Raw genomic sequence first — 128,796 nt, forward strand, 5'->3', positions numbered from 1 at the left:
CTGACTCAAAATAAACTACAGTGTGTGTGTGTTCATGGTAATGAAGGAACATGTCACCCAGTGTGGCTCATTGATATGTTTTAATAGTTTTTGGACAATAATGGAGCTCTATGGCACAAAGGAAGAAGATATATCAGTAATAATACAAATATCATCAGATGTATCCTTATCGTTTTGCATTCACATCAGGCTCAGGTTGCAGTCTGCTGACATGGACAGTGGGCTGAGACTGATATGAGATTACAAGTCAGTGGTGAATAATCTAAACTATTTACTATTCACTCGAAGCAGGACTCGTGCCTCTATTAATCTTCAATTACAATGCTGAGAGGATGGCAGATAAAAAGAAGAGCAGGAAACAGAAAGGAACATGCTGTGCAGCTACTGGATAAGAGACACAGCTGGGGAAATCACCTGGGAACATCGACACGACACTGCCTTCTGATTTCTTCCGATGTAACGCTCCAGATTCAAAGGCTGTGCGATGTGTGCTCTCTGATCGCAGCACTGAGATCAAAAAGGAGCCAAAATCTACACCTCGGATATTTGTTCACATTTGATCCAACTTTACCTATAGATTTCTGCTTGTGTATTTTCTAGGTTTGCCTCTAAAATGAACAGATTAGATTATTAGGTGAGGTTATTAACACCTGTGAAAATAAACACTGACAAATCTCCATTCATCAAAAGAGAGAGAAAATGCACTCCCTGCTCACACACCCGCACCAGCCTCTCTTCACTGACTTCAGTCTATTCCCATCTGGCATGAGGTGTTTGGAAAACAAACAGGAACAAGGAATATTTTACCCTCAGTGCCACTTATCTTTAAAACTGAAAATCTTAAACTTGATGCAGTTTATTTAACATGCATTTTAAATATTTAATACATTTGTATACTGGCTCTACAGGGATCCTCAGGATGTGCGATATCACGTTTCCATGTTTGTCGATATGTTGTCATTGTTAGGAATATGTCTTTCTTTTTGTGGCTTTTTATGTTCTGCAGAAAAAAAACGAATGTTCCTCAAGGGGTAAGTAAAGTTTTCTACTAAGGCAAAAAGTACATTGATAGAACCGTGACAACTCCAAGAGGTGAAATGAAAAAGTAGCTCATAAGTTTTTACACATAATGTAGCATCAGTGCCAAAACACATTTGTTTGGACTGATAAAAATGTATAACAATGTTTCCAACAGAAAACTAGACTAGTTCGTACTATAGTATAATCTCATATTAGGTGACCCTACACACCATCCACCCCTTAATGCTGTCTGTCTGTGCGGTTGGTTCAAATGGAGTTAGTGCATCCAGGTCGGCGTCCAGCAGGATGAGGTCACAGCCCCGACACTCAGCACTCACGTACACACCCCATGACCTCTGAACCCTGTGGCCTCTCACCCCAGAGCCCAAGCCTTCAACAGTCATCAGATTATTGATCAAGCACGTGCCGAAAAGACAGATTAACAGGAAGAGAATAGAATAGAACAGAATAAACCTTAGAAAGAATTGCATTTGTTGTTGCTGTGTTTAATTATAATCCTGTTTTATTCCCCTTGACAGCAAATCTCTGTGGGATGAAAACACAAAGTGACAGTTGGGTTAAAAAGGAAATCAACAAATCAACCAAGAACAAAAGAGAAGAGAATGAGGAAAAGAACTGAAAAGAGAAGAAACAAGAGCAGAACAGAGGCAGGAAATTGGAACAGAAGAGTCAGTTAAATATGTATCTGAATGTGTGCACATCTGCACTCACAGAGAGGGAGAAAAGTGGCACAACGTATTCACATACATGAAATCACAATGCAAATCCTCCTCAGCAACACAACAATTTACCGTCCCCCTCGCCCCTCCTGTTCACTTTAGTTTCCAGCATGCAAAGTATTCTGACCGCCTCTCAATCTTCACACCACTCCGACTGGCTCTCATTGATTTCCATGGTGTTAGATGGAGTGGCAGGGGCTGTGCGGGCCAATGAAAAGAAGGTGCACATGTGAAAGACTCGTTACGGCAAAGATTATCTCCCCGTGACGCTCGCACAGGCCGTCCAACCCAGCTGAGGAGAAGCCTCGGCAATAGCGGCACCTGAACCCAAATGTAGAAACAAATGCATTAAGACACAAATGTACACCTGTGTGTCTCTCCCTATGTAATAATCCCAGTTCCCACAAGCTCCACCTATCACACACACAAGTATGCAATCAGAGAAATGCAAATCTAATAGTGTGAACGCTAACAGCTATACGCAGGTGCGCAAATACCATCATATACTTGACAAACAGTGACACACACACGCACATGCACACACACATACTCCAGCACACATTTACAACACACACACACAGCTACTGAACTAACAGGTTATAGCGCACCCTGTGCATTTCAGTAAGTGTGTTATTTTATCGCCTCTTTCCATCCTCTCCCCTCCCATTCTGCTCGGTGACAGGGGGGATATGTGCACCCTACTTTGTTGCCATGGATACCACAAACACCCCACATAGAAAATTCTACACAGAATAATAAGTGGCCAATTGCGTCTGTTTGCTCTCCAACAAACCTCAGGATTAGAGGCATTTTCTTGTCAGAGGCATAAACTATTTTTATGTTTGCAGGGAAAGAGGAGGAGGGGGATGGGGTGGTGGTGGGGGTAGAGAGAGGAAAAAGAGGAAGGGGGAAAAAAAGAGGCAAAGAGGCACAGATATGAAAAGAGCATACTAATGCTGTGTGGTGACAGGTTTCTCTCTGCTCGGTGAGATGAGAGAGCTTGAGAACAGAGGAGGGAGAAAAAAGGAGGGGAAAAGAGATGCTCTTAAAAAGAAACTCAGGTGCTCAGGGCACCCTTACCAAATGAAGGAGAACATGACAGAGAGAGAAAGAGAAAGAGAAAGTGGGGGGGGGGCAGATCATTTCAAGTCCAGTTAACTGGGAGCGCTGACATTTGTAACAGCCGAGGTGAAAAGCAGGGTGGCGTTTAGTAGGGCAAACTGGAGCTAAATGTTTTGAAAAGCTCTCTGGGTTTTTATTTTTTTTTAGTGTGTGTGTCTCTTTTAGATTAATTGACAAACACTCATCTGATGCCTCCTCCTAATTTCTTCCTCCTGCTCCGAGCCTTGGAGAACATAACCCCAGTGTGCAATGATGTCATTATGATACCATCTGTTTGCTGCAATGGCAGACGCAACGTACACACACACACACACACACGCACAAAGATAGCCGTGGATCAGATAACACGTAGAGGGAGAGAACCTATGACATTTGCACAGCGCACTGTATGTCAGCCATGCACACGTCAGATTCCTACTGCATGTTTAATGCAGGCTTATTGTAAACAGTAAAGGTGACTGTTGACACACTACAGGCAGCTTTGTGTCTCAGATCCAAGTGGAGAATCAGTCCAGACTCCCGCTGTCTCTGCCTGTGCAGTCGGAGGACAGAACAGTTTCCTTTGCTGTCCAAAGACGACATGCTGTAACTACCATACTATAACACCACGCCTGTCAAGGTCATGAGGGGAGATGCTTGATGCGGATGTCTGTCAAACCCATCCCCCATCTAGACAAGGACACTGCCGCCCCCCCCCCCCCCCCCCTTCAGTTTTTACACCTTTATCATTTACTGTTGAGGTCTGCTTGGGCAATATATGACAGAGGAGAATCAAAGCTACAACCAGTCAGCTAAGATTAGTTGACTCGGCCTGTACTCAGATTATAATACAGTTTCACACAAGGCCGTAGGTTTAGTTTAAACACTGGTAGTGACGTTTGTGTGTGTGTGTGTGTGTGTGTGTGTGTGTGTGCTCGTATGTCACATGCACACATACGCATACACATACAGTACATACACACAAAGAGCGGTTGCTTTATGCAGTAGGTATTTGTTTTCATACAGCAACTTGCCCAAAAGATTTTAAAGTGATATTTCATATTCTATTTTGTTAATGTAATACTTTAATTAATATTCACACTTTATGCTACGCTGTTTTGACCAATTGTCCACTCTTCTTAAAAAAAAGATTTCCTCTATCTTTCTTGAAGAAAAAGTTTGCCAATTTGGGAGATATGTTTTATTCTCTTTCTCGCCAAGAGTTAGATAAGGAGATTGACACCACTGTCACATCTGTATGCTAAAAATGAACCTACCACCAGCAGCCCGCTAACTTAACAGAAATACTAGAAACAGGTGGAAAAGGTAACCAAATCCACCTACCAACACCTGTGAAGGTCACTGATTAACATGTTATATCTTGTTTTTTTAATCCATACAGAAACAAAGGGTAAAAACAACAATTTGCCGTTTTATGGGGGTTATGTACCGGACTATTTCTATTTCAGACCAACTAACTTCCTGGAGTCTCCATTGGTTGCCTAGCAACTGGTAAAGACCAAGAAATAGTCTGGTACGTAACATGAGTCTGAGCCCACTTTTTACTGGAAACTCTGCATTAACCCTATGTCATGGGTCAGTTCACTAGGGCCTTGACGTTCGTATAATCCTACCATCTACACCCAAAGCTACGCCTTTGGTATCACAAAACAAATAAATAATCTATGCATGAGTGAAATACATGACCAGTACAGCTCATGAAAAAGTAATCTTGTTTCTGAATTAAATATCGCTCAACGGTATAACATCCAAGTTTGATTTAACATGTGTGTTTCTGTTCCTTCCCGTGTCCGACTAACTGCTTTGGTGTATGCATTAGATGTAGACTAACAGCAGGTACAAGTAAAGCCACACGGGCAGGGTGGCGTGCGGCGCATGCATGAGCAGGCAGAACCGACGTAGCAAATGAATTTGGAGGGGCGTAATGAGAGACGGCGCTGGGCTCCGGCCCGATTTCACAGCCACATCATTAGGGTGAGGCGGCCCCGGCCCTTGAATGAACACACACACACACACCGCTCAGCACAGCGGCCCTAGGAAAGACGAACAAGGTCAGTCGCCATGCCGCAGTCTAATGAGAGGTGACAGGTGAGAAGAGACGCTCCAGACTTTACCCATTAAACTTACATTTTTAGGCAGTGTTGGTGTGTTTCTGTGTGTGCGCACACATGTGTTTCTGAATCATAACCAAATCCGTACATCAGATAGAGACACTGTACGCGCGCACACACACACACACACACACACACAATACCCTCCCTGTGACCTTCATGTACTTCCTGGCAGGCAGGTGTTAAGGCTGTGGGGGCTGAGTTGAGTGGCCAACAGGAGATGGTCCTGTGTTATTTATCAGCATGTCCGGGCGTCATAAATGACTCTGTTCACTGCAGGTAACTCAGCATATACACACACACACACACACACACACACACTGTTGCAGCTTTGGCTGTGTTTCTAGTACAGATAGTGGTAGTATGTGCCATGTATTTTGTTCAGTCATTCACTGAAGCCCAACTTAAGGTCAAAAACTGTGTCAGAGTAGTCTTTAAATGTATTAATAGTCTTTTATTATGAAATGGAAGAAACAATGGTCTTTGGGGAAGACGTGTGTTCATGTTTGTAAGTTAGATAAGGAGACTTTAGCAGGAAAGCTAATGTGGGTTGTTGTTCAAAGTCAGTGTGGCTGTCTGATCTGCCTGTGGTAGAACGCAGACGTTACTGATTTATGCAAATATGGTTTAAAGTGAACTGATCTGATTGGCGGTACAAGTTCTCCTGCCACATAGACAGAGAACAAACTGCATCCTGACTAGTTAATGCAAAGATAGAGGGCGCTATCTTAAACCAAAGAAATATAAAATCCAATGTTTTCTCTTTTGGTTTCAGATTACACAAAAGATGTTTATTATTTACAGAGCATATATACATATATATATATATATATATATATATATATATATATATATATATACACTACAGCAATTTCATTTCAGTTGGATTTAACTGTTTTTATAGACTCACAAGTTAGTTAGTTAGTTCATTAATCACTTTAAGGGCTTGTGCCCCAAAAGATTTTAGAAAAATAGCTATTAAACAATGAAGAAAAAGCGTCACAAACTCTCAGGGCGCCTTCTACTGTCTACGCCTTGGTCCCCAGTTCTCTGATGCATCCGTGGTTTGAAGGGACAATGTCCACTCCTCAACAGAAAAAAAAATGTTGTGTTAAAATGTTAAAAGGCATCCTAAAAAATCGAATACATTTCAAAATTCTTGGACCCAAAATGAGACACGGTGCGTGTCTGGTGGGCTAAGACAAGGCAGGAGTACTCAGATTCTTTAATGAGCCCAGGGTGAAAGCCAAGAGAGGATTTCGTTTTGGCTTCCCAGCAGAAAACGTTTAAGAATCTCTGGTGTAAATGAACAGGACTGACATAAAGTAAAGTTACATTTTACGATGCTTTTGGAAGTTTAGGTAATGTTGCTGATATATGAATGATGCTCGTCTGTCAGTTGATCTCACCTGACTATGATGGTAAGTTAATTCACACGTTAGTGCATGAGTGACTTGGTCTGTGTCCAGATGGCTAACCTTAAAGACAGCACTCCACAGCTGTCCTCTCTGCCGTAACTCTCTTGACGACTAGTAACACGGGACGCATCTGACATTTCTGGTGACAGCCTCGAGCTTGACGAAGACGCGGGGACGCTTGATAATCGCCGCGGTGACACCATTAAGGCGACGTTTAGGGACCTCCCTCAGACATATATCTGAAGATGAAAGAGATGAGTGAATACCCACATCATCGTTTCATCTCTGCAGCTAACTGTCACCGTAAAGCTGCCTCCATCATGGTCACTTACAGTGTGCTGGTTACAGTAGCATCACTGTCTTCCCAAACAAGACACTGACTAACACTTGTGATTGTCACTGCGCTATCTCTTTCTCGGCAGAACATTCTTGAGTGACTTCATCCTCTCTTTTACTCATATCTTACTCATTTCAGATGTTTCGCTTCACCCACAAAGCACCATCCCCGAATAGACTTATTGTGGCTACATGCTTCATAGGTCTCTAAAGGCCTTTTGTTATATGACATTATCACTTTCAACTCTCTGAAAAAAAGAATAGTGTCCTAGAATAATACAATATGTGATGTCCTTGAGGCTCAGTAGACTATATGAGCTGAAATCCTGCGCAAAGATCGCTTTTTTCTTTCATCATTCCTACCTTTTATAAGCAGTCTAGTAAAGCAGAAATGCCATAAAAATAATCTTTAAAAAAAATAATGAGAAATCCTATGAAGGCTTTTAAAAGGGAAGAGCGAGGCAATAATATAACTCGTTTTTGTTTTTTTTACCAGAGGTGCCCCTGAGTGACTTTCTTATCCTGTTAGTCACCGTTGTAACATCATGTTCCCTTACTAAATGAAATTAAATCAATCACAACATGATCATCAGTTGCCTTAGTGTTTTCAACCGTCCACTTTTCTATTTCCAACTGAGCACCAAACTATATTAATAACTTATTAAATCGGATTATTACATTAGGGGCATGCGTGCATTTATATATGTGAGCACATCATCTTCTCTCCGATGGATTTGCCCTGCAAATCAAGTTAATCACAGCATTGAAAGCAATAATGAGTGTGGCATGCTACTCAACAAACTAACAAACCCATTAGCTAGTCTGCCTGTCTCCAAATCCAAAAACCTTACATTCATTAGACAGTAATTCAGAGCAGAAAATGAGATTGAGATTCTTGATGCCACTGAAAAACACGTCCCCACCCCAAAAAACCCCCCCACAACACTGCGATGGCCGAGACAAGATCGAAAAACAAATTTCTAATTTTGTCCATGAAGTGAAATAGGAGTTGATAATTAGTCTGGGATAAGAGGGACGATGTTACAGACACACACAGCAGAATCAGTTTTCAATCCATTCCTCTAGTCGTCCAATTTAACGCAGCTGCAGGAGCCTATAGTGCTGTGCAGTACTGTATGTGCTTATGTAACTGCAGGAAGCATGGGTGTGAAAAATGGTGTCATGAATCCATTTTGCAGGTTTCTACACTTTGCTTTGGGGATTTAGGGCACTCCTCCTGTGTAGTACATCATCATACCGCTTCCTCCAGGTACGTGTGACAAAGGAGGCCATCTCAAAGCCGCGACGGTGTCAAGTGTCTCCATAAATCTGACTTTCTATAAATGTTGTGTGTGTTTGGACGGACGCCTATATTGGCCACATGATGTGTGGTCCAATAGCTCTTCTCACAAATATGGCCAACCAGCGGCACTCCAGACGTCCGCAGAAATCAACAGCAGCCATCTCATCTCACCCCTCTATCACTGACTCCACAGCCAACCTCCACCCCCCACCAATATCTCCTCCATCTCCCACTCGGTCATTTTAACTGTCAATCCTTCTCTCCATCAACCCAGTTCTCTTTATCTCCATCAGTCTGTATCTCCACTGGTAAACCTTTCAAGCCATCTTGTCATCTAGCGGTTCATGTCGACATCTTCCTGCCCCGTCTCTGTTTGCTACACCTCTGCTCTGCTTCACAGGCCAACCTGGGCAGTGATGGAGGCTGGGGGAGGAGGTGGAGGAGGTTGAGAGTGGGGGTTACGAGAGGCTTCAATCCCCAAACCTCTCTGAGGGCCATTTCACCAAACTGTAATAACTGTAATGGCCGCGGGTTATGGTAATTTTTCAATTAATCCAAATGAAATGTGGGTAATGCTGTAGGAGCTGTGTAGGCCTGTACGGGAAGGAGCTCACTGGACTTAAAGGGGATTGAATCAAAGAAATAAATAACAGTAATGGTAATAATCATCAGCATTAATGTCAGCGTAATGATGATCCTCATCACCATCAAATTACCTCTAGTTATAAGGTATTTTGATGGAAAGCTGGAATGTAATTTGAACACATTTAACCACTATCCCTGCTGCACACGTTTGAATGCTTGAACGTTTTTGTCTTTTTAGTGTGTATGCATCTAAACAGAGCAGCAGCACCTGCAGTTCTCAATGCCTTTAATTTTATGGAAGCCAAGAAATGTTATAATAATTTGCATTTCATAAGCAGCTGAATACTTAATTTTGAAATTGAAATACTACTGAATTCATAACAGTGAAATACACTCAGTGGCCACTTTATTAGGTGCACCTTTACAATCCACTGTATGAATGCAATTCAATACAAAAGCTCTGTCATAAATTTTACCTTAAGATATTTATAATGTTCAGTTTTCTGTGACGTTGTCATAAATGTGTAAATCTAATTACATGTTTAAGGTAGTGTTGTACTATTATGTTCAAAGGTGTTTCTATTTTTTTGTCCTTCCAATTTACATACATGAGGGGGACAGAATATATGTGAATTAACACTTCTTTGACAAAAAAAACCAAAACCTGAACATTTTAGGCATCATTAAAGTAAACCTTATGGCACAACTGTTTGTATTGGATTGGTACCTAATAAAGTGGACAGTGGGTGTATTTTCCTTCCATCTGCCTGACTTTATGCAGTTTGAATGCTTTTGTTACATTCAGACACCAAATTTCATAATGAAAAAATCAAAATTGAACATTGGGGCTACCAAGGATAATAAACCAATCGTCTCTCCCACTAGGTTACATCCTGTTAGTCACATGATCCAAAACAAATGGTCAGATGAGTGAATGGAAACCTCAGATACTGGAATTTTCTGAATGTGTTTTGGGGATTTTTTTTTTTTGCACCACTTGAAAAAACCTTGAAAAAAATATTTAACTAGCTGGTTAGATGGTTTTCTAAGTAAACTATTTTAATGCTGTAAATTCAGTGGTATTTTATTTTTGAAATGAGTTATTCGGTGGTGGCTAGATTTAAAATTAGGTATGCAGTTGCTTCTAATTATTGTGGCCTTTCTTTGCTTCCATACACTCTTTTCTTCATCTGACAGGCTCTCCGGTCAGAAGAAGCTCCATCTTTATTGTACATCCACACTCAGCCATAACTCTGACATTCTGCTTGACATTCAGGTAGCATAGCAACATGACAACATGCCCCTACAGCCTGGTGTGAGAATATAGATGCTGTTTGAAAAGGTTGACAAGAGAGAAGAGATGGAGAAGGAGAAGAAGGAGGGGGAGGAGGAGGAGGGGTGGAGAGTGGAGTGAAGCCCTCCACAGATTTGCTTCTTCTCCTTTTCAACCCCACTCTAGAATCCCATTTGAAATTTAAAACACCTTTTTTTGTGTCTGAAAATACCTTTACACGCACTGCCATAAATACTGCCCAAAGGGGGCTTCAGTTCCCCCTGCCTACTTGCATGATTCAACAGGGATGAGCAACTATAATGGAGGACACACATGTGCATACACACTGTGTATATAACAACATACATAAATTACACGTACATATATGTATAAATGTATATATCACTCAGACAAGTACTAGTTTTTGTATTTACTGTAATGCATAAATAAATAAGCATATGTTTATACGCAAACTCAGTGTCCACTCTTGTATGCATTGTATTGATTCTGTAAGAATAAGGAGAGAAATGTATAGTAAATGAATGCTTGAAAAATTATTTCTGTTGTAAAATGTGGTGAAGAGAAAGAGAGAGAGAGAAGAGCACACATAAAACATGTAACACTGGTCAGAGGGGTTATGTAAATGCATTTTTTTTCCACCACAGAATTCAATTCATAATTCATAAAGATTAAGATGAATTTCATATGAGACTGTGCCCCGTTCGATTGGCCCTTCTCCCCATTAGAAATGCTATATAGCCCAAAGAGCTTCTCCTTTCTCAATGATTAGAGGGAGACCAGATCCTGTCCCTCCTGACCAAATCAATACATCTCCTGATTTGATCCTGCCTGTTAGCCTCCATTTGCTGGAAGGAAAATCAGCCCTGGGTGGAATATCATTGTCTCCGACGACACTCAACTTCACTATTCACTTGAAAGGGTCGGCGAGAAGCTCTTCTCCCCTCCACGTCACAACAACTCTATTATCACTATTTCATTTTTCAGTAGGTAGAAGGTATTTTACATAAAGTATTCACGACCATTTCTGTAATGTTTGTTACTGTTGCCATGTGACAATCCTGCACCTCTAAGACAAAACACGAGCTCAAGCTAAACACAGAGTTGTTGTTATTGGTGTCAGAGAAGTGGACATTTTGGAGATACAGTGTGTTCCCAAACTACATTTATATGTTGAAGAGTTATCTACTAAAATATATATTCTGTAGAAAAAAAATCTAATTAATGAATTCCCCCATGTTCTCTTTTAAGTCAGAAACCCAGCTGCCCTAAGCTGCGTTGACTTGCATGTAGCTTTACATTTTATTCCACTACATTTATCTGACACTTACTTTGAAAATGAAATGTATGTAAAGATTTTAACACTCACAAGGGGCCATTTTCTGCATAATCAGTACTTTACATTTGATACTTTTACATTACATTTTGCTAATGTTACCTACGTACTTTTACTTAAAGGGGAACCCCAACAATGTTACACATCAAAGTGTGTACACTGTGAATCTGGATACTTCCCCCGTCACTGACTTTTCATTTGATGACTGTGGCACAGTCATCAAATGAAAGACACTATATGTATTTCTTGTTGCTTTCACACAGAATTTAAATGTTTAAGTACAAATATCTTTAGGTAACGCAGCGATGCAGTCTAGTCTTAGTGATAAACATAGATTTACATTTAGAACCTCCACAGGTTTCATGATTGATGATGACGGCATTCTGGAAATGTGAATCTTAGGTAAAATTCAATCAGTGAAAATTATTACATGTTTGTCAACTTAAGTTCACAAGTGCAACTCAGCTCATCATATTTACACAACAGGGGTTACGCTGACTTTTACATAAATACCAGTCTACTGAATTTGGTGGTTTGTTTAGCTGAAAGAAAGGAGAACACAGAGGGAAGACAGGGAAAACATCACATGTAGTAAAAAAAAAAAATATGATATGAAAAATGATGTGGCCACATTTCTACAACAGTCCCTAACTGGCGTGAATTTGTTGAATGGAGACATTTGTCTTCACTGTACAATATGATGACAGCTATCTGTATTTTACTCTGTCTGAGGAGCTTGATTAGACAGTGAATGTGGACTTTTTGTGGTGTTGTTTGGTTTTGTTGAAGGAGTTTTGACAAATACAATTCAGTTGGTTGTAGAGGATATTGACTTTACTAGTGGGTGGAATACAGAAACACAATTTCAGTCTCTTCGGTCATACTGACACTTTTCTTTAGACATTTGACTGTCTCAACTCAAGCAATGATAAATTGACGTGTCATTTTTGTGGCAGTGATGGTTTACTCATTGACATATTAGTTAAATGTTCTGACTGACTGACATACTTTTCACTGAACTGTGTTAGTGTTTCAGAAAATATGCTCAAGCAAACTGTAAGCCAGTGGTTCCCAACCTAGGAGTCAGGACCCCCCCCCCAATGGGTCTCATCTGAGGGGATGACAGAAGGTATAAGACAGAAAAATAGATATTGTTTTGTTGGATCAGTGTTTTCTGATCCAACACTTCTTTCAACAGGAAGACATCACAGTTTCTGTTGGCTGAGGTTTGGTTAGGTTTAAGGAAACATTGTGGTTTGGGTTGAAATTACTACTTCCTTAAGGTTAGGGAACCTTCATGTTTGTCATAACAACCACTTGGTTAGGGGTCAGTAAACAATTATGGCCGTGGTTAAAAGAAACCCACTTTGACTGTCAGGAAACAAGAAGTGAACATATTCATTTTGTCTGACTTTTCTTTAATTTTTGCTTCTTTCTTACTGTATATTTTCAAAAAAACGAATCAATCTGAGAAGGAAAAAAGACTCTTTGGTCACCCTACTCACAGCTCATTTCCACATAAAGGCCATAACCTTTGATTTATTTAAAGCCAAAAAGATTGGGAATCACTGGCTTAAACTAATAATCTAATTGTTAACAGATCATTTGACAATCTATGTTGCATCATTTCCTCTTTACAAACCCAACTCTGCCCTATATGTTGACTGTAAACCCATTAATGGCTTTCCCATCAAACTTTAAGATGAAAAAAAAAAGAAAAAAGCTAAAAGGCCACAAAAAGTGCCTCATCTTCCCAGAAAGGAACAGCAGGCCACTCCAGACTTTATCACTGACTCCATGATGCAATTAGCCATCACGGTGGTGCAGCTGTGGTTCTGCTGATTGTATTAGAGAATCAGTGATGTCTTTCTGGACAAAACCCCAGAGATTGAGAGAGGGACACTCACACAGCCCTAAAAACACAATAAAGACAAGTGGCAAAACCCACAACTCTCTGTGGGTCTGCTCTTGTTAGGGCCGGCCCTGAAAAATGAGAAGCAAAGTTTTTTTGTTGCTGTGGGTAGCTTTTTTTTCTTGCTGTGGTTTTATGGCCCAGGGGTCGTTATCTCTCAGACACAGGGAGAAACCAAGAGTCGACTTCAAACAATGCACATATGCACGCACCGCCGCACTCACAAAACTTCCAGAAGGACGCAGGGGATTGCCATGAGGAAGCCCCCAGGGGGTTGGAGTGACTTTTGACATGGACAGCAACATATCATACCCCTGAACACACACACACACACACACACACACACACACACACAGATCAAGCGTCACAATCACCATCCTCACCCACCCCTGGGGGACAGAGAAAGAGGGGCAGGCAGGGGAGATAAGCGCTGACACCCCTGCCTTTAAGCCCCCCAACCACCATCTTTCTCCTCTTCATTCAACTCTCAACCCACCCACCCCTCTACTTCCCCTTGTTCCCTGTACGCCTGTCCTGTGTAGAGAGCCTCTGCCAAGTAGAGTGTGTGTGTGTGTGTGTGTGTGTGTGTGTGTGCTATCTGATCAATCTGTGCCAGTGACACACACACACACACACACACAGAGGTAAAAAGCCATTTTGGCCCCTGAAAGCCACTCCATCCAGGGACAACAGACCCCCCTCAGAGAGGCCACGGCTGAAGTTTACAACAATAGGGTTAGAGTAATTAGAAAGGCACTTCCCTTCTGGAAGAAATACTGGAGAGGAAGGGAGGGGGGTGAGCAGAGAGCACAAGACGGGGGGGGGGGGGGTGGGGGGGGACAAAGAGAGTGGCAGCAGAGTTGAGCTGTAGATAAACAGATAGAAAGAATCTGAACCAGAGGAAGAGAAAAAGAAAGAGAGAGAGAGAGAAGAGCCCCCCAGAGTACAGCTATAACCCTATCTATTCACTGCAGAGGTTGTAAAGATGGAGGAACAATCAAGGTGGAGATACAATGAAAAGATGGCTGGAGGGCAGGGAGAGATCACTCCGCGGTCATGACATGTGAGAGAAAAGGTTTACTGCTGTGGAGCGGTAAGGCATTAGAATATTAGATCTGAGTGAGAGCTGATGAGGCTCAACAATGGGCCTCATCCATCAATATCCCCTGACAGCGGAAGCCTTAAGAGATGCTACTGAGAAAAAAAGAAAGATCTAATTTGACAGTGTCTTCAAATTTCACTTGAACTTGCACGTGCTAAATTGAAAACATGTTGGGGGTTTTTTTGGGACGCACTGGCTTTTTCTTTGCCAATTATCCCAAAGTGAAAGTAAAATGTGTTTCAAATCTACCTCCAGCCCAATTAGTTTCCTCTCAATGTGACCAGTAGCCCAAGATCAGATCTAATTACAGAAGTCAATCTCAGCGCTATCAGCAGGATGAGGCTCAGATTAAGGCCGGACCATATGGCTTGTTGGGGCAACTGTGGCTTATACATAGCACTGTGGGGTGAAGTTAAATGCACACACACACACACACACACACTTACAGGAACTTTGGCTTACTCATACCACATGAGGAGAGCTGAATTAACCCATGCCGTCAGTCCAATATGTCCATGCGATGATGCCATCAGGAGGCATTTTAAATTGACATAATTTTTAAATTAGAGTTTATGTTCACATAAAGAGGTCAAAGATGAGTCGCTTTAATGGGTTAAATATGAATAATCCTAAAAACTTCATTTGGCATTTGACAAAGATCTTCCTCCATTAGGTACGGAGGAGGAAGTCACTTTCAGAAATGCGTGACGGACGTTCAACATGTTTGTCTCATGTATGAATAAGCACCTGAATCGCTTCTATGTAAAAGTTACAGAGACAATCTTAATAGGTCAAACCTCCACATCATGTCCACACAAGTCTGGATTGAATGCCGTCAGATTAACGTAAAAACTGCAGCAGCACAAGGTTTAATACAGAGGGAGAGATTAAATACACCTTATAAAAGCTGCTATAATCAGATTTTTTTATATCAACAATTACAATATATTTACACGTGTCTGCTCAACTTGTAAATACGCTACAGTTTGCTAGCGCATTCGCCATAACAACTTTGTAAGGGGATAATAATATTTCAATGTTGTTTACAGCTTGTTGCGCTTATTTTTAAGTGGTTAAAAATAATTTATCCTTTGTTCAAAGAAAATACAATCACGTCAATAAAGAACAAAGAAATGTGAATGAATCATTCAAAGTTGTTGAAGAGATTCTTCTCATGTCAGAGCAAACAAAAAAAACAGACCAGCTGTCACCCTCCTTATACATGTATTTTCAGTTTTAAGGAATTAAAAGAGAATCCCAACTTAAAGGTGCTCTGTGGAAATTTCTTGTAAACAAAGTTTCTGTTTACAATCCACGTCTCTCACCAAAACATGGAAAAATGCATTTCCTCCTTCATAAAACACTTGCGAAGCTAATTTTTTAAATAAATTGAATTTTATCCTGCCTTGTTTACATCTGTTTGCTTACTAGCAGTCATCTTCTTCACTGCCTTTGTTGGCGCATTGCTAGGCTTCTTTGTGTGTTACCACCACCAACTGCTGATCGGCGGGATAGTGTGAATTCAACATTAGTGATGCGTATCGCGTCGCCTGCATGCGTGCTCTTGTGCATGAGTAAAACTTTGCCCTGTAGCACTACTAGTGGATAAAACCTTCTACCTTTAACCTCTTGTATCATTAACGTCTTGTCATTCTGTGCTTGTGCACTGTCGGGCATCATAAAATAGGCGGCAGTCTAAAAAATGATGAAATTAATGAGAAAATGTGTTAGTGGATTCACTTTGAGGAGAGGAGTAAGCGTCCCTTCCCTCACAATGGTAATTAATTAAGGCTTCAACCGCAAAATACATTTTAAAATCCATCACTGATGCAGTCTGTGAACTGAAAGCATTCTTCTTCCTTTATATCATTACTTACAAATGTCACGCAAGCATTTTGTCTCCTTCCATAGATGTCATGTTTGAATAAAGCCAAAACAAACACCTCTGCAGCCAGATAGATGAAGCCAGTAATGTTTCGTATTCCATTTCTAAGCACTCTGTCAGCATCTACCTGTGTGTGTGGAAAATTGACAATGAGCTACTACATCAGGATTTCGTTCTACAAGTCGCTAAGGCCTTTAATGTAAGTCTAGACAGCCTTGAAAATGTCTTGCCGGATGTTTTCCTCCCTGCAGGTTCAAGTTGCTGTTGATTGTGTTTACACCTGCACTAGTACAGAACAAGAGTTTACTCATTTGAAACCACGGTCCAACTGATAAATCATCTCCTTTGGCAAAAAGATATGACAAGGTAGAAACATTGTTTAGCAGGAAAAGTTAGTGGCATGAATAATGAGTAAACCCTGGCCATGTCTGTTTGGCCCTGCAGTTACAACGAGGCTAATTAGTCCTTAAGGGAGAAAATCACATTTTGAGAAGAAAATGAATAATCCTGCACCAATACAATGCAGTGATAACAGAGGAGGGAAAACCTGGAGTGAAATGATCAAAACAACAAAAGACTGATGCAACAGTAGCTAATGCACTCCAGAGAGAAAAAAACAAAAGAATCCGGTTATTTACAGTAAACGGCAAAGTCCTCTTCATCTGCTAGATGTATGTTATTGACGGGCAGCGTTCACGTCAAAGAGAAAACAGATGCAAAGAGAAACAGATGCAGAGAGACAAGATAGGGAATCCAGATCAATAATGGGAGAGGGGTCACTGACTCCAACACACACACATACACACACACACACACACACAGAGTCCATTAATAATGTCTTTAAGGCCAAGAAGAGAAAAACTAAATCATGCTGTGGACTACTGGTGACAGCAAGACTCTTCAAACACAAGCCGGTACATTAGTGAAAACTGTCAAGCAAACTTATGCAAACAGATTTAGATTAGAGGTGTAAAATCACTTTGCTGATTCAAATTGCTTTGTTCAGTTCAGTTCAAAGATTCATTGTCACTGCCTTTCACTTTTTCCTAAGCTATGCAATCGCTTCATCGTTCAAATGTATTTCTGTATGTATTACAGTAACCGCGTGTCTACACAAGAGCCCTTTCAGGCACACTTTTCGCCGTCTGTCATCCATCTTGCACATGTCTGACGGGACAGACTTCTATTTTAATCTATCTAGCTGTCTACTCGCATTTCACTCCATACACTCGCAAACGCAGCCCAAAGCTTATTTCTACATTTCAAGTCTATTTTCTTCCGTTTTCCCGTAACTACACTGATTGTGTGTTGGGCTTTGAGCGCTGCCAAAATGCTGGTGACCTACAGCTCAATACTGTGCCTGAACGCATCCTGCATAGACACAGACAGAGGAGTGAAGCTGCTGCTCTGCTAACATGCGGCTCACACTACGCCTCCTGTATAGACACAGTGTAACTTCAAATGCAGTTCACTACGTTACAACAGTAAGTGGACGCATCACCGTTCATACCGCTGCGCCATTCAGCATTGATTCTGACTGCTGGTTCAAGGATTTTACGTTCAGCTTAGTACAAAAAGCCTATGCAAGCACTGTCTATAGCAACATAATTATTGCATCCTAACACTGTTTCTGTGGCTTTTGCAATCTGTTAATAAGCTTTTAACAAAGAAGCAACGTACGGTGTATCATGGCCGAGCTGACAACAGCACTCTCAGTAGATGAAAGCTACTGATTCTGCCAGTGACGACGGTGATTCAGTGTAGTCAGTTCAGTTGGGAGATTCAGCATTAAAGATTTGCTCACACATGTACTGATCACCTCAACTTCACATGAGTGTGTGGATGTGTTGAGACAGGCGATCAGTTTGGAGAGGAAGCCAAGGTAACGCATCACTGTCACGTTGAGAGCCTCAGGTCTGGATGCACAGACTCACACACACAAACACACACATTTAAATGGATAAACACAGTGTGACAGATCTTGCATCACAAACGAACACAAAAGAATGAACAAACAGAAACTTTTTACAACCAAATAAGACCCCCAAAATGTCAACATGATCCAAGTTGGTTTGTTTGGCTTATTGAGGCCTCTATGCATAAAGCCTGTGCTCTGAGCCTTTTCGATATATGTGATAATAAGATTCATTGCTTCCCCTCCCCTTTCCCCTCTTTTCTCCTATCCCTCCGCCTGTCCTGCACGCCATCCATTTGAAAAGGAAGGCACCGCATTTAAATTACGCAGGCAGTTTACTGTAAGAGTCCACCAGGGAAATTGAAGAAGAGACAGAGAGAGAAAGGGGGAGGAGTGGGGGGGGGGGTTAAACAGAGTTATGGGAAATAGCATAGGATGGAAGGCAAAGTACGCAGAAAGATGGGGAAGATAGAGACGTGGATGGTGGGAAGACATGGAGTGGGCAAGTGAGGGAGAGAGGGGGAGTGGTGAATGAGAGTGGATGTGAGGGAAGGAGGGGGGCGGTAGAGTGAGTGAGTGAGTGAGTGAGTGAGTGAGTGAATGAGTAGTCGTGTTTCCTCTCAAGTGAATTTTAAGAAAACTTTGGCAGAAATGCAAAATTTGGCGCCTTTCCATCAACTGGTTTGGCGCAAATAAACTAGAAGTTGGTATAGGCTGCGCTTTACACATGGCTGTAATCGAACCCATCTACGGGAGAAACATGGAGAGAAATGTCTTTCTATTGGGCAAGTTTTAATTGTTCTTTTCATGTCAGCTAGTCGGCCATGAAACAGCTGATCAGTCATGTGAGTTACGTTAGTTAGCGTTCCATACGTCAGAATTTATTAGGCAAAGGCGTTTCCAAATCCCATTTAGCTCATCAACTCTTTTTCCACAAAGGCAAAAACCACCTCAAGCAAGAGTAAAAACTTTTTGGGCGCAATTGAGGAGGTTTTATCAAATTTTGCTGTTTCCATACAGATTTTCTAATGCGATACTTCAAAATGCACAGAAAAATATGGAAACTAGTGAGTGAGTGATGGACCTAGAGTAATAATAGAGGGAGTCAAGAAGAAAAATTACATGAGGGAAAGAAGAGCAAAGGGTCAAGGAAAGAATTAAAATTTGAATTAAGAGGTGAGAGAGAGAGAGAGAGAGAGAGGTGCCAACACACACTTTCTCTCTCTCTTTCTTCTTCTATCTGTCTATTTTCTCTCTCTTGTTGTTTCTGTCGACCACGCTGACCACTCTCCTCCTCTCCTCCTCTCCACTGATGGATGACAAACAAGCCCAGGCAATCCCAGAATGCTCTTTGTCATCCCCGCAGCGGAGAACTACTGCGTTTGGCTATTTACATGCAAATAGAGGCTCACCCCCCTCCATCCCACACACCCCCCCCCCCCCCCCCCTACTCATTCATTTTGTCCTGCATTGTGTTCACTTTATTTCCGAGGTGTACTTACTGGAGTGTGTGTGTGTGTGTGTGTGTATGTGTGTGTGTATGTGTGTGTGTTTGTGTGTGTGTGTGTGTGTGTGTGTGTGTTGGGGGGAGAGCGACTGCAGCAACACATTATACTGCACTGAATCACTACATTGTAACACAGGCAGCCGAGGTCAAAAAGAGCAGCGATATCATATCAAAAGCACATTGTCTATATTGTTTGAAGAAATAATTCATATTAAGTCCTGCACCAACAATAAAACATTCTGTAGCCAACTGGACTAAAGATAGACTAAAATATTTTCTCCCGCAGTGATTATGACCTGATCAGAGCTTGGATTTGGATCCACTCAGGTGTCAGACATGTTGACAGACAGACCTGGGGCAGTAAAATGGGACCCTACCCATCCAAAGCCACTCCAGCATTGGCTGTATGTCTCAGGTTGTTGTTGTGCTAAAAGATGAACCTTCACCCCAGTCTGCTCCAGAGTGCACACGTTTTCTTCGGGGACCTCTCTGGTCTTTTTTTTTTACTCTGTCTTTGAGCTGTTCGGACTCGGACTTGTCTCTGACTAGACTTAAGTGGTATTTGCTAAATTATACCCTCAAACCATCAGTATGTTGACACGTCATTATGAGGCTGTACTTAGGCACCGCTGTGTTTAAGTACAGCCTCACAAAGCCGCCAGCATGGCTGTACACTCTTTCCTTGTCCATACAGCTAAAAATATTACATGCACGTCATATCTACCTGTCAAAACATAAAGAAACAGTGGATCACGGCTGTCGTATCCACACTGTCACACTGGATTGGTATCAGCGCTGATCCAGATTCAATTCTTACTCTTAGTCACCAATGTTACAAAATCCTAACAAGATTTTGGTACACTTTATGTTAACTCCCCTATTCAGCATTCATAAGCAGCATATAAACACTTAATAAAAGGGTTTATAACTCACTAGAATGTCGTTGTAAGAAGACATAAAGACATTTTTAATCGTCGTAAATGGTGTTAATGAATGATCGACACTATTGCGACACTATTACAGTTGTAACCAGATCAAATTTCTTTGAGGAGGTTTTATCAAATTTTGCCGTTTTCATACAGATTTTCTAATGCGATACTTCAAAATGCGCAGAAAAATATGGAAACTAGTGAGTGAGTGATGGACCTAGAGTAATAATAGAGGGAGTCAAGAAGAAAAATTACGTGAGGGAAAGAAGAGCAAAGGGTCAAGGAAAGAATTTAAATTTGAATTAAGAGGTGAGAGAGAGACAGAGAGAGAGAGAGAGAGAGAGAGACAGAGAGAGAGAGAGACAGAGAGAGAGAGAGACAGAGAGAGAGACAGAGAGAGAGAGAGACAGAGAGAGAGAGAGACAGAGAGAGAGACAGAGAGAGAGAGAGAGAGAGAGAGAGACAGAGAGAGAGAGAGAGAGAGAGAGGTGCCAACACACACTTTCTCTCTCTCTTTCTTCTTCTATCTGTCCATTTTCTCTCTCGTGTTGTTTCTGTCGACCACGCTGATTTCTTTGTTATTTATATGAATATGAAATATTAAGTATTTATGTATTTATAAATGCTTCTTCTTCACTCTCCATGACAACGGAGCAAACTCCATCTGCTGATGAAGGCCATGTGATGTGGCTGAAATCTTTTGTCATTTACTATTATTTCTGAGGTCAAGAGTGAACCTTCAAGCTCAACACGTCTTAATGAGTTTTGAACTTAACAGTTTAAACAGTTTTAACAGTTAATGCATGTTTTTTAACACTGAGGATTTGTTCATGTGTCAATTCATATATATCCCTAAATATGTTACAGTCATTAACTGTTAACACACCAGTTATGGATGTTTCATATCTTCTTATATTTTCTTACAACTACATTATAGTATGTTATAAACCATTTATTAAGTGGAAAAAGTGGAATTGGCGCATCCCAACACTTGTTGATATTTAAGTGCAAGCAAGCCAGAGGGAGGAGGAAGGTAGAAAGCTGCATTTGTGGGAATCATAAAAGACTCACACACACACACACACACACACACACACACACACACACACACACACACACACACAGGTGTTCATTTCTCCTTCAAAAGGCCAGCCTTGGGCTCATAAAAGATCCACTCTCAGCAAGGAGCAGCAGCAGTTAAGTGAGTGAGCGGGTGTACAGTAAGTGTCTGTACCCTTTCTTCGCCATCTTTCCCTTAACATCCACTGTGCTGAAATTACTTCTGTCAACTTGTGTACAGTGACAATGATGGACAGTTTAACTTGTAATGGTACTGTGGCATAAAGAGGGTGTCTATTTCTTGCCAGGCCTCCATAATTGCAGCAGATATATGGTTGCTATGGAAAAGCTTATTGCATCCATTTAGATCATCAGACAGATGATCAGTGTTCTCACCAACATAGCTCACACAGTAGTTAGTGTTCTGCTGGCTCACCACAGGGTTATGTCCTTTCTCCGTTATGTTTTATCTAGCACACAGATGAGTGTTGTAGTAAAAATAAAAAGTACTATGTTGTAAGATTGGCTGATGATGGACTGGTCTGTGAAGATTGTTATTAAACTGAAATGTATCGAAAACTTAAGAAAAGTCATTCATGGCTCAAGTGTCCATCCAGTGAAATCATCCACAACTAATAATATTATACATAAAAACAGATTCAATGAAAAAAAAAAGATGTCATTTAAAAAAAGCCTCAGCAGCGACTTTACTTTCTACATAAAATAAAACTCCGAAACTCAATTATCAATGTTGTTGTGGATTCATTTTCTGTTGACTGACAACACTTATTTGCTTTCTTGCCGAGAGTTAGCTGAGAAGATTGATACTACGCTCATAACTGTATGAAGCTATGGCCAGCAGCCAGTTAGCTTAGCTTAGCATAAAGACTGGAAACAGGTGGGGAACAGCTAGCCTGGCTCTGCCAGCGTAGTCTTTCACATAACCCAATGAATTTGTCGCTTTCACACTTTTTTTTTGTACGGATTGAACAAATGAGATATAACGTGTTAATTAGTGAGCTTTAGAGGTGCTGGTAGGTGGATTTAGTTACCTTTGGACATAGCCAGGTAAGCTGTTTCCACATGATTCCAGGCTTTGTGCTAAGCTAAGCTAAGCTGCTGCTGACTGTAGCTTCATATTTACTGTACAGACATGAGAGAGGTATCAATCAAAGTGCATTTTCCAAAATGTCAAACTATTCCTTTAAAACTGCTGAAAAATTGAACACATGCAGATGCAAAAACAAGTAGGCAAAAGGGTTTCTCTTCACTTAGGACCTCTGTTGCTTCTTCCTTGCCTGTATCTCCTCCTTCTCCTCCTTCCTTCAAACCATTACTGAGGCACAAACAGGCCATTATGCCAGACAGGCAGACATGATTCCTCTCTATTTCTCTCCCTCTCCCTCTCTCTCAAACACACACAGCACACAGCCCCGCTGCTTCCTCTCCCTGTGAATGAAAGAGGAAGTGCAGAGGAGACTGAAGAGTAAAGAGTCCTCTGTCTGCTCCGTCTCTCTCAGACAGGAGTGACACCACAGCCGACAACAACAACAACAACAACGACAGTGACAAGCGGTGCTGCCGAATTATTCATGAGGGCTGAAGAACGCAACCGCAAAGGAGCTCAGTGTCTACAAAACTCACTCACTCAGCAGCCTGTGTGTTTTCAAAGCCGTCCCGTTCATGAGTTACAACCCCAAACTTACACCCTCCAAGAAGAGATTTCCCTCTCAATGGCGCCCACCTGGTCTAAGAAAGGAAGGCGCCAAACTAAAGATTCAACTATCAAAGTGCCTATTCTCCAACTTGGTTGAAAAGTTTGCAGTTCGTCACAAGTGGCGCTCTGTTGCAAAACAAGACAACTTTGTGTGACACCTGAGCTCATACAAAGCGGCAGTTAAAGCACGATGTGCTGGTGGGAGACACGCTCCACATCCATAATGAGGAGATAAACAAACTTTGTCTCAAGTCACTTTTGACTTTGGGAAAGTTCGGAAACAATACTTTTCACCAGAAACAGCATTTCATAAAGAGAAGACTCTGCTCCCACGAAAACACCTATTATCTCTCATCTTTGGAAGACAACAGAGAATCCCACTGAGAATATTGTAAAACTGCATTTAAATGACTTGCTCACATTATGCTTTAGTGGTTTGTTTGTTGAAGAAAGGCTTCTGTGTTTTGCTGACTGGGCCTTCAAAAGCTACAGGCCTCTGTGCTCTTTGTTGCTGGCAGGTTCGGAAAATAAGTTTGTTTTGTTCTTTTTATCTCTAGGAATCACAAACACCCTTCCTTGAAGGTAAAAAACGATCACAAAATAATCTTAAATTATAATCCTATATCATTTCAATGCAAAACTAATGACATTCCCATCATCCTCAGCTGCACTTTGTTTTTAGTACTAATTAGCAAATATTAGATGCAGTAGCTAAAGTAAGATGAAGAACGTGGTACATATTGTACATACCTGCTAAACATCAGCATGTCAGCACATGTTAGTCATTGTGAGAATGTTAGCATGCTGACATTAGCATTAAGCTATGCCCAAGTACAGCCTTGCAGAGCCGCTAGCACGGCGGTGGATTCTTTGTCTCGTTATACATCGAGTTGCCTTAACTGTTACTGAGTTTCATCAGCTCAGCACACACAGTGTGATGACCTCGTTAAGATAAACTAAAGATAAACCAGCACCTTGCATGATATTTCATGAGGGAATTGTGTACTAAAAAGACAGTTACTCTAGAGGATATCGGCTTGATTTGTGTAACTCAGACTGCTGGAGCCTCATATTAACTTTGGCTGAACTTGGTGGATTTTGTACCCCATCTCTTACATTGGACATGGGCAAGAGGAACAATTACAATGACAAAAGAACATGTACATTTGGGTATGTGAGTGTTGTATTGCGATGTCAGTTCAGAGCTCAAACTGAGCATGTTCCTCTGAATGGAAGCACCAGAGTTCAGGGGCTGCATATCTCAGAGTCAACGCCCTGCCGCGGTGCACCCTGCTGGGGCCACGACTCCCCTGAAGCTCCCTGGAGGCCCCACAGGGTTGGATCTGATGAATGTGGGTCACAGGGAGCTCCCTCTGTGTGTGTGTGTGTGTGTGTTTTGAGACAGTCCACACTCAGACAGCCTTTGGGGTAATAATGAGGAATGGACCTATTTCTCAAAGCAGGCAGTGGAGCGAAAAGAGGACACGTACAAACACATGAAACATGAACACCCGACCACACATGAAACAGGCAGTCACACAAGCACACACACACACACTAGCACATGTGTAATAGTGTATAAATACGCATTCATACCAAAAAGAGAGAAAACAGAATCTGAATCCTCAAATAGCAAAATGACACTTTGGGAAAGGAAGCCGTTCCACTTCACAGATCACGCAGCAAACACAAAAACACACAGAGCGGATCGTCGGTGCATATTGTGCAACACTAACAGTGCCCTGCTGAGCTGCTTGCAGCGCACTTCCACCGTGTTTGCTGTTACTACCATCCTGCCTCGCGGATCCCCGTGACTGAGCCATGAATACTGCATGGCTTTCCTGAAAGCACAGGGCCCTGTGGAACTAGCAGGCAAAGTGTGCGGGTTCCTCTGCAGGTCACTGTGCCACAGTGTCTCCGCTCTATATTTATTCTACATGAACCTGACTGAGAGTGTGTACAGTGTGTGTGTGTGTGTGTGTGTGTGTGTGTGTGTGTGTGTGGGTGGGTGGATGGGTGGGCTGGGATGAGAGAGAGGTGAAAGAGTGTTTGTTTGTATGCAGGAAGGTGATGTTTGTGTGTATGAGCGTGTGTATGCGCATATTTATGTGTTCACGTGAGAATCTGGGCGTGTGGCTGTGTATTTATGTGTGTATGACGGGTGGAGGCGCACATGCATAGGGAGTGTTTGTATGCACATGAAGGTGAACGTGTATCTATGCATGCATGCACTTATAGATGTGTTTATTGTGTGTTTTATGAACCTGGGGATTCAAGTGTGTGTGTGAGTCTGTGTGTGAGGTGAAATAATACTCTTTTCCTGGTAATGTCACATGTTTGCCTGCATGGACCAATGCTCAGACTGCATAGAGAATGTATTCAGTGTACCAGAAGAATCATGATGTCTCACACTGGGCAGGGGTGGGGGAAGGGTGTGTGTGTGTGTGTGTGTGTGTGTACATGTGAGTGAGACAAAGATGACCAAACACTCGCTACAGACAATATGTGCGCCACATTTCCCATTTCCACGTTGTTAAGGGGGGGCTGCAGCTCTTTCAGTGATAATAGCAGGGAATGCAGACAATGGCGAAGGTGATTCAATAAACAACCCAGATGCTTCATTCTGAAACAGAAAGCACACACACACATATACATGTACACACACACACAATATAGGTGCACAATGAAAACCTCCTTTGCAGAACTTGACATATGGCGCACACAATTTCCCTCTCAATTTCAGATCCAACTCCTACAGACGTCCCCACACGCCGGCAAATTGCCACACCCCCCTCCCCCCCCTCCTCCTCCTCCTCCTCATGCTCCTCTTTCCCCATCTCTTCATCCCTCCCTCCCAATTCACTCCTCTTTCTGAAAGTCATCTGCTCGCTAAGCAGTAAGCAACATCGCGGGCCGCTTGCAGAAATGAGAGTATACAAATGATTTGTGGCACAGGCGTCCCACTGGCGCCAGCCTAGATGGCTATGAGGAGGAGGAGGGGGGGGGGGTCCGGGGTGGGGGGATAATGTCACTTTCACCTTGTGTTTCTCTAGCAGGCCCATGATGATCATTTTTCCCCATTTTCATCGCAAATTTGTTTCGGGCAAGGGCTAGCGAGAGAGCAAGAGAGCATGAGGGAGAGATGGAGGGTGAGTGCGAGTCCCCTATGCTTTGCTGAGTGGAAGCAGAGAGAGAGAGAGAGAGAGAGAGAGAGGGAAAGAGGGGGCAAACAAGAGAGAAAGAGGAGGAGGGTCTTTATAAGGGGAGATGGAGCAAAGAGGAGAGAGGTGGGGGGCGCATCTGCACAGTGACCTTTTTCTGATCCAATCTCACTGATGAATCCTAATGAAGGATTTAATAAAATCACAGTTTACAATCTGTCTCTGCATCAAAGCGTGCAATCCAATTCAAAACACAGGCCCATCTACATTTCCAATATTGTTGCAAACCCATCAACCCCACCAAGCCCTTCCCTGAGAAAAATAAGTGAGCACATGTTTATGTGTGTGTGTGTGTGAAAGAGAGAGAGAAATAGAGAGCGAGAGAGAGAAATTGGCCAAGCTGGAGAGTGAGCGGCTGGCACATTTGTTCCAGCTGTAGCCTAATGTCACAACTCGTCATATTCATTTGGCCTTCTAATGAGGCTAAAGTCAACAAGATGCAGCATACATGAGAGGAATAGCTCACCTCTAAATGAACAGAGAGAAGTAGATGAGAGAGTGAAAGACACAAAGGACATGATACTGAGAGAGAGCATAATATAGGAAATCATTTCAGACTTGAAAATGTACAGGTCTGCCATGAGTTCACACACACATACACACACACTCTTCATACACATTGTCATATGACTGCACTGACATTTCTCGGAAATCAAAAGGGCACACATGTTACACCGTCAATAAGCTCTGAGTCTGCAAAGTAAACAAGACAGATGGGTAGATCAATGCAGCCGTTTGAGTGTCTGTAAGTTGATGCAGAGGAGTGAAGAGGTGAGGGCCGTCTGCTGTAAAGCCAAACACTGAAAGAACTGTGGACTCCAAACCTGTACGACTCAGTAAATACTTTGCAACAGTGACATCTGCTGGTGAGAAGCTATAATAACAATACTCCATCACAGCCTTTAAGCACTGGAGAGCCAAACTAACAAGTCTATCGAACATGTGAAAAAAAAAAAAAAAAAATCACAATTTAGCTGATGTAAAATGGGTTTAAAAATTTCACTATAAAACATAGTCATAAAGTTCTCAGCTAAAACATTATTTAAAGGGGCACTTCAGCGATTTTACACAGTTTAATTTTCTTGTCAAAAGGAGTATCATGCTGTCTGTGAAAACAGTTGTTCAATGTCTTTTGTGGTTCTGCAGGAGCTTTCTAAAGTCTGAAAAAATAGCCCTGATGATGCTCTCTAGGTTATCTCAGTTTGGGCTCGACACTTTAACAGTATCATTTTCAACAGAAGGCCTGTGTTTGGTGTGAGGTTTGACAGAAGTGGGTATTTTGTGGCAGAGGGGATATAATAAAAGATGCTACTGAGTTGCATCGTGGGAAATGTAGGATTCTTCATTAACAGCTGCAAACTAGAGACTAAAAGTTAGGATATCATGGCATCTGCTGCATCACTTTTGCCCATCCTTTTTTTTTTTAAAGAGTAACTTTTCCAGTCTAATAACCTGGCTTTCCCTGCAAACTAGTGGTGACAACATGCTTTTTTTCTACACCCTGTGCAGCAGTGGTGTATCACACTACATCACAGCTGGGTGTACAGAACAGAAAGTAAGTCAAGTAAGCTAACACAATAATAAGTAAAGGTAAAATTGCCGGGTCTAGAACAATGCAAATACAAATTGGAAAGCTAGCACAGTTCAATAGTGTATTTAAAAATATTCAAAGCCAACACAATTTTGTCTAGCTCAATCTTGTCAGAGAGATTAAAAAGGTCCAGCACCAAAGACAAAGTACCCATGCATAAGGATCCTTGGCAGTCCACTTAGAAGAAGAATGTAGCTTGAAATTCCCCATGTTATCATACACATCACTACTGTTAGCTCTAATTTACTTTTCAGCTAAGTTAAGAAATATTCTTTTTTTAAGTTCATAGCCAAGCAGGCCTTGTTACACGGAGATGAGGTGAGATGAGATTACCAAGATTACAATTCTTCACTGTTGTGATATGTTATTGATCCCTATAGTCAGATTGTTTTTCCGTTGAAGGCTCAGCTAGAGTAAGGACCCTTTGGAGGATGTCTCAGCAGAGTGGATGCTAGGAGCTCACAACAGCATCCTGCTGCACCAACCAGAGCCTCCCTGCCACATCTGCACAGGGTGTTAATGAATATCATAACTCCATCTGCACTGTATCCACAGAAATGGGATCAAAGCCACACTGCCAATGGCACATTATAGATCAGTGGTATCTCTGAGGAATAGGTGCATTGATTGGATATGAGATCTAATGTCTGGCTGATGCCTGTATCTGAACAGCTGTAATTTCTCTCTGATTAGACTTCAGATTGCAATTACTTTCTGTATCGACAACACGTGTTAATGAGACTGTTTGTGCCAGAATCCCAATCTACATGAACTGCACTGTGAGCATGTATGGTTTAATACGGATGTTTAGGTGTCGAGTATGTGCTGAATATTTGCTAATTCTGTGTGTGTGTGTGTGTGTGTTGTGTGTGTCTCCAGAAGGCCCGAGTTGATCAGACTGTGGAGCGACAGCTGTGCTACAAATCAGAGCCCATTTACTGGTGACAGAGTCATTAAAGCCTGCTCATCTCATAAAACACAATGCACATGGTCAAATACCATTCACTCCATTCACGCTCATAACTCAGTCTACTGGGCACACACACACACACACACACACACAGTCACACACGCTAACACACACAGAGGCACGTGCACACACACACACTCACAGATGCACATACAAACACACAATCTCTCGCAAAGCTAAACCGAGTGTGTCAACTGGAATGACTACGGGGGGGGGGGTGGTTTCCTATGTGTGTGTGTGTGTGTGTGTGTGTGTGTTGTTTGTGAATCCATAATAAGCAGGGTGATAACGACACAGAGGTAAAGATGGATATTTGCTAAAAGCACAGCAGCAGTAAACACTGTCACACTTTGTCTAAGAGTTGTTTTACGATAAGTGCACACCACAAAACACATACTATATCCTCTCTTCTTCTTCTTCTTCTCTCTCAGTACAGCACAAATACACAAAATATTCAAAGTACATGTAGATTCATGCAAATATACTGCATGGGAAAAAATATACATAAACTCTTGTTTTTCTTCTTATCATACACACCCCTCTGCTACTTTTTTTCACAGCCATGCTATGATTCCTCTCTCCTCTATTTAATGGTCTTGCACAAACTTCCTCTATGAAAACATCACAGTAATATAATGTATAATACTTTCTACAAAGAACCGCCTTAAAGACAAAGCCCAAAATAATGTTTTCTCTTGTTTTTTCATCACTACCACTGAGGACCGAGTAGCACCTGGTGTTGAAGGAGAGCGAGGGTCAGCCTTCCCCTTCACAGATTTATACACCGCATTAGAAGGTGCTATCTGAGGATTAATGTGCCATAGGCAGGCACTGGGGTGTAAAATGCCGCTAACCTCAATCTGATCTGGGGTCAGCTGCTAAGACACCCAGAAGGTCATCAGCCACGTGTGCAACACCTGGGCTGAGTCAGTGCAGCAGCATGGTTTATGGGGAAATGTGTGTCAATAGTGACAAATGATCCACAAATAAAAACAACATTTAAAAATGTGTATACTATTTGGGAATACATTTTAGTTTTCAACGCAACTTAAATAAATGTCAGTATTCCACATACATATTCCCAACTTCAGGTTCATTAATCTCATAATATTTGCTTATGAAATGCTTCCTGAGGACACATGTGGACAGGGTTACATTTCTGTGTGTGGAGTTTTGAGACTCTTTTTACGTCCTCCTATCCACAAATGCATGTTGCATTTAGGAACAGCATCTATCACACATAGAACACTGACATTTATTCAACTTTGGCTGTATTTGTTTGTGGATAGGAAAATGCATTTATGAACACTATCATTTATTTCAAGATTTCGAGATTTCAATGGAATTGCCACAATTATTAGATTCACTCACGGGATAAGGTAAGTCCATACACATTTTCGACATCAAACTTCTTCTTGACATTTCTGACTTTTAGGAGAACAGAAAGCTGGTGAGCTCAAATGGAGGGAGCTATTGTATCTTATTAGCTGCACCATCCACTTTTATTTAACCCTCCTCTGTCGGAGAATAAACTGCTCCACAGCATAGTTTGAAGACAGTTATGATGGTTGATGGTATACGTCAAATAAACCATTAGCAATAGCAAGATTTTTCCCCCTCCAGTAACTCTTTAGTGAATGAAATGAGTACACACCCCAGCTACAGCAGTTCACCAACTAGCCCTGTGAGGAGTCACCATGTCAGCAAGCTTCTACGACCAAATATTTCAAGTGCAGATGAACTTTCACTGTGCCGCCTTGGAACATGGAATACGTATTTAGCACAACGATTGACTCTAATTTCTCTCCATAGCCTACCGCTTCACTGGATGACCCTGAACCACCATGCATATATTGAGACTGCAGTATGTGAGCTCATATACATACAGACGCAGCCTTCATTGAAGTAGAAAACAATGAATTACTGCTGCACTCTGAAAATTGTTCTTTTTCTGGTAAATAAGTAGATTTACACGCAGTTTTCTGTAAACACAAAGCTCATTTATGTCAAATGATGCACGTAGGAATCATTTATGCAGACTAGTAATACAGCATTGTATAAAGGTCAAAAGGAAAGAGGAAGGAAGAGTAAACTTTGTATGATCACATGTAATTCACATTTGGAAAGAGCACAAACACATTCAGACTTCTTTAAAGTAAGGCTTACCTTTCTCAGAGAATTCACAATCCTTCATGGCCTGGTCACAGTCAGAGTGTGTGAGCACAGCTATTGTTGACCCGTTGACCTTGAGATGAAGAATATACATCACCATGTGCCTGAAGAGGAAACTCAAAAAAATCAGGGTTTCTTTTATTGTCCGCCACGATGTAGCCATTGTTTTCTTGACAAATTAAAATACATTTCACTGTTAGTTGTGTCATTATACACATAAGTCCCCAGGGTGGTAAAAAAAAAAAAAGTTTTATTTTCAATGTTCCCATAAGACTAATTAAGATGAACAAGGTTTTAATGCAAAAAGTGTACAATGTACATGACTTACAAGTACTTATCAGCAACACAAGCATATAAACATTGAATAAATGGGTTTTAACACACTGTAATGTAGTTGCAAGTAGATATAAGTGTTTATCAATGCATTTGTCAACAACTAGAACTCCTCCTGTGGACACCCATAAGTCCATAAGTGGAGGCTGCTGTATGGACAGACAATGAATGATGACATAGTAAAACACAGTTGTAATAATGTAAAATATGTCTTCATAGGAGACGTTATAATTGTTGACAAATAGTGTACATATATTGTTGTCCTTATATCTGCTTACAGCTATATTACAGTGTGTTATAAACAATTTATTAAATATTTATATAGCGCTTATAAATCGTAAAGTAGGGGGACTTAAAGTAAAGTGTTACCAAATTATTAAAGTTTAGTGACATGAAGAAAAAAAAACTTACCTCTTCTGACAAAAGCTTTGAATAAACTCCCACTTAAAAGTTAGAATCTGACAAAAAGTTCTGTGCAACTTTTCTCCGAACACTTTTAGCCGTAATTTCCCAAAGGTTTTCTAAACTTTGAAAATAGTTGTTAGAGCTGAACACCCGCCACGATGACAGGACAACAAAGAAAAATGTTCCTCTTTTTAAAAGAATGCTGTCGGGGTGGTTTTGTTGCCACTTAAGCATTCAGGAAGAGGAAAAGTCACAATGCTATCCTTTCAGAGTTGAGAGGGCGAGCAAAACAAGGGGGTCACACAAACCAAAATATAGCTGGGGGCTTAAACTCCACTGAGCATGTGCCATGAAAAAGCAGTTATCTTCAGTGTACTCTGCATGAACATTCATAGAGTTAAAAAGATCTGTTTAGGGTTTAAAGTTAAAAAATTACATGTGCATTTATAGCAGAGACTTGAAGAAGAAATGTGTCCCATCTAGAAGAAATTAAATAAGTAGCCATGGTGGTGTGGCAGGAAAAAGTTCAAAGTAAATGTAGAGTGTCGTTTAGCAAACTGTTGTGCCCCAGGCAACTCCAGCAGTCCCACATACAGTTGTCCTGCCTTGTGACTCTATTAGTGTATCTCCTCTCAGCCTACTCCTTTCACACCACTGTGTTCCTCAGTGAGCTGGCCACACCAAAAGCAACGCAGTGGCAAAAAGTCACAAGACCAGCTTGAGGCAAAGCTCAAAAAATCTCTCAAATCAGAGTCGTTACAAGTGGATAATCCCAGAAAATGTGTGAATGGAGCTATTATCCGCTCACAGTGACACAAGATCCACAACACACATTCATTCCCAGCCTGAAAAAAGACACTAGAGTAGTACAGCAAGCGACCCAAATATATACTCTCACCTGGATTTTGTCAGTTGAAGTTCGTTGGATGCTGGAGGAGGTGAAGCCAGGTGGGGCACTGCAGTGATTTCCCTAAACAAACAGACACAGGACAGCACCTGCAATTCAAATACAGGTCGGCATGTAAAATGAAACTCAGTCATGTCTCCAAAAACCTCCATTTACCTGCATTTGAATAGGTACTAAATGCTCAGTGAAAGTCACTGGGGTCACTGAATCAAATCAACAATGATGAAAATAATAGGACTTAATTTGTCAACGAATGTTGAGACAGTTGATTTAATTTCACTGACAGCGCATTATTTGGGCAAAACATGGCCTCTTGTGCTGTCAGCAATCTGTTGTTGATATGTAATAAGCAGCATAAATAGAGAACTCACTTTTCAAACATTTACAGTAAATAGAAGGTGGTTCAGCTGGTTTCATTTTGACCCAGGCTCTCTCATTGTAGCAGAAAAAGCCTGCCCTCATGTGGACAGAGGACCTTGATGCAGCATCTGGTGGGAAAAGAGAAGCATTACCTAGCATCAAATAAGACGCAAGGGTCAAAATGCAGAGGAAGTATTTTGATATGTGTGCTGGTTTGTTGTTTGTATAGCATGTAATAGTTATAGAACAGCTACTGAAGAGCTTAAAGAACATGGTCAGGCAGTACTGCACTGGGTTAGTATTTCAGACTCCTTCATTTCCCTCTTTTTCTCCAGTTAATTACCACATTACATGGTTGTGATTTTTTTTGCACCCTCCTGTAAGGTCAGAGCTCAGCTAGACAAGAGCACAGGTTAGGTGTTACAACGACATCTATGACCTGTCAAATTCTATCATCTTTATAAAAAAGATAAAGACAAGACAAATATTGAATATGATATACAAGTGACCTACTGTTTACACAACAGTTCTGCAATCACAGCTGTCAAAAGGTATGACCCTCTCTGTATCTATCTAATGTTTTTCTTTACAGCTATTTTCCTAACAGCTGACAGCTCTGTGGTCATGGACTGAGAGTTTTTATCTTTTATGTGTGTGTGTATATGTATATGCTTTTATGTATATATGTATGTATGTGTATGCATATGTTCCATTATTTACCTCTTGCAACTGTCCCTATGTTTTGAATTTCCTCACCTTGGAAAGCACTAAAAAGTGCTATATAAATAAAATTACTATTAATATTATTATTATCAAAATGTGTGACCCTATATGAATACTATGGATACCATAACATTGCAATCAAAATACAGTAAGGCTGCAGTTCATTTTCTTGATTCTTGCGTATAAAATGTTAGAAAAGAGAAACCTCTCACAGCACGAGCTGAAACCTTCTAATTTTGTATGTTAGTATTCATACAAGACAAAATCCCCACAAAGAAACATCACTCAAACGAATTTCCTGTTGATCGACTAATTAGTCGACTAGTTTAGCTCTGAAATGTAGTGATAACGAATGATAAACACGTTTGCAGTGACACTAATACACTTGTCTCCTGTCTCCATGTCCTCCTGCTGTCTCCAACAATGACAAACTTTCACCAGCCAGCATGAAGTTTCAAACGTACCCCTCATGTCTTTGTATGTGTTTATCAGCGAGCATCCCTGACCGTCACTCCACCTTCTCCTGCCATTGGCCACTTACACTGCACCTGTTCTACCCACCCGCCAATCACACGCTTCGGTCGGTGTGCGCCAAGATGGCGGCTTCCAGTGCTCCGTATCATAGACATCATCGCGTTTGAAAGCTAAATATCACCGTCTCCCGACCGTTTAAACTGATGAGGAGGCCGAGCAGAGGAAGCCGAGTGGGGCTGAGTGGTCGCCAGTGAAACGCGGAAACAGTTTCCCCATGGTTTGTCCGTGAGAGGAGCCGGTGTCGGTGTGACGGGGGTTGTGTTATCCGAGTATGGCCACCGAGAACAGGATCAATTTTTGGAGGAGAAACGCAAAGGTTCCCGGAAGGTGGGTTTTTGTTACTGTCTCTTTTTAAACGAAGCCGGGCTACATTATTTTAATCAGTTTCACGAGGATATTGTTAAATATTGTTGAAAATGTCATCAACAGAAACATATTAGTAATAGCCTATTGTAGCTTCAACTCACAATGAAGTGTAGGAATACTAGCTTAAAACTTAGCTCTTTAGCTCACTTTAACGTATGCATTGTCACTGTAAGTACCTCAAGAGTTGTCATTAGTTGACCATATTGTAGTCGTGGGTTTTAATTCATTCACTTTACGACTTTCCAGCCCTTTCCACCGTCTTGTTTGAGTGTGTGTCTCCATATTAGCCTCCAGCTGGGAGTGACAGACCTCCACCTCTTTCTTCTCTGCGGTCTCTAACGCTCAGGGCGGAGGTGTCAGCTGTCACAGTCCGTGCATCGCCCGCCATATGCTTCGTCTCTGCTGAGAGATGGTGACACTCATCATATAGGCTTGCCATTGAGAGAGAGGCCAGTGAAGAAGACAGATGAGGATCACTGCTGTGACCATAGATCTCTCAGTGGGTTTTGTTAGATGAGTCATAATGATAGTAGAATTTAAAGGAAATACATCCTCTTCTTGTGGCAGTTGATGACCAACAACACACACATAGTTTGTCTTTGGTTTACAAGGGGAACGCAAGTAGAGACTATGGAAATAATACAGTGTTGGTAAGCATTCGTTTCTCTGATAAATGAACACATGGCCAATTACAAGATTTACCGCTTTTCTGAAGGTACCAGTATTTCTAAAATCCTCCAAGACTCTCCAAAACATCAGGATGACAAAAATACTTCAGCCTTTGAAACTTGATTTCCTAACCCAGGTAGCCAGAATTGACATATGTCAACACACAAGAAAAATGTAAGTGCGTGATTTTGTATGAAAATCTAAAATAATACAAGATAATATCAATACAGGCAAATATAATATTATAATACATTTTTTGGGGGGGTTCACGTTGCATGAATTATAATGTCAATATGTCTAATTTCTGCCTGACATCTTTTTTTGGATTAGGCCACAGAGTCACAACTTTGTAAACGGGTTGGAAGTGCCTGTTGTTGTACAGGAAACAGAATATTTCTTTCATCGAGATGTTTAGAAGAGTCTTTGAAGATTACGCAAGTGTTGTTTTTATGTTTCAGAGAAACGGATGCTTACCACTGTGACTTGAATGTAATGGTAATATATGAGAGGCATAAACTGGGCTAGTCCCAGCATGTAGAGCTTGCTCAATAAGCATCATGGTAATAGCTTATAATGGGCACCTGAAGACCTGCAGGTATTCTCATACTCTCTTTTCTTTATGACTGTGGAGACTCTGAGTCGGTGCCCTGCCCTGGCTCCACTGCCTGGCAGAGAGGGGGGGTCCAGTGTGTTCGGGAAATCTGAGAAGAGAGGATCTCTAAGGAGAGGGCGTTGCTGTCTTTGTCACGCACACTGATCTTTCTCAAACTGTGGTGGGTGGAGGGCTGCAAACCCAAACACAAACATATGTTTGAACAGGAAAGTGAGCAGCTAGTCTCACTGCCCGTCCTTGAGCCGCTCCTGATAAAACAAGTCTGAGGCTGGTAAACAAGAGACTGCGGCACTGCCAGATAATCAGCAGGCCCAGTTCTCAGCCACCAGGCTTACTGTCAGTTTATTCATGCAAATGACATGAAGTAGGCTGATGTCTTTTAGCCTCAGGCGTGAGAAGCAGTTTGACAAAATCCACATACTGGTTGTGATATTTGTTTCTTTGTGATATTCACACAAAAGCCTTTCAGCTATTTTGAATAGCTTAGTGAAACTGACCGACAACATTTTGGACAAACAGTGATATTAGACCACCACTGTGGTGAAAAAAAAACCTAATAATTATCCGAAAATTCCTTTGTTACCAATCTGTAAACTGAATCCTTATCAAAGAGAGCACTCTTCAACCAAAGACCTCAGGCAACATTCAGGCACCCAGTAACTTTGACCAAATGCTTCCCGCTAGTGACAAACAGTCTGGAAAAGTAAATTTATGGTTTATAGGCAAATTATTTGTTTACAAGACTGTAACTAATATCTGATTTGTGCTGTTAACACAGACACAGATATGCATACTCGCCACAATTCGCACGCCGTCTGACCACAATTATGACTGACATTTGACTGCTGAGCATTCATGACTTAAGCCAGTAAATTGTTTTTTAGAAAAGCCTAAGAGTTTGAATGGGGTGGAGGAGGCGGCTGCACTTGGCTTTCTATGTAGGAAATGCGTGTTGTTGGCATTGGTGGGTCTGGCCCAGATCCCTTCGACTCTTGACTGTGTCTGCTTTGGGTCGCGGGAGAGTTGGAAAGAAGCTCCGCATTAAGAGTCGCACATCCGCTGAACATAATGCCGACCACAGGGTGGCAAAGAACACGGGGGCTGTGCAAGCTGTCTCCTAGTTCTGTTCAATACACACTAAAAACAGCACAATCTGAAAAAGACAGGGTTAGGGGTTGTTTAAAAGAAGGGAGGAACTGAGCCATCATCTGTCACAGGGAGGCAGAATGTGAAGCTGTATTTGCTGGCTCTGTGCTTCACAAAATACTGCCCACTGGGTTCCTAGAAACTACAGATGTGGTAGCTGCACCCAGCGTGCCTTCGCCCCTAGGTGAAAGTCTTTTAGCCATCCTCACACAGGATGGCTAAAAGACTAATTTTAGAAATGAAAAATGTGTATTACATACAGTATTTTCGGGGGGGTTTTTCTTTGTCAATATACGTTTTTTCGTGGGGAGTTTGTTTGTTTGTGTGCTGTTTTTGTCGTGCACCTGTACCCAGCTGGGGTTGGATGTGCACACTAGCCACGTTCTTTACTTGTAACAATACTGGGCACAGTGTGTATGGCGGCCATACATTCAACCCAGTGCAAGGGCCAAAGTGTCATTTCCAGCTATGGTGCCTTCGCTTCTGTGATCCCTCATTGTTCGTTGTGTAGTGAGTGAACTGATTTGAAAGGAATTGAGCATTTTTCTGCAGCAATGGAAAATATGTATAGAAAGAGAAACTCATGCAAGGACAGGACGTGTGTCTGCTGGCTATTAGCACGAGCCAGGTCAAAGACTGGGAAGTCGCATGTGTTTTTCTGCACAGAGGTGACAGCATTTCACATGTCATCTTCTACAGTGTACAGCCAGTTTATGGAGCACAGCATCCACCTCTCGACCCACGATTGCGACGCACGTAAGTGCTAAACCCAACTGGACTGCATGGTGTCATGTTACCTATATGGATGCATTTTATTTGCGTCACTCCCATCTTGTTTTGCAACACAGTGTTTCATGCTTCAAGTACTTGAACGTGTGGATTGCATGCACCAGTACTGTACCAGAGTGACCCAATGTTGACATTTACATTGTTCAACCTACTGGAGAGACTTAAAGTGTTTTATAGCCCCTTTGTTGTTGGACTTTTTTTTTTGTTCCTTTCGGCGATATCATCTCTTAAAGTTCAGTGTATATTAACTACCTGTGCTGCCATGAGTGAGAGCATTAAATTCTTTACTTTTCTGTCTGTTTGATCTCTCAATCTGTCCCTCTGCAGGTATCCCAAAGACACAAAGCCCAAGTTCAACAATCTCAAGTCTAAAAAGGCGTCTAGCTTCCATGAGTTTGCCCGGAGCACCAATGATGCTTGGGACATCGATGATGAGGAGGACGAGGATTTCCTCGCGACCTCCTCCCCAACTTCATCCCTGCCTTCAAGCGTGCACTCTGCATCCACACAGAACCAGGTAGCTACAAGACATCATTTTTTATCACAGAGCAATTATGGGCATTGAGTTATGTCTGAAATCAAAGGAGATATTCTCATGTGTTTACACTCAGCAGCAGCAGAATCAGGCCGGTGACACAGAAACTGGGGTGTCACACAGACTGGCACCTCCCAGGACAGAAGCTCAAAACCTCCAGGATGTGCAGGAGGAGGACGCAGAGTGCGAGCGTGTCAACGGCAAGGTTGTCAAGTCTAGTAGTGACGCCCACCTCAACGCGTCCTCAGGTACGTGGGTAATATGCTGCAGCTGTTAATTTGGCATTGAGAACGACTGAGCAGCTTATCAGGTGATTCATTGTGAAGCTAATTACAGACTTTGTCGGGGGAGGGGGGGGGGGGCTAACACTGCAGTTAAGGCTAGTGGGATTATATCAGGCGTTTAGCATGTGCCTGGCAGGACATTTAGCAGCCCTGAAAATGTCTCTTAATGCTCTTGTCTCCATACGCACTCATGGACCAGAGTCTGTTTTCGGTGAAACAGACTCTGGTCAAACTATCAGTGAGTTTATTAGCATGAGCACAGTAGTAATTTCTCATCACCATCAAGGTCTTTAAGTTGTCTTTGTGAAAAAAGAGTAATTACAGCTTACCCTCTCACATGAATCATAAATGAATAATACTGTATACCCTGAGCCCCCAGCATCTTTAGACTGTGTTTGTACTGCGCAATTCCCATCTGCAACTGTAAAACATATTAGTGTACTGGTGCATGAGCTGCAAGCATGCAACAGATAATTGGAAGAATGTTTGAATATGTTTTATAATGCCACAATATAAATGTAAACAGGTTTCAGTAGTCTTCGATTACGTTGGCCTCAAACTCCTATGAGTCAGTGTGTTGCCTCAGATCCTTAGGCAGGCTGTGTGGCTGTGCATCAGTCCAGCTGACTTGCTGTGAATAGTCAGGGTATTCACTGGTCACCTGGACCTCTTGGAAGCCACCTGGCTTCTGAATATTCAGGCTGTTCACAAGTCACCCACTGATCATGTGCCATCAAAGCCCCCGAGGCTACTGGCAAACTACCCTGAGGGACTCATGAACACTAATATCTTTTAAATTACTAAAAATATATAGTTACCATTTCATGTTCTCTTCTATTGTTTTGTGGGTTTTTTGTTTGTTTGGGTAACAAGCATTAACCATAGAAGTAAAGGTGGCAACAAAAAGGGAAATTAAAAGTAGATTGAGGGACTGAATGAAACACATCGTACAGTATTTATTTATTTATTTAAAAGGATCCCCATTAGCTGATGCCAATAGCACCAGCTAGTCTTCCTGCGACAAATTAGTCTCAGAATTAGTCTCAGTGTAGTCTCATGAATTAGTGTCAGGGGCCATCACCAGAGAACAAGACATTATACACAGTACACAGACACACGATACACAACCTTTTGGCTTAACTTTGTAAGAAGGGGTGTTGGATGTTTTATTGTTAGTGTTTTGAAGGTTTCACTATTGTTTTAATATCATGGTTCTTTCTTGTTTTCAGAAAACCCTTTGTAAAATCACCACAAAGTTTTTATGGCTATGTTATTTTCTTGTGTGGCCCTCAGTTCGCTCCACACTGCAGAAGCAGCAGTCTCTCCCAGTTCGTCCCATCATCCCACTAGTGGCTCGCATCTCAGACCAGAACGCGTCAGGGGCACCACCCATGACGGTGCGGGAGAAGAGCCGGCTGGACAAATTCAAGCAGCTGCTGGCTAGTCCCAACACTGACCTAGGTAGGAGAGCAACACAGCCACACACTTTCAGAGTGTAGATGTGGAGGAGTTATTGCTTCCTTTTTGTTTTCCATAGAGTGTTGATAATGTGTGTTTATATGTTGCTCTGTCCTGTTACAGAGGAACTCCGGAAGCACAGTTGGTCGGGTATGCCAAGAGAAGTCCGGCCAATCACATGGAGACTTCTCTCTGTAAGTCTCATGACCTTCAGTTTTGCAATATCACATGTTCTGCTCTGTATCTTGTTGCACAGACTGTTACAGAGTACAAGTTTTTAGTTTCTCTGTAGCCAGTTGCATTCCTTTTTCAGAAAACGCTCACACAACATCAAAAGCCTTATCCTTACAGGCAACCTTATCTCCTCTCTCTTGTCTCTTATCTCAAACAGCTGGTCTGTTCTGTTCCTCTGAAACTGTCAAAGTGCCAGTGAGGCTTCTCCTCACTGGCACTTTGTCCTCTGTATTTTCTCTCCTCGCTCTCTGACAGGGCTACCTGCCGGCCAACAAGGAGCGTAGGGAGCTGGTGCTAAAAAGGAAGCGAGAAGAATACTTTGGCTTCATAGAGCAGTATTACCACTCCAGAACAGACGAGCACTATAAAGACACGTACAGACAGGTGATACTACAGTTCAAGTTAACACATGGAGATAAGCCTTTAGACTGCTACGAGTAAAAAAAAAAAAAAAAAAAAAAGGTAAACACCACGTTATGATATTAAAGGAACTGCTTTGAGTAACATCTCAATAATCTGTCTTCCTGTTAGATCCACATCGACATTCCCAGGACCAACCCTCTGATTCCCTTGTTCCAGCAGCCCGTAGTACAAGAGGTAAGCTCTGAACTTCTGTTTTTTGTGTACTTCATAATCCTATATGGGTCCCTTGTCATTTGTGACTTTATCACTGAAGAGGCATTTGCTCAGGGTGTCATCTTTAACCGAAGGTGGGACCCTTAACTTTGCTCAACCCGTTGAGCAGTTTTTTGGGTTGAGTTTGTTTTGGTTCATCTGTCTAATTAAAAGTGAAAAAGTATCATGAAGCAAGATGGTGGGTTATCTACCTTAGATAACTCTGTGGCTGATATTGTGTTGTAACTGTAGCAGACTATTTGCAGCCATTGAGGAAGAGCCTGCATCAGATTACTACACTACGGAGGAACTCTGCTGTAAAAAGGAACTTCACAGAGTGTGGCTTGTTCCTCAAATGTGGTGATTTTACATGTGTTTTCAAAACACCAAAGCTTTGTGTCCAGATTTACCAAACCAGCGATCGAGTTTAATCAATCAGAGCAGGGCAACAATTCTTTACTAATATTCAGCATTACCAACTGAATCAGTGAATTAAGCCAGCAGAACAGAGGTTCTTGCATTGAATATCAGTTTTGTTTATTTGCATATACAATAAATATTAATATTAATGACAATACATTGATTTCCACCATATTGCCCACTATTAACAGCCCTAAGCTTAAACCACGTGTTATTACACTCCAGCTAATACACGAAGCCCAAGTTATTACAGTATTTTACAGTTTCTTAGGCTCAAATTTCACAGTTCAGTTTCAGTATGCAGAACTCTTAACACAGTATGCTGTACTCGACTCTTTTAATTATTGTTCCATTTTAAAATAAAATGGTCATCAAATATAATGCTGTCAAACAGCAACTAAACAGCAACCATTCTCTAAGTCTTTTCCACAAGAATACACAAGTAGTAATGAGAAAGCAAATGTTCAATTGATTGAACAGTCAGTATTTGAAATGATGAAGTGTAAGCATGACTTTTGAAAACTTTCATCTTATTTATTAAGTATATGTTCTACTACAGTAAATATAGATAACGTAGTCTAGAGTCTGACTTTTCACTAGAGTAAATCCGTAAACATTGAAATTTATAATCTAATATGAGGTGTCTGTATTCTGAGGACTGAGCATGTGATTTAGTGTTTAGCACTTTAAAGCAAGAATTTATTAAGTCAGTTTGTATCAAGTGTTTTCCTCAAAGTAACATACTGTGAGCCTAAAATACTAGAACTGAAAGTTAAGAATCTTAATGAGAATGATCCCAGTGGTGTTTGCCTTGTAATAATGTCATAATAAATCTGCTAAACGCAATAATCAAGGGTTTTGTTGTTGCCTTTCTTTCCTCAGGTGTTTGAGCGTATTCTCTTTATCTGGGCCATCCGTCACCCAGCCAGCGGTTACGTCCAGGGAATCAATGATCTGGTCACTCCCTTCTTTGTCGTCTTCCTGTCTGAGTTTGTCAGTAAGTTGCTGGTGGGAAAATGAGTTATATTCACACTGGGCGTAAATGACTCATGTCAGCCTTTGTTTCTGGTGATGGCTCGGTTTATGTACCTGTATTTTACAATGTTGTTACTAGGGCTGTCCCCGAATCAGGATTTTCAAGTCAACTCAAAGTCGGCCCTTCTCCTAAACTCCTATGTCAACCTACATTAGTTCACCTGTAAGATTAATGTTTAATGCCTTTGTTATCATCTGTGATGTGATGTTTTCACATCACATTTCCACACAGTCAGAGAATAGACAGTAAAAGTGTGCATCCTGGTCATAGTTCCAGTTATCAAATACTATTGCACCACTGAGCATCACACTGAACGGCAGTAGACGAGGTTGTACCAGCCTCTGGTTCAAAAGTAGTTCAGCAGACTTCACTGACAGTCAGCACCGGAGCTGAGAGTGTTGGAGCAGCCAACAGACACGAGTCGTGCTGCCCACCATTTCCATTACCCTTCTCTGTTTCCACCACGGTTAGTTTTGTGGTTAGGTCATTTTGAGACTCAGTTTGTAAAGTGTGCAGCCTGCCCTGCTGTGGCTCCTGCATGGCTCTGTGTACAATGACTCAGCAAAGTGCAGTGATTTGACTGAGAAAATTTAAGTTGACTCTGGGGCGTCTCGACTCATCCCCTTTTAGGGGGCAGCCATTGTTCTTACCACATCCAAGGTCATAAACATTTCTTCAACCAACCTCAGTAGAGAGTTCAGAAATTAAACTGTTTGAGTCAGGCCATTTCTGTTTCATTCAGTGTTATTTGTTGTTCCAGCGGAGGATGTGGAGAACTTCGAGGTGGCAACGCTGCCTCTGGACACCCAGAGAAACATCGAAGCTGACAGCTTCTGGTGCATGAGCAAGCTGCTGGATGGAATACAGGTCAGGTGTCACACATACATTCCAATAAACACTTATTTAAAACTGTAAGTGTACCACTTTACTGAAAATGGTATCCTTCCAGGACAACTACACCTTCGCTCAGCCTGGAATCCAGAACAAAGTGAAAGCTTTAGAGGAGCTGGTCAGCAGGATAGACGGTAAGTGGACTCAGTCAGTCGTCATCCACAAGGAGTTTCATGTGTCACATTAGGTTTTAGGTTGCCCACTCATTCCTCTTACAGGCGATACAGGCGAATAACAGGAAACCCCCAATTTTAGCATCTGTGTGTGTGTGTGTGTGTGTCTTTTCCAGAGGACATTCACAATCATTTCAAGAAGTATGAGGTAGAGTACCTGCAGTTTGCTTTCCGGTGGATGAACAATCTGCTGATGAGGGAGCTGCCGCTGCGTTGCACGATCCGTCTCTGGGACACCTACCAGGTAGAGCAGAGTGTACACCATCATCAAACCTTCACAATAGTAGAAAGTAATCCAGTATGACAGCAGCACAAACTGCAGCCTGAAGATCTACTAGAGAATTCACACTGCTGCAAATATGCTTCATTATACAGTTTGTAATGTTGACTGGGTTCAAGAGGCTGTCTTCTCCCTGTTAATTGTCCTGTATAAAACAGCAAAAGCTGTGTTGTAATTGGCTGCAATATTGTTCCATATTCACACAGGCTGAAGCAGAGGGTTTCTCCCACTTCCACCTGTACGTCTGTGCTGCTTTCCTCATTGAGTGGCGCAGAGAAATCCTCTCCATGGTTGACTTTCAGGTATTAATGTCTTCGTAGTCATCCACACTTACCTGAGAAAGTATCTACTGAATATTGATGGCAGTACCAACCGATGGCCTCAAGACTGCTAAGATGGTGAACATGGTAAACATACCTGCTAAATATCAGCATGTTAGCATGCTGCAGTTAGCATTTGGACAGTTGGTTGAACAAAACAAAAAGATTTGAAGATCTCCCCTTCGATTTTTGGAAATTGTGATGGCCATTTTCACTATTTTATAGACTATATGATTAATCAATTAATTGAGACAATAATCATCTGATTAACTGATAATTAAAATGATCATTACTTGCAACCCTAAATGCAGATATATGGTTATCAAAGTATAATATTTAAGTGGTATAAATGTTATGGTATTTAAATTTCAACATTAAGTATTCAGTAGTGATTCCAGCTTTTCTTTGCTTCTATGCAGGTTCTAGTATAAACGTTTTACTACACAAATATGCGTATGTCTGATTCCACTGTCTCAGACATAGGTTGTACATACTAACCCACATACTGAATATATTTGTGAAATGCTAAACGTATTCTATTATCAACCTCTGCCTTACAAGACAGTGTCAGTGTCTCCAAGTAAATTTCTGTTGCTCCTCAGGGCCTTCTTATGCTACTGCAGAACCTTCCTACAATCCATTGGGGTAACGAGGAGGTGGGTCTCCTCCTGGCTGAAGCTTATAGACTGAAGTACATGTTCGCAGACGCACCCAGCCACTACAAGAGATAGGCCCGACACTGGATCACAGCAAACACAGTACTTTTCCTTTTAAGATTAAACTCGACTGTGACTGGATGGACCCACTGTATCTCACATACTTTAGACATCAAGTGTTGTCTTTGAGGTAACCTGGAAGAGACTGACGCATTCAAGTGCAGCTCCAGGAGACGTGTTATCTCCGAGCCACAAAACTTTCTGTGAAAATTAAGTCCAGTGAATGTCACATTGGATTTGGGTTTATGGTGCAGCTCAGTGAATATGAGACTACTTGCGGTCAATGTACTGCACTGTATCAATGGACTGTTACAGTATAAATAATCATAGCTATGTCTTCTTGGTTTACTTATACTGTTTTTGGTCATGCCACATTGATTGTCTCTCAAGTGAAATGTACACTCCGAAGAACACACTGTAATATAAGGGGATGATGAATGTTTGTGAGATCATCCTTTTAGTCAAAGGTATCTACAGATTATATTTTTTTTGCAGATTTGTTTTAGTAGTTGTTTTACAAGGGAAACAATATTAGGTGTAAACCAGGCAACTACTTTGTCGTTTAAAACTTTTATTTAATTTAGTCAGACACTGTCAAGCTGTTACAAATACGATGGACCCCCACTCCCTCCCTTTTTATCAGATAAGAGATCTAATCAAATCTGCACCGTACAATCAATTTATAAAAGTCCTTAGTTTGGACTTCAATCAGTCAGTTTAATTGGTTGCCAGTACTGATATGTTGGGTTGTATTTAGGTATAAGACCTAAGAGTAGCAAAGAGTAGGTACTGTGTTTCATTTTAGATTGTGTTTTGGAGGTAGTGATTTGGTATCAGTTTACCTTCCTGGTCATCATGAATCAGCTGATTAAGAGGGATTTTTGAATCACTATGAGGCTCTTTGGGTATAGCTTGTATGTAGACCAATAGACCTGGAAAGATGGAGACCCTCTGGTTAATGTAGCTTTGAAATTCCCTGTTCATGCGTCAGCTGAAATGGATCTATTTTAATGTTGGAACTGATGAAGATTAATCTACTTTAATTATATTTTAGACAGTTGAAATATGATTTTAGTTAGAGATTGTGGCACATATCAATACTCTTACAGCTGGCACAGAATGAGATCAGTAACTACTGGTGTGTTTTGGCCTGAGTGTTGTCTTTACCAAACTAATTTCTTTATGCATAACAATGAGAGTAGTAGTCTTATAAATAATATGATGAAAATCTATGTATCTAATTAGATACCTGTGGTCACTGTAAAAACTGCATATGCATAACAAGTAGTTAAATGTTCAATTTGCTCAGTTTAGAATAATTTTAATAATTGTTCATGGGGTTGAAGATATTTTTTTATGCCTCTGTCAATGCTTGTCGGTACTGAGGGACATTTAGTCACACCATCCTACTTGAGACAGTCCTGTGGACACAGTGCAGCTCAAAATATATGACGATGCCTTTGTTATGAGCATTTGTAATGTACTCCTGTCTTTTAAAGTGCAACGTGATAAGAGAAATTCTGATTGTTTTTATTGTTTATAGGTAACTGTATTTTTTTGTGAGAGGGGGGTGAATATGTATGTTACTACTCATCTACCTTCATTACCAGTGATAATTATAACACAATGGACGTTTGAAAGATATGACAATCATTAGCCTTTGGTACTTTGATTTCCCTACCATTAGATGTGCTTTTAAGGGTTTTGCTTTGGTCATTTGCTTCTCATGTGAAAACCTAACCATTCTGAAGTAATGCTTTGTTAGGCTGTAGTAAAAATATACTACAGCACATTTAATGGAGAAACATCTTTCATGGTGAGAGTGAATCTTGGTTCATATTCAGGAATTATTCAGTCCTCCCGAAATGTGGCAGTTCAACCATAGTCTGAAGTTTAAATTACGTTATGGCATTATATTAAGTGAAGTGCTTCTGAAGATACTCTGGTACTTAATTGAGTCCGTGAAATAGATCTTTTTTGTCTTGGGAACAATCAAACACTGTGTCGTATACCTATTTATGGTTCATTCATTGTCAGTTAAGCCACTTTTTGTTTTACCCATCTGAAACATTTTGAATGTTTTTGTGAGTATTACAGTATACCTTTAGCCTTAAAGTAGGTTTTCTTCATTCAGGTGCGTCAACTGATTGTGTCACTACCACAATGGTATTGTTCACTCCATGCTGTTTTTATCTAAAGGTCATTATGTCCTCAAAATATGATGTTGATAACTAAAGGCTGACAAAATGAAAACTTGTTGATTTATTTCAGACGTGTTTATGCTGTTTCAACGATAATATGCCAAATCTTTATTGGGCCAACATAATCTGTTTTAGAGTGCTTCTGTAGTCATTGCTGGCTTCAGCCTAAAATGAAGAATTATTAAATTATTACAGTACCAGCTGTATATTAACTTTTGGTTTATATTAAACGGTTGTTATTCTTCATTTTGGTATTTGTTTGTGTGCGTGTTAATCTGATATTATCACTGCTTCTCATATATTAAAGGTGTTTTTAAGCCTGCCCAAACATATAACTATTATTTTGATAATAAGTCAATATTAAGTGTCGGGGCTGAAGACACGTGACGTGCCGGAAGTGAAGCACAGCGCTCAGAAGTAACGTTAACCCCCACAAACTTCGGTTTCACTTCTGCAGCCATGCCAGTGTGGTTTGTGTCAACGAAAACAAATGTTAACGGGACACACCGTCTGAATTTAACCAGTTGGCGATACCACTGTCGCACCGCGTCTGTCCGAGTGTCGAGGTAAGCTGTTTTGGTGAACTGAAAACGGTGCATTTACAACATGTTAGCGCAGCATGTAACGAGCTAACGTTAGCAAACACGAAGCTATCCCGTGTTCGCGCAGGAACGTTAACGTTAGCTACCTGCCGTGGTAGCGTTGACTTACACTAAATTGACCTCTTGCCGTTCACTAATTATTTAACAGAGTTTGTGTGTTGCTGTAAAATGAAATCTAGCTACCAAATATCGATTATGTTAGCAAGAAAGAGGAACAAGCTAACAAGAATGCACACTTCCCCTTTCAAAACATGACCAGCTGTTAACCGCATTTCACTTTTAGCAGCTTGATTCCCTTCAGCTTATTTAACAAACTACTGCTTTTATGTTGGCTCATGCAATTGTTGCAAGTGTTATTTCCAAGCTAATGACTCAAACTGTACTGTCTCCATTAAAGCAGGAGAGAGGCTTGGTGAAAGAGGATGGATGGAGTCAGCTGGAGCACCACAAGGGCCCAGGAGTCGTTCAGCCGCTCCCAGACGGCAGCAGACACTCTGTCCAGGCTTGCCAGCTTCATTGCACGCACTGACACAAAACAGCACACAAGAAACCAGAGGCAGCAACAGTCCCACATGCCCACATATGTTTGTCAAGAATGTGGTAAGGGCTTCCCTTATGCGACAGATCTGTTGCACCACCAGGAACTAAAACACGCATTACCCAAACCTCACCAGTGTCCCTCCTGTGGGCAGGAGTTCTCCCTGAGGTCCTCCTTACAGCTACATAAGTGCGATCATGATTCTTCCCCGTGTGAGCTTTGTCATGGAGAGTCACGGCTTGGTTCTCCGTGCCCTGTGTGTGCGACTTGCATCTCAGATCCTGGTAGACCGCAGGACAAGTCACCTCACCGTCAGCCTCACCTCCCGGACAGTAGCCCTTACGCATGTGCCCCGTGTGGGAGAGGCTTCAGCCAGAAGCAGGCTCTGCTGCACCATCAGCAGGCTGGTTGTACTGAACCACTGTCCCCAACAGATACAGTTGATGCCAGTAGCCTTCCAGATGATTCTCCGCCAGTTTCTGAGGGAGACTCGACCCGCTCTGATTCTTCAGACACTCCAGGGCCCAGCAGCAGAGCTGTCAATGTGTGCCAATTCTGTTCAAAACCCTTCCGCACAGAGGCTGGACTTCAGCGCCATGAACAGACCAACCATGCAGATGAGCGGGTGATGGCTCCACAGGGACAGAAGACCAAAGGAGAAGGTACTAGTGGAGAAATGAGGAAAGGAGGGAATACCAAGGTGAATGGAGATCCAATTAAAAGGACAAAATCCCAAAATAAGCTTCTGAGCTGTCGCTCTTGCGACATGGTTTTCAAGAGCACCTCTAAGCTGTACCTGCACAGAAAAGAGAAGCACAGCAGAGAGAAAAATATTGGGAGAGAACCAAGGCCAGTCATCAGCAAGCGCAGGAGAGGAGGCACGTATCCATGTCAGGTCTGCGGAAAAGTCTTCCTCCATCATTTGTCACTTAGGGCACATTACAGACAGCACACAGCCTCAAGCTTTACCACAATCAAAAACAAAAGCCTGTCTGTAGGATGTACCACCAAAGACTCCAACTTATCAGAACATAGACCAAATGAAGTTAAGACCAGCCTAGGAGATAACAAGACTGTTAAGGCTGGTCGAGGGAGGCCCAGGAAAGTGGCCAGATTAGATAACAAGGTTACTGATCCAGGGAGATGCAGAGAAGTGCCTGTGGTGGTGGAGGAGGAGGAGGAAGAGGAAGAGGAAGAGGTGCAGAGAGAGTTCCCATGCCCTTCCTGTGCAGAGGTTTTCTCCCTGCAGTCGCAGCTAAGGAAGCACGTGGAGCTCCACCAGTCCTCCGTGAAGAGGAGACAGTGCAGTGTGTGCACAAACGAGATGGACACCTGTAAATGGCCGGGCTCAAAGAGGCAGAGGCTGTACCACTGTGTGCCCTGCCAGCAGGGTTTCTCAGCACTGGACTCCTTCCTAGAACACTGTCAGGAGCACCTGCGAGTCAGGGTGGAGGAGGACAGCATCACAGAGGGCTACACACATCAGGCCAGCAAAACCTGAGATTCAGTTTGAATGTCATCAGCGATTTGCCTTTTTGCCTTGAAGGGTTAGAGAGCGTAGAGTAATGAAATCTCTGCGAAATTTTTGTTGATTAACCAGTTCATTGATTGAGCATTCAGAACATCTTGTTTTTCTACCTACCCTTGGTTTAATGTTCTCCATATCAACATATCAAGGGTTAAAGAGAATGGCTAGTTATAGGACCATACTGGAGTTTTTGCATGTTCTGTTTAGCCCTTTTACTATAAATCACATATACTTTACTGCCAACCATTTTCCATACTGTTTTTTTTTTCAGTTTTTCAAATGTTTTCTACGTTTTAGGCAGCCTCTTGTTTCTTTTGCAGTATAGTATGTAAAACGATTTGTGAGAGATCCACAGCGACCGTTTAGTTGGTTAACCTTTAACATTATCACTGCATTGCAAAAAGGATCACAGTATCCCATAAGCACTTGTGTGCACAAAGCAATAATGAACACTTTTCAAATTGATAATCAATTTAAACTTAATTACAACCTAAAGAAAATGCAACTTTGAATAAACATAAGTCGGTTGATTTTCATGCTTAAATGAGATATATTGAAACTTGTGGCAGCCGGAAAAGCTGCTGGAGGAAAAAAACCTGCAAAAACACCAGTACGCTTCCTTAATAGAGTTATATCCACACTATTTTACTGTCACTGACACGCCACTTTTTTGTACAGATCAGGACCTCGTTTCCCAAAAACATCTTCAAGCTAAGATAATCTTAGACTACAGACTTACAATAAGACCAAGATCATTTTAGCCTTAAGGTGCTTTTTGGGAATCGAGGCCATCTGCACAACCATGGTACATTCTAGCCAAACGCTGCCAGAGATATCGTGTTTGCTAGAGTCTATTTCTACACCAGACATCTGGAGTGCTTTAGCGAAGTAAGGTCAGACATGTCTTCTACTGCATTTTTGTTATATTTCTTACAATTTGGGCAGTAATTTGTCAGATTGGTGGGAACCCTGGTGTGTCACTTGCTGGTGTTTGCGTTGAACTTAAAACAGCAGATGGAAATGTAGTGCTTTGGTCAAGACCGCGAAAGTCCCACGGTGTGAAAGAAATCTCACAGTGTGAAATGTTAACATGTTTTGAGCATATTTATGTGCTGTTTCGAGGAGGTAGTTGTTATTGCCTCAATCCATGAAATGAACAAACTTATAATTGCTGTTGTGGATAGTTATACCCAATACGATGCCTGTCTTTTTAGCTGGCGTGTACTCGGGTGATATTACATAGCTATGCAAACAGATAGACTGATGGCAGCCCTTCAGTATGTCTGTGATGCTTGATAAGTGCGCTTTGGTGAATGAACTAGGATCAACATGAGTTCTTTTTTTTTTTTTTTTCTCTAAAGGATTTTCAGCTACTGTTTTCAAAGTGCAACTGTGAAAATGTAGAAAAATTATTTAATAGGTTTTGAAGCTTCCACTTTTTTGAGGTCTTTTGTAAATTACTTTATGGCTCTTTATAGATAACATAATAAAAACTTAACAATTCTCATGAAATGTTTTGTCTGTGTTTTTTTTATACTGATTTTGTAAGTTGATACTTGTAAGCATTATAAATTTAATTTGCTTTCTCTGCAATCACCTGCACAGTTTACTGAACAGTTCACATTTGTTTGCTTGCTACATTTGCTAACATGTTTAAAACTCCACATACTCTAGCAGCAGATGTATACAGCAGAATGGGACCATTAGTGGTAATACAACATTAAACCTTTTAGAAAAGATATTTCCCTCCATATTTAGTAACATTTAAAAATGTTAAGATGTAAAATATAATGAAGCATAAAATTTAACAACACTATGTTGCAAAAATGTTCATTTTCTCACCAACAACAAAGTCAAAGGTTTGTGTCAAGCTGTTTTCAAATTCAAATTGTTAAAATGTAATTTGTTTTGTGTTAAAGTATTCCTGCCTGAATAGAAAATCAAGTCAAATGTCCCCAATTTTCTAGAGGACTGCTCAGTTAATTATGGAAATTAGCTATGATGATGATACTGTAATTTGTTATTTTATCCAAATACATCTTGTATATATACTTGTATATAGTATGCTTTAGTTCTCCTTGTTTTTATATGTAGAAAATACTTGAAACATGTCAATTGAAAGTTATATTTTTGTACACAATGAAAAGATCTAACCGGCTGTGGCTCCTGGCCTGATGGCGGCGCTGTGCGGACTGAGTAGCAAAGAGTCCATGAAGGAAGTTTACCGGTGAACTTCCGGTTCCAAGGCGCACGCTTTCCTTCCGCGGTTTTGTGAAACGAAAATCATACGACCAACTTTGTCGGTGTGTAGACACTAAAGACAACATGAGCAAAGCACATCCACCCGAGTTGAAGAAGTAAGTTGTTGAGTTTGTTTAAATAAACCTGTACTCTGTAATTTGAACTAAATGTAAATGAATGAAATCGTACCCGCACAGCAAGCCTTCGAAGCTACATTGTTTGCAACGGAAACAAGCTAACATTAGCTAGCATGACTGACTGGGTTATGTATCATCTGTGAGCCTCTGTAACGTAAGCTAATGTTGTTTTTCTTTCTTCAGGTTCATGGACAAGAAGCTTTCATGTGAGTATGCCAAACCCGCTCGGAGTAAAACACACGAACCTGTTGTTTCAGAGGTGTCAGTATCTGGAAACGCTAGCTAACAAACATCTCATTAGAATGTTCTGAAGCAACATTAAACAATAGGCACAATTTGTTTAATCAGTATGGCTGTTTAATGCCTCCTGTTATATACAGAGACAACGATGGTAGAAACCAGACAGATAATTTACTGGTTGTATGATACCAATCTATATGTACGTTCAAGATACCAAAGTGAAACAAATGAACAGTGAATTCACTGGGTTATGTGCTGCATGCTGTCTATTGTTTACTGGTTCCCAGTCCTGAGAGTAAATTGCATTTACACTGAATATTAACACACTGTACTGTATATAATGTCTGTCTGGTGGCATGTGATGAAGGAAACATGAAGCTACCAAAAGTGCTCTCTCCAATGTAAAGATGGAATCAGAGATGAGCGTTTGCGATTTATAGAAAACGAATGCAGTTATTTACTGATAGGAAACAGTCAAACTATAATTGATGCAGCCAGGATGTCAAGCAATCACAGTTACCTCATACTAACATAACACAAAACGGCACAAGAGTAATTCCTATGAAAGCAAGGTTGGCCTTTGAACTGAAAAGGAACCGTGAATAAACCTAGCCTGTAGGATTCATCAGAGATTTCTTTTGTCCTTTAGTGAAATTGAATGGAGGCAGACACGTGCAGGGCATCCTGCGAGGGTTTGACCCCTTTATGAACCTGGTGGTGGATGATTCTCTGGAGATGGGCCCAGGAGGACAACAGAACAACATCGGCATGGTGGTCAGTATCTTGGCAGGCCCGGCATTACTCTGTTTTTGTCTTATTGTCCGCATATTCCATGAAAAGAACAGAGCTGTGTCTATTTATTCTTTAGTTTGAGAATGATGCTCTATGTTGTACCAGTAAAAATTCCCTCAATGCAAAATAGTAGCGACCATGGCATGTACAAACATTTTGTAGATGTGAAAATCAAAGTCGGATGACACTACACCGGTCAGTGGTTACCTAAAACGATGATTGATAAGTGTCAAAAATCTCGTAAAAAAAAAAAAAGTTTGATGCTCACTATAGAGTAAACTATTTACTCTCTGTCTGGGTATGTTTTACAAGTTTGAGAGTGTTTCATATGCCGGCTATGTACACCAGGTATATTTGGGGATAATACACTATTCAGGTTTTTAAATAATGATGCAATTGGAGAGCTCTATTCAGACCATTTTGAAATTAAACTCAATTTGACACTGAAGCATTTTAGGAAGTCTGATTTAAATGAAGCGTGTTAACTCTATGTGGTCTCATTTCTCACAGGTCATCAGGGGAAACAGCATCATCATGTTGGAGGCCTTAGAGAGAGTATGAGAGTAGAGGAGGCGAAGAGGATGATCCACACCCTTTTTTACATTCGGTTGTCCCTTTTAGTTACTTCTTTGTTTGAAAGAGGCGAAATAATTGTGTGTCTTTTGAATTGTAACATGTCTTCATCTGATTTCCATTGACAGATGTTTTGTTTGGACATGTTTTGAATGCGTAATCTTGTGAATAAATCTGTTTTTCTTTGTATTTCATGTTTGTGCATTCACTTTACGATGTACTGTCCATTACCAACATACCACAGGTTATTGCCTGAAGTCACTGACAAATGTTAGGCAGGCCTGTAGCGGTTGAATTTTATTACAGAAGTGCATAAACTTAAAATGAATAGTTTTTTATGTCGAAGATGATTTGAAGGGACAGCCACAATGTAACTTAAATCTGTTGCCCTTTAGAAAGGAAATAACTTAATAATTTAGTCCAGCTGTTTTTAACAAAACATTGGAGTGGGTGAAATCGTGCTGAATATTTTAGGTAGGTTCATACGTATCTTCAGCAGAATCAGAGGGAGGGTTATTGATATGGATGTTATTAAGGTGAAGGGGAGCACGCTGCTTTATATTTCAGTCAGTAGTGGTGGACTTTTGTAAGACTGAAGTGCTGAAGCAGGAACAGTAGAGGGCGCTATCTGAAGGACTGGCTCTCCAGGTGGACTTTTATTTTGAAAGCCGATTGTCGTCATCGCGGACACGTTTCTTTACGTTGAGTGTCGTCGCCGTTTGACGGTATGTGGAAAGTAGCAATGTCGGAGGAGGTTCGGAAGGCGCTACAGTCGGTAGTGGAGCGGGTGAACCAGGCGGCGGCACGGCGGCCCAAGGTAACTGCAGCCCGGGAGGCTCCGCTCAGCAGCACCGCTGTTGTCGCTCCACTCTCGGGGTCCGAAAAAGTCGTGCTGCGGCAGCACGACTCGTTATGTAAGGCTGCCAAACACCTCAACCTTTGGATGGGAGACAGTCGGGCTTGTTGCAGCACTTTCATAACACCGTGCATGGTCTATCAGTGGCAGCATAATATGCGTGGGAGCAGGATGCTTATGCTTACATACGGTATCTGCATGCACGCTGCCGCGTAGAAATAATGCCTGTAATCATGGTTTTATGATTGGCATGTTTGTAAGCTATTCATATACACGACCACGCTTTTGAGCAGCTTGTCCTCACATCACAGCTCTGTGAAAGATCTCCACTAGTGAAGATTTTCTTGAAGTGCTAACGGCATCAAGGTTGATATCTAGGTCAAAGCGTGTAGAAATGCACAGCATCTTTCCAGTATCATCCAGATGTCTCCAATTGGCTTGTTACTAATCATCTAAATCATTAGTAGCGCTTCCTGCATGATGTGTAACAGCATCTGAACATACAGCAGCAGCCAGGAAACAATCAGTTCCATCATTGTTTTTCAGGATCCTGACAGGGCTGAGTCACTGTTCTGCCAGAGCCAGAAGACCTCAGCTAACATGCTGCATCACACACTGAGCTCCTCCACTGATACATTCACTGATATGGATGAAAAATGAGCCTGTTTTGTCCCTCCTCAGACACTGCCAGCTGTGCCGCCCCGCCTCGTAGCTGTCAGCAAAACAAAACCCCCAGACATGGTTGTGGAGGCCTACAGGCAAGGGCAGCGTAACTTTGGAGAAAATTATGTGAGTATAGAGCGCTGCTGCTGGTTTGCATCACTCCAAATTTTCCAAGTGTCACTGTGTCCACATAAAACTGAGAGGCATAAAGGTAGGAAATAACGTAGACATTGACCTCGTCCTTTATCTCCACACCAGGTCAACGAACTTGTGGACAAAGCTTCAGATCCTCTGGTAGGTTTACATATTTTACAAGGTAGAATTCATTATATTCCCCACCCCAGACTGTGATAAAAGTGCCTCTTTTTCCCTCATCCAGATTTTAGACTCATGTCCAGAAATCAAGTGGCATTTTATCGGCCATCTACAAAAGAACAATGTCAACAAACTCTTGGGTGAGTGATTGTCAACTCTCCTGCTCGAGCTGCGTGTTAAAAAGCCTTGCACTGAGTCTTGTCTTTCTGTTCCCAGGCGTGCCAAACCTGTTCCTTGTGGAGACAGTGGACTCGGCCAAACTGGCTGACAAGGTCAACAGCTCATGGCAGCGTATCAGAGGAGCCAGCACACAGAGGTTAAAGGTCATGGTGCAGATTAACACCAGCGGAGAACAGAGTTAGTCTTACTTTTTTTTTCTGCTCTGGTGCGGTTGTGGTGTTGTGTGTGTGATCACAAACAAAAAGTCAGGTGTTCACCAACAGTATGTCAATATATATAATATGTTTGTTGCAGGTAAACATGGCCTGCCACCAGAGGAGACAGTGACCACAGTGAAACACATTGTGTCCCAGTGCACCGCCCTGCACTTCTTAGGACTCATGACCATCGGGCGCTACGGCTATGACCTCACTCTGGGCCCCAACCCGGACTTTCAGGTACAGAACACTCTTATGAAAACCATGTGGTTTTGAGAGGAATCTTGTGTTTGAGATGTGTTGCATTTATCTGTGAAGTTTATTTTTGTGTGAACCAATAAGATTGTGGTAAACTATGCATTCAATCATTATAGTGAACTAAAACAACAAAATCTCAGCATATGAAAGGTCTCATATTGTAGAAAGTGAGATTTCCATGTCTTATTTGATTGTAAAGCAGGTCTAGGTGCTGTATAGATACTGTGAAAGTATCAAAGCGCTCAGTCCACGGAGAAATGCACACAGCCCGTATTCAGAAACGGTGCCTTTAAATGAGCCGTCAGGACGTCCGTAAGGTTGTGATGTCACAACTATACAGTCACCGCACTCGGCCACGCCCACCAGCAGGTCATCTGCTCCAGGCACAGCTCGCCAACCAAGTACAGGGACGCTCATCCTCCCACTCAGTCTGTCTGAGTTATTGGAGCGCTCTGCTCAGGACGACTCTTCAAGTGTTTGGAGGTCGTTCAGTTTGTCTAAAATGGATTGTGTCAGACAGAAGGTGAACTGAGAGGCTGCATAAAGGACCAGTATAAGATAACGAGGAACTTTTTTGAACTGTGAATCATGCAAAGCTACTCTAGTGGAATCCCAGAATAAAATATAGAGCTGAAATGAGCATCATGTGGGACCTTTTAAAAAAACTGGGGGGGGGGGGGGGGGGGGTTGTCTTTATGCCTCCAAAACCTGAATATTCCCAGTTTGAACCTGCTAAATTAAGACTGGTGTAAAGAAGATATCTCCTGTATATCCCACATATACTAACCCTGCACTAATACAAACGTGTTCTTTCAGAACTCGTGGCAGATTGTTCTTCTACATGACAGTCAAAACACTGCAGCTAAAACTAAACTAAATGATAAATGCACATTTCTGAAATGTCAAACTAATCCAACCCCATAAATTCAATTTGAAAATTGAAACTAAACAGAAATTGATCTCCAGCAAGAAAAAACATCATTATAAAAATATCTCAACTAGAGGTAGAGGCCGTTATTAGCTTATTGCAGATATATCTGTATCGGTGTGCATGATGGCTGATAAGAAACAAGAGACATCAGTACAGAAATGCCAAACTAGGTTTGAGGTCAATTAGTTTGTCCACCAGAGAGCACTGACAACTGGATCTTTACACTGTAAAATGTCCTGCTTAGTTTGTACCCTGGTCACACTTTAAAAAACCAAATCTGAGGGGGTTCGTATCAAGGTGTTTGTTTATGTATCGGCCTCAAAAATCCAATATTGGTCGGGCTATAATCTCAACAATGTGACCCTCTTGTAGATGCTGCTGAGCCGGAGGCAGGAGGTGTGTGACAGTCTGAAGCTGCCTCTGGAGGAGGTGGAACTCAGCATGGGTATGTCCACAGATTTTGAACATGCGGTGAGTATCAATTTCCCTCTTTGAAATTTCTCTTGGGCAATTTCAAAAACTTGATTTTAAGCTTTTGATTTGTTTGTTTTTTAGGTTTCTCAAATTGAAAGTAAAGTGTAAATTCAGTGGTATTTCAAAGTAAAGGTTTTTTTTTTTAGATTATATTCAACTTTAGTTGAGTACTGAGACAACAAAATGCAGTTTAGCATCTCACCAGAAGTGCAGAGTAATGCACAGATGTATAGAGGTAATATATAAATAACAGGGGTAGATATGAATACACTAAGATATATACAGTGTGAGCACATGCAGCAGTTACAGTAGACAGTGCAGGTTTAAGTATAAAGTCATGCTAATAGTAGACATTATATACAGAATAAACAGCTGGAGGTATTATATGAATACAGTGTATATGCAGTAGTGGTTATATATCAGTGTGGTTAATGCATGAGTCAGCGTATCGTGCTCATTAAGACTCCTGCTGTCCAACATGTTCACTGAAGTTTTTTTTTTTTCTGTGCTCCCATGTGTTGAAGATCGAGGTGGGCTCCACCAATGTGCGAGTGGGCAGTATTATATTCGGCAACAGGGAGTATCCCAACAGCGCGGCCAACACTCCAAATCCCAGTCCAGGTCCTAGTCCAGCTCCCAGCCCGGAGAAATCCTCCAAGATGGTGTCAGAGGAGGCTGCCAAGAAGATGCAGCACCTCACCGTGTCTGGACACTAAGAAGAGCTTCTCCTCCTCAGAAATACCTTTAAGAATTAAAAAAAACAAAAAAAAAACAACACTCTTCACGTTCAAGCTGAACAGAGCAGTGAAGCCATGTGGAGCTAGGATTGCAAGATTCTTGCATAATTTTAAAGTGTATTTGCCTAATCCTCTTCACTTTTTTGTGTGCCCTTCTTGCTCTTTTAAGCATTAAAAAGTGGCATTCAGTACAGACCTAGTTCTACCTTTTTTAAAAGTAGTGTGTTACTAACCTATAGTGCTCTGACTTCCTTCTCATGGAAATCTCTCCTACAAGATTACTGGATACGCGACAAAACTACTGAAAACATGGCGACATATGGAAAATGATTTCACATGAGTTACGAGCTGGTGAGGATTTGTTGTGCTGATGTGATATTTTCTACCTTTCCGATCCTACATGTGACAGTGCTGAAATGTGCTTGAGTGTGTACAGTGTCCCAGAGATCAGGAAGTCCACACAGTACAGTGTACCGTTTTTGTTGTACAGATGAAGCAAAGAGTTGATTTAATAAATCATTTATCCCTTTATAATGACACATAGTATTGTGCGTTTGATATTGTTTCGTATGGTGTGCCAAATGTGTCAAAACTCTATTCTTGATATTAATATATCCAAGAGTAAACCTGAAGGAAGTGTTTTGTTTCTGTGTGACAGTCTTGTGTCTGTGCTAATGTGTAGGTTGGAGAAGAAAGGGAGTGAATCTATGCAAAGTGGTGATATTTGTTTTCCAGTAGATTTTTACACTGCAGCCGTCATGGTGTCGCAGGGGTTTCTTCAAAGATGTCACAAGGTCAGTGTGTTTTTCTGTCTCCATGAAAAGTGCTTTCATTGTCATTGATAAAAGCTTGTGGTTAGACGTGTGGTTGCTGTCTTTAACGAGACGTTTCAGCATTGTTTGGTTTGGAATCTGGTTCTGAGGGAAGCCAAAGCCAAGCAATAAATTTTATTGTTGAAAATGTCTGCCATTTGCTGTGTATTTCTTCTAATTAGGGCAAAGTGGCACAAATAACATCAGAGACAGACAGTAGTTTGGCCAATGTTTCTTTATTAAGCACATGGAGGTGACATCTGGACCACAGTAACTGGTTTTAGAGTGATAATTTAACAAATTGAAAAAGAATGTAACAGCTAAATATATTGCATCTCAATAATTGGACTCAAATCTACACTGAATGTAAAAAGTGGCAACCTTGTTAAAATATGAACCCACTGATTCACTATATTCCCATTTAATGATGAGTTCTTCCTCATTATGAATCTAAATTAACAGAATTTGCAAATGGATTGAAATGCTGTCCGGCATTGATAAATGGAACCCAAAATTCCTTATGATAATTACAGTAAATCTGGCTTCAACTCAGCAATAAAACTCAGGCTACGATTGCTCAATAAATAGGTTCTATGACACTGGTGCAACAAAAAAAAAAACCTGGTGACACTATGAAAGACTTGTACATCATTCAGTCAGTGTAAAAGGCATTAGAAAATGAGCAGGACAGTCAATAAGCTATACCTGTTATTTACAACATACAGTAGAATCCTGTTATTAATAGACGAGTATCACAAACTATCTACAGACCTAGCTCTGGTAAAATGTACAAGAAACTGGACTCTAGGTAGAAACTGTACAGTCAGCAGAAGGATGGGTGGTAACACTTCATGTTGACCTTCACTTTCACATTTACAAGCAATATATAAACACTTACAATGTGGTTGTAAGCAGACACTTTTAAGGGTTTATTAATGTATTTATCAACAATTCAACGTCTAACAGGTGTATGAACAGATAATGAATGGTAATATCTGAAATATGAGGTTTGTATAATTAGATGCATTTATTATATTGATGTGTTGTGTTTATTTATACAAATATATCTTCTTCGCCCTCCATCACAACTGAGCCTCCTCCATTAGCTGAAGAAGGCAACAAGATGAGGCTGAAAGCTCAGGAAGAAAACTAGTAAAAATCTTTTGTCAAATCTTTAACCTTCAAGTAATGATGGTTCACAAATGTACTAGTAAACACTTTAAAATGTTCTCAATGCTGCTTACAACTAAATTTTAGTAGGTTATAAACCATTTATTAAGTCTTTATACACTAAAGAGTTAAAGTGAAGCATTATCAAATGGACACGTAAAGAATCAAGGCCAGTTTGATATTTGCATAAGTGTGACCACTCGAACACAGCTGAAAGTCCACAGTTGGGAGTTACAACACCTGGAAATAAAACTGCAACACTAACAATGACAAAAAAAATGGCCTACATAAAATCATGTATCAATAAACTACTCGGTTATTTCTTGTAACAGCTTAAAAATTCTCATTCTTACAAATCTATTGTAGCGGTCATTCACTCCTGCATGACCATGAAAAAACACTAATATTGTCTCTGCTGTAGAAACATGCCGTGTCCAGTGTTGCCAGGAAAACACAACAAAAAAAGCAAGTGTGCTACTGTGTTGTTGCTAACGGAAAAATAACGAAAACATTGACAAGGAAAAACACATTGCCCAAGATCGACAACTGCCTCTGTGAATTTGCTCGTACCATTTATGGCTGATATTAAGACCACGTGTCTCCCCCTGTGGGTGGCCGTCTCTCCAATTCAGTCAAGTCCGTTTACTCATGTTTATGTTGTTTCCCAATGCTGCCTTTGCTCAGACAGACATTACACCAGTTTCTTGGCCTCAAAGAAGCTTTTGAGGTGCTTCATCTGCCAAATGCCGGTGACGATGAGGATGAGTGTCTGAGCGATGGACCACCAGAGGACGCGCTGGTTGGTGCTCTCGCTCGTCATGCGAAACCGCTCCTCGCGATACTGTAGAAGACACGACACACAATGAAGTCACCAGAGCAGGCTAATGGCATAGACAGCAACTGCACATGACAAACTTGGGAGTAAACCTGTCGTCTCAGACATGACTTGGTGCACATTGCTTACTGACCCTCTGGTAGTTTTGCTCCTTCTGGATCTGTTCGACTTGGTCCAGTAGCTGTCGGACTCGCAGCTGCAGCTCAGTGAGTTTGTCTTTAGCTGCAATTTCAGGGTAGTTGTTGGTATGTTCTCCGACCTGAATATCCAGATGAACTCTCTGCAACATTTGGAAACAAGACAGTTTGAAATCTACATGTTTGTTTTCTGATAGGGACGTGATTAATTCAAATCTGATTTCAGTTATTTTGAGTCTTCAGTGCAGCTCGTGTCAAAATGTGTTAAAATTGACATGTAATACAAATCACAGCAGTAGAGAGAAAACTTTAGGAAGAAACTTTGCAGAGCACTCTTGTTTCATTCTGCCATATTGATCGTTACACTGCTTAAGCCTGAGGTGAAACTACGGCTTAGTCTGGAGGGTTAAATTTCCGCGGTAACTGCAGATCTAATCCTCCTGGTTTAACAAGAAGCCCTGCTTTTTGAAACATCCCTCAGTTTAAACAAAACCATGCAGGACTTATTCGTCAAGGTCCCAGTGTGGATACATTGGACATGAAAGTAATGTTGTGAGTAATTAACATTTGTGTGAAACATTTTGGAGGAAAATAACTGTTCATACCAGTTTTCCTCCTGCAAACAGAGCCATCTTGGTGGAGTTCGAGTGCAAACAGATCTGATGTTCTCCAGGAGTGTGGGAGGTGAAGGTGAACCGTCCGTCTGACCCATATTGACGAGAAAGAATAATCTGGGAGAAAGAACAATCTTTAGATTCTATTCATATGTATGTTGGTATGTTTTTTAACACCACCTCCTCACCTTTGTATCTGGATCCTTGATCTCGACGTGCATCCCAAGGCCAGGGGTGGCTGGGTGGAAAGAACTGGTCTGTTTGTCCCACAGCTGAGTCCTGTACTTTCCTGTCAGACAGGCGAAGAGACATAGACGCATGCCGTCACGTCATCCAGTCATCACTCAAAGGCTTTTCTTTTGCTCTCTCGGTTTGTTCTCTTGTATCCTAACATTAGCCTTGCTTTTTAACTACCTCGCCTGCTTTGGCGCATAAAATCCGACATTATAATTGTACATTCTTTTATGGCGCTGTAATGTTGTTGTTGAAAGAAAAATGGAAAAGGTAAGTTTGCTTCTATGTAGCAATGTGGTCTGTATCCAACATTATCCTGCAATAAAAATATTCTTTAAAAAAAAAAAGAGAGTAACTTTGCGAGACTGTTGCACCAGTAACATTGCAATGGAATTAAAATAATAATGTCACCTCCAGTGCCAGAAATACAAAAATCTAAAAACACGTAAAATGTATGAAAAGCAAAACAAATGCAACTCATCACATCTTGCAATGTGTGCTACCTCAAATTCATGTAATGTTTAGATAAATTGCAGGTTTGAGTCTACTCTTCTGACATTCATTGACATATTCTGACTTTATAAACTTGATATTGAGAACTTTGTAGCAAACAGTTGATTATTTTCACATCCATCAGACACAGAGTAACATTAGCATTCATTTGGAGTCATGTTTCTGGCCACCTGATGAATGTAAGTGTGATATTCACTCTCCTTTTAGCTCTGTTTTGGTCTCCACCAACTCGTAAGAAAAATGCAGAAATGCATATGAGTGATGATAATTGTAAGCTTTCAATTAAAATGTGTTACCTATCACAATATTTTTGTCATAAATACGATGTACAAATATCACCTGTGGTTTCAGGTAGACAATACTGATTATGTACTACTACGAATCTCTTAGGGAAGGACAGTTAGCAATAAAACGAATATCTTTCATTGCATTTTTGACCACTATCGCTTAAATACATCATGTGATAAGTCAACTACTTAAATTAGTGCCTTGTGACATATATTATTATTCGGAATGAATGACATAACTCAGGTGTAATGCTATCGCTCACTAAGAGAACCAATGCAAATGTAAAGGAGCTAACGAGCAGCTACAAAAGGCTACAGAAAACTTCCATGTTTGCTATTTTAAGGCGTATCACCACTCTTTTAACGATGAACTAGACATTTCTTCAAAATGCCGAGTGTTTTTGTCGTTACCACTGTCATATTCAATGCAGCATCTTTGCTGGAGCCAGCTGTTCACGAGCATTGCTAGTTAGTTAGCTACATCAAGCTAACGACCCCACAGCAGCTTACCAATAACCATGGTCTCGTCTGGGATTTCTTCAATGAAGCATTTTTTCTCCGTCTCTCCTATGTGGAAATAGAGTGCGTAACTTGGATAAATCCAAGCTAATATTAGAAGGACTCCAGCAGCAGGGGTAGTAGAGAGCATCATGTAGCTTCTTTCACTTAGCGCACATCAGCAGAAGACGCTCTGATGCAGCCAGCTGACGTCATCTCCCACTGCGGAAGAAGGAAGGGGATTTCCCGAGGGACTGAACCGTTGCATCCTGAGCGTAGCCTCTCAGGCAGCGCTCACTTTCACGCCTGACAACCTTCACACCAACCCAGGAGACAAGTAAATAATTTTTTTTTACTGCACAGATAATTTGAATAAACAAGGGAGGGGCAATGCATGACAACATTCATAGTTTTAACACAAATTTAGGCTACTATTAGAAAACGTCTATGACTATATATAAATATGAGGCGCAGAGAGCCAATAAAACATAAGCAGCAGAGAAGAGTCTTGTGTCAACTGCACTGTTTTATATAAATGTTTTGTCTCAGGGAGGTTTAGTAGCGACTCATGTTAATTCATTACTATAAAGAATTGAGAATTGAGTTTGCTCAGGGTTTCCTTATTTGAGTAATACATTTGAAAAATCATCAAAATCATCATGAACGTTGTGAAATGTATCTGTAAGGCCTCGAAAAGGATATTGAGGGGACCTTAAGTTAACATTATTTTGTTGAATTAAGATAGTGTGAAATAATCCTTAAAAAAAACACGTTGTTCAGCCTTGCAAAGGCAAAATAATTTAAGATTTTTTTGCCAATAATTGACAGCCTTATAAGCAACATACAGCAGACAATATGTTTAATTTTCAGTGTTTACAGCAGACTTGGATTGAGGTTTAACCAAGGAGATTGTATTTGAGCCTGAGAGGAAGTGTTGCCTTAGATGCTGAACCCAGGGCAAAGAATTTCGCCGCATTTCCTGAGCTAACAACACTCGCCTCGGCTTTGACAGATAACCTCAACTCACCTTAAATACGCACAGTGTTTTAGGATAACGTCACAAAATTAGGCAAAATGCCATTCGGAAGATTTACAGTCCGTTGATGTAGGTCGTTGATTATGTCAGTCAACAAGTAGTCCCAGATTACCCAGCTACTGGTTTGCTAATTTATCCTAGCTAGCTCACAAGCTAAATCGCTAGCTATCTAGCATTAGCCAGCTTTCTAACGTTGGCTAAATAGCTACGCGTACTAACAGGTTGGATGTGAGTGACAGCGTGGCTGCTTGTTATTCCGGACAACAAAGCTGAAAAAGAAGAAAGGGTAAGTGGAGTTTCGGACCTGTAATGTAACGTTATTTACATTAGCTGTGTGCTATACGTTACTGTACGTAGTGCTGGGGAGAAAACAACTTCGCTGTAACGTTAGCTGTGATAAATATGGCTTGATTATGTGCTTCTGATCTTATCGGCAGTTGAAATTGATGACTGGTGGTTGTATCTGTGGTGATGCTGTAAACAAAGATAAGCTGTGTGTGTTAGTCGAGCTCTTTGCCTCATGGCACTGGGGATGACGTAATGTTTTCCTCCTGTCCACCGTCACCTGGATGGAGGTTATACGGCACAAAGAAGAGTATTGGCACTTCACGAGTGAGTCACTGAGCAAAAGCTTATCAGCAGGCCAGATGGCCGCCTCGGACATAAACTGGGCCAGGATTTTGACGAGGATTTAAATTGAAAGTGAAAGTTGCTACCTCAGGCCGCCTGAAGAGAAGAGGCGTGGTATGCCATGTGTCGGTATGTGATGAGGAATGCGGGTCTCGTGTCGAAGGTTTAGGCTGGGTTGTGGTCAGCCGTGGCAGAGATAACTGGTTGGGGCTAGGAATAAGGTTGGGTTCAAGGGAAACGCATATCGAATGGAAATCAGGCTTCAACATAACATGTGCATTGTTATTTGTGCAGTGATGTTTTGCATTAATAACCGTTTAATGAGATGTGTATGTACTCCCTTTTTTATTCCTGTAGGGATGGTGCAGCCCCAACCTGATGGCCCAATGCAGTGGGACATGTCAGGAGAGGAGAGTGGAGGGGCCCTCAGGGTCCCACCAGACCTGGCTGCCAATGAAGTGGTGACCAGGTTGCTGGGAGACAACCAGCAGCTGAGAGGTAGGATGTATTCCCATCATTTAAAGAAATACGTACTCCACTCAAAGTATGGTATATCTCTGCACTTGATGCTACAGCTGGGCATTATTGATAGAAGCAAATGGCACTTTTTTTTAACAGAGAGCTGGTGCAGAATGTGATAGAACTGTTGGAACAATAATTTGTGATTTCAAATGAACAAATTAACACAACCAAGCAAATACTACCGGCTGTAAAACACCTGAGTATATTAAACTGAGAAATGTGTTTGGCTGCTAATGAACTTCAACTTTTAATTTGGCAACATTGGTACATAATTAACGCTGCTAAAACATAGTGTAACAGTAGCACAAGTAAAGAAGTGTCATAAAGTCAGCAAACTGACACAGTATAATCAGTTACACAGCAATGTCTATATAAAGTTTGCTAACATTAGCCACCATAAGCTACTGGTTTCAACATTTTATCTGTAAGAGGAACAATGTGTTATTTAATCTTTCAAACGAATAACCTTCTACATCTACATTTGCTCCCAGTAGATCGCACACGCCAGAATGGACAATCCACATATTTCTGAATGTATAACAAATGGTGCAATACCCACACCTCTCTATGTGCCATCCAGTATAATCCCTTTACCTTTACAGTCTTTATTGTTTTTATTTATTATATCTTGATTTTCAACTTATGTCTCTATTGCACTATCCTGTATGCTGCTGGAACAATGCAAATTTCCCCTCTGAGGGATTAATAAAGGATTGTCTTATCTTATCTAGTTTCTTATCACAATATTAGTTTGATCTCTGGCCCCCATTTCTTTAATTCCACCTGCTGTTGAAATTGTTTCTCTCTGTCACTCTGCATGACGTATCAATCTCCTCCCTGTCCTTTCACCTTCATCCTTCTGTACTCCAGAGGCCTTGCGGCGGAGCAACCTAGCCTTGCGTCAGCGCTGTGAGGAGATGGAGGGATGGCAGCGGAGGACAAGAGAGGAACGTGAATTTCTCAGCTGTCGCTTCCAGGAGGCCAGGGCCCTGGTGGAGAGACTGGCTCAAGAGAACCACTCCTTACAGGGCTTGGTGGGACCAGCCTCCTCCTCTTCTAATCACTGCTGCAGCTCCAGCCAGACAGAAGATCAGCAGGGGCGCCCAGCGAGGAACGGGCCGCTGGACGGACCACAGGTTAGCTAGTTAGATTCACACATCTGCTGCCTCATATTCACACATTGTCAGGTGTTTTTTAACATATTACTTCCACCATTACACCACTTCCACTGTTGTATATCGTAATCCTGTGTTGGTGTATGTAGAGATTATATATTATTTCACTGGTTAGTATTCCTATTGCTACTGTAATAGTTACTGTAATTTCACCATATTTGGAAGCACACATGTAGTGGTGATGTGCAAATGTAGCTCACAAGCCAGTAATATTTTAAAAATTACTGATGAAACACTTGTGGATGCGTGTAATTGAATATATTTATTGGCATTTGACTTAAAATTGATATGGAATGATACATTTCATGTGTTACTGGCTTTGTCTTCACACACACACAGCAAAACAATTTTGTTTGTTTGGAATTAATCAGATTGTTATTAATGCAATTAGAGAGAGAGAGAGAGAGAATGTAGGGGAAAGAGAAGGAAAAAAGCAAGAGAGTCTCAGCAGAATAATCTGGTAGAACAGATGTTACTCTGAGTCTGAGTCTGAGCCCATTAAATGTTTGTTCTGTCCCCTCCTGCTCTCTGTGATTCAGCCAAACTCACAATCTTGTTTTTCTCGTTGACAAATTTCTTCAGGTATAAAATAATGATTTGCCCACGGGCTCATAAATGCTGCGTGTTACACTGCAGTCATTCCCGCGCTGCTGATCAAGTCATTATTTTGTGATAACATTAATGACAGCAGAGGAGCAGTGGCAGTGTGGGAAAACAACTACATTCGAATTGCGCTGCTGCTTCTAAAAAGTTTCCCGTGGACATTAAAACCACTTATTTCTGTTGTGTCTTTCAGACTCTAGATCAGCGGGAGAGGAAGAGAGTTGAGGAGACGGATCAACACACACAGACCATGCCACCTCGCAGCCTGGTAAGATGGGCGATGCTGTTGATGCGGGGTGTTTTTCTTTACTTCAATTTTGATACATTTGTTTATTCATCTAATTTGTATGTCCGTGTGTCTAGGGCGATGCAAGTGTGCATAGCTCCTTGGGTAGCACCCTCCCCTCTCCCCCCACCTCACTTTCAGAGGTATGGGGGGAGATAATGGGCAGGGAAAACGGCCAGGTGAGCAGGCTCACTCCATCCCACTTTCAGATCCCTGACACCTACCTTGTGGCCGTCCCACCTCTAGTTTCATGCTTCACCCCCACCTTACCTTTCATTGCATTCAGGCTGAGGTTGGAAATCCCGACTTTCTACTCGGATAAAGTAATATGGGCTGAATTCTAAATACAAAACCTGGCACTAATCACCATGCAGCGTTTAAAAAATATTACACTTGGCACCAGCTATATAACGAGAAACTCTGTTTTACATCAGGCAAAATAAATCTAGAGGTCGTCCATGTTTTTTCCTTTTACTTCCGAGCAGGAACACTGGATTGAACTGTAGTTGGACACCAGAAATGTCTCTGCATCTTACTTTGAGTGGAGCACAGCATTAACTCACAGCTCTAATCCACCAATTTATCCCTTTTTAAAATCCCCCTCTCTCTCCCTTTGTAAACCTCAGCTTGTGTTCCCTCACATCTCGGTGTATTTCTACTTTTTGCTTGGTGCCGGTCCTCCAGCCCCGGGTGTGAACGTGGTCTGTCTCTGTTCCCTTCCCTCCTGTCATCACTTTTCCCTGCGTCCACTCATCCCTGGGTTCTTTCACTTTCGTGTCTTTTCTCCGCAGCCTGTGGAAGGTGCGAACGAGTTCCTCCAGTTGCTGAAGAGCCACAAAGAGAAACTGGAGGAAGGGATGAGGGAGCTGAGGAGAAAAAACGAAGAGCTAGAGAAGGAAAGGGAGGAGGGCGACAAAGAGAGAGAGCGAATGCGCCGCTGCATTGACCAGCTACGGACCAAACTGGCCCAGGCACAGGTAACACCGCGACCTGAACACATACAAACTAACACGAACCAGCGCAGTAATGTAGTACTACAGATGAGCAGGAGAGACATACACTATATTGCCAAAAGTATTCACTCACCCATCCAAATAATTGAAATCAGGTGTTCCAATCACTTCCATGGCCACAGGTGTATAAAATCATGCACCAAGGCATGCAGACTGTTTCTACAAACATTTGTGAAAGAATGGGTCGCTCTCAGGAGCTCAGTGAATTCCAGCGTGGTACTGTGATAGGATGCCACCTGTGCAACAAGTCCAGTCGCTCCTAAATATTCCACAGTCAACTGTCAGTGGTATTATAACAAAGTGGAAGCAATTGGGAACGACAGCAACTCAGCCACGAAGTGGTAGGCCACGTAAAGTGACAGAGCGGGGTCAGCGGATGCTGAGGCGCATAGTGCGCAGAGGTCGCCAACTTTCTGCAGAGTCAATCGCTACAGACCTCCAAACTTCATGTGGCCTTCAGATTAGCTCAAGAACAGTGCGTAGAGAGCTTCATGGAATGGGTTTCCATGGCCGAGCAGCTGCATCCAAGCCACACATCACCAAGTGCAATGCAAAGCGTCGTATGCAGTGGTGTAAAGCACGTCGCCACTGGACTCTAGAGCAGTGGAGACGCGTTCTCTGGAGTGACGAATCGCGCTTCACCATCTGGCGATCTGATGGACGAGTCTGGGTTTGGCGGTTGCCAGGAGAACGGTACTTGTCTGACTGCATTGTGCCAAGTGTAAAGTTTGGTGGAGGGGGGATTATGGTGTGGGGTTGTTTTTCAGGAGCTGGGCTTGGCCCCTTAGTTCCAGTGAAAGGAACTCTGAATGCTTCAGCATACCAAGAGATGTTGGACAATTCCATGCTCCCAACTTTGTGGGGACAGTTTGGGGATGGCCCCTTCCTGTTCCAACATGACTGTGCACCAGTGCACAAAGCAAGGTCCATAAAGACATGGATGAGAGAGTTTGGTGTGGATGAACTTGACTGGCCTGCACAGAGTCCTGACCTCAACCCGATAGAACACCTTTGAGATGAATTAGAGCGGAGACTGAGAGCCAGGCCTTCTCGTCCAACATCAGTGTGTGACCTCACAAATACGCTTCTGGAAGAATGGTCAAAAATTCCCATAAACACACTCCTAAACCTTGTGGAAAGCCTTCCCAGAAGAGTTGAAGCTGTTATAGCTGCAAAGGGTGGACCGACGTCATATTAAACCCTATGGATTAAGAATGGGATGTCACTTAAGTTCATATGTGAGTCAAGGCAGGTGAGCTAATACTTTTGGCAATATAGTGTATAACAGCAATGACAACAGACAAACCTGACTTACCCAAAGAGGGGTATCTTTGAATTATAGGTCAAGAAAAAGCTAAAGAAGTATTAAGCACAAGGTGTCTCATGCGAGAACGTTTCTGTATTGTTATCATAAACCTCTCATACTTTTCCTGTGAGCTTTACTCTTTATTCAAGTATTTCAAGTCAGCTTCAGCAAACCCTTTTTAAAGGAAAATTCTTGTGTTTTTCAACCTGGTTCTTATAATTGTGGCCACTCTGACTAATGGGCATGTTGACTTTACACTCGTCACCTCCATTGCTGAGGTTCAGGAAACTCCACTCGAGCAGTGCATATCGGGGCAAGCATTGCGAGCCTCCTAAATTTTACATAAATCATTTTAACGCTTTAATGCTCTGATTCCGAACAAAGTAAACGCAGGAAGTAGCCCCCTGGATTAGCTGTTGTTTCTCACTACATAGGGATCTACTTCTGGGGCAACTTTCCAGCTAACTAAGCTAGCTGTCCGCCATCTATCCTAATGAATTTGAAATCAGCACAAGCGTAATTTTTAAAATTAACGTCAAGGAATTTTAGATTGGATAAAACATTATTGAGAACTGATGGCCTAGCTCCTATTGCTTGTCTTTTCTATTGTTTCCCTCTTTTACATCTTGTGTGTCACTAAATATTAGTGTAGGAGTACATACATGTACAACAGAGATGCTACGGATATGGATAGACACAAGAATCAGCTGCCTCATCTGATCTAATTGTATGAATGTTTTTTTTACAGGCAAGCAATGTTACTGAGGAGGTCGTTCAACATCGCTCTGAGGCTCAGCACTCCTCCGACTGGTATGATGCATTTTCCTAATACGAAATACTTAAGTGCATTGTTTGAAACTAACGGCACCAAACTGACTTCCTGTGTTTAACTAGTTGTCATTAGCAGCTTTTGGACTGACTGCTGTAATCTTAACTATACTGTACATCTGCAGACACTTGCAGGCTTTTTTATTTCTGCGTTTCTTCTGCCTAATAAAAGCCTCACTTTTAGATGTCTTTCTCCTCCTCCTCCTCCTCCTCCTCCTCCTCCTCCTCCTCCTCCTCCTCCTCCTCCCTCTCCTTTTGTTCCCTTTTCCAGCTCTAGCCTGGCTAAACTCACAGAGCAGCTTCAGGCCACACAGGGCAGGTGAGCCCACAGCTCTGTGCGGCTTTCTCTCTCTCACTGTGTGCATGACTTCTTTCTACACTTCTGTCCCTTCACCACAGTGTGTCTGTTACTGGTGTTACCTGCCTGTCTCTTATTTTTCAACTCAGTTTGTTTCCTGTATGTTGTTTTGGATCTGTTGTTTGCTTGTAAATAAGGCATATTTTAGATCCATGTCTTTCTGTCATACGTTGTGTGATGTTTGCCATTACAACAATTTCTTATTCCTTCAGTAATAGACGGATTTTTAACTTTCCTCTAACTTGCGGTTCCTGTCTTGACATTAAAAGATTAAGAGTTGCCTTTTGTTAGCTTACCTTTTAACATCATACTGGCAAACCCAAATTGATAGGAAATGATTTCAAACTTATTGTAGAGTTGAATGATTTAAGAAAAATATTTGCAATTTTACTGACCAAAACTTCAATTCCAATTTAAATGATTTTATATAAATGTAATGAGAGGCCTATATTTGTGGTCTGTATGCACAACAATTACAGTGAAGCAGTCGCTGGCAGTGAAATTCTGCCGTGGGAATTTCAGGAAAAACAGTAGAAGGGATGTGTTGTATTTTCCCACTACATATTCTTGTTCTCAGGCTCCCTCCAACAATGCACATACAAAAATGTACAATGAAAATCACACAAGTAAAATGAGGAAAATAGAATCTAAGACGAGACATAAATAGTGGAAAAGTTCAAATATAGGGGAAAAAATGTTATATATTTAAAATAAGATATAATGTGAAATATACTGAGGTAAACTGAGGTTGTTCAGTAATGTAGTAAATGTATGTGCTTAGTGAGAACCTAAAAAAGTCAACTTCAAAGTGAACTTGCCTAGTTTTCTATAGAAAAGTACCCAATTTAGCTCACATTAAGATATTATATTAGTGTTTTACTTGACATTACTACAATATATATTATAACAGTATTCAAATATTAAAAATAGGGCTGAACAATTAATCGATATATTGTCGAAATCGCAATATGGCCAAGTGCGATATCCAAATTGCATAAGCTGCAGTTTTTTGACAAAGGTAATATGTCACAACATACCAAACCATTATAAATGAAGCATTGTGGTGCTACAGAGATGTCCCCCAATTGTTCAGCGCTACTTTATTGTAGTGATACATATTTATTGTAATTAGATTAAAGTCGTTTATTCATAAATCTGTTGTGTCTGTAGGTATCGCGAGTTGGAGGAGAAGCTTGATTACCTGCAGAAGAGTTCAGCTCAGCGGGACAGAACTGAAGCTCTGCTCAAGCAGAAGGACAAGGACTGTTCTCAGGTAAGTAACTATGAACCGCTGTGATTTTTACTCCCGTGAACCATAATCCCAAATTTTCAAATGGTGGTTTCAGATGGTGGCGCTGTAGCAAGCAGCCTTAGATTGTCAACTGTTACTCTGATGCCTTAAAGCTGTCTGTATTTTCGCAGCTGGCAAAGGACTGTGAGGCTCTGAAGGCTCAAGCAACTTCCCTATTAGGAGAACTGAATGAGAGACAGAGCTGCTTGGACAAAAGCGAGCATGAACGCAAAACGTTGGAAGAAAAGTAAGCTGTCACGTCAGCATGAATACTTATGCCGAGCCTTCTGCGTTCACCTGTGGGTGTGCATGTGTGCTGATGTGTTTCTCTGTGCTCTGCTTGTGTGTAGGCTGTGCAGTAAGGTGAAGGCCCTGCAGGTGGCAGAGCGGGAGCTGGAGCAGCAGAGGAAGCAGCATCATGTGGCCATGGACAAGCTGCTGCTGCAGACCCAGAGCCTGGAGCAGGCTCTGAAGACAGAGAGACATGTTGTCACAGAGGAGAAGTGGGTTCAACACACACAGATAACAGTGTCTCAACTGGTTATTTAACTTCTGCTATTATGATATTTAGAAAGATTTGTTCCAGAGAGTGAAGCATTTCTTTCACATAAATTAAAACAAGGCTTTTCTCTAAATAAGGGAAAAGAGTGGTGATCCTGTCACATTGAATTAAAAATTCAGTGAACAGGAAAATAGAAACTCCTGTTCAGTGTTCAGTTCTTGTGCGAACAAGATATTAACTTATTCACAAAAGATAACAGATTTGCAGAATTTGTCAGGACTTCAGGGTCTGAAACACAGATGCAGTGCTTGATTGTCATTATAGAACTGTGATGTTAACTGTTTCACTGTGGTAATTACTGCTGATGGGTTTCGCTCAAAATTCGTCAATACTTTTACCAGCACGACACCTGAGATTTGGTATACTGTACTGTACGGTAAAGTTTGTTTCCCTTTCTTCCTCAGGAAAAAACTGACACAACTGCAGCATGCCTACACATGTCTTTTTAGAGACTACGATTCTAAATTGAAGAGCGAGGTAAAAACATATTCACCCTGATTAGTTTTGCTGTTTAGCTTATGGATTCAAACATTCAAGTGTGTGTTTGTCTTCCAGGGAGGAGACCTGTGCAGCCGACTAGAGGAGGCAGAGAGAGCGCTGGCCCTGAAGCAGGACCTGATTGATAAACTGAAGGAGGAGGTGGAGCAACAGAAAGGCTCACTGGAGACTGTTCCTGTCCTCACTGCACAGGTACAATCACACAGCTGTTCAGCACGTCTGCACACAAATCACTTCAGTTGTTACGTTCACTTCAGTCCAAAGATTTGTGGTCACTGACTTAATAGTTTGACAAGCACTGCATCACTGTTCATAACTCTGTGAAGACAGGGCACTGACTTCTTCCATTCAATAGCAATTTTGGTATGTTGCTGTTTTTAACCGATATATTCAGTTTAGTGTAAAAAAAAAAAAAAAAAAAAAAAAAGGGCCTTTATGCACGGTTTATAAGGTGAATACCTTATCAGAGTTATCACATAAGGATTGCATGGCGTTCTGGCTGCACTCAGTCACGGCTCCATCGCAGTTTCAATGTCCACGAGAAACATTTCAGCAGCGACATTTCTATTATAGTTTACAGTTGTTTTGTCGACTATTTTAACAAATGCTTTGAGGCTGTACTTGAGTAGGACAACCTTTTTGTTGCTTCTAACGTCGTCACTCTTTTTGGGTGTCAGTATAGCCGATATCACTGCACAGCTGCCGTCATTAGCCTGTATTTTTATTTCTTTTATATGACAATGTAAAACAATGATTAGCTGAACAGAAAAATAAGTAAATGAGAACAACTAGGTGAATTTGTCTGTATTGAAACACAGTATTTGTGATTACAGAGAGCAGGAGGGGACAAAAAGAGGTTTAACGGGCGGTCTCCCTCCCTCGCTTTTCTACTTTGCTCTCAAACACAAAAAAATGGTTTTCCTGTGTATGTGAAGACAAACTCAGATACAAAAGAAAAGCATCATTAATAATTAATTCCCAGTGAATACAGGCTTTCATCTGGACACGGACTAGGTGCGCGCACACGCACACACACACACACACACACACACACATACACACACACACACACACACACACACACGCTAGATTGGCAACAGATTGTGATCCAATGCAAAAAGCTACTGATTCAGTCAGTGACAATGATGATCCGGTCTCAGAATTCAGTGTTAAAGATTTGTTCATACATGTCGTAATGCCCTATTCTAGTGGGGTATCTACTAGTCCTGAAATCAGGGTGGGCCTGAGCCTTGTGGGGGCCCGAAGCAGAATTTAAATGTCACAAGCAGTATAAATTGCATTTAAGCTAAGTAAACATCATGGCAGTTCATTTAGCCCGTCCTCTGAGTCACTTTAGCCCAAATCAGCCTGTATCCGCCACACACACACATTTGAACATGTTTATGTAACACAGGTACATTGAAATGAAAAAAAATGGCTGTTGTTGAATAAAGTCATATCTCCCTCCCCTTCTCGCTGTCCTTGTGTTTGCTCAGGCTGAGATCTACAAGGCGGATTTCCTAGCAGAACGAGAAGCAAGAGAGAAGCTGAACCAGAAGAAGGAGGAGCTGCAGGATCAGCTGACTCAGGCCATGGCTGAGATTGACAGGCTCAAACAGGAAGCCACATCACGGTAAAAACAAAAAATGTTATCTCTATAGGAAAAGAAAAAAAGCATAACGTGGACGTTTATGTACCGCTCACGCAGTTGATAGCTCAGTCTATCTTGGTCTGTGCTCCAATTGGCTATTTTGAGTGACATTCAAATCTCTGGCGTCATTTCTGATAGGTCAGGGTTACATAGTCCTTGTGTACTGAATTTCTCTCCCTGCATCAGCATCTTGAGGTGACTTTAGCTGTACTGCAGCTGCCATCAGAGGAAGGGCTGTTTGGTCATTGTCAAGACTGACACTTCATGTCTGAAGTCAGAGCTGCATCTACCTCTGCGTTATAATAAATACTGATATTTCTAGACATTTCTTAAAGCGTGATTAAGCATTCAAGTTGTCTATGTTCACCTCTGACTCAGTGCACGTATGGAGCAAATGAAGCTGAGACATCTGGAAGACTTTCCAACACGGGCCCCACACATTCCCCCTCCACAAGGTACATTACAACCAACACACACTAATGCACACATTCAAAATAACATGCACATGGAATAATAGTAACAGAAATCAACAGTTTTACAGTAAAAAAGTTACTATTGAAGAAGTATTTGATTGCACTTGTAATTGCTTGCTACTGGGTTGCCAGTTATGATGTTGTGAAGTATTTGACAGTGGAAGAAGTATTCAGATGATTTACTTCAGTAAAAGTAGCAATACCACACAGTAAAAATACTCTGTTACAAGTAAAGCTTGTGCATTCCAAATGTTACTAAAAGTAAAGAAGTATTAGCAGCTAAATGTACTTAAAGTATCAAAAGTAAAAGTACTCATTAGGCAACAGAACGGCTCCTATTATTGTATCTTATATTATCGATTATTATTATTGATGTAAGCAGCATTTTAATATTCTCGGGTTAGAGCTGATATTAAAGCTGCACCAATCATTATTTATATATTAACAATAAATCAATTGACTGTGTGTAATGTGAAAGGTGTTTCTGATGTTTCTGAACCTATAGAGAATTCTCACACACATTGTAACTCTTTCTGGTCCACAAAAACAAATGGGAAATGTGTTTATAGATATATTTTTTCAAGTTGTTTTAACTTGCTTTCTTTCTCCCTCGGCGTAGGTGTGTTCCCCGGTCCAGCTTTCAACACGGTGCCCCCCGTCCCCTCGTTCCGCAATCAGGGTTTGGTACCAGTCGGTGATCAAGGGGCAGTAGGAGCTGAGGAGCTGCCAGATTTATGTTGTCCTAAGTGCAAGTACCAGGCTCCAGATATGGACACGCTGCAGATACATGTCATGGACTGTATACAGTAGCATGAGCATTGTTCAGCGCACCATGACACCCACACACGCATACAAATATTCAGTATATACAATATATTTACATTTGTGACGTTCAGCGTGTCTGCTCCCAGCTCCGGGCACAGCCTGGAAAAACATGTTTGGTAGTTACACCTTACTCTCTCTACCATGCAAACACATACATAATACATACTGTGGATCTTACCATTTTAAAAATCAAATATGTTGGAATCAAGCGGCAATCAGATGACAGTGTGAACAAGTTAAAAAAAGAAAGACAGAAAGATAATCAGCATGGTATTTTCCCAGAACTGCTCCATGGATTCAAATTCTACTGTAGCTTTTCCATTCTGCAACCGGTCCTTTTCTCGTCATTCTTTCTCCCAGTACCTGCTCTTTTATTTCCCCTCTTCCTCCTCCCCATGCCTTGCCTTTGAGATTGCACACTGATGCACATCAGTATTTGTAGATGATCCCTGATCTGAGGATGTACCTACACACTGTGGAGTCAAATACTTTGATTGCATCATCCACATCAGTACACATCGGTAATCATTGGGCCTAAGGTGAAAAAAGTGACAATTCAGAGAGGCACTCTCCCCCTAAAAGGAGGAAACACATGACAATGTGAATAACCTAGTGAGCTTTAAATAATATAGAATATTCAAATATGTTTTGGTTATAAATGTTACTGTCTGCATTACCTCAAAACATGTATTATTATGTATTAGAGATGGATTTACTCTTATTGAAAAAAAGTAGCCATTCTCTGTGTTCTGTGTCTGTGTACACCTTTGATTGCACCACTGCTTTATCTCTGATGCTAGACCTGACCCTTAACCCACACAGCCCTTTTTGTGCCCCTCATTCTGTCTTATCTTGACCCGTGGCACCTAGCTATTTATCTATCTGATGGTAAGCACATTGAGGGTCCTTCACAGTTTGTGTGCATATTGTCTGTAATTATAGATAATTTGGTGAAAGAATATTGTTTCAAACTGTTGAAGATTTACCAAATAAATCAGTTATTCATTAGACCCTGTCGTTTTGTCTGGTACTCTGTGTGAACCTCGAGGTACAAATGCGATGAAACCATTTATGACGATTCGGGGGGAAATCATAATTGTTTTCCTTTTTATTTTTTTTAAAACTTCATCACAACAGCAATATTGTTAATGCAGTTACATTGTAATGAATACAGCGTTCTTAAAGTTCTAAAGTAATAATCCCAGAACGGATATAAATGGGTCGATTAAAAAATATAAAGAGCAATGATACACCTTACAGCAAGAGCAGATGGTAAGGCTTTACAACCGTCCTGTGCCCCGTCAAGTTCAACAGCGAGGGACCGGAAATCATAAATTCTGCCTTCAAAATAAGGCGTTCGCTGCTATATATCTGACCACTATGCCTTCGCTTTGTGTTTAAATGAACTTTTTCTAATATTTTAGTACTCAACGTCAAATGACAAAGTCATTTGGTGTAAGTGTGTGGTTTAGGCGGTGGCTTTTGTGACTCTTACATGGACATGCACACTATGAATGCATACGGTGAACGTTCCGACAGGAAGTCGCATTGGTTTTATTTTGGTTAACTTTACACTAGTCTGTTGTTTCAAGCCGCGCTCGCCGAACACACACTCCATTCATCCTTGCGTCCTTATTTACCGGTGTACGCGACTGGCGTTGTGTGTTTGAAGTGGTTTTCAGACAGGCATGTCAGGCTCAACTTCCCCGCCTCCCTCGGCAGAGGCTGTGGGAACCGAGGGGTGTTTTCCCCCTGGATACAAGCCTTTCAAACCCGAGGAGCATGGCCTCGAGCGCGGGTTCCGTCTCACAGCCTTTTCGGACCTGAAGGGATGAGGCTGCAAGGTCCCGCAGGAGGCTCTGCTCAAACTCCTGGCGGGACTGGAGGCGGACCGGGCCGACGGGACCGGGAAGGCCGGAGATCAAGCATCGGAGTTCGGCCAACCGTTGCCCGGCCCCCGACTCGGTAAGAAACAAATTCGGAATTAGCCGAGCTAGCCATCACGTCCCGTACATCTTGTCAGGAACCCTGGTGGTTAACGTCAGTTAGCTAGCGTAACTGTTGCTAACCATGCTAGCTTGTGTTAACTCATATGGCAGCTCATTTGACAGATGGACATCTATGGACGATTAAAAACAATTCGTTTTTAATAGTTTGTTAACATTACAGTCATAAGTTATCTCGAGGCTACATCGCAAATACATAAACCAAACAGGAGCTAGCTAAGAGTGTTCAAAAAGAGGACACAAGTTCCGTGAGTTGTCAAATTACCGCACGCTGGCTATGATTCAGCAGAAATACGTTTGATGCTTCGAGTGCAAAGTTCAGGCTCATGGTCAAACATTTCTTCTTGTAAAATTTCGCAATCTTGAGTGAAACTGCTGCTGTACTTAGTTTGCCTTCAGAGATGTAGCAACCGACAGTTTGTGGAGAGCATTGTATGTATGTAGTTGCACTTGAATGTAGTTTGAGTGACCGCAAACAGAAATTCCTGTACAATTCATACTTTGTGATGCAATCCCATGTAACATTCCTGTAATAAATATCTTTTTATTAAACAACACTGTCACAAGTACACATACAAACTACTGAAATAGTAGTCTCACTCTCAACACTTTAAATACGTTCATATGTATTGCAGGCTTGTATTGTAAGAGTCTTTACTTCCTCCCTGCTGTGTGTTTCCAGGTGTTGGGATGGACTGCTGTGTGATTCCTCTGAGGCATGGAGGGCTCTCACTGGTCCAGACCACAGACTTCTTCTACCCTTTAGTGGAGGATCCCTACATGATGGTGAGTTGTTACTGGCAGGTGTTTCCCTCTCTGATGTACTCACATTCATGGGCACCCTGCCAGTATTTGTTGGTAAGCTATCTAGGAAGTGGGGGGGGGGGCAAAAACAAAACAACAGACAGCCATGATTCCACCTGGGCATGTAGTGTTCAGTGTGAATCATTTATAATGTGTGAAAATCATCGTGCTCTGCACACAATTGTAGAAATCTGCACACAATATTTTGTAGTGCTGCAAGTAACATTTCTTTTAATTATCAATTAATCTTGATTCATTATAGAATAGTCTGCAATTCATTTTCTCTCCATTCACGAATCAGTTAATCAACTAATTGTTGCAACTCTACTGTTCTGTGTTGTGGTGTTTTTATTGCCTTTTCCTCTTTCATCCTAACAGAAATTTAATCTTTGACTTTGTCTGTTGGATATGCACAGTATAGCATCATTCAACTACTGTGTACTGTGCTCATGATTTGTGTGTAAATCATACACAGTGCTTACTATACCTTAAACAATATGTATTTTATGATGCATTTGCTGTTAGAGTTTTGAAGTTGCACAATCACCAAATGCTGACTTCATGTAACATGTGCCTTTACATAAACTCTGTCAATTGTCTACTCTCTGTGGAAAAGATAGCATATACTGCAACCTCCTACGACAGACAAATCTGAAAAATCCTGGATGAAATGGGGTTATTATAAAACCCAAGAAGTACTGTGTAATGTCTGTCATTATGTTATTATAATTTTCTGTTGTTTTTTTTTAACTAAACTATATAATTAAAAATTGGTGTCCTATGTTAAAACTAATATTTTCTATAATATGTTTTCTCAGGGCAGGATAGCGTGTGCTAACGTCCTCAGTGATCTCTATGCCATGGGCATCACAGAGTGTGACAACATGCTGATGCTGCTGAGTGTCAGCCAGAAGATGAATGACAAGGTAGCATCATGTGTGTTCGTGGATGGATGCCAATGTGTTGACTTTGCTTTTATTTGTTGATGCCACTTTTGTGTATCCTCTACCAATCACATTTGTGCAGTGTATCTTTTTAACATTGCTTTGACTTGAACTGAGGTCTGCTTTCACGATTCTATCACCTGTATGTGCATGTATGACACAGGACCGTGAGCGGGTGATGCCGCTGATTATTCGAGGGTTTCGTGATGCAGCAGAGGAGGGTGGGACTTCTGTGACAGGTGGCCAGACGGTGATCAACCCCTGGATCATCGTAGGAGGAGTAGCGTCAGTCGTCTGCCAGCCTAATGAGTTCATCATGTGAGTCCGTTAAACTGTTACTCTGCATCTTTGGTAATGGCACTTATTCATTGTGGATGAAATAATATTAATTGAATATTAGTTACCCGAGCTGGTTTGTTAATAATAGGCTCTATTGATGATAGCTGCCACGGCCCTGCAGGCCCCTCTGATCTGTAGACCTTTTTCACAGCTGACATTTTGACACCTCAAAATTGACCCAGGTCAATTTTATTTATATAGCCCAATATCACAAATCACAGTATATATCATATATGACAGTAAACGCTTGACTGTTGGTTGGATAAAAATATGTCACTTTGGGAAAGTATAATCACTATTTTCTGACATTTTATAGACTTATGATTAATCAAGAAAAAAATCGGGAGATTGATCCGTAATGAAAATAATTGTTAGTTGCAGCCCTGAAATACACCAAACAGCAAAATGAAGCCAGAAAGAACAGGATACATCAAACAGTAGCTGTTTTAAACACAATAAAGTGTTTAGGGTGGATTTTTCTGTTGAAAAGTTTTGACCCATTTCCTGTCAACACAATATTGTGTAAATCATTTGAATTTTTTTTAAAGAAGTCTCTTTTTAAAATTTGCATGTTATTGCTGTCCTGTGAAAACTATGCATTTCCAAAATGTTCACTTCTTATAAGCTCACTGTTTTCAGCTTTTTAACGATGCCTTTTTCTGATAGTCCCTTTATTAATTTTTATTTATTTTTACTTGTATTTTATATTCATTTCGGCATCTTGTGTAGTGCAGCACAATTTCAATACAGATTAGCATTTTAACATGTTTTTCCTTGTCCTGTTTGCACCTGCAATTACATTTTCCCAGCCATTAATACTTTGAAAGTCAAAGAACCCAAATACATAAGTAATACAAAGAACCCTCAAAAGTCAAGAAAATAAATCAAATATTTTTTGCAGGCCGGATGGTGCTGTACCAGGCGATGTCTTGGTTCTGACTAAACCTCTGGGGACGCAGGTGGCTGTGAATGCTCACCAGTGGCTGGATCAGGTCAGCCACTTGACTCAGCTCACATGTCTATTTATTATCTGGAGTATTGTCATTATATTCATGTGCTCACCCTCCCCTTCTCTGTTTTTATATCTCACCAGCCTGAAAGGTGGAACAAGATCAAGCTCGTCGTCACCAAAGAGGAAGTTAAAGAGGCCTATCAGGAAGCCATGTTCTCCATGGCAACGCTAAACCGCACAGGTACACTACACTTTGGTCATTATGCCCTGAACTAACAACATTCAAAACAGGTTTAAAACCTGCTACTAATCCCAGACCCATAACAAAATATGGACAGCAAGCGGCAGCTTGCACTGTTTATATGCAATTTGTGCTGAAAGGGCCTAAAAAGGGCGCATGGTTTGGGTGAATACCTGGGTGGAGAGGCATGTGGGACTTCATAGCCTACAGGGGCAATTAGAGGTGAGTGAACTCTGTAAAACAACGCAAACTTCATGTAATGTTGTTTATTTACAGGTACGTCTCCCCTGGGTGACGCACAAGTGACGTCATCGGTTGCAAATATCAAACATGTTTAAAAGAATCTTCATGAGAACGACTGACAGCGACTCGATCTGAAGACTTAAGATCAGAGTCTTTACATATCACACACCATGTGATTTTATCTACCAGCTGACCCAGACTGGGACAGAGCCGGGCCAACTTGGTCCGATCAGTCGTCACGCCCAAATCATATTCATAATCAGTCGTAATGTGTGTCCCCCACCTTAAGAGAAATAAAATCTGACAACAGGTTCTTTAAAAACTTGACTGTACAACTACTAACTACGACAAAATACAACCATATGCAGGAATTCAATTTTGAAGATTTTATTATATAATTATATATATATATTATTATTCTTTTTATAATTTAAATAGTTATATTAATCTTACATTATATTTATAATTTAAATAGTTATTTTTATTATTATATTATTATTTTATAATTTAAATAGTTATATTAATCTTATATTATATTTATAATTTAAATAGTTATATTAATCTTATATTATATTTATAATTTAAATAGTTATTTTTTGTTATTTATATGATTTTTTTGTTGATGTTTTTTTTTTTTTGTTTTTTTGGTCATGTCTTGTTATTGGCTTGCTGTGGGTGAGGGAGGGGAATTCAGCTCAGGTGCCTCACTTGGACACCCTTCTTCTTCTGTGGTTTCTTCAACCCCAGACGGCGGAGGGCTCTTTTCCAGGCTGAAGTGGGCTTTGTTGTCTCTGGGAGCTTCTCCTCTGAGACTTTGGCCTCCTCCAGGAGTTTTGGGGCTGGTGCGCTAGGGCGGGACTCCTCCTGCTTGCGGGGCTCATCCTCACGCCTGGCGATCTTTCTTCGGGGAGGCTGAAAGTCCTCTCTCTCAGCCTCGAGCTCAGTGGAAAGCTCAAGGTTGAGTGAGGTCTGAATGTTGAGCTTGGTTTTCAGCTCCTCCAGCTCTCTCCCTAAAAACGTCTCCTTCTCAAGGGAGTTTCTCTGCAGGATTTTCATCTCCTCTGCCATCTTTTGATGGAGGGAGACCTGCTCAGCCCTCAAGTACTGGACCAGATACAGGTCCTTCTTCACCCTTTCTGCATGAGCCTTTTTCTCTGTCTCAAGCTCACGCAGAAGGTTGTCAGCCTGCTGTCTGACCGTGAGGACCTCAGCTTCATACTTTTGGCAGACCTCATGGTGTGAAACTTTGATCCTCTCCAGTTCTTCTTGGAGAAACTTGCTCTTCTCCTTCTCCACCTGGAGCTCAGCTGAGAACTTCTCATATCTGATCATATGTGCCACTTGCAGCTCCTCATAATCTTTTTGAAGGAGCTTCTTCTTCTTCTGCTTGATATTATTGCGGACCTGAGCGGCAATCTTGGCAGTGCTGAGAGTTTCTCCATCGCTGTATTTTTGGAACCTCTGTAGTTCTCTTTTGGTTTCTTTTCCCCTGTTAATGTACATTTCCTTCAGTCTTTTCTGCCTAATCAGCTGTTTTTTTGTTTCTTCCAGCTCTTGGCAAAGTTGGACTCTCCTGCCTTGCTCACGCAAAAAGTTGGCCCTCTCTCTACCCAACAGGTCATTTAGCTCCCTGACTTGTTGACAAAGGGCATCGCGCTCCATCAAGGTGTTCTGCAGAGTCCTTCCTGGGACCTGCTGTCTAAAGGTCCTCTGGTTGCGTCTGGAGTTCCTTGCTTGCTGCATTTTCTTTGGCTGGTAGAATCAGTCTCAAAGTAATGCTGTTGTCTACACTTGTAGTTTGTCTGATGAACGGATGTTGACTGTATCAGTGGTGTCTGTTATCTTGAACGTTTCTCTGTCTCACGGATGTGTCACCTGGTGAAAGGTTTGAAATGATCTGACTGCCTGAACAGCTGCTGCCTTTTATATAGCCTTGACAAGTAGCCTATGATGTCACTAACCCTAACCCTAAATTGGAATTATTCCTTTGATGAAGCTTGAAGGCTACATTCTATTTGGCTTTGATTTTGAGAGTTCCGGTTCCATTTCTTCTTCATTCTTTTTTTTTTCTGCATGTTTACATTCAAAATCGCGATCTGTTCAAATGTGAACAAAATGGCTGCCCCTATGAACTTCTGCAGTCATCACCTGTTCAGGAAATATATTTACTGTTTCATTTACAGCTGAGGGATTCTGTAACGGCTGGTCCCATGTGACCACACCATTGGTCTGAATTTACACCTTATAGTCTTTTTAAAAAATTATAAATTGACTGAACATACATTGCCCTACTTTTTAGAGGATTTCACTTTAGTTGAAGTTTCTAAAGTCATTCATATTCATATGTTTTTGTCTCCAGCGGCAGGCCTAATGCACAAGTTCCAGGCCCACGCTGCAACAGACGTGACAGGTTTCGGGTTGCTGGGGCACGCCAACAACCTGGCAGCACAGCAACGAAACGAGGTTGCCTTCGTCATCCACAACCTACCAATCCTGGCCAAGATGGCTGCCATCAGCAAAGCCTGTGGAAACCTTTTCAACCTGGTTCAGGGCACGTCAGCAGAGACCTCTGGTATGAAAACTGAGATCAACGTATAATAATTGTCATAACCCCTGTGCGGAACTAAAATCCCTCTTCCTCTCCTTCCCTTCAGGCGGGCTGCTTGTGTGTCTGCCCAGAGAGCAAGCGGCCAAGTTTTGCTCGGAGATGAAGAGTCAGAGCTCCGGAGCTGGCGGTCAAGGGGCGGCGGGCGGAGCGTGGATCATCGGGATCGTAGAGAAAGGCGACCGCCGCGCTCGTATCATTGACAAGCCCCGCATTATCGAGGTCCCACCACGAGGGAGCCAGGCAGCAAATCAGGACAACAGCTCCACCAGCCCTACTCCTAGCCCCAATTTGTCATAGACACTGCCCCCCCCCCCGCTGACACTGGTCTGGTGTGTGTGTGGAAGTTGCTGTCCATCTCATCCCCCTTTTCAGTCAAAGTGCTGAGAGCATTCTTTTCCAGTGGGAGAGGGAATGGACAGCATTTTTTATTTATCCATCTTTGGAAAGAGCTGCTGAGAGAAGGCTTACCTTTCACCATTTTGGGAAATAAATGTAAATTCAGGGTAGACCGCTGTATTACCCCACCCCATCCCTTTTTATTTAGATCTGCACTCCCTGCCTTTCCTTTTCCCCCCTTTCCTACTCCATATAAACAACCGACCTTATAATTTAACTGAATGCAAAAAAAAAGGTTTCTGGAATATATTAATTTCACTTCTAAAGAGAAAACATTCCAAATCAATCTTTCTAGCGAATAATGAAAATTTAGTGTGAATGTGTGTGTGTTTGTGTATTTTATCATTTGACTTTGCTGTGGGGAAGTGGAACAGAGGTTTTTGTTGACTTTTTTTGGTTATGGATGCGGATGATGTTCATGTCTCATGTTGGTGAATGTGTCGTGGAACAGAAATGGTTCATCAGTCCTGGCACCTGGCTCTGCCCACACAGCCCAGAGGAAGGCTTGAGCAGCTTCCTTTGGACCGGCTGGGTGGTGTTCAGAATGTCCGTCTCTGTCGGCTGATTGGCCGTCCAGCACCAAGTCCCTCCCACCCTTCCTTTTTATGAAGCTCTGCCTTTTAAACCCCAGCCAACGGGGGCAGGTGGAGTGGATGTTTGCCTTTGGATTGGGGTCGGACTTCGACTGCTGGAGGTCTAAAGCTCTCTGTGTTTGTAGATTTCCTGCTTTTCACAATCAATAAAACCATCATCGACTCAACATGTGAGTGTAGTGTGAACAAACTTCAGTTTTATGATTGATTAACAAAATGCATCACATGTACAGCAGACATTGTGAGTTGTCACAGCAGGAAAAGCACACATGTAATGAATACCATTAATGCTTCTATGTAAGTGTCCCAGTAAGACAATGGAGCAATCATTCTCTTTATTGATTACACCTGTGCTTTTCCTGCTATGGCATGTCAATATGTTTGCCCTGAAAAGGGTCTGTCGTAAAAAATAGTTTCTATCTCCCTACATGGAGTTTAAATAAAGTTGAAACTGTTTGCAGCTTGATAATAACGTCCCAGAGTTACTTGGGGGGGGGGGGACAGAATTTACTTTTAATTTACTACAGAAGTTTCCTAAAAATAAAATAACACTGCACCCCAACATCGTTAGCAGTGGTCATCCTACCTGTCAGTACATTAATAACATAGAGCACCATGGACAGCTCCTCACCAGGATCAGCACTTTGGACAGCGCAGAGTGTTAAAGGGGCATGCCACCACTTTTACACAATTTACCAGTCAAGAGGAGTACAAGTGTGTATATTGTCTCCTGTGACTCTTAGGAAGCCCTTAAAAACTTTGTTTCAAACCATATGTGTTTCACAATCAAACATTCATGATTACATAATAACAATAATCAAACTTAAAGAAATCCCTTGGTATTTGTTAAAAGTTTAAAACTCAAAATATAATCAACATGCTTTGATCAGATCTGATTGACGACATAAAGAGGCAACCCCACAATCACCTGTCCACTTTAAACCAGGAGCAGAGCACAAACAGAACAGCAGATTGTGTGTTCATGTAGGATCACATCACTACCTGTACAAAGCTCAGAAAACAAGTTTTCAAGGCCTTTAAGTCTGGGAAGAACAACCCCGATGATATCAACAGGATTATCTCAATTTGGCTCTGAGACTACAACCTCTTAACAGAAAGACTGCATTACAAACTGTGGGATGGAGTTTAAAATGTGGGTACTTACCAGGCAGGGAGGGTTTTGCAAAATATACTATCAAGTTGCATTATGGGAATTATAGGATCTAGAGTTTTTGGACCCACTGTAGGGACTAAACACCAGAACATCTCAGCCTCTGTGGCACAGGTTTTGACAATTCTTTATTAAAGTCTCGTAAGCTCCCAGACCTCCAGGGGCCCAAAAGCTCCAGGTTCACTGTGTGTCAGTTGGTTTGTGCAGCTGTATAGTCTGTATAGTTGCAGCTGGATAGATAACTAGTAGAGCCACTGAACCAGCTCTCTCACTGACTTCTGCAGAGTCTGATTGAGACAGACTGGACAGTATCTGTGATTATGACATAGACACAGGATGACTTCGCTTTGGCTGTTGCTGTCTCTGTGATTGTGGCTGGAGCCATGGCTGTGCTTTGGTTGTTATGATTACGGCTGTGACACATTAGTTTATAATGGGTGTAACACCAACTAACGCTGTACTGGTAACACATCTATCATATCTGATAGAGATCAAATTCTGTTTGGCTCAAAGAAGCTTTCCTGGCTAATAGTAGTGGCAGTAAAGACTAGTCACAGTCCAGCAACCATAGCCATATCCAGATTATCATAAATTTAACCACAAATGCAAACCACCAAAAAATAGTCCGAGCAATAACCAGATCCACAGCCACAGCTTCACCACCACAGCCAGGCAGAGCAGCTTCAGCCAGTGGCTGTTTACTGTCGGAGTTCGGCTTTTTGAGAGACGTAATGAGCAATAAATGCAGAATGTGAAGTGTCACATCATCTCTCCTTTCTGTATCTGCAGAGTATTTTCCTAAACTGGCAGTGTATTACAGCTGTACTGGACCAACACACTAGCTATTCCTGTTATCACGGTGAGCGCAAAACTTAAAGCAAGGCAACGCAAAAGAACCTCAGAAAACCACAATTCCCACCGTGACCTGCCGGGGGATCCATACCAAACGATACAGGTTGAGGAACTGCCTGTTGTGCTTCTAGATGGCAGTGTTGTTCCTACACCAACCAGCAGAGAGCAGCATATGATTAAATACAGAAGCTAAAAGCAGAAGAAGAAATGCGGAAGTGCGCACCGTGTAAACAACCGAGTCACTCAAATAGCGTTACGAATGAAATCCCGCGTTTGAAGTGTTCAACGGTAAAGACAAACAACTGGATGTGTTAAGACTGGTGCAATGTCGCGAGTGTTATTTTATATTTACACGGTCGAGACGTGTGTGTGTGTGTCAGTGAATAAAAATGTTCAGCTTTGACTCAGATTTGCAGGATAAAAGCCTGACTTACTCTCTTCTGGTCAGTACGTTAATAATAATACGGTTGTTGTCGTCATATCTGTCAAACGTCAGCCCCTATAAGCCGCTTTTTGTGAGACAGCTAATGTTTAACATCACGTACATGTAGCTACTGTAATGTGAGAGCCATGTTGTTTTCTGCTGTGTCAGTGAGCGGGCTGTCTGCGGCCACCATGCCTTATCTGGGCGGTGAGGAGACGGTGAAGGAGCTGAGGAGAGCCCTGTCCAACCCCAACATCCAGTCTGACCAGCTGCGCTACAGGAACACCATCCTCAAAGTCATCAGGTAGGTCACAGACACAGGGTTTGGTGTTGGAATTCAATACAACATCCCATAAAGTCTACTTTTAAGATGCCTATAATATTCAGGTACACTATAGATCTATAAGATTTAAGTCCTGGTTGATGTTACTGGTGGTAACAGCATGTCTGCTTTAATACAACAGCAAACACTCCTTGAGCAGCTACCTTGTCAGAAATATAACAGAGGAGCAGCTGGTGTATCTGCTTACATAGCATTGCTTTAATAAAAAAGTCAGTCAATAATAATTACAACCGATTTCATGCTGCACACGGCCAGAGTAGTTTTCCACACAAGCAGGACACAGTCAAGTTGGTTGCCTTGCTGAAGGCTTGTACGTGTATAAGCCAGCAGCCACAGGGGAGCAACAACTGGGTGTCATCAGAGATGCCATGTCATGCCTGTCAGACGTAACCCATTACATGTAACTGAAAGACCCTGTTACTCTACAAGTATTGTGTTGCCCATGTCAACCCATCATCGGGTTACATTTTTAATGTGTCCAATACTTTGGTTTATTACCGAATACCTGCAAAACTAATGACATTCCCATCATCATTTCATGCGCTGCACTTGGTGCTAACACGCTAAACAAAGACGTTTTGCTGTAGCTCCCCACTAGCTGGGTGTAGACTCTGCCTTGTTTATGTTTAGTTGTTCTTCCTTTACTTTCCCCTAATGTTTGATCAACCCTGGTTATATTGTAAGTGTACCATTCATATCTATGTGGAGGCAAGTACTCTCTCCATAAAATAGTCCCTTAAATGCAAGTATCTAAAGAGATCTTGACTTCCAGACCACATTTTCAGGCCCTGAAAGCTCTTATTTAAGGTTAACAGTGGAGTCTGATTTCTTTACTCTTTCCCTCTTTCTCTTTCTTCCTTTTTTCTTCAGGGCGATGTCACAGGGTGTGGATGTATCAGGCTTGTTCAGTGAGATGGTAAAAGCATGTGCCACAGTCGACATAGTCCAGAAGAAACTGGTCTATGTCTTCCTGTGTTCCTATGCCACTTTAAACCCAGAGCTGTCTCTGCTGGTCATCAACACGCTGAGGAAAGATTGTCAGGATCCGAACCCCATGGTCCGCAGCCTGGCTCTGAGGAACATGACCAACCTCAGGTGAGGTGCTACACACCAACCTCAGTCACATCAGCCTGTGACTGCTAGAATAATTCGTTTTTTTTATACTGTGTGTCTGTGCGTCCCAGGTTACCCAGTCTGGTGGAGTATGTGGAGCAGCCTCTGACAGCAGGACTGAGGGACAGAGCAGCTTGCGTTCGACGAGTGGCTGTACTTGGCTGGGCCAAACTATACAATCTCCAACCCAGCTCGGAAATAGGTATGGTGGATGGATGGCTTTCTTGCTTCTGATTTCCTTCCCCATTGTCATACTTTCTATCTATCCCTGTTATTCAGTGACAGTTTTGCTTCACCTGCTTGTAAGGTGTATGGAAAAGGGAGGCATATTTGAGGTATGAAAGCTCCAGCAGTGTTTGTAGTACTCAGAGAATCTTCATTATGAAACAGACACATTGAAACCCGTGGCCTTTATCAGGGTCATCAGACAACACTCGCATAAAGAATTGTTTTATAGGCAGCTTTTAGTGTGACGTCATCGTGAGATGAACCAGAATGACTGAGAGCCTATAAGGAGATCAACATGATGAGTTGATTTTGTACCTTGAACTGCACAGATTGCAAAAGTAATGGCCGTAAAATGTTCAATATCCCACAAAGGAAACCTTCCTGTTAGCTCAGAGTGCAGAGGGTTTTAATACGGTGGTGGATAGTTTCTCACACAGGCTGGTGATGAAGAAAGATTTAAATTTTTTAAAGTTAATATTATTTGAGCTGTAGAAATCTGGGCTTGGACTGAACTTACCTGAAACCTCTGATACGATAGCATTTAGATGATTTCTACAGGACACAGCAGCTGAGTTTAGACTAGACTACCGAGATGGGGTTTGAAGAGACCATGTGAACAGCTCCCTTATATCTGTTCAGGCTTTACAGTACAAATAGCATCATGTTTTTATGACAAATACGTCTTAAATAACATCTTTTTTTATCACTAGTCCATCTTATGCATTGGGAACAAGAATTAATGCACATTAAGAAAAAGAGCACAACATTATTATTATTATTATTGTTGACAAACATAGAAAACACAGCTCTTTACGTGTGAGACAATACCAAATCTAAAATTATAACCACCAATTTATATGATCCAATTCAAATTTTACACAACACAAGAAAGGCATTAAAAAGTAACCATACTTAATAGAATTCATTTTAATGAGCATTTTATTTTCTGTACTTTCCTGCTTCCAGTTAAGCAGAATATATTTACATGCCAGCAGACTGACAGTCGTCATCATGTTGCACTTAGAACGACTTTCATTATATTTACTTCTGTAACACCAAAAACTGTCGTTAAAGGATCCTCCTCTACCAGCAGTTCAGTTATTGTTGACGTGTACATGCCTAAATATGTTGTCATGCTCTGTGTATATGCATCCACATCAGGTCCACAAACCTCTGGTTCATGATTCTTCCAGATGCTGCAGTGGTGAATGAGCTGTACAGCCTGCTGAGGGACCCGGACCCGGTGGTGATGGTGAACTGCCTCCGAGCTCTGGAGGAGATCCTGAAGGAGGAGGGAGGAGTGGCAATTAACAAACCTATCACCCATCACCTCCTCAACAGGTTGGCCCAGAGTTAGAACATCAGAGAACCATGTCACTAAATGGAAACTGTCAAAACAAGGAAATCTTTTTCTGTAAAATGGCTCTTCTTCATTTTGGAATAAACCTAAACCGCATTCAGCCAAATTGCAGCAGTTTTTATCTTCTAAGTGGTTATACTCGCTATCTTTTACCCCAATGTCTAATCTGGGGAGGAGGAGATTTATGATGTTTGTGAAAAAGACACAGCTGCTACTGAGTGCCCTTTGAGGTTTTACATAAAGAAGCCTTTGTTTTGTCTTCCTCATGATTTTGCATTATTTCCTCATGTGATCAGCAGCACTGAGCTTGTCTCTCTGTGTAACTATCAACAGTGTATCTTCAGAGACTATCAAATCAGCAAAGTTTAATTGCTCCCCAGATCTTCCTGGTAGATTTCTCTCTGCATTACTGGCAGGGAGAGCCTTTCTAGATGCTTCACATCAAATCACTCAGAGTTTAAAACTGCAGGCTGTACATTTCCAGGACATTTCCTTTCTTTCCTTTTCTTTGGGATATTTTGTCTCCAGCATTCCCAGAGGAACAGCTTTTTTAGCATTTGATTTTAAGTCACAATTAACATGAAAAACATAATTTGATGATGTCAACATGGTAGTCCTGAACCAAATTCCATGGAAATCCATCCAATAGTTCTGGAGACATTTCACTCATGCATGGCTTAAAAGGCCCAGTTATTTCCTCAAACAGCTGTTAACAATGTTAAAATATTGACAACTACTGTGGCCTATTAGCCTCTCAAACCAGAGTTTTCATAATATGAAGATATGACATCCAACCGAACGAGCACAATGTTTTTACCAACAGCTATAACTGCAGTTTTCAGTTGGTTACTATATTTACACAACTTTTAGCACAGGCCATCCCATTGACAGAGTGAGCAGGTGCTGCGGGTCAGACACTTCAGTAATATACACGGCTGCCCATGTTGTGAGGTCGAACTCTGTGTGTGTCTGTCCCCTCAGGTTGAAGGAGTCTGACGTTTGGGGTCAGTGTGAGGTGCTGAGGATCCTCCAGCGCTACCGGCCTCAGTCAGAGGACGAGCTCTTTGACATCCTGTCCCTGCTGGATGCCTCCCTGATCAGCCCCCACCCCCCAGTCATGGCCGCCACCCTCAGCCTCTTCCTCAGCCTCTGCTCCAGCCTGCCTGCTGTCTGTCTGGCGGCCCTGGAGCGAGTACGCGGACCCCTGCTGGCTGCCTGCGGGAGTGTGTCCAGAGAGATGAGGTTCACTGCCCTCTGCCACATACAGGTCAGTGGGAATGATTCAAGTTTGGGGAAAGAGGGTAGAGGGTGTGAAAGTGTCTTACAGTGTGTGAAAGATTAACAGGGCCATATCTCCTTTTATTGTAGCAAGTTTTAATCAGTTACATGTGTCCATTTTAGAGTTGATTTTTTTAGAGTTATGTGTGTGCACTGTAATATTTGGCTTATTAGCTTATTTATTTTTTGAAGTGCTATTTTGTCCAATCAGCTTGACTAATCTAGGAAAGGCAAAACTGTATTTATACAGCCCATTTGAAAACTCACACAAACCAACATTTCTTCAAACCTAAATCTTTATTTGAAGATATGTTTATTAGTTGTTGTTGTTGTTGAATGTGTCCATGAGATATAGGACAACTCCGAAGAAATTCTGAATAAGACCCGACAACTGGACAACATTGTTTGCATGAGAAAGCCTTATCATTTGCTTGTGTGTGTGTTGGTATGCCGAGTGGCTACAGACACAAAGTATGTTATTTTTTGCATCGCTATTTTTTTTTAATGAATGAAATTTTAATTATATTTTCATCAGTGTAATTCTGCTGTCAGTGGGAGGCGGGGACACATTTTGAGAAATGAAATTGTGTCCTCTTCTAGCTGCTGTTGCGTTCTCTCCCTGGCCTGATGGGGGCGCACTACAAACGTTTCTTCTGTGGCTATGCAGAGCCAGCCTACATCAAGCAGAGGAAGATGCAGGTGAGGCCTGTTTAACTCACTGCTGCATTTCTGTGCATTTTTTTTGCAAGTCACATATTATTTATTTTGACCTCTTTTGTTTTTTTTCTGCTTGGTTATGTTGTGCTGTTTCTACTCTACAGCAGCTGTGCTGCAGTTTGCAAATAGTTATATCGTCCAACTGAATCTAGAGTTGAAACAAATTATGCCGTAAACGTCCCTCTTTAAAATAACCGCATAGTCCCATTTATAATGCTTCAAAAAAGCTTTAAACAGAGGAAAGCTAAAGGGATTTTTTCCCCTTCAAATTCCATCATTGCTATTTCTGTCTGACTTCCAGGCTAGCTGTTTCCCCCTGTGTCCAGTCTTTATGCTAAGCTAAACCGTCTCCTGGCTCTAGCTTCATATTTAGCGTACAGACATGAGAGTGGTATCATGACTTCCCAAAATGTCAAACTATTCCTTTAACTTACTTGAGCGATTATTTTCAGCAAGTTGGGAAGCTAAACGTGCATGGAGAGAAATCAGTCTTTGAATCCTTTTAGAAATGTGTGTAACCACACATATGGATTGTAAGGTGAACCCACAGCAGGCTAGTACTTCACTCAGTTAATGTGCTAACAAAATGAGGACAGTAGCGGATTCATTGACTACCAAAATTCTGGTTAAAGAACTTGAAAGGTTCAGATAGTGTGAGACAGACGAGTGTTTGGAGCTTCACCCAGTCTGGATATCTCAGTGTCGGCTGATTCAAGGTTAACTGATTTGTTCCCCCAACCTTATGGAAGTGCAACACCTTTTAACATGCAATGATCAGCAGCAGCCGTCCAGCACTTTGATAATAGTAAAGTTAGTACTGTTGTGTTTGCAGGTGCTGGTGGAGCTGGTGAATGATGAGAATATAGTAATGTTACTGGATGAGCTGAAAGGATACTGCACTGATGTCAACACTGACACTGCACAGGCTGCAATCTCAGCTATAGGTAAACACACACAAGCACACACACCATTATGTGGCAGTACAATGCATGACAATGGACACACTCTCTTGTCTATACTGCTTTCCCTGAAAGCAGTATAGACTTAGACTTTGTTTAAAAAAAGAAACAACAATATACAAATAATAAATACAGATATAAAAAATATGGGGGACAAAATAAATATATACATGGAAAAATGTAAAGTATGTACAAATTGTGCAGATTTATGTGCAGATGTATGTGCAGTTAAACAGTCTTATAGCTGTAGGAATGAACGACCTGCGGTAGCGCTCCTTACACCGTGGGTGTAACAGTCTGCTGCTAAAGGAGCTGCTCAGGGCCCCCACAGTCTCGTGCAGGGGGTGAGAGGTGTTGTCCATGATGGATGTCAGCTTGGCTGACATGAAATATATGTTGTGTTAAGAGTGCTGAAGAAATTCAATTTTTAAAATCTCATCACCCCGTGGTGAAGGCGTTAGACTTCTTATGGTTCAAGTCATGCTCTCACTCATATTCTGTGTTTTCCTATGCGGGCTGGCCGCAGGTCGTATTGGACGGAGCTACAGCGACAGATGTTTAGAGATCCTTACCGGACTGCTCGGGCTCAAACAGGAGCACATCACTTCTGGTAAAACCTGACCCCCCACACATACACACTGCATACAGACTGTACTGAAGTCTGTCAATATGCAGCTGCATTTATTTAAGTGACTTTCAGACAAAAGAGCCATTTGCATTATGTCACAGTTGACAGCACCTGTTTTTCCATGTAGTCTGTCTCCACAGTAACTCTCTCTCTGTATCTCTCTCCTCAGCGGTGGTGCAGACTATGCGTGACCTGGTCTGGGTGTGTCCTCAGTGTAGCGACACTGTGTGTTTGGCTCTCGAGGGATGTGAGGAGACGCTGCAGGATAGTCAGGTCAGACTGCATTGACACTGTTGTCAAAAATGTAACCATGTCATCAAACATTCACATCCTTTACACAAGTGAAAGTAGTAATACCACAGTACTCCGTTACTAGTAAAAGTCCTGCAATCGAAATGTTACTTGTTACGTAAGTATTAGCAGCAAAATAAGTTCTCATTATGCAGAATTGTTCCTTTTAGAGTGTTATTTTATTGTATATATTAAAGGTTAAAGGGCTGAAAAGATATTTTCTCAATCCCTTTTGCGGTGTAATTACGTTTGGTCTTCAGAGGCAGAGAATTTCCCAGCAAAACTGACAGTCACAAATTGCGTGCGTTGAGTAAACCTCTGTTAACATGTCTCCTCTTATTATTTGTGTGATCCTCCCTAAAATGCAGAGTGATACAAACGCTCACACAAATGACATGCAAGTCATGACTCCACCCTGATGCGTCTTTCGATAAATACAACAACAATGTGTCTGGAGGTGAATGTATCATATCTATCTGAATCTGATCCCCAGTAGTTTACACTGATTGCGGACACTCAATCATCATTTTGAGTTGTCTCTGACAGGTGTACAGTTGCACTGGTGTAAATTTTGCATCTATAGATTGCTATAGTAATGAAATCAGTTTTTCAGGGGTTTTAACTTGTAAGCAGCAGTCATATGGTAGGTGATGAAGACGGAACTAATTTGAACTGCTTTATATTTATGGAAAATCTTAATCCGGAAAGTAACTAGTAACTATAGCTGTCGAAAAAAGTAGTGAAAAGTACATTGAAATGTAGGGGAGCAGAAGTATAAAGTAGCATAAAATGGAAATACTCAAGTACAGTACTTGTAAATATACTGTGTAACTTTACACCAGAGGTTCGAGAGGGCTGTTTTTTAACAGCCAAGGGTTATAACGCCTGCGTCATCAGACGCAAACCCTTCTGAAACAACCTTGAGAAATATACTGAATCCCTGCCAACTGCACAGCTCCTGCCCTGTTGCAGATGCATTTAGATCAGGTTTTAGCAATATGATAATGTCAAGCTTGCAAGCAAATGTGGTTGTTACTACTGAGTTTTTTATTTCTCTCCCCTCTCTTTCTCTATGTTTTTAAAAGATGTTGACATGCTCCTGTCTGCATTTCTTACTCAGTATGTTTGCATGCACACAATAACCTGATTACTGTACATAAACAAATGAAGGCAACTGTTGAATTGTAGTTCTAGTATTGTGTTATATACATGGACGGATTGTGAGAGAATGAGCCTCATGAAAGTCACTTTCTGTCATTTCAGTGACATTTTGCAGGTTAACCACAACACATTCCTGCTAGTGGTTGAAAGCTGCACCTTCTGAATTTTCTCACGCTTGAGATGAGGAGAGGCTCTCTGGCTTGTCACTAGAGCTGACACTCATCTTCACAAATATTATACAAAATACTATAAAGTACTATGTAAAATATTACAGCAACAACAGTGGTGGAAGAAGTAGTCAGGTCTTTAAGTTAAAGTAGCAATACCACAATGTAGAAACACTCTGTTAGATGTAAAGCTTAAATTTTACTTAAGTAAAAGTACAAAACTTTAGCATGTAAATATTCCCAAAGGTAGCTTGTGACATTAATTGCACAAAGACAACTCAATTAAGATGTTTACATCAAGGCACTTAGTCCGGGTATAATGTAATATAATGTTGTTGTTGTTGTTGTTGTGTGTGTGTGGTTGTGGGTGTGGGTGTGGGTGTGTGGGTGTGTGTGCAAACGAACAGTCTCTACCACCTTCTTGCTTCCCTTTCGCTGTTGTTTGTCTGCCTCAGTCTGCACTGTTATAGAAGAAGCATTCACATCCTTGACTTAAGTTAAAGTGGCAATATCTGAATATAAAAATACTCCATTACAAGTAAAAGTATCGTCATCAAAATGTGACAAGGGACTCTGGCTATTAAATAAATGTAGTGGATTAAAAAGTGCAATGTACCTCTGAAGTGTTTTGTAGTAGAAGTTGCAGAAGATGAGGGAGAAGGATATCAGTATGCTTCAACAAAGTTTGTCGGATCGTTGAACAGCATCTGAAACCCCCTCTGTGGGCTCTAATAAGGGTCAATAAGATTTTGAGTTTGTGAAACGATGTTCAGAAATAATTTAAAGTTGCACAAGAGACTCAAGTTTGTGAATGTTGTTTGTGGAAAATATTTGCAGTTACAGCAAAAACTCTGAGCATGTCTTAATAATATTTGTGCACTAATTATATAAACAGTTACACAAAGACTTTTGTGAACAAAGCAGTAAACTGTGAAACTCAGCACTCGAATTTTCCGCACTGTGTGTGACACTGAAGTTACAAAGAATTAATTTTGGCCCTGCTTTCGGCTGTAAAAGTTAAGTGACACTGCTTTGGATCTGCACTCGGATGTTTACAAAAGTCTTGGTTTAACTTCTCTGTTGATTTTACCACAAATCTTTTCTACACATTCACAAACTTAAAGCTTACAAAGGGTGATATAATCAATTATGAACATCATTTCACAAGCTCAAAATCGTATTGAGCCTTAATCAAGCACACTTGGTGTGTGTCTGATCTTTCCAAAACTGACAATCCAACCAGCACGCCCATTTTATGCAGTGTGGAGGTGAACAAAAGTAGTCAGACTTTGAACTTCTTCATACAAGTATTTCTGTCTCTTTTTTCATTCAGCGTTCCCCCCCAAACAGCATTGTGTGTATCCATGAGGGCTAATAAATACATTGAATGAATTTCCTTCCTTGAAAAACATTTGCAAAGACATTTTTTGGAAGAATTTAGAACCTACATTTGTTTACATCCATGTTTTTTTTTGCTAGCAGTCTTCTTTGAATGCTGATCATAATAACAGCGTGAAACCGTCAGCATGACTGTGTATCATGTCATCCGCGTCACTACGCTCACTACTAGAGGTCAAAAACTCCACAGGGTACCTTTTAAACCTGAGCAGGAATCTGATCAGCCTGAGTAACTCAAAACATCTCACTGGGTGTCCAGGGCCTTTAAATTCAGTGTTAATCCTCTTCTTATTCTCCTCATCCTCCATTAGGGTAGGCAGGCCTTGCTGTGGTTGCTGGGCGTGTATGGGGAGCGAATCTCCAGCGCCCCCTACACGTTGGAGGTGTTCATTGATGGAGTGAGGAGCGAGGCCTCTCTGGGAGTGAAGATGGAGCTGCTGACGACCACTATGAGGCTGTTTTTGTGCCGGCCTGCTGAGACACAAGACATGCTCGGAAGACTTCTGCACTTCTGCATAGGTGTGTGTGTGTGTGTGTGTGTGTGTGTGTAAGAGAGACAAAGAGATGATATTGTTAACACTCTCGTGTTTTCCAGAGGAGGAGACAGACATGTGTGTGCGTGACCAGGCGCTTCTCTACTACCGCCTGTTGCATTGTGGGATAGAAGAGACACGAAAGGTCATCCAGGGTCGGAGGTCAGACCCTTCTCTGGGTGTTCTGATTGGCCGCCCCGCGGAGCCCATCAGCCAGTGGGCATGCAGCTTTAACACTCTGGAGCCTCTGAGACAGGGCACCGTAGAGACGGAGTCCGCCAGCAGAGGAAGCCCTGAACATGTGACCTTTGACCCCAAGCCTGACACTGACCTCTCAGACACACTGAGCTGTAGCCAAGTTGAAAAGGTTCATACAGGTGAGTATACAGTGACAAGCCCAGACATACAGTACAATACCTTCAGAAATCTAACTTTGTGTTATAAAAGTCCTCTTAAAATTGTTTAATGTTACTCTTTTGGCATTGACTCTACACAGGATGACCCACAATGACAAAGCAAAAACATGTTTTTAGAATTTTTTGCAAATGTATTGAAAAACTGAAATCTCTCATTTACATACAGTCAGTTTTCAGAACATTTGCTTTGGCACTCTAAATTGAGCTCAGGTGATGTTTGCTTTGATGATCCTTAAGATATCTCTAGAACTTGATTGGTATTCTGGTGTGGCAATTCAGAGTGCATGTCAGACCTTAAACCAAGCCATGAAGTCCAAGAACCTCTGTGATCATATTGTGTCATGGTATAGATTTGGGAAACTGTTCAACACGTTCCCAGGAGTGACAGTGAGCTCCATCCAAACTCAGTAACCTGACAAGAACGTCATCTTCCTGACCAAGAACTCAAAGGCCACTGTAACAGAGCTTCAGAAGTCCTCTGCAGAAATGGGGGAACCTGCCAGAAGGACAACCATCTCCGAAGCACTCTGTCAATCAGACCTGTTGGTAGAGTGGCTAACTCCTGACTCAAAGTTATATGACAGCACCTGGAGTTTGCCAAAAGACACTTGTTCGTTTTCTTGCAGAGAATTAGAAGAGAAGACTGATTCCGTCACGTCTGTGCGTTCAATATAAAGATGGAGTCAGCAGCTGGTTAGCTTAGCCTAGCATAAAGACTGGAAACAGGCTAGGCACCTGTCAATGAAACATAATGGCATACAGCAGCAACATACCAAACGTCAGCAGCACTCACAGCGGTGCTTCTAGCTAAATTCTAACAATGGTAATGATTTTTAGCTTAGTTTAGTGGGATAGCATGCTAACATTTGCTAATTAGCACTAAACACAAAGTGCAGCTGAGGCTGATGGGAATGTCATTAGTTTTGCGGATGTTTGGTCATAAATCGAAGTCTTGGAAATTTTGACCTGATGAAGGCGCGACATGAAAAGTTAAGTAATGGCCAAAGCTTGCAGAGACTTGCCCAAGAAGTCCTGAAGCTATAATTGCTGCCAAAGGTGCTTTTATTAAGCACTGAATAAAGTCTGTGAATACTTTTTCATTTGCAAAAAGAAGTATTAATGTGTTTTTGCTTTGTCATTATGGGTTATTGTTTATAGAATTAATTGGCAAAAAAGTCTATTTAACCCATTTCAAATTCAAATCTAAAACACAATTGGGACTGCCAATTGTCCATGGTTTTTGGACAGAGGTTTTGGATATATTTTACATTATGTTACCTACGTGAGGTTGTCTGTATGTCCCTAACTGTGTGTCCCTGGAATCTCCCCTGCAGGACCCTAAGCGACACAAATAAGAAAATGACCATCTTCTCTTTATTACAAGTAAAACATGCTATAGCCCATTTTTGGAAATCAGTTAATAGATCAAAGTTGCACTCCTGGCTCGAAAAACGTAGAAAAACTTTAAGGGAAAAACACTCTGAGAAGATGGGGCGATATTACATTTTTTAGAGGGGTACAAATCTTTAGAAAACTTTCTCCTTGGATTACAAAGTGTAGGCATATTCGTTTCCTTATATGTTTATTTTTTTCTCATCTCGTTCTTTAACTTTCTAAACTTTTGTATGACCTGTCAAGTTGTATCTATCTATAACACAATAAGTAAAGTGGTCTGACTACTTTCTGAAGCCACTGTACTACTGAGAAAGGTCACAGATATCTAAATGGGTCCCGATGGATCCAGCGTACATACTAAGTTGTGTTATTTTGGTCAAAGACTGAGAATGCCCCCCCCAAGGTTAGGGCCCATTTCTGGTAATGCAGTGCCATTTTTAATCACACATCTCTTCTTCTGGCACTCATTCTAACTCCCTATCTCCCCTTCAACCTTATCCTTCTTCCCTCTCCCTTCCTCTGTCCACCATTTGGCTCCCTGTTGCTGCATCCTTACCCTCTCTCTTCTTTCCACTTCCTCCCTTTCCCTGCATCCTCCCCTTCTTTCTCTCTTTGCCCTTCCACATCCTCTCCAGGCTCAGACAGTGCCAATCGGTGTACAGACTCCTCGGCTGATGTCCCCCTCAGTTTGTCCCTCTCCCCGGCTCTCAGCCCAGAGGAGTTTGAGCGCCTGTGGCTGCAGAGACATGCTGTGCAGGCTGAGAAAGGTAATTTAATGGAAGGAGATTCTTCCAGGACAGGAATTATGGTTGACAGGAGCAAACGGGCCTGCCATAAAAAATATAAAACCAGTGAATGAAAGAACTGTACTTAAGTACAAATTTGAGGTACTTGCACTTTATTTGAGTATTTTCTTTTCATGCCACTTTATACTTTTACTTAATTCTGTCTGTCTGAGATCAGTTTCTCTGACTTTGCTCCTTGTTTTTTTGTGGTTAGGTGCTGAGAACATGGAAGAGGATTATGTGTGCTTGGAAGAACACGTCCAATGCCCTGCCATACCTCACTGTTCGCCACAAAGCCTTCAGGCTGCGATGCAGCTGGTCAATATCCAGACGCTGGCCTTCACTCCGCCACACACACTCCCCTGGAGGGTCTACCTGTACACACACACCCAGCACGCACACTCTGGCGACACGCCCCACAGCACGCTCATACTGGGGGAGCTGCTGTACACTGGAGAGGCAAATCAGAGAGTAGTAGTAAAGAAAGCCATGGGTGACGGTGAGGTGGTGGTGGAGGGCAGGGAAGAGGAGGCCACGGCTGGCGGGTTGAGTGGGAGAGAGTGGCTGAGAAAAGATGGAGAAGAAGAGGAAGTAAAAGTGACTCTGAAACAGCAACCAAGACATGACAAAGCTCTGAAGGGGTTTCTCTCCATCATTACCACTGTACTGCACACACTGTCCTGAGAGAGACACTGAAAATGCATTACACAGACAGACAAACACATCTTTGTACTCACTGTATATCCTTACCAAGGTGCTCACTGATTGGTGGAGGAGGCACTGACAAAAAGGCTGTCACTTTGCAAAGTCCTCTCACTCTCACTCTGAGTTGTCAGGCTACCATAGTGCAACAGGAAACCGCACCCATATACACATGGTGAATAAGGGATAAAACCACTTCCCATATCATCTTGCACATTTGAAGTTGTAACAGCCTCAATAATTGATGTTAGAGTGGAGTCTTTACAGGAGTAAAAACTTTCAGTAGAGAGGTAAACTTCAGCTGAGGGACATTAATCTCCTCAATTTTCAGTTTTTTTCACAGTGGGGCCATAATAAGTAGATTAAAGAATAGTTCAGGTTAGATAAAGGTTTGGCCTGATGGGGGCACTATAGAGGACTAGTTTCACTGCACCAAAACAGTATTTCTCCCTCTTGGGACTAATGTTTACAGACAAACACATGCCCTGATGGAAGTAACCATCTTACTCCTGCACAGGCTGCAGAGCTGGGCAGGGGCCCTGAAACTGACAGGCATTATGGATATTGTTTTTATGTCTGTGCGCTCACCACTGAGCTATTGTCAGAATAAGCTCCCATATTTCCATCCTCACGCTTGAATGTAGATAAAATGTTTTTGATTTGTGTGTACTTTGGGGGCTATCATGATAGCAGCTGGCTGAAGGTAAATGCAAACACATGAGCAGACTTAAAACAATAAAAACACGTGGATCCATTGTTGATTCATTCACTGCATTGTTATGAGCTTGCATGAGTTTTAATGCAGCAGTGGAGAGGTTTACTCCACTGAGCTCCTTCACTCAATATGACTCGGCTGGTTTGTACGCAGGCGGGCGGTTGGATGTCGTTCAACTGTGACGATACACCTGGATCAAATGAAACCACGGCCACCTGGTTGCCCGTGCTCACGCCCATGCAGCGTCGTGGAAGACCAGAGCGTCCAAACAAATAGGAGGTGGCAACACTGGCTGCTGTTATATGCAGAAGTGTTAACGGGCGAGGCGTCCTCCCCTCTCCGTTAGTGCCGTCTGTGATTTTCCGTGCCTTATACGTACAATATCTAGGAGGCGAGTGACGGCCAGCCGCCGGGCTGCAGCCACCAGGCTGAGGGAGGTGAGTGGGCACGAGTTTCTAATTTAACTAACTGTTAAACTGTAATGATACCTGACTCACTGCTACTTTTCTTCACGTGCTGACTGTGTTACCCATTTAGCTAACTTTTTTTTATTTTATTTCGCTACTTTTTTCGGGAGGAAGGCGTAACATTATGTGCTGACGGTATCGGTTTATTTTTAATTAGTTTTATACTGTCGCCAGCAAGGCTGGCTTTTCGATGGAAACGTTACCTTTTTTAAATGTAGCTATAATTAAGCTAGTTAATATAACTAATTACAGTTAGCTCGGTTCGCAGTAGAAACGACGCAAGTTAACAGTGGGAAACGAGGGAAACTTTAGTATTATTATCTGTAATTCTTTTTTTATGCTGTTTATTTTTTAATGGCCTATTCAACTGGTTCTCAGTAACAACCAACAATGAGTCCATGATAGTAACTATAACAACGTTACTTTTATTGACAGACTGTCCCTTTTGAACGTTACTGCTGTAGTTTCTTGTGGTAGCTTTTTATTATGGGCATATTTATTTATTTTAAAAGAAACTCGTGTTAGCTAACGGTATACTAATTATACATGACTAATTATAGATGAGGAGGCCTGGTCTATAATTAGTTTCAGCAATGGAGGTTCAGTGTATTTGTTGACAAAACAAAGGCAGCATAGTTTGAAAATCGTATAATTAAGTGTGTGCTGTGTACCAGGTGTAATGTGACTGGGTTCACCTTAACGTGATTCCTGCACTATAATGACATCCTTACTTCTCAGTGCGTGTAAACCGAGCAGAGGGGTGTAGCTCGTCTTAGCTAAATATAAATCCAAGGGTCACCCTCCATTCAATCCCTTGTCGACAGTGTTTACACAGCACTTCCCCATTCCCACTCACTGTAAACTGTAGATGCCACAATCCCAGGGCATCTAGACAAGAAGAAAGACACAGTGCACAATAGCAATCGAAGTAGAAATACTAACTAGGAGGCTGTCTGCACTGTCTTATGGCTGTAGTCAATGTACTATTACATTGTGTACTTTATTTGATCTCATTGATCTCTCAATTATCAAATTATGTATTTAAATGAGTAATGCTGAACAGTTAAGTTTAGGTGTGAACCTGTAAACACAAAAAATACTAATATGAGAAATAAGGAATAAAAGTCTTTTTGTAGTTGTTTGCTGGCAGGTTAGGGTGCCCCGGTAGTGAATGCACTTTTATAATCTTGATTTTAATAATGACAGATTTGAACAAGATGTAAGCTTGAGTTTATATATTAAAAACTCAACTCTATGCTATCACAATGTATGGTTGTTTGAATCAAGTCTACTGAAAGCCAGTGCAGGCATGTTGAAACCGTCAACCTCTGTGATTGACCAGCAGCGGCTTTCTGAACGAGCTGATGTCAAGAACAGGTGTTACCACTGAATCAGGAGAACAGTTGCAGAAGATCAGGAAATGATAAAGGAATTAGTATAATTTACAACACGTCTCAGCCTAATAAAAGTATTTACGACTACATCAGGATTGTCTAATATTGTTACAATTGAGTTGTAGGGTAATATTTGATGAATTCAGCAGGCTAAATGCATCTAGACAGCTAGGTTTTGACATCAGGCAGCTTCTACACAGTCTGGTTAATGTTCTGATCAAGGTCAAGTGATAACATTCGGCAGATGCTGAAGAGAATATGTTGAGGGACTTTGGGGTTCAGATTATCTCAGGGGTATATTCAACAGCGCTGAAGTGAAATGTCCTTTACTAGACTATCTACAGTATCTGACACATACTGTAAATATGAGCATGTAAATGTACACATTAGGCTCCTCAACACACGCAGTCCAACATGTTCAACCTGAAACATTTATTAACTATATCCTGAATTATTTACTGTTGTGCTGACTGAGTTACACACCGGCATAATGGATTGTGTACGTGTGTTTGTTTGTTATGATAGGAAATGCGTCGTCATTCAAAGAAGAAGAATGTTGTTTTGGGGGTGCTGCTTCTCATCGGGGGATTATACTTCATTAGCCATTCGGACTTCCTCATTGCTGTGAGTGCTCACCCACAAAAACTCACAAACACAGGATGAGAACGTGACATGGGTCACATTTCAGCCCATTTGATGCCACACCTTCATTGCTTACAGGAAATGTCTTTTTTACAAGGAAGTATCAGGCATCAAAGGCTGCACTTCAAATAATAAATATTTGTTTTGCAGGGCCTGACAAGGGCACACGAACCAATCCCAAATGACTTAACTTGGCAAGCAGAGAGGCTGGTCAGTAAGGAGTCCTGGGTCGAACAGGGAGATTACCTGCCTCTCAATGTGTCCTATCAGCTGCTTGCTGGAGCACCATCCACCCAACAGAGTGAGTGACACACTTTGTTTGTCCATTTTTTTGCTGTATTAAGGTGAAAGCTGAATTGATGTGATGGTTATTAACTTTGTCCATAAGTTATTTCCAAGCTGCCGCCTTGTTCCAGGAAAGGAGGCCATTGAAAGAGCTGAAAACAAAAAGTGATCTGTGACTGAGTGTTTAACTGAATCACAGTGGTTACACAGGAAAATATGGAATATCATTTTTTGCGCCACTCTTGTGCGTACTTGCACTTATTGTATAGTCGGCATATTGTATGTTTTTATATTTGTTTTTCTAATTCCTATTTTTAATCTTTATTTTATAATAGCTTTTAGCACAGCCTCAAAAGTATGCCTCCTTTTTTCAGGTGGCTCCAAGAAAGGGAAAAAAAAAACGCAGGTTCACCCAAAATATTGAACCTGGCTCAAGTTCTGCTGCAACATGACGTCATCCGGGAAAGCGCTGTTGTTTTAACATGGCATATTTTTTTTCTCAATGCCCACTAAGCAAACGCAATGTAGATGTAAGGCCTAATGAAGTTGTTTAGCAGTTTAAAGGTACATTACAGTGTCACCTGTCAGAGGGCCCAGTAGACTTATGACTGCATAGCCTGACACCCACTGCAGGGCCTAGTGATGGTCAAAACACAATTTTACAACAGTACTGGGCTTCTATAGGAATGCTCACCCAACTTTTGGCACATTTCACCATGTGTATTCATTAATTTCGCAGATGCTTTTATTCTAAGGGACTTAAAATAAGTCATTCCACCTCTATAGGAACAGGAGCTAGATGTCAAAGATTGTAAGTGCATCCCTCCAAACAAATGACTAAGAGAATGATTAGTGCTACAGTAGAAGAGAAGTGCTGAGAAGTGTTTATAAGTAAAAAAATTTATATGTAAAGCCCACACATTTGACTTTTCTGTCCGGACATGTTTCAGGGTATTTGTCAGTTGGATTGTCATCAGTGAAGAGGACGAAAGGTAGCTATCTAATTCCCACCTTGCAGTCCCTCTTCTCCCAGTCATCTCCTGAAGAGCGCTCTTCCATGGTGGTGGTAGTGCTGCTAGCAGATTTCGATGTCAGCTGGAGAATCACTACAGTGGGGGAGATCGAAAAGGCATTTGCCTCGGAGCTGGAACAAGGCCACCTGGTGGTCCTTCATGTTCCTCAGGATTGGTACCCTCCTGTTACAGGTGCAGTGCATGTGTGATCCTACTAGTGTACAAATTCATTCACACAATGCTGTGATACTGATACAAGTCTCTCTGGTTCTCTTGCAGGCCTAAAGAGGAACTACAACGATGCCCCAGAAAGGGTATCGTTCCGCTCCAAGCAGAACCTGGATTATTCCTTCCTGATCCACTACAGTGCCGGTCTTGGTCGATACTACCTCCAGCTGGAGGACGACATCACCTCTGCAAAAAATTTCCTTACCACCATCAAGAGGCGCATTGAGGAGCAAGAGGCGAAGAAGGCCGCCTGGGCAATGCTGGAATTCTCAGCTCTCGGCTACATCGGGAAACTCTACAAATCCGCTCATCTTCCTCTCCTGGCCCGCTTCCTCTTCCTCTTCTACCAGGAAATGCCCTGCGACTGGTTGATGTCTCACTTCCGAGAGCTGCTGACTCAGAAAGAGCCAATCCTCTTCAAACCCTCGCTTTTCCAACACATGGGGATTTTCTCCTCATTCCAAGGGACATACAACAAGCTAAAGGACAAGGACTTTGAGGAGGGCTTCTACACCAATCCTTCAGCTGAGGTTTACTCTGATATGTCCTCCTACAACAAACACTTCCCCAAACTGGCCTGGGATGCCGGGGAGGGATTCTTCTGGGGGCGCTCCCCGGAAAAAGGAAATCACCTAACTGTGGTGTTCACAGATCCTACGGTAGTGACAGGGATATTTGTAGAAACAGGGTCAGGGGGAAAAGACCTCCTGGAGTCAGCTCAGGTGGAGATAGGCCAAGACGTGGTTACCACCGAGAAAGAGCACAAGACTTGCAGAGAGTTCAAGTTGCTGGGGACGTTCGAGAATGGGAGGTTTGAGATGCAGGAGATGGACAAAAAGTATAGCTCTGCCTCTTCCTGTCTGAGGATACGAGTCACAGATGGGCAGAAGGATTGGGTGATCATTAAGAAAATCAGGATCTCAACAAAGCTGAGAACACCTCCAGCATAGGAGTGGACATTCTTTCTTCCCACCAGGATAATAATTTATCTTGGTTTGATCTGTTGGACCTTGTATGCAGGTTGAACATGTGACTTTAGTGCCTTGTTAAACCGTTTCCCTGATGAAACGACAATCCAGCGCTTTATGAAACTGTGTGAGGCTGCTGTCAATATGAAGAAAATGTTTAACCAAGCTCTGTGGTAACTTGTGTCTCTTCAACATGAGGAAATTTGCAATGATAAAAGTTCGTATCAGCTGTAAGCAAGCAACTCCATGTGTTAAATATTTTTGTGCGTTATGTATCAGACAAACAGTTTGAGGTTTTAGCACACTCATGAGTGATGGGAACAGGGCCATTCTGTGTTGTTGAGGGGTTATTTACATATGGAATACAGGTTAGATTGTAAAATGTAATGTCCTTACTCAGAATACACCCGTTAGTATGCTGACCACACCAAGAGCCTTACAGTGTTCAGGACTTTGTTCAGGCCTCCACTTTGATTTTAAACTACAATTTATTTTTCTTGTGATCACTTTTGTATTGACACCATTCATTCAATACAGGTACGTTATTGATACAGAGTAGCTATCCCAATTTGATTACACGCAGCGATTGGGATCATGTTTGTGCTCCTTAAGTCCAGTCCACACATTTAGTGTTATTTATTTAATTTTATAGTCTCTGTGTTCCTGGAGGAGCAACATACTTTCCACATTTTCAATTATTCATCAATGTGTTCTCCTTTATTCCTGCCAGACCATATAAAGATTCAGATTTTCTTCTTCATATGCTGCCCATCATGCTGCAAAATGTTGCACGTATCCTGGAATTTGAGAGGGCCGAATCAAATCACTGACTGACAAACGCATATCAGCAGTCAACTGCTGTTTCTACAGAGATGAAAACAATGGCTTATTCTTTTGAGATGTTTATTGCAGCTGGAACTCTCACTGTTACCCTGGTCGGCTTGCAGAACAAGAAGGTATTATTATGGCGGGACTGCTGATGAAACTGTAACCACAAAAGAGGAAGAAGCCGAGGGGGGGTTGTTACATCCATAACAACTGATTTTTCATGATTCATGTATTGGAAATACTTCAGTACAATCAGCCATGCAAAATTAAGTCAAAACTGGCACTGTTAATAGGCATTTATTTTTGTAGTTTTGTGTTGCTGTGCATCTCTGTGTTTCTGCTTGGAGGATGATGGTGGTCCCTAGCTGGCTACTTTCTCCGCCACATTGCTCGCTGGTCTCCCTTTGCCAGTACTGGGCCTGCTATTGGTTCCCTCTCCAGCAGCAGGCCTCGTAGCTGGCTCAGCTGCAGAGCACTGGCTCAGAGGCCTGTCTTTCCCAGTAGCCTGAAGAACTTGTTTTTCTTCAGCAGGCTGACCCACGGATCCAACCACAGCTGCCAGTGAGTCCTGGTTTTGGCTGGCGGTTCTCTCGCCTCCAGTGACGGGGCAGTTCTTAGATGCTGGTCGGACTTCAGCTGCAGAGGATGGGGCAGCACCGTCCTGCTGTACGTCCACATTGGTCTGAAAGGAATGAGAACAGACGATGGCCACTAAGCTGATCTGAACAGACAAAAGGGGCACATTCTTGTTCATACAAATTAAAAGTTGAATTCATAAGCAATAAAACACTCACGCTCACTTCAGTATGCTCAGGAGTTTTGCTGCCTCAGTCTTACTTGGTCTGGTATAGCTAATGGTGGCAAATGTTAGCTAACATTATTGCTGTATAATGGACATTACCCATTAAATGTGTTGATTTCATGACTCTTTTCTACTTGTGCTTCTGTTACATTGTGTTTTAACATTTATCATGATCCTGTATTGGTCACTTGTGGCCACAGTACAGCTGTGGCCAAAAGTTTTGAGAATGACACAAATATTAATTAATTTTCACAAAGTCTGCTGCCTCAGTTTTTATGATGGCAATTTGCATATACTCCAGAATGTTATGAAGAGTGATCAGATGAATTGTAATTAATTGCAAAGTCCCTCTTTGCCATGAAAATGAACTTAATCCCACAAAAAACATTTCCACTGCATTTCAGCCCTGCCACAAAAGGACCAGCTGACATCATGTCAGTGGTTCTCTCGTTAACACAGGTGAGAGTGTTGACGAGGACAAGGCTGGAGATCACTCTGTCATGCTGACGGAGTTAGAATAACAGACTGGAAGCTTTAAAAGGAGGGTGGTGCTTGAAATCATTGTTCTTCCTCTGTTAACCATGGTTACCTGCAAGGAAACACGTGCAGTCATCATTGCTTTGCACAAAATGGGCTCCACGGGCAAGGATATTGCTGCTCGTAAGATTGCTCCTGAATCAACCATTTATCAGATCATCAAGAACTTCAAGGAGAGAGGTTCAATTGTTGTGAAGAAGGCTTCAGGGCACCCAAGAAAGTCCAGCAAGCGCCAGGACCGTCTCCTAAAGTTGATTCAGCTGCGGGATTGGGGCACCACCAGTGCAGAGCTTGCTCAGGAATGGCAGCAGGCAGGTGTGAGTGCATCTGCACGCACAGTGAGGCGAAGACTTTTGGAGGATGGCCTGGTGTCAAGAAGGGCAGCAAAGAAGCCACTTCTCTCCAGGAAAAACATCAGGGACAGATTGATATTCTGCAAAAGGTACAGGGATTGGACTGCTGAGGACTGGGGTAAAGTCATTTTCTCTGATGAATCCCCTTTCTGATTGTTTGGGGCATCCGGAGAAGAAAAGGTGAGCGCTACCATCAGTCCTGTGTCATGCCAACAGTAAAGCAACCTGAGACCATTCATGTGTGGGTTTGCTTCTCAGCCAAGGGAGTGGCCTCACTCACAATTTTGCCTGAGAACACAGCCATGAATAAAGAATGGTACCAAAACATCCTCCGAGAGCAACTTCTCCCAACCATCCAAGAACAGTTAGGTGACGATCAATGCCTTTTCCAGCATGATGGAGCACCTTGCCATAAGGCAAAAGTGATAACTAAGTGGCTCGGGGAACAAAACATCAAAATATTGGGTCCATGGCCAGGAAACTCCCCAGACCTTAATCCCATTGAGAACTTGTGGTCAATCCTCAAGAGGTGGGTGGACAAACAAAAACCCACAAATTCTGACAAACTCCAAGCATTGACTATGCAAGAATGGGCTGCCATCAGTCAGGATGTGGCCCAGAAGTTGATTGATTGAGTTTGCATAAACTCAGTGTAATTGTCAATAAAAGCCTTTGACACTTATGAAATGCTTATAATTATACTTCAGTATACCATAGTAACATCTGACAAAAAGATTTTAAAACTTTGTGAAAACCAATACTTGTGTCATTCTCAAGACTTTTGGCCTTTTTCACTCAACTACTTTGCGGACTTTCTTCTTTGCTTGTGCTACTGTTTGTAGGATTATTAGACTATATGGTCAGCATAATACAGCAGCTTGAATTAGAAAGCGGAGGCATATCAGAAAGACAAGTAAGCACCACATACATTCTGCATGCTGCTCCTTGCAGAGGGATGAGAGCGCTTTTATCGTTTCCAATTTCCTGAGGCAACACAAGAGAGCTTAACTTATTTCCGCTGGCTTTCCACAGGGACACGAGCCTGGTCTACAGTAGCTCAAGTCACTTGGAAATATAAAAAAATTTATTGAGCTCATTTGTGTTTTGCTTCTCCTCCACTCCTCAAAACATTTGGCAAATTAGATGGAAGTGCCAGGAAACGTGGTTACAGTCTTGTGCAGTAAAGCCTGCCTCCCGTCAGGGGTGGGGTCAGAATAATAGCCACTCAACCAATATGGTTTGAGTCTTTGTTCAGGGTGTTGATTGCTGCGTTCAGCTCAAAGGTCACATCTGTCAAGCTTTAAAAACTGGAAAAAACACACCCTGTGAAAACATGGGCTTTTGACATAGATATTATGAAAACATAAAGCAGTACCAAAACAGGTTGGAGGGAGCTTTCTAGAGCTTCTCGGTGAGCTCCCTCCAACCTGTTTTGGTACTGCCTTATGTTTTCACAATATGCAGAGCTTTATCCTCCAGGAAAACACTGGACAATCATGGACGTATGTTTGTGTGTGTTGCCTCCTGTTAACAGACTGTGGTCCTAACCTGCTCGCCGACATCCTGCAGCCTATCTGTGTTTTTGCTGCCCCTGTGTGGCTGAGACTCGCCAGTGTGCTGTGGGTCCAAGCCCCAGGACTTCAGCCTGTTGAGACCCTCCACAGAGCGGCCTGTGGAGTTGATGCGGCGAGCTGGGATACGAGCAGGTAGATCCCAGGTCCCCTTAAAGTCTGGCCATGCACTGCCCCTCTATAGCATCACACACACAAGGGAGTGGAGTCAAACATAGATTCACAACGACAGAAACAACAGCAATTTTTAATGAAAAGAGAAAAAGAGGTTTAATATGCGTTCACCTTTACCACTCCTGGGAGTAGATGTCCTCTATCATCAGCAATGAAGGTGGTGTGGCCCTCCTGTGCAGTGGGTCTCTACAGATACACACACACACACACACACACACACACACACACACACACACACACACACACACACACACACACACACACACACAGTGATGAGTTGAACTCATTCATCAAATTTTCAGATGACAATGCTGCTCTTGAAACTGCCAGGCAATTTGAAATACAACTACTATAGTACAACAGGACAGGACTGCTGATATAACGTTATCAAACGTTACCTCATTGAAGTGCTTAGACTCACACCAGTTCTGCAGCCTCTGCGACTTGAAGGCACTGTCATACTGACCGATGGGAAGTGTAAACTAGGTTATGTCAGAATGCATGAGTGAAACAGAACAGCAAAAAGTGTAATGTTCCCATTTTTCATCATTAGGTTACCTGGTTTGCTGAGTATCTGGACGACATTTCCGAATCTGTCTACAGCCTCTGCGTCTGTTTTTGTTGACTCGTTGCATAGCAACATGATCTGAAAAAATGATGGAGTTTGTGGAATGTGTTTATAAATACAATTAATAAATGACTATTTGAATCTGTGTTTTTTCTCATTATTAATGATTTTTATTGCTGTGTATTTGCTCGTTGTCCCATGTCCTCAAAAAATAATTTTACCTTGGAAGATGTAACCGAAAGTGTTTAGTAGTAGGTTAAACTGATGAGGAAAACATATCGTGTTTAGATATCGAATAGATATTTAAGTATGCTTTCGTTTTCTTCCATTTGAACGTGTCTTTACATATTTCACAAAGTAACCTCAGAAACAGAAGATTGGCCGACGACATTTATTGTGACATTCTTGACCGGAAGCCCAGTTATTTGGCTTCCGGTAACTAACGTGCCTCCCAACTCTGGATGTATGCTAGCAACAAACTAGACTGAAGCTTGTGAAGACGTCCAGCTAACTAAAACACGTTTGAGTTCCACTTGTTTTTTAAATTAGGAATATAGTTACACCAACCCTGACTTTAGCATACGAGCGAGTGTACTTTGAGTTACGTTTAAACTCAATGCGCTAGCTAACTAACTAGTTAACGTTAGTTGCCTTCTTGTCGACCCTCCGTTACATTCTGCTGATGGTCCATGACCCATGGAGGGTCCGTCCTCTCGTTTACCTGCCACCCCAGACGGACCGCTGTGGCTGGCGGGCAGGAGAGATTCCGGAGGGGATGCAGAGTCTGACTCTGCCCGGGACATTAAAACACACTTTCGCGTCTGTCGCTTCATTATGGAGACAGGTAACCCACGGGGCTGTGTGTGTGTGTGTGTGAGAACAATTCATCTGCTCAGGATAAATGGTGAACTACGGATGCCAGGAAAAGGGGAAAAAAAGATGTAAAGTTACGCATGATAAAAATAATAATCTTGGTAAAACTCCTGAGTTACTAAATCCAAATTACGAGATAGTACGTCATTTTTTTACTTTTGATTCATGGCAAAATTATGACTTACCATCTCATCACTTTAAGGAGCCCCCAAGGGTCACGGCGAGAAATGTATTTATTGATTTATTTGTTTATTTAGCAGGGACAATGGACATAGACTATCCCAGAGTTAGCTGGATAGCTACATTTCATCATCAATCCCATGGAAATTAAGAAATACTAATCAGCCATTGACCTCGCTGTCTTATACAGAGAGAATACAGAATTTGTTAATTTAATGTGTGCTTGCTTTTCTTAATCATTTAGGTCTATTGTTAAATTCACCACACATCTGATCCACCAAGCAGCACTTATTCAACTTTTAGCTTTTGCCTCCACACTATTGATTGTTTACGACTGTTTGTTTTGGTGGAGAAGATTGTGATCATTTTAAGCAAGTTATTGTAGACATTTTGAGACATCATATTATACTAGCCTGGGTCTAGAATTCTGAATTGCAGCACAGATGTTTCTCAGTGATTTCAAGTGAATAATTAGGAGAAAGGAAATGGCAATTCAGTGTGTTTATCAGCCCATATTCAAACTTTCTAAATAAATGTATAGATCTGCAATAGATTCAGTAGATGGCAACATATGAATATGTGTGAATGAATCTATCAAAGATGATGAAACACCTAATTTGATGAAGTGAAGTGTGAGTGTACCTTTAAAGAGTTGGCTGCTGCTTCTTCCTTCCCTGCTCAGGAGTGAAGCTGGGTATGCGCTCGGTGCCTGTGACCACAGCGTGTGTGTTGTACCACCGTTTCTTTGAACGTGTCAGCTTGCGTGCGTATGAACCCTACCTGGTGGCCATGAGCTGTGTGTACCTGGCTGGCAAAGTGGAGGAGCAGCACATCAGGACCCGTGACATCATCAACGTAAGCCACAGGTAATGTGCCTTGTCAAGAGTAGATACTACCTACATTATACACTGCTCTATGGCCCCATTTAAGTCATACTGCTGATAGCTGTAAACTCAGCAAACCGTTTAATTAAGTCCTATGAGAAAGATGGCAGATACAAGCCTCTCACATGGAAACAGCCAGCTTTCAGATGTTGAATGTTACCGAAGAACTAGTGGTTTTTGTCTTGACTTTGTTGTCACTGGTGAGGACATTTCTTTAAAATCACATAGAAGTATTTTTATTATTGATTAGTCTGATTGTAAAAGATAGTAGATAGTAAAGATCCATCACAATTTTCAAATTATGTGTTTTGTCCAATCAATAGTCCAAACGCGAAATACATTCAGTGTGCTGTCATAGAAGACAAAGAAAAGCAGCAAATATTCATATTTCAGAAGCCGGAGCTGGTGAATTTTTGGCATTTGTGCAGACTAATCAATCAATTAATCTACAATGTGTTTCAGCTGTAGTTCCATTTTGATTTCACATGTTGAATGATGTGATTGTCAATAAACCAGGAACATGTCTTTGAACAGCTCGGCAGAAATATAGTTTTGAATGGGAAGTTGAATTCCACTTACTCATTCGTTCTGGAGCTTTCAACCATATTACACAGTTTTCATCAGCAGGGGAAGTTTGATCAGTTTTCATGGAGCTGTGTGCTCACAGTGTCACTTTAAGGATTTCTCGTCCATGTTAGCTTAAAAGTAGAGCTTGACAGTTCGTTCTTGATCCTTGAAGCAGTAATTAGCCAGTCTCCACTCAAGGTCCACATACTAAATTCTTCTGCAACTTTTGACTGTATCACACAGTCTTCATCCGCAAAAAATATCTGAATGTTACCAGGAACATGACCTTGCTTTACACTGCAGCTGAAAGGATTAGTCGACTAATCAATTTGCATAAATCTGCAACAATTTTGCCTTTAAACGAGCCGTCAGGACTCAGGACCGTAAGGTTGTGATGTCACAACTACACAGTCACCACACCTTTAAAAAAAAAAAAAGAATTCGCAAATTAACAAGTAATGAAAATAATCTTAAATTGCAGTAACATAATTAATCAGGGTGTTTCATCTAATGTGTCTGCAATGGTTTGATTTAGCAGTTAATAAGTCATATTGGCCAATATGGTCGATGGTGGTCGACAATGTTAGTTTTCAGACGTGACCTGACAATAAAGTTAAATACAGTTCACCTCAACTGAAGTGGCTCAGAATTGTGAATTGAGTGTTTTACAGCAGGACATTTTTTTTTGCTCATCACAGTTCGAAGTGGTCACCTTGAATGCTCTCCGCCTCCACCTCCCTCCCTCCCTCCCTCCCTCCTTCCGTTCCTCCCTCGCAGGTATTTCAACAGTGGCAGCGCTCCTCTAGAATGTGACAAGGAGTTCTGGGACCTGAGGGACAGCGTGGTGCAGTGTGAGCTCCTCATCCTCCGACAGCTCAACTTCCACGTCTCCTTTGAACACCCTCACAAGGTAGTTGTGTGTGCATGCGCGTGTTTGTGCACGTGCGCGTCTACCTGTCCCCCCTATTTAGTGTTGAGCTTCCTTGTCTGTCGCTGTTACTGTCTGATTTTGTTGTCCAAATGTGTACAGACAGTGTCTGTGTGTACAGACGCGATCTGGGTCGAAGAAGTGCTTTCAAATATTACTTTCCTTGGCTGATCTGAAATCTTTTAGCTTTCCTAACTTCTTTAATTTATTCCTTGACTCTTGCAGTCAGTGATCCAGAAATTGTAAGTCACTCAGGTTCAAAGTGTCTTGTACAAGTGACCGAAAAGTCCATGAAAATAACTTTGCTTACCTGTGAATGGCTGATAACCCTTGCACACATCATTAATCTGTCACCTAAACCAAAACAAAAAAATTGAATTGCTATTTGACTCAAATAAAGAATGCGTAATGTGCAGTAGTATATTGTATTTTTTCTCTCTGTCTCTTTCGCTCCAGTATTTACTTCACTACCTGTTGTCTGTGAAATCGCTCGTGAACCGCCACGCTTGGTCTCGAACCCCCATCGCTGAGACGTCCTGGGCGTTGCTTAGAGACTGTTACCACGGAGCCATGTGCATCCAACACACACCCCAACACATCGCCATAGCAACGCTGTACCTGGCTCTAAACAGCTATGGAGTGGAGGTGCCTGTCGGGGAGAAAGAGTGGTGGCAGGTGTGTGTCCGCCGCAGTGTGTTCATAATTACGGAGTGAAGAGAGAGAGGACTGATAAAAAACGTGTGTGAGCACAGAAAGAGGCTGTGTATGTATGTGGATATAAAGTTATGGCAAACAGTTGCCTGTTGACACATCCAGCAGATGTGGAGCAACATTAGCATTCATTTTGGGTCTCTGGCCCTCTCATGAACGTAATTCCAGTACTCATTCAGCAAATGTAGAATGTACCATGTAGACATGTCAGAAATGTAATTTGGTGAGTAAGCACTGAAATCAGTCGAAATGTCAGTTGAAGTGTAAGAGGTGAAAGCAGTTAATCAGTCATTTGAAGAGCAGAAGTAGTTCAATTGTGCACTGTAATTGTCAATTGGTAGGTAAACAGTGACAGTGGTTAAAAAGTTAGCAGCAGGGTGCAACTCCACCCACCCACCTAGTATAACCTCATTATGCAGCTAAATAGAGCGGGTTGTAGCTTAAAAGGGTTAGCAATATGACATGATTAATATAGCAGGTGTTGCTAACTAGTATCATAAACGTTTATTGTCCCAGACCAGATAGTCAGTCCTGAAAGCTGATGTTGCTGCTGTCTGTTCTCTCATTCAGGGAACTCCAATATAGTAAAATCATATCGTTTCCCTCTCTGTGGTTTCTGTGGTTGTCATGGTCACACGACGAGCTGTGGCGGCAAGTTGAAAAAGTTGACCATCATAAACTCCAAATGCAGCAGCCAACAGCTGTGCGCATTCTTGAGAGTGCCCCCCCGCCCTCCTTCTTCTTGCTGCTGCCTCCTTAAACAATGGAGGAGGCAGCAGCAACGGCTCGCTATTTAAAAGCATGAACAACGTACTTCACATGTATACTACAAAAACATTTTTTATAATATTTCTACAACAGTTGCAAGAGCAAACAAAGCCTGTTTTTATAAGACTTTTTATACCCACTGATGAACCAAAACAGAGAAATGACCAATATTGGACTTACACTTGCCAGGTAAAGTGCTAACCTTGTGTCTGCTGGATGTGTAAATAGGCACTGTATGCTGACAAGTTAGCCATATCAACGTAAAATATGTTAATATGTCAGTGTTGTGTTTACGGCTTGTTTCTGTTGCCCCCAAGTGGCCAAAAAAATCACATCTAATTCTCAGAGGCTTTATTGGTTGGCCTTTTTCTTTATCTTACATTTGCAAGCGAGGGTCAATGAGGTCAGTTTACAATAAAACCTATTTTCTCTTTTACCCCTAGTGGTATCTAGCCATGGAGAAAGTTTTGGTTTTGGCCTAGGTTAAATACATATACATATCTGCCTTCAACCCAATAACAACATTTATAGAACACAGCAGTAGTGTGTCTTTCCAGAAACAATGTCTCCGTTACTCTGGATAATCCACAGACCTATCTCACATTTCATTGAATTTAATTTAATGCATGTGCTGTAGTCAAATTAGTCCCTCAGGGTACTACTTTATGGTATGACGGACACAAACAGTAGCTGTAGTCTTGCACAGGTGTCCCCTGCTTTTAGGGTCATGCCAACAGCAACCCTGCAGCTTTGTACCGTTGTGCACTTTAACCAAAGTGACAATACCACCTGACCATCCAGCTCCAGCCAGTCTTCAAAGCAAAAGTGTTAAGTATTAATTGAACAGTGGTGGGAATTATAGTTTTCCATTGTCAAACTATTTTACAAATGATGTGTCTTTTGTGAAAGCTTTGATTTTATAAGCCACTGTATCCAAATGCAAATGGAAAAAGTAGAGATTTGTTATGGTTTTTCCACTTCAGTCCTCAAGGCAATGAAATCTAGGTCGTTTGAAATGGTGTGTGGACCTTTGATGTCCACTGTTTATTCAGGCCAGGTGTGGAGCTGAAGTCTGTGTGTGTGTGTGTGTATGTATTCGTGTAGGTGCTGTGTGAGGACGTGACCAAAGCAGACATCGATGCTGTGATCTCGGACCTTCTTCAACTCTACGACATGGAGGCCAAGTGTATCTAAAGGACACACCTACAAGACTTACACATAGGAGACAGAGTTGTTTTGTCTGTCTGTGTGTGTGTTTGTGTGTGTGTGTGTTTACTTGTGTTTGTGTGTGTGTGTGTATGTTATTCTCTGCATGTAAGTCTCGGGGTTCAGGTGCGTCTGTGTGTGTGTGTGTTTGTGTGAAAGAGAGGAACACTTTGTATTGCCCCAGTTAGTCTGTGAGCTGTGACAAAAACACACCTGCACTACCGATTCCTGCCACCCTGGGGAGACATTTCTTGCTTTCTGATCCATGATCTCTCAGCCCTGCAGAATACTGATGTGCTCTGGAATATATCATCAGCACCAGGTTTCTCAAAAACATCCCAGCCCTCAGCACCAGAAATCTCTTCACACTCCGCACATAAAATACATGTGTGGCTACTACAAATACCACAATATGGATTTGATGGGAAAATCTAAACTTCATCAGCCAGTTGTTAATAATTCAGTCAATAATTTCAACAAAACCGTAATAATGCATGGGAATGGTGACTTCAATAAGATGATTATTATTGAATCGCATTATCCCAGCACATTTCTGCATTAGGATAATAGCAGACAATAATAAATATGTAGTTGAGGTTAAGTCTTGATTGTCTGATTAGAATCCAGACCACCTTGCTGCATAAATCTGCATATTAACAAGGAAAATTGAATTTGTGTCCTTACTTTTTAAGATGCATGACTCATCTTGACATTGTATATTGTTATATAAAGTATGTGTATATAAAGTATATTCACACATGGATGCATTAATTGGCTTAATGACCTCCTCATCATAAGTGTTAACATATCATGGTGATTATAGTGGGTTGTTTGGCAGCTCAAGTGCCTCTTGGTTTATTTAGTCTTGTCTTGTGTGTTTTTGCAGTGCTGCCATTCCCAGAGATCTTTTCATGAATTAGTTAAAAGGCAGTTTGTATTTTTTGGCGGAGGACCAAGCAGGTGAAAAATATGTGGGGATGTGATCTGCTGTATGTTTTAGACTAATGCTTCTGCTGTTGCTATTACAAAGTTTTAATTTGGACTGTGTATTTTCCGAAATGAATAGACCCTGCCCTTTCAGGGATATGTCTGGTGATATTCTATATTTTCTTCTTGTCAATCAATCCCATGAAAAAACCAACACCAACAATGAACTGACAATACCAACAAGTATTGTGTGTGTATCACAGCCTGATATATCTTCTTCCTCTGTGCCATAGAGCTCCATTGTTCTCCAAAAACTATTAAAAACACATCAGTGAGCCACACTGTTGCCCTGACATGTTCCTTCATTACTGTGAACACACACACTAGGGCTGGACAATATATCGAATTTTATTTTCAATTACGGTTTTGGTTTTCCATGATTATGAAAACAAGATAATCGAGATGAAATGATATTGTGCCGCATTCTGTTTCGCTATGATGCTCTCATTTTGTCTTGTGTTATAAATCCAGTGCACCTCTTTCCTTTACAGCTATCCCTCCCTAAAAGCCCAAACTCGCTCTCAGCCAGGCTGTGGCATGTTTAGTTAGTTGTTTAATCATCTGCAATTCAGTGGCAAAGTGGTCTATGACCAAACAATAAAGGAGCAAAAAAACTAAAGCCCCCTTGACTTCTTTCACCGCAACGCTTCAAGTTCAAGGAAATCCACTGTTAAAAAGATAAGTTTTGTTTTTAATGTTCAATAAACGCATGTTGTTTCAGAGTCAATGAGTAATCGTGTTCAATAATCCTGATCTCAGTATTGATATTTGTGCCGTAATCGAGCAGCCCTAACACCCACTGTAGTTTATTTTGAATAAATCCCACGGCTGCCCCAAATACTCACTGGAGCACCAAATGTGGATTAATCCGCTGCTGAAAATAGTCCCTAACAAATGCACTATTTCCTCCTGTTTGAGTAACAAAAACTACAGTGAGTAGCTGTTTTAGGAAATTATTAAGCCTCTTTAAAAAAACTATTTGTGAGCTGTTAAAGATTTACATCTTCATTAGGAACCAATGGGCTTGGGGCTGAGTGTCAGACATTTTGAAAGTATTGAGAGAGAGATATTTAAAAAAAAATCACAAATAAGAAATTTTACAGCACAATATAAGTGGTTAATTACATAAATTCAGATAAAGCTTTCTAGAGCAGTATGTTAAATGTGAGGAGGTTAGAGAGACACTACGATTGTCCATGGGATTGTTCTGTTTTCAGAATATTTGTGGAAAAAATTTTGTGTTTTTTTGCATTGTTGACTATGATCTTTCTTCGAGTCCCAATTTATGTTTACTTAAATATGATATTTCATATTGTGTGTAACTGAAGAAGTGAGATGAAAAAGATAGTTTATGTTTGTTATCTGCACACCAAATATACAGTACAACTGCTGAGTGTTAGGAAAGGTTAAAAGGTGTTTCAAGTTTACTATATATAAGAGAATTAACATTCGCAATAAAGGGAGAAAAAAATAATCCCACAGTGGATTTTTCAATACAATAACTCTTTTTTTCTAAAGTACAAAGTAGTGACCTAAGTAAGATATAAGGCATGGACACACTACACCATTGTTAGATTTGTTTGATATATTTATTTAGTATATATTTAGCCTTCTTTTTTTGTAATTTTGCTTATGTATGCACGTGTGTACATATGTATACATGTTTTCTTCTCTTTTGACCATGTTTTTGTAAGTCTGACAAGGATACAAAACAGATTAAATACATTGGTTATAAAAACCATGTTGTAGGTTGTCGTCTTTTAATGGGATTTGTTGACAAAATTAGCCCATCTGTGAACACAGCAATGTGAAACAGTGTGACAGCCCAGGGCTAAAAGCCCAGATAGCCGAGAGGTAGCCCGGACTCTGTAATATGATTGGCCTGAGTGGAGTGTGAAAACAAAGTGAGCGTTGAGGTGACTTGAGGACACCATGTCCTGATTTTTCTTATGGTGAGAATGTTTCAGGGAAATGTAAAGAAACAAAGAGATGTAACACTGCCATCTGTGTGAGTGGTGGTTGAGTTGTAATGTGTGTCTGCTAGGATACTGTGGATACTGTTAAAGGTTGCTTTAATTTCATTTTCTTTAATGTACAAAGCTTATCAGACTCTATTTTTAGAAGAGGAGTGTTTTGGCTTACTTACCTTTTTTGCATTTGTAAAATCAGGTCTGCCTGTCTCAAGTGTGTGTGTGTGTGTGTGTGTGTGTCTGTGTGTGTGTGTGTGTGGGTCCAGGATAAAGGAGTCATAGTCACATGATCAACACTGACACATCTAAGTGTCTCTTTCTGTCTTTTCCTCTATCCCTTCTTGCTCTCCTCCTCATGCATTCTGCCTCTCTTCCCGGGACGAGAGACATTGCGTGCATCCCAATAGCCTCACGTGTCATACAATATTCCTCTTCCAGACACATTCTCTCCCTTCTCATCTGTCACTCTCCTCTAACTCCAGCCCCCCCCCCCCCCCCCCCCCCCTCATGTAGCTGCTGGGGAAAAATCTGGCTGTCTTTCTCTTAGCTGCTCTTCATTTGCTCCCTTCCTGTCACCCTCTATCCACCTCTTTTGCCCTCTATCTCCCTGTCGCACCCTCTCCCTAATTATTTGTCTTCCTACCACTCTTCCACTCTTTTCCTCTCACCCTCTGTCTCCCACATCTTTCCTCTCTCCTCTCTTCTGTGTCTCCTCCCTTCTCCCTTTCTCTCCTCCTCCCTCTGTCTCCCTAATGTTACATTAATAATGGAGAGGGTGCATGTTCAGTCAGACTTCATGAATTAACCATCAGATGGGAAGGAGTACTGAGGGAAGGAGTAGGGAAACGGAGAGTGACATGGATGGATGGGAGGTGGACAAAGGGGAATGTAAGGGATGGAAGGAGGGATGATGAGAAAAAGGAGGTGAAGAGGGAAAATGGCAAGTGAAGGAGGGGAGCTTATCTTTGTATCACACTTCAACACTCTCCAGCCTGCTCTGATCGCCTCTCCTCTCCGCTGCATGCCTCTGATCTGCTTACACATCACTTCAGCCTTTGCTCTGGGCTTGAGGGGAAGTCAGAGGGTCACACACACACACACACACACACACACACACACACACACACACACACGACCAGCTGTGTGTGTATGTCTCTGTGTGCACGTGTGTTTATATCAAAATGACAGATTGGGATGTTACTGCTATATCAGGCCTGCAGTCTAGGAGCTGAGTGCCCTTGAACTGATAAAAGCTCTGCAGCCTTCAGCCTCAGACCTATTAGACATCAACCAAGCGCTCCTAAACACTCTAAATGCCTAATGCATAGACAATAGATTTAAGAGAGCAAGTTTGTGTGTGTGTGTGTGTGTGAGTGTGCATGCTCTTGAGGGGTGGCGCAAAAAGAGCAGTCCACTTGATTCATCATCTATGTAAACAGTGAGATGAAAAGATGGATGGGTCAGCAGACAGACAAAGCCATCAAACCATCAGTCAGAAGGCTATCAAGACCTTTCATGATGCATTAATACAAACATTGTTAGATTTGACGTAGGAGGTGTTAAAGCCCCTGAAAACGTGATCTAAAATCTCAAGTATTTCTCTAAAATAATAGATATTGTATAGGTAAAACTGAGAAAAGTTCAAATAATCTTTAGTTATCATTTATTTCAGAGTTTAAGACTCAACAAGAGTCTACAGCCATGCTAGCGGCTCTGTGAGGCTGTACTTTGAGCAAAATGTTTAAGTCAGCATGCCAATATACTGATGTTAAAGAGGTATAATGTTAGTTTAGAGTGTTAGTTGCAAATTAGCAGTAAACAGAAAGTACAGCTGAGGCTGATGGGAAAAGGTTTTGCAGATATTTGGTCACAAACTAAAGTATTGGACAGACTAAAGTTTTGCCTGATGATGGCACTGGACTAAAAGTTCAGGAATCACGTAAGTGATTCATCCTGAGGAACATGAGTCTCTGTTTCAAATTGAATCAATCCATCCAATCGTTGTTGAGATATTTCAGTCTGTACCAAAGCAGTGGACAGACATTGCTATCACTTGAACCATGCAGCTAGCATGGTTAGAAACTGTTAATCTGCTTCATCAGGACTGTGGGTGTGGTTTGATCAGATTTGATTGACAGTTGCCCGGCAACATGAGCATACAACGCCATAACTGTCACCACACATTTCAATTCACAGACATTCATGGTTCCCACACAATGTATCCTACTGACTATGGTGATCCCCTTATTTTTCTGTTAGCGCCATCATCAGGTCAACATTTTCATTCGTCCAAATACCTGCAAAATGAACAACATTCCTGTCTGCCTCAGCTGTACTTCATATTTAGTTGTAATTTGCAAAATGTTGGCGTGCTAACATGCTAAACTAAGGTGGTGAACATGGTAAACATTACAACTGCTATATCACTATTCCACTGTGAGCATGTGGACGTTGACTCTTGTCTGGAAGCTTGGCTGTCTGACTGTAGATTTTGGTTATGTTAGTTGTTTTATATTTATCATAGAGATGAGTCTAAGGTAGGTGTGTGAAAGCAGCTTGAGTCTGTGTTAGCGCAGTTTAAAATGTGTTTTAAGCAGGCCACTAAGGCAGAGCTCATATTATTAGATGATTCCACCTTTTTTTTTTCTCCAGGTGAGATGTTTGGAGGATTTGTGTGTGTGTATATTTGAGGAAATAATAAAGCAGATTAGTGCTCATCCTCAAAGAAAGTATGTCTGATTTTTTTTTTTTTTTTTGCATGTGCCTCTGGGAGATGGTGTGGAAGTTAAAGATAAGAGGAGCTTTTCATCAAGATGTGTGTATGTGTGTGTGTGTGCCTGCATGGATGGGCAAGTCTGTGGTCCATCTCCCTGCAGTGTAGAGGATATCTATTAATAAGTTCATCTGATTCATCTATAAATACATTTCTCCTCTTTCTCCTCGCACTGGCTCGCTGCATAACAAGCTTTGACAGTAGCCAGTTGGGTATAGCCATGCATGAGGATGGGGGGGGGGGGGGGGGGGGGTTATATATATGTGTGTGTGTGTTGACGGGGGCTGCATGAAATCAACGTATGATTCTTTGTTCTTCAGCACTAGGGTGTGCTAGCTTTCAGCACTGCGGACAGCGCCTCGGGCCTCAGCTTTGTTTGGTCGCACAGAGCAGGCAAGGAAAGGTCTGCTGCTCCCAAACACACCGGCCAGCACTGGGATTATTCCCCCAGACCCATGAGCTGTGGACCAGTCAAGTGCTTCCCAAAGTGGGGACCCAATCCCCTGGTGCTCTTTGAGTGGGCTCCACGGTGTCCCAAGGTATAATGAATGTACAGTTGTTGCACTGCACTTCACAGAGTTCACTTGTCACTATGACTTAACGGAAGTTAACATGAAGGCATAAAGTGCTGGAAAGTAAAGTAAGGACATGTACTCATGTACTGTACTTAAGCACAGATTTGAGGTACTTGAGTATTTCCATTTTACACTTCCTTATATTTCTACTCCACTACATCTCAGAGGGAAATAATGTACTCCATACAATATTAGCTCCACCTCCTCATCCACCTGCTGCTTACATATTGATAACAATATAATCATGTAATAAATGATGATATGGAAGTAAATATAGGGTTACCTACATAAATAACGAGTACTTTTACTTTTGATACATACATTTTGCCGATAATACTTCTGTACTTTTGCTACACCATGTGTATAAAGATGACTTGTTTTAATTAGAGGTCCTCCTTGTACAGTGTTTTAGTATGCACTCACTGTAAATCATTTTAAGTTGGTTCAACTTAACAAGCTTTGACAGCCCCCCAAGTCAATTTCATTTATATAGCCTAATATCTCAAATTTGTCCTAAAGGGTTTTACAATCTGTACAGCATGAGACACCCTCTGTCCTTAGACCCTCAATTCAGATAAAGAAGCCCCCCCCCCCCCCCCCAAAAAAAAAAAAAAACCCTGGAAAAAATGACGAAACCTCAGGAAGAGGAATCCCTCTCCCAGGACAGACAGACAGGAAATATGTTACATACGTGTACAGAATAGACCAACGTAATGAAATTACAATATGGATAATCTTGATGACAAATTATAGATAGATTGTAAACATATATGAAGAATACGGATGAGTATGGAGGACGTCGAGCAACTTCAGGTGTCTCCAAACAGACCTGAGTCACATGACCTCCTCTCCACCATGGAGACCTGGAAGAGGACAGACTACACACACACACACACACAAGAGACAAAACTCAAACACACTATTCACACAGAGAGGGAAAAAAAACACACACGAAGGAAAAGAGAGAGAAAGGAGGATGAGGATCCAGATCCAAAATATCTGGAAAGAGCCACCGACAGCCAGGGGAGAAAGAGAGGTCCCAGGACAGCCGATGGTCCACCACAGAGAAGCCGGAGTGAAAAGAGAGGACAAGGAGGCACAGCTGTGCTTGTGGAACACAAACAAACAGAGGGTTACAGAGATGCAGTGGTTTTCAGAAAGTTTACAGTATTCTCGTCAGCAGGACAAACATGGACTATCAAACTCTACACTTAATAGATTCATTGAGACTGAGACCGACCCTCCAGAAGGATAATGGTAACAGATACGAGGCCTGAAGTAATCAAAGAATAAGCAGCTAGCTGAAAGTTAACAAGAGATGATGATTTTCAAGGATTTAAACGCCTCAACAGTGTCAGACTGTCTGATGTCAACAGGGAGGTTATTCCAGAGGAAGTGATAGGTAAAGGCCCCGCAGCTAGCTGACTTCTTTACAACTCTGGGGACAGACAGGAGGCCTGTATTCAGAGAGTGGAGAGCATGGGATGGGATATAAGGTTTAAGGACATCAAACAGATATTAAGCTGATCATGTTTCTTTAGAAACGTATTTCAATGAGTTGAATTAACTCTCAGCTGTCCCCTTGGAGGAGGTGTGGCAGTGCTTAACCAGTTGAATTTTGCATTTGTCTCCTCACCGCACAGTCCTATGGGGTCTGAACTTATAATTCATTTGAAAATATAACTTTTTCAGGTACTTCATGCATGAACCGTGCCACAAGTGCCAAACAAGTTTGTTAGATTAGAAAGACAGGAGCTCTATATTTTGAATGAATATTCTTTAAATGTCAAATGAATTGCACAATTGTCAGAGTATTCGATCAAGTTTGCGTTTGAAGAATAAAGAAAGTTATTGAATGTTCTATAATAGTGACATTACACATTAGTTAATAACCTCTAATAACATGATTTGGCTCACTGTGGGCATAACTAAATTAACACTGATGAGCACCAGCACACTATTAAAGAGGAGTACAATTATTACACGTGTGACATATATGTAGGTTGTTGTGGGAACCCCTGCACAAGGCTAAACACGAGCAGAAATGTTACCAGCAGGTCTGGTTCTGGATCATGTCGGTGTTAGTGTTTTTAAAAGATGGCTCTAAATACCAACTGATAATACCCTACTCTAAACGCGTACACTGCGGTGTGTCTGGTGTCGTCATCACGCAGCCGAGTAGGTGGGGGGTGACGTATAGAGAAGCCCCCCTCACCCCCCCTCGCTCGGTTCTTCTCGCGGATGCTGCGACCGAGCTCCTGTGCGCGCGGGCTCTCGCAGCGGCTCAACCCCTCCTCCTCCTCCTCCTCCTCCTCCTCCAAAGATGTCGCATGAGCTTCTCCTCTCACCGCGGCGTTTCTTTTCTTTTTTTCTTTTCTTTCTCTCCCAGTGTCCTTAACAGTTAACCGAATTCGGTCAAATTAGCAGCTCACACTGCCGGGAGCAGCTAGCCCTCGTCCAGGCGCACGGACTGCCCCCCCTCCCCACAACGGAGGTGTTTAAACCCTCAACCCGGCGCATCCTCTCTCTCTCTCTCTCTCTCTCTCTCTCTCTGTCTCTCTCTCTCTCTCGCGCTCTCTCTCTCTCTGTCTCTCTCTCTCCTCAACCGCCGCAGAACTCCGCCGACCAACCGTCAGGTGACCGCGCGGAGCGGAATATTCATCAGCACCGTCGTCGTCTTTCATCCCTCCACTCCTTCGGACTTCAGGCAACCGGAGCTGCCGCAGCCCCGGTCCCCCCTGTATCCTCTCATCCGGTTTGGGACATTCTCCGCTCCACTCACACGCAGATTAACGGGGATTCTGCCTCCCCGCCCGCGCGCTGATGCTGATGTCCTTGAGCTCGGCCTGCACGGTGAGTCGGTGAGTCCGTGCGTGCCCGCGTGCGTGACCGTTATTTACCCCGGGCGCCCGAGCGCCGTTTTTATTAGGCAAGATGTGTTGGTCGCGCTGTGATTCATTAGTAGCATGTAGGGAGGTTTTTTTTACCGGACCTGCAGAATGTGAAACGGGGCCTAATGTGGCATTTCTCATCACAGGCCTGACACAGCTGTAATAAAAGCCTATACAGTAGGGCATATCATAATACCCTGGCACACAGCGATATGACATGATGAGGGAGAATGTGTGTATGCGTGTGCGCGCGTGAATGTGTTTGCGCGCGCGTGTGTAGAGCTAATGATACATTTCCATCCGTCCATCCCTCCCTTCGTGTCCTGTGTCAGTTGATGGAGGGCTGCCGCTTGCCTCTTGGTTTTACCGGGCGCTAGTGTGTGCCGGGCTATAGGCTATTGGGTATCAATTGCGTTGTTTGTCTCGGTTACGGCGCGTCGCACCTGCAGCGCTGAGCCGCGGGGGTGTCGGTTTGATCTGGTAATGATCTCTGGCCGGAGGGACCTTCACAAGTCGCCCGGCGCAGGGTGGGTGTGAGTTGGGCAGAGTAGGCCGGCGGTGGCCGGGCCGGTAACCTTGCGGAGGGACATAGGGTAGGCAAGTGGCGCACCATAGGCTCCACTCTCTTTCTCCTTGCGCTTTCAGTAGGCCTACAGTGTAGTTTCTCAGCTTTAATCAGGACCTCCGCTTGTTGCCATATATGTGTTGAGGATGAGGATAAGCAGAGGGATGAAGCTTAGGTACGTCTGAAGGTGACCAGGAAAGGTCGTTTTGTGTGGGAAACACTGTTGCATGGGGCCATTCCTGCACAGAAATGCACAGTGTTGCTGGCAAATGCAAGAATTAAGTGTGTGTGTGTGTGTGTGTGTGAGAGTGTGTGTGTGTGTGTGTGTGTGTGAGTAAGTGAGTGTGTGTGTGTGTGTGTGTGTGTGTGTGTGTGTGTGTGAGAGTGTGTGTGTGTGTGTGTGTGTGTGTGAGTGAGTGAGTGTGTGTGTGTGTGTGTGTGTGTGTAGCTTTTGGTGGAGGTGGATAGTGGCTCATGTGGGAGGGACATGGGACACTGTGAGTGTGAGAGTGAGTGTGTCTGTGCATGTGTGTGAGATGTAAGGGGGACGGATACACTTCAGAGTGGACATTGATCAGTCTTAACCGGGTCTTTCTTTCAAAGTTCAACCCCCCCCCCCCCCCCCCCAAACCGCCAGCATCATCATCCTCGTCATCG

General features: G+C 41.8%; 11 protein-coding genes across 14 annotated transcripts; 9 read left to right on the top strand and 2 right to left on the bottom strand.

The window, feature by feature from the left end:
* The first annotated feature begins 34,775 nt into the window (after nucleotides 1-34,775).
* tbc1d22b (TBC1 domain family, member 22B) lies at nucleotides 34,776-45,312 on the top strand. Its single transcript, XM_070910513.1, is given in 15 exon segments — nucleotides 34,776-34,831; nucleotides 37,998-38,054; nucleotides 38,415-38,652; nucleotides 38,813-38,878; nucleotides 39,954-39,957; nucleotides 40,200-40,367; nucleotides 40,488-40,558; nucleotides 40,854-40,982; nucleotides 41,130-41,195; nucleotides 42,516-42,630; nucleotides 43,430-43,536; nucleotides 43,619-43,694; nucleotides 43,850-43,977; nucleotides 44,220-44,315; nucleotides 44,936-45,312. Coding segments are annotated over 15 exon segments (1,506 nt in total). The 3' UTR covers nucleotides 45,065-45,312.
* A 2,962-nt stretch (nucleotides 45,313-48,274) lies between these two features.
* On the top strand, nucleotides 48,275-49,891 carry LOC139288463 (zinc finger protein 616). Its single transcript, XM_070909764.1, has one exon. It carries the CDS (start codon nucleotides 48,275-48,277, stop codon nucleotides 49,889-49,891), a length of 1,617 nt encoding a protein of 538 aa, XP_070765865.1.
* A 2,275-nt stretch (nucleotides 49,892-52,166) lies between these two features.
* snrpg (small nuclear ribonucleoprotein polypeptide G) lies at nucleotides 52,167-54,090 on the top strand. 2 transcript variants are annotated; one of them, XM_070910739.1, is made up of 4 exons: nucleotides 52,167-52,275; nucleotides 52,480-52,502; nucleotides 53,186-53,310; nucleotides 53,839-54,090. In XM_070910739.1, exons 1-4 carry the CDS (start codon nucleotides 52,244-52,246, stop codon nucleotides 53,887-53,889), a joined length of 231 nt encoding a protein of 76 aa, XP_070766840.1. In that variant the 5' UTR covers nucleotides 52,167-52,243; the 3' UTR covers nucleotides 53,890-54,090. The 2 variants fall into 2 exon arrangements, with proteins under 2 accessions (XP_070766840.1, XP_070766841.1); XM_070910740.1 differs by having other exon boundaries at nucleotides 53,186-53,307.
* A 525-nt stretch (nucleotides 54,091-54,615) lies between these two features.
* On the top strand, nucleotides 54,616-59,474 carry plpbp (pyridoxal phosphate binding protein). 2 transcript variants are annotated; one of them, XM_070910535.1, is made up of 8 exons: nucleotides 54,616-54,718; nucleotides 55,439-55,546; nucleotides 55,679-55,714; nucleotides 55,800-55,875; nucleotides 55,952-56,095; nucleotides 56,186-56,352; nucleotides 57,674-57,772; nucleotides 58,300-59,474. In XM_070910535.1, the coding sequence occupies exons 1-8, from the start codon at nucleotides 54,629-54,631 to the stop codon at nucleotides 58,489-58,491; spliced, it is 912 nt and encodes a 303-aa protein (XP_070766636.1). In that variant the 5' UTR covers nucleotides 54,616-54,628; the 3' UTR covers nucleotides 58,492-59,474. The 2 variants fall into 2 exon arrangements, with proteins under 2 accessions (XP_070766636.1, XP_070766637.1); XM_070910536.1 differs by having other exon boundaries at nucleotides 55,952-56,092; nucleotides 56,210-56,352.
* Nucleotides 59,475-60,509: 1,035 nt separating this feature from the next.
* On the bottom strand, nucleotides 60,510-63,766 carry tmed4 (transmembrane p24 trafficking protein 4). Its single transcript, XM_070910457.1, has 5 exons — nucleotides 63,625-63,766; nucleotides 62,269-62,369; nucleotides 62,072-62,197; nucleotides 61,463-61,609; nucleotides 60,510-61,335 (listed from the first exon to the last, which is right to left on the bottom strand). The coding sequence occupies exons 1-5, from the start codon at nucleotides 63,764-63,766 to the stop codon at nucleotides 61,186-61,188; spliced, it is 666 nt and encodes a 221-aa protein (XP_070766558.1). The 3' UTR covers nucleotides 60,510-61,185.
* An 839-nt stretch (nucleotides 63,767-64,605) lies between these two features.
* On the top strand, nucleotides 64,606-77,679 carry ikbkg (inhibitor of nuclear factor kappa B kinase regulatory subunit gamma). 2 transcript variants are annotated; one of them, XM_070910453.1, is made up of 15 exons: nucleotides 64,606-64,934; nucleotides 65,636-65,776; nucleotides 66,671-66,936; nucleotides 67,772-67,846; nucleotides 67,942-68,043; nucleotides 68,656-68,841; nucleotides 70,932-70,993; nucleotides 72,540-72,642; nucleotides 72,792-72,907; nucleotides 73,011-73,163; nucleotides 73,627-73,699; nucleotides 73,778-73,912; nucleotides 75,217-75,353; nucleotides 75,750-75,826; nucleotides 76,464-77,679. In XM_070910453.1, exons 2-15 carry the CDS (start codon nucleotides 65,638-65,640, stop codon nucleotides 76,652-76,654), a joined length of 1,815 nt encoding a protein of 604 aa, XP_070766554.1. In that variant the 5' UTR covers nucleotides 64,606-64,934; nucleotides 65,636-65,637; the 3' UTR covers nucleotides 76,655-77,679. The 2 variants fall into 2 exon arrangements, with proteins under 2 accessions (XP_070766554.1, XP_070766555.1); XM_070910454.1 differs by lacking the exon at nucleotides 67,942-68,043.
* A 596-nt stretch (nucleotides 77,680-78,275) lies between these two features.
* On the top strand, nucleotides 78,276-85,962 carry sephs3 (selenophosphate synthetase 3). The gene is made up of 8 exons (XM_070910302.1): nucleotides 78,276-78,634; nucleotides 79,358-79,461; nucleotides 80,298-80,405; nucleotides 80,587-80,741; nucleotides 81,664-81,754; nucleotides 81,856-81,955; nucleotides 84,558-84,770; nucleotides 84,853-85,962. Exons 1-8 carry the CDS (start codon nucleotides 78,358-78,360, stop codon nucleotides 85,101-85,103), a joined length of 1,299 nt encoding a protein of 432 aa, XP_070766403.1. The 5' UTR covers nucleotides 78,276-78,357; the 3' UTR covers nucleotides 85,104-85,962.
* A 2,471-nt stretch (nucleotides 85,963-88,433) lies between these two features.
* Nucleotides 88,434-102,458, top strand: ap4b1 (adaptor related protein complex 4 subunit beta 1). The gene is made up of 13 exons (XM_070910341.1): nucleotides 88,434-88,546; nucleotides 89,456-89,680; nucleotides 89,770-89,900; nucleotides 91,120-91,267; nucleotides 92,268-92,553; nucleotides 93,165-93,263; nucleotides 94,114-94,225; nucleotides 94,767-94,850; nucleotides 95,038-95,141; nucleotides 98,197-98,404; nucleotides 98,481-98,795; nucleotides 100,865-100,996; nucleotides 101,229-102,458. Exons 1-13 carry the CDS (start codon nucleotides 88,434-88,436, stop codon nucleotides 101,696-101,698), a joined length of 2,427 nt encoding a protein of 808 aa, XP_070766442.1. The 3' UTR covers nucleotides 101,699-102,458.
* Nucleotides 102,459-102,785: 327 nt separating this feature from the next.
* LOC139288892 (alpha-1,3-mannosyl-glycoprotein 4-beta-N-acetylglucosaminyltransferase C) lies at nucleotides 102,786-107,644 on the top strand. The gene is made up of 5 exons (XM_070910343.1): nucleotides 102,786-102,868; nucleotides 104,818-104,916; nucleotides 105,085-105,235; nucleotides 106,170-106,424; nucleotides 106,512-107,644. Exons 2-5 carry the CDS (start codon nucleotides 104,821-104,823, stop codon nucleotides 107,408-107,410), a joined length of 1,401 nt encoding a protein of 466 aa, XP_070766444.1. The 5' UTR covers nucleotides 102,786-102,868; nucleotides 104,818-104,820; the 3' UTR covers nucleotides 107,411-107,644.
* Nucleotides 107,645-108,617: 973 nt separating this feature from the next.
* cfap126 (cilia and flagella associated protein 126) lies at nucleotides 108,618-112,278 on the bottom strand. Its single transcript, XM_070911047.1, has 5 exons — nucleotides 112,252-112,278; nucleotides 112,092-112,154; nucleotides 111,805-111,879; nucleotides 111,497-111,697; nucleotides 108,618-108,938 (listed from the first exon to the last, which is right to left on the bottom strand). Exons 1-5 carry the CDS (start codon nucleotides 112,276-112,278, stop codon nucleotides 108,618-108,620), a joined length of 687 nt encoding a protein of 228 aa, XP_070767148.1.
* A 679-nt stretch (nucleotides 112,279-112,957) lies between these two features.
* Nucleotides 112,958-118,395, top strand: ccnq (cyclin Q). The gene is made up of 5 exons (XM_070911087.1): nucleotides 112,958-113,105; nucleotides 113,997-114,180; nucleotides 115,543-115,675; nucleotides 116,150-116,368; nucleotides 118,277-118,395. The coding sequence occupies exons 1-5, from the start codon at nucleotides 112,958-112,960 to the stop codon at nucleotides 118,364-118,366; spliced, it is 774 nt and encodes a 257-aa protein (XP_070767188.1). The 3' UTR covers nucleotides 118,367-118,395.
* The last annotated feature ends 10,401 nt before the right edge of the window (nucleotides 118,396-128,796 follow it).

The sequence above is a fragment of the Enoplosus armatus genome, chromosome 8, assembly GCF_043641665.1.
Source record: "Enoplosus armatus isolate fEnoArm2 chromosome 8, fEnoArm2.hap1, whole genome shotgun sequence".
Classification (NCBI taxonomy): domain Eukaryota; kingdom Metazoa; phylum Chordata; class Actinopteri; order Centrarchiformes; family Enoplosidae; genus Enoplosus; species Enoplosus armatus.

What these genes read in the sequence shown, in the direction of transcription:
- LOC139288463 (XM_070909764.1), top strand. Translation starts at nt 48,275, where the DNA reads ATGGATGGAGTCAGCTGGAGCACCACAAGGGCCCAGGAGTCGTTCAGC.
- ikbkg (XM_070910453.1), top strand. Translation starts at nt 65,638, where the DNA reads ATGGTGCAGCCCCAACCTGATGGCCCAATGCAGTGGGACATGTCAGGA. An exon ending in CCATGCCACCTCGCAGCCTG is followed by an intron (nt 67,847 to 67,941) that starts GTAAGATGGGCG and finishes CCGTGTGTCTAG; the next exon opens with GGCGATGCAAGTGTGCATAG. An exon ending in AAACAGGAAGCCACATCACG is followed by an intron (nt 75,354 to 75,749) that starts GTAAAAACAAAA and finishes CCTCTGACTCAG; the next exon opens with TGCACGTATGGAGCAAATGA.
- ccnq (XM_070911087.1), top strand. Translation starts at nt 112,958, where the DNA reads ATGGAGGGTCCGTCCTCTCGTTTACCTGCCACCCCAGACGGACCGCTG. An exon ending in TCGCTTCATTATGGAGACAG is followed by an intron (nt 113,106 to 113,996) that starts GTAACCCACGGG and finishes TTCCCTGCTCAG; the next exon opens with GAGTGAAGCTGGGTATGCGC. An exon ending in GGGAGAAAGAGTGGTGGCAG is followed by an intron (nt 116,369 to 118,276) that starts GTGTGTGTCCGC and finishes GTATTCGTGTAG; the next exon opens with GTGCTGTGTGAGGACGTGAC.
- cfap126 (XM_070911047.1), bottom strand. Translation starts at nt 112,278, where the DNA reads ATGTCGTCCAGATACTCAGCAAACCAG. An exon ending in CCAGATACTCAGCAAACCAG is followed by an intron (nt 112,155 to 112,251) that starts GTAACCTAATGA and finishes CCCATCGGTCAG; the next exon opens with TATGACAGTGCCTTCAAGTC. An exon ending in AGTCTAAGCACTTCAATGAG is followed by an intron (nt 111,880 to 112,091) that starts GTAACGTTTGAT and finishes GTGTATCTGTAG; the next exon opens with AGACCCACTGCACAGGAGGG.
- plpbp (XM_070910535.1), top strand. Translation starts at nt 54,629, where the DNA reads ATGTGGAAAGTAGCAATGTCGGAGGAGGTTCGGAAGGCGCTACAGTCG. An exon ending in CGGCGGCACGGCGGCCCAAG is followed by an intron (nt 54,719 to 55,438) that starts GTAACTGCAGCC and finishes GTCCCTCCTCAG; the next exon opens with ACACTGCCAGCTGTGCCGCC. An exon ending in CCACAGATTTTGAACATGCG is followed by an intron (nt 57,773 to 58,299) that starts GTGAGTATCAAT and finishes CATGTGTTGAAG; the next exon opens with ATCGAGGTGGGCTCCACCAA.
- tmed4 (XM_070910457.1), bottom strand. Translation starts at nt 63,766, where the DNA reads ATGATGCTCTCTACTACCCCTGCTGCTGGAGTCCTTCTAATATTAGCT. An exon ending in TGTTTGCAGGAGGAAAACTG is followed by an intron (nt 61,610 to 62,071) that starts GTATGAACAGTT and finishes CAAATGTTGCAG; the next exon opens with AGAGTTCATCTGGATATTCA. An exon ending in AGGAGCAAAACTACCAGAGG is followed by an intron (nt 61,336 to 61,462) that starts GTCAGTAAGCAA and finishes TGTCTTCTACAG; the next exon opens with TATCGCGAGGAGCGGTTTCG.
- ap4b1 (XM_070910341.1), top strand. Translation starts at nt 88,434, where the DNA reads ATGCCTTATCTGGGCGGTGAGGAGACGGTGAAGGAGCTGAGGAGAGCC. An exon ending in ACTTCTGCACTTCTGCATAG is followed by an intron (nt 98,405 to 98,480) that starts GTGTGTGTGTGT and finishes CGTGTTTTCCAG; the next exon opens with AGGAGGAGACAGACATGTGT. An exon ending in AGTTGAAAAGGTTCATACAG is followed by an intron (nt 98,796 to 100,864) that starts GTGAGTATACAG and finishes CATCCTCTCCAG; the next exon opens with GCTCAGACAGTGCCAATCGG.
- snrpg (XM_070910739.1), top strand. Translation starts at nt 52,244, where the DNA reads ATGAGCAAAGCACATCCACCCGAGTTGAAGAA. An exon ending in CATGGACAAGAAGCTTTCAT is followed by an intron (nt 52,503 to 53,185) that starts GTGAGTATGCCA and finishes TTTGTCCTTTAG; the next exon opens with TGAAATTGAATGGAGGCAGA. An exon ending in AGAACAACATCGGCATGGTG is followed by an intron (nt 53,311 to 53,838) that starts GTCAGTATCTTG and finishes CATTTCTCACAG; the next exon opens with GTCATCAGGGGAAACAGCAT.
- LOC139288892 (XM_070910343.1), top strand. Translation starts at nt 104,821, where the DNA reads ATGCGTCGTCATTCAAAGAAGAAGAATGTTGTTTTGGGGGTGCTGCTT. An exon ending in ATTCGGACTTCCTCATTGCT is followed by an intron (nt 104,917 to 105,084) that starts GTGAGTGCTCAC and finishes TTTGTTTTGCAG; the next exon opens with GGCCTGACAAGGGCACACGA. An exon ending in AGCACCATCCACCCAACAGA is followed by an intron (nt 105,236 to 106,169) that starts GTGAGTGACACA and finishes GACATGTTTCAG; the next exon opens with GGTATTTGTCAGTTGGATTG.